Source organism: Pelodiscus sinensis, chromosome 8, assembly GCF_049634645.1.
Source record: "Pelodiscus sinensis isolate JC-2024 chromosome 8, ASM4963464v1, whole genome shotgun sequence".
Classification (NCBI taxonomy): Eukaryota; Metazoa; Chordata; order Testudines; family Trionychidae; genus Pelodiscus; species Pelodiscus sinensis.
This window is the reverse complement of record NC_134718.1, coordinates 65,698,967-65,828,758: the sequence shown is the minus strand read 5'-3', so window position 1 is coordinate 65,828,758 and position 129,792 is coordinate 65,698,967. Positions and strand designations below refer to the sequence as shown.

The window sequence follows — 129,792 nt, the reverse complement described above, 5'->3', positions numbered from 1 at the left end:
GGTCGGGGAGAATGAGATGAAGAGTGCATTGAGCCTGGCATGAATGACAGAACAACAGGATAAATGGAATTATGTCTTTTATGTTGTCCAGAGGTCTTGGTAAAATAACCTTCAGAAACTCTGGCCTAATCTTTAAACAAACATGGAATTTTGCCCTTTAGCTCACTCCACTAATGGGTTTACCTAAGCCTCAAATTCATATTATTTACCTTTCATGGCCAACCATTATGGACTTTTAAAAAACCACAATTATATTTATAGCCCAGCACTTAAAAAGCACAGCCCATGCACAACGGAACAAAGCCTGAATTACTTCCTGCGTTTTCAGGGCCCAATCCAGCTGAAGTCAATAGCAGTTCATTGACCACTGGATCCATTCCCACATGATCTCAAATCAGCTTCATACAAAGCCATTTCTTGTTTGCACTGGTGTTGCACAAACACTAATCAGTGGCTTCAAAATCATGAGGTTTAAAAAAAAATCATGTGGAGTCTTGTTTATTTGCCTTCCAGCTTTTGAACCTATAGGGTTCGTGTTTTTATGCACAAGAGCTAGAAACTCACTTTATTTAAAAACAAACTAAAAGCAGAAAATCTGTTGAAGTCACAGGATGTTGAGACCTACAGCTAAAAGGGAAAAAAAATCAAGTTTTGCAAAGCTCACCATCAGCTGGTGAGAGATTGCAACACTAGCTAGTAGAGCTTGTCAGAGCACTGCACATTAACCAGACTGGGCCTTGACTTATGCCTCCTGCCACAAGGCCCAGTTATTGAAGGACAACTTGGATTATACTTGGAATTCGGACCATTCTGTGGGAGCCTTCCGCAGCACCCAGCAACGAGTTCACGTTCTCAAACAGCAGCACATGCTAGTCAGAGGCCCCTGTAAGGACCCAGTCCAAGTGTCTTCACATTGCTTTGAAACAGGCACCTCCCATCTGATGGGTAGAGATGCCACCTCTCCAGGATTGTCTCCAGGAATTAATGATTAATCTTGAATGAAAGATTCTGTCCTGTGATTAAACCTCCAGGAATATGTCCATAAGAACGGCCGTCCAGGGTCAGACCAGAGGTCCATCTGTCCCAGAGTCCTGTCTGCCGAGAGTGGCCAAGCCAGGTGCTCCAGGGGGAGTGAAAGGAACAGGGAATCATCATATGATCCCTCCCTTGTCACCCATTTCCAGCCTCTGCCAAACAGAAGCTAGAGACACCCTTTCTACCCATCCTGGCTAATAGCCCCAGAAGCAGCCAGCAGCACGTTCCCAGCCAATGAGAGTGCAGAGACAGTGCTCAGGCAGGGGCAGAGCATAGAGTCCTGTGCGCTCCCCCTGCCTCACCAAGGAGTCGGGCCTGTTTCCAGCAACTTCTGGGGCGCAGCACAGTCTGTGGTGCCAGGACAGGCAGGCAGCTGCCTTAGCCCCCCCCCCCCCCCCCACGGCTCACCTGACCCCCTTGCAGTGCTCAAAATGCCACCCCCCAGTACAGGGGCATGACCCGTAGTTTGAAAACCCCTGCACTAATGGTTCATTTGATTTTTCCATTGGTATAAACAGGAAAGATCGTAGATTGGATGCTTTTGCTCTCCCCATAACCCCTGCGTCCTGCTCCCCATGACTCCCAGAGCTAATGTAGGTGGCAGAAGATGGGACGCACATTCAGTGTGTCCGTCTGGGTGTTTCCATTCTCCTCAGCTAGTCAGGATGTGGCCACTTACAGATGTTTCTTCTTCCACTGGGTTCTGAAAATTCCCCAGCCCCTATTCCTGACTCTGAGCCAGGCCGAGCTTGCATTGTTCACCCAGTCTCTGTATCAGAATGGTGGATTTGTCAGGCGGGCATGTTAGCCAATGAGGCTCTAGGGAACAGCACTATGCAAGTCTTTCAGTGTCTGTCATCTCTGCCACAGGCCCTGATCTTTTCACACTGTGGGAGAATTTTTAGTGGGAGGGGAGGAGGAAGGGAGACTGGGCTATTTGTGTCATTCGCTCTGTTAACTGATTTTCTCCGATTGGCAGCCAGCACCGTCACCGGATCTCCTGCTCCAGTAATGGTCTTTTTCTGGAGAGTGTCCCGGTAGCACTGGAATGTGGCAGCAGATATGGCAACCGGACTGTAATGCCTCTCACTCCGCAGCAGAGAAGCCAGGAAGCCTTTCAGGGGAAAGGTGTAGTGTCATTTTAGCCCATCTGGGTTCATTACGTTTCAGAGGAGGCAGGGGAGACTGGTGCCTGCCAGCAGAGGGAAGGGGGAGGAGGGGAATGCATGGAGAGCCACCCACAGGGACAGGGAGGGGGAATGTAGGGACACCCCATTTAGGAATTAAAGTTTTGGTGGCGGCATAGGAGGTCGTGCTCCACCTGAGTGAGAAGAGAATGGAATTGCAAACCCCAGCTTTTATGCTCTGCAGCCATGTTTCTCAAACTGTGCTCCTTGGAGCCCCAGGGCTCCGCGAGACTGACAAACTGGAAACATCGATAGGTACAACACGTACAATCAGTGGACCGCTGGGGCTCCACATAAATGTTTACATGTAAAGGGCTCTGGAGCCCCAAAAGTTTGAGAACCACTGCTCTGGAGCAACAGAGCAGGAGAAACAGTGAGTTGGCAGTACAGAGTGTAAAAGAAAATATGAAAAGCCACCTCTAACTTTGTGGTGGGGTAAACAAATAGGTATTTGGATTATTGCTTTTGGAGATGAATAGTCTTTGATTTTTCATCCAAGATCTCAAAGCAACATACAAGTATGAAAATAAGCCTTCCCTGGGCTAACTACTCTCTGAAATAAGGTCTACTAGCGTGCATAAAAATCACATGATCAGGCTGTCAGGTTCAGTACCTGCAAGATACAGATTCCTAATTCCTGTTGAAATCAATGGAAGTTAGAAGCTTAAATACCTTTGAGGATCTGGGCCCCCAGTTTTTAAATGGTCTTCTATCTGTTAGGCAAAACACCACTGAAACTAGTATGTACTTCAGCATGTGGCCCAATTTGTCTACAGTGTGCTTTGAAAGATGTTGTTTTGAGCACCATCACTATGAAGTGGTATCTGGTTATAGGCCAGATCTAATTCCCACTGAAATCAGCTAGTCCGGTTCTATTGACTCCAGTTAGAATTAGATTAGACCCCAAAAGATCATTGCTTGTAGATATGAGCATTCATCAGCTTTATTGTCTTTTCTAGTATGTATAATAAAATTCAGATGTCCCAGTATTCATTCCAGTTTTCAACAGCATAGACCTCCATCATGTAACAACCAGACAGTAAGTGTTTGCATAGCTCTCAGTCAAAGGAAAGGACCAAAGCAAAAGAGACAAGCTGCCCTTTTAGGTTAGGTTCACAATAAAGCTTTCATTTATTCCTCGTTGAGATTTTTACTGATACGTAGATTGTTCAAATGTTGCGATGGGCTTAAGTGAAAGAGATGGGTTGGGCAATGGGTCTCAGTGGTATACTTTGCTATTTAATGAGCTTTTATTTTATAAATCATTCGGAGAAATACAAACCTCCCCCAGGTCTTAACCTTTTATCAGTGCAGGTATCAAATACCGGTTGTTCTAAGTACATTTTGTGCAGAACTTTTTTCTTATGCAAATGCAAACATCTATAGACCAGTTTTCACAGTAGTCGAATTTATTTTGTGGACTTCATTCTGTTTCACCTAAAAGGGGTATCAGGTAGCTGAAGGCTTTTTTCCCCCCATGAGGAGATTGCAGGAGATTAATTTTCTTCTTAAAATTATTGAGAGAAATCCATCTGGGTGCAATTCCACTGAAGTTAGCCAGATTATTTGAGGGGTGAATTTCTTTTTTCATCACCCTGCTTCAAATCAAAAAGCAAAGCACCATTATATAGGTAATCTTCACGTGTTTTAAGTATTTCTGTTAATGCTATAGGATGATTGACCAAAAATTTGAGGTACGGCTAGACTGTGAGGATCTATCAGAAAAAGATATGCAAAATGCGCATTGCATTTTGCGTATCTTTTTCCAATACTTTTGTCAGAAGAGGCTTTTCTGAAATTTGGTCCATCTAGACTGGGCCAAATTTCAGAAAAAAACCCTCTTTCGAAAGCCCACTTCTTTCTCATGGAATGAGGATTACAGGGGCTTCTGAAAGAGCGCATTTACTCTTCCGCAAAAAAAAAAAAAAAGCAGAAGAGCAAATGCATTCTCTGGAAGTGGCGGAGTATCCCTAAGTGGCAGGTATCCCAAAACCCCCCTGCAATCTAGCCATACCCATAGATGCTTCTGTCTTTTTCAGTCAGGGCATTTGATCAAAACTCAGTTAAATCTCTTGAGTCAAAATCAGCCCAAATCCAGCTCCACTGAAGTGAATGGATTTGCACTTGGTCAACCATAGCAAGGCTGAATTTGGTTCCCCAAGTCTGAAGAATTAGGAAGAGCGAACTTGCAAGGACTGGCTTTTTCACGAGATCCTTCCTGTTGTGTTTGGGCTGTATGTACTCTGTTTCGTGATGTTTTGACACTTATGTTTCCAGTCCGGGGGGGGGGGGGGGGGGCGCAGAAGAATGACAACAAAAAACTAACCACACTCTCTCTCAGTCACATACACACACACACACACACACATACTCCATTTGATTTTGGTTCAAGAAAATCAGTAGATTTTGGATTTGAGCCTTATAAACTGAGAAAGAGAGACAACAAATCTGGAGTTTCAATATTACTAATTCTAGGATTTCTAGTCAGGGCAAGGCCCATCCATAACTGGCTCAAATCAGCTGACTCATGCTCTTTAGCTCTTGTATACTAGACTACTCTTCAACTCAGTTGCAGTGACAGTGGACGAGGATCAAGAGGCCTGAGCTTGCATGTTACATGTGTAAATTATTTCATTTAAATCAGTGGATAATGATTTACAGAACTGGGACTATGAGGGCAAAGAAACCGCATATTTAACATACTCTGCTCTAGGCTTGCAGTTTTTATGCACTAAATGTTACAGAGTCAGGCTCATGGCTTATTGTTTGAAATATGGAATATTGTTAGGGCCAGTATTCCACTATTTTTATTTTAAATATCATGGGCCAAGTTGTACCCTCAGTTGGAAATGAAATCGGTGGAGAGTTGGGCTTAAAAAATTCATATAATAAAATGGCCCCCACATTTTTTATGAAGAAAACAGTCTTTATAGATCTATAATTCCACATCAGAGAGACAAGGTGGATGAGGTAGTATCTTTTATTGTACCTATTTCTGTTGGCAAGGGAGACAATGTTTTGAGGTCATACAAAGCTAAAAATAAGATTCAAATTCTTGTCTCTCACCAGCAATGCTGATCCAATAAAAATATTACCTCATTCACCTTGTTCCTCTCATATTGTGGGATCAACAAAGCTACAACACTGCATAGTAGAATTCCACATAACTTTTTCTATCTTTTTAAACCAAATTCCCCTCCATTGCACCCGGGACAAACTGTGGTATTTGTGACTAAGTCACCTCCTTATGAATAAGAAGGAGAAAAAATGCCAGGAGTAAAAATTACTTATCAATAAGAGAAAAGGGAGCTAAACATCTCATTACAAATACTAATGCACATTCAAAACTTCTGTAATACCGAGTCACCATTAAGGAATGACTTTAGCTGTATACATTTTATTGGGCAAATCTAGGATGGGAGCTTTTTTTTTTTTTAGTAAATATTATGAAAAGTTCAAAATGTCTAAGTTTTTTATATTTTGCAGAATTCAAAACAGCAATTTTCCCCATTTTTGCAAAATTCTTAATTGACATTTTTTTATACCATTATCAAAACATTTTGCTTTCTGAAAATTAGGTTTTCAGACAGCTTAAATATTTCAATCAACGTTTTGATAGTTTCTAGAGGTTTCTGATACAAATCTTTGACAAAAACTTTAATTAAAAAAGTCCTAGAAAGTTTTGCAAACAAAAAAGTGGTGTTTCATTTGCAAACCAATAAAAGGAGTGTCTATTCCATCATTCAAACAATAAACCACAAGCCACAGTCTGCAACCTTTAGTCACATACAAATTGCAAGACTAGACCAATTGTCCTGTTGGGCCTAATTCAGTAAATTATTACCCATTGATTCAAATGAAATTATTTGCATGTAATAGATATGCAAGATAAAGCCATTGACTCTCATCCTTTTTTTCAGGGGCATAATTTTCATTTTGAATGACAGAATGTTTTTTTTAATTTAGCTATTCTGCTTTTGAAAACTTTCAAACAGTTCTAAGCTACCTCACGAGACACCTGCACCCTCTGAAGTCCCCAAACACAGTGAAAATGCCAACTTCCTACTATGTAGGAGGGCTATGTGGAAGATTCAGCACCTCCTAGTATATGACCTGGGAAAGGAGAGAGGGTGGGTGAGCTACAGTCATGATCATTGAGTATCTGTATGGTCTACTTTCTCTAAACATCCTGCCACAGGCAAGCAATGAATTACATGTGCCGCTATACACATAGGCTGCGTCTGCACTGGCATGATTTTCCGAAAATGCTTTTAACGGAAAACTTGCAGATAACGTATAGAATATTGTCTTCTGTGTCTATCTGAATGCCATTAGAAGGTGGGCTTTACAAAATGCCCAAAGGAGATAGGTCCTAAATCTCAAAGATTTTGGTAAGAGTTGGGCATGTCGGGTCCATGACCAGGATTTGGCGGTCAGACTTAGTGGTCAGAACAGAAAGGTGCCCAAGCCAGGGATCACAGACAGACTCAAAATTCAGGGTCAGAACTGAAGTCAACAATCTATGTCAGAGCTCAAGATAGGCCCAAAGTCAGAGGTCAGAAATCAGAGCCAAGCATTGGACCTGGTGACCTGGTAAGGCAAGAGCAAGGCTGGGCCAAGCAAGCACAGGGAATGCTTGGAGCCGTCAGTGAACTGCTGCTGCCGCTGATCTTAAGAGCCCATCTGCAGACCCTTCCAACCAGTTAGGAGATGTATCCAATCAGGCAGCCTGCTAAAGGCCAGCTGCTCTTACTAAATTGCCTTGAGAGTGGGTCTGCTGCAGGCCCTGCTTCCTGGCACATAGTTCTGTTGTGCTTATTTGAAATTCCCACCCAATGGGCATCCAGAATCTTTTAAGCCAGCAGGTATCAACCAGCAAGCAACTGATTTTCTTCCAATAAAAAAAAAAATTCCATATGCCATCTTCCACGTTAAGGTTAAAACAAATTTGTTGCAACTTTCTTACTATTACCAGAATTTGCTTTGAGGACCACAATAAAGAGGTTTTAAACTCAGTCAGGTAGCATTAGTAATGTCTAATCTAGAGCAGGGGATCTGAGCATTCAGTGCTGGCATTTTGTGCAATTCTTTTTGGCCACCGTACCCTATTGGAGAATACTGGTGGATCAAGATTTAACCAAAGATGGGTCCCTTTCACAAGATGGCCTATATAAAGTGACGATAATGCCAGCTGGATTCATTTGAAAGAAGGGCGTCTTGAGAAGAGCAGATACACAGCTAACAGAATAAAACAGGGAGCATGAATACCTGAATCTTTTGCCTGTTCTTGTCTTGTAGGTATTACACTCTGTAAACTTCTTATAGGTACATAGGATATTTTTAAAGGGATTATCACTTAGATATATAATAGAAATGTTCTGTATATTAGTAGAAAACAGGCTGATTGAAAATGGTTTTGTGTTGAAAATACTAATTCTATGGAAAAAATGGTTTCTCTATCTAGACACATTATTGGTAAATGATACTTGTTATTTCTGTCTGCTGAGCAATGGTTGTAAACTAGAAGAATTACTTACAATTGCCTAGTATGGTAAAATACAAGTATTACGGCTATGATCCTGCAAGCTGTTCTGTGCTGGGACATACAGAGCAACTTGCAGGTCTGAGGTCTGTGACTGAACTCTCAAAACTATTCATTCATATTGCTATTTTGCAAACTCAAAGGCTGACATGAAAGAAGAAATCCTGTTCACTCAAACAGCTTTGCATGAGAGAGTGAGGGATATATTGCAGGATAACAACCAGCTTGACTGAACATGGGAATAGTTTATCTATTTGTCTAAAAAGTCTGTATTTTTACTCATCTCTGAATTTCTTCTTCCTTCTAAATTGGCTCTTCTCTCTTTTCTTCTGATTTGCTTGATTTTGTTTTTCCTACTGCCCTTCCCCTTCATATTCATAGTCTAATTTTGATTCACCAATGTTTGTAGCTTTTTTTGTTGTTGTTGCTTCTGTAACTTTTACAGGAACAAAAATAATTCTAGTTACTAAACTAAGATGTTAAAATTGGCAATAATGACCCAAAGAGGTAGAAATGTTCAATAAATATTCCTGAGCTGCATTTGCAATCCGGCAAAGTGATGGATCAAAAGCCCCAAATGATTTTTCCAGCAGTGACTAAAGAGTATGTTAAATGGCATCTACAATTTTATGTGTGCACTTAATGGAATTTCATAGACTTTTTTTTAAATCAACATTTAAAAAAATTGTTACGATCCAGCAGCATTTTAAAAAGCAAACTCTGCTTTTGTTACCAGCATATTCGGACCCTTGGAAGAAATGGTGATTGTTGCTATTTATCTGCTGGACATCTTGGTTCAAGTCTTTGCAGCCCCTTGCAATCCAAACAAAGCAGGTAAAATAACTTCAGTTTCCTTTTCTAAATAAGAGTTTCTCTCAGAGTTTAAGGCAGCCAAATGGTTTCTGATTAGGTAGCAATGAAATCTCTATTTTGATGGATTTAAAGTTTGGTGAATCTAAAGGCTCTGAAGTGTTTAATTCTGGCACCACTTTGATTGGTCTTTCTTTAGTCTCAACTATAACAGAAAACAAACTAAGGCGCAGTTATAATACAGACAGTGAAGCATGTGTGTGTCTCTGCAGGATCAGGCACTAAAACAGCACTGAAAATAGAAATGAACATAAAACATTTGCACCTCTCAAGGGCAACATCCTGCAGATCCTTTCCTTGTAATCAGGTGTTACTCACGCGAGCACTTCTATTGACTCAAGAGAGACTACTTGTATGCATAAGAGTATGTAAGGCACAACTGGAGGAGTATATTGGGAGGTGAGGAGTAACTTTCTAAACCTTCACTGAATTCAGCATGGGAGCCCAATTGATTTTGTGCTTGATCAGAGCCTTGGCTTGCAACTTACTTGTTCTCTAATTTTTTTGAATTAAAAATGTATCCAGTAGCCCTTAGAACCTGAAGTTTCCCTTTATCTGAATGTCCACCATGTTTGTGTCAACAAAATGGAACAGCAGGAATCATTTCTATGAGCTATTGAGGAATTTTAGCTTTACTCGTGTGAGTAGGCTGACTGAATTCGGTAGTACGTGCAAAGTTACTTGTCGAGTGTGTGCACATGCAGGATCAGAGCAAAGTCACTGGGAGGATCAGACCGGGAGTATTGAAAGCTCATGGATAAAAAGGTGGAAGTTATGAGTATCTCCACTACTACTTTTTCAATCCTGCCTTTCCTGTGCTAAGCAGAGCCTACGGATATACCATGAATTAAGGATCAAGCCCTACATATCCCATAGGAAGCAGTGTTCTTTGGTTTGGGGGGTTTTCAAAGATATTTCATTTCTGTAACTGGCCGTCTAATCTCAATCCTTAGTCCACTCATAGTTAGGCTAGTTTTACCTTTCATATAATCAAATTCATGCAACCTTATTCTATGTAAATAAGATGCATTATGTCTGCAAGACCAAGTACACGGCCCATTCGCTCTGATGTGTCATATCTGTACTTTGTTTATCTTTTGCTCGCTGCATTTTGGCTTGAAATGTGACAACTATGTTTACATTGGCACTGTATCTATGGTGATGGGTATTAAAGTAAGAACTTTTAGCAATAATACAGCCTGGATCTAAAGTTACTATGAATAGATGTAGGTTTGCTAAAGACAACAGACTCACTTATTCATTTTCAATGAATCTCAGAGTCAGTCTGTAACTTTAAAAACTATGAGCAGTCCTGAGGCACCTTAAGGTACGTCTAGACTACAGGTTTTTGTCGACAGAGGCTTTGTCGACATATACTGTCGACAAAACCTCTGTCGACAAAGAGCGTCTAGACTACAGCCAGTTCTGTTGATAACGCAAGCTACTTTTTCGACAGAGAATCTAGACCCTCTCTTTTGAAAAAGCACAGTGTGGATGCAATAATGCCTTTTATCGACAGAACTCTTTCGACAAAAGGCATTATTCCTCGTAGAATGAGGTTTACTGCCGTTGACAAAACTGCTGCGTTATGTCGACTTACTGTATAGTTTTGTCGAGAAAAGTCCACTTTTGTCGACAAAACCCTGTAGTCTAGACACACCCTTAGAGACTAAAAACAATATAGGGTACGTCTAGACTTCACGCCTCTTTCGAAAGAGAGTGTCTAGACTGCAACCACTTCTTTCAAAAAAGCGAGCCACTTTTTCTAAAGAGAGCACCCAGGCAGTCTGGAAGCTTTCTTCCAAAAAAGCCCTGTTTGCATTGAAGAATGCCTTTTTTTGAAAGTGCGCTTTCAAAAAAAGGCTTTCTTCCTCGTAAAATGAGGTTTATCTTGCTTGAAAAAAATCACCGTGTTCTTTCTATTTAATTTTAAAAGAACGCAGTGGCAGTCTGGACACAGGGGAAGTTTTTTTTGAAAAAAGGCCACTTTTTTTTTGGAAAAAACCTGTAGTCTAGACACACCCTAAGGTGCCACAGGACTGCTTGTTATTTTCAACGAAGTCAATGGTGATATGCTAATTGACACCAGTTAAAGATCTGAGCCCATAACATTAACATAATCTAATACAATATTATCAGAGTATGATTTCACTTCATTTTTCTTTGTTCTTTGATCCTTTAATAAAATTTACACAAAGGGTGAAATTCTGGTCCCTCTAAAGTCAAAAGCAAAATTCACACCAATTTCAGTGGGAACAGAATTCCACCCAGAGAGTTTAGATATTATTGTTCGTTCTAAGGATTTGGGACCTAAAAGGGTTTATCCAGGCAAGTCCCAGTAGATATAAATCCAATAGGATTCAAATTCCTATAGGCCCCAAACCTGCTTCCTTTAAACTTAGTAGATAAACTTTCATTGACATCAGTGGATTAGATTCTTAATCCAGTTTGAGGTAAAGAAATGTCCAAATATAAACTCCAGATTCAAACACTACCCACAATGTGCATACTTAGATCAGTCTCAGCATGAAAGTGCAACTTAGAATATCTATATTTTTTTTTCCTTTTAGATGTCATTTTGGTGTATTGCTATCCTAAAACCATCATTACAAAAATTCCCGAATGCCCGTATGGATGGGAGGTTAATCAATTGGCTCTTGGAGGCGTTTGCTACAATGGGGTTCATGATTCAGGATACTATCAATTCACGATCCCAGATTTATCACCCAAAAACAAATCCTACTGTGGAACTCAATCAGAGGTTAGTACGTCCAGGGTAAAAATTCACCTCCCAGGAGCTGGCAGCTACATAGTACATTATGGGTCCATTTCAACGCTCACAGAAGTTGGTAGAAAGATTCCACTGAACAGTCATGGGCTTTGGGTCAGGCTCTATGTGCTGTAATTGAGAAGGTGTAAACTCTGAAGATGTGTTCAAGGCTCGTTGGCATTTATGCAGGAAATTGGATAGTCCTGCATCCCTGACACAGCCAAAATGCACATGGGATTAGGTTCACATTCATTTAATCTCTGTAGGCGCACTAACTTTACACTCTTTCCATGATGTGTGTGCAGCTCTCAGCAAGTGGAGCCTCAGTGCATTAACAGACTACAATACAAACGCATAAAGGACCAGAATATAGTATTTTGCTGATCATTTATGTCGTGAGAATTGTGTTTTCCTGTTTCAAATATTAGTCAGAGCTTTCTTGTTATATCACACATTCACTGCAGCCATTTCTCTCCTTGTCACCCTGCAGTTCAAAAACCCCATCTATCACTTCTACAACTCCATCGTCTCCAACGACAGCTCTGTCATTGTGAAGAGCCAGCCTGTGAATTACTCGTTCACCTGCACTTACCATGCAAACTACTTGGTCAACCAGGCAGCCTTCGACCAAAGGTAACTCCACCAGGAGGTTTGGAATACCCCATTTTCTGCTCACGGCTGGCTCCATTATCAATAACATATGTTTCAGTCATACGAAATTTTCTCAATTTTCTAGAGTGGCGACAGTCCATGTGAAGAATGGGAGCGCCGGTTCATTTGAAAGTCAGTTATCTCTCAACTTCTACTCTGTAAGTTCTCTTTATCATGGAGTAGTTAGTCTAAGCCTACGCACTGAGCAGATTCCACTGACTTCATGGGAGTGCTTCTTTATTTCCATCAGCCTCCGTGAGAAAGGAATCCAGCCATAAGAGCCAGGGGACAAGGAGCACAGCTCCCCTGATTTGTATGGTAATGAACATGCTGTAAGAGGGTCCTTATTTCTGATAAAATAGTAAGGATCAGCCTGCATAGAATGGAGTAGCTCAGGCACTATTTTTAAAACATGTGACGTCCCTTAATGGCACAGATTTTGCTGGCTGGAGGCATGTTTCTCTCTCACATGGCTACAGATTTCACTGGTGTCAGAAGAAACAGCCAAACTTTGCTTCTAGCCTAAACAAAGTACCGTGTGAATCCAAACACTGCCAGTCTCACTAAATATAGAAGCTCCTTTCATGCCCCCTGAAATGTGCTTAGCTGTTCTCTGATGAGATGGCTGTTTAGTGTTCCCTTCAGATCTTTAGTTCACACTGGATTTGATTTCCTAAATTTATCCCATGCCAGCAAGTTTTTTTTAAGGTTCTACCACCTTTTTGTTTGGAGGTGGGAGGGGGTTGGGGTGTCTGTATTGGTAGAGCAGCAAGTGAGACCCTGCATCTATTCCCATCAAATCATAGGGGAAGTGGAGGATAGTTAGTTTACATGAATAAAATGCAACACTAATTACTAGTCATGATATTGAGCCAAATCCTGAGGCCCAGCTGTGGAAGGCTTTGTCTATGGATCCTCTGCAGGGCTTGAATGGATGGAATCTTCCCCTAGAGGAAAATCTCAGTTTTGGTGGAATTTTCCATCAGCAAAAATAGGAACAAGGTATTTTATTTTGGATTGGCTTTGCTTTCGGCCTCCACCTGAGCTGCCATTGTGCCTCGGTGGAGTTGTCATTCCGGGTCACTCATTCCTCCATTTCTCCAAGTGGGCCCAGTTTCCACACCAGACTCCCTCGCTCATGAGACACCACAGTTTCTTTCCTCCACATTGCTGGGCTACTGTCACACAGCCAGGACGCGGGTGGTCCGATTTAGCAGTCAGAACAGGAGTCAGTCCGAGTCAGGTCTAAGAAGGCCAGAGGGCAGACGGAGAGCCAGATATCAGGAGAGAGGCAAAGTCAGAAGCCGGAATCTGGGGTTTACATGCAGGGGCTGAAGCAGGGACAGGCAGGCAGGCGGTGTTGTGTCTCAGAAAGCTCCCTCACATGGCTTTCTGGCTTAAGTACCGGTGCCAGCCAATCAGTGTGCTGTGAGAAGCTGTCACTCAGGTTGTGTTGGGAGGTACTTCCTACTGAGTCCAGCATCAAGGGGCCTCTCACAGGAGCTTAGCCTAAGCCTCTTGTGGTGATCTGATGGCATGAGTGGTTTAGGACCCCCATGATCCCAAGTTTTAGCCTGGCAGGTTCTTACAGCTATTGTGGTGCATCATGTAACAGGGTTAGACCCAAGTGTAATACGGAGGGACATATGCTGTACAGAGAGCGGAGCTCATAAGGAAAAACAATGGAATGAGGAACCCAGAACCACAATTCCCACAGGGCTCATAGATAAACATTAAGAAGAAAGGACATGAAACATCATGTTTTGATTGAAACAGAACATTTCCAAAAATAATTATTTTTGGAACTTTTCATTCAGTGAAAAACTTTGATATTTTATTGTCGTCCCATTTCAAAGATGAAAAGAAAGGTCAAACTATCAAAACTTCCTGTGGAAGGGAAACTGTTTTGTGATCAGTTCCATTCTCTACATTATTCAAGCAGCTCTCGTTTGGAGCACAATATCGCTTTATGTATCCTTCCACCTCAGCTCATCACTCTCTTGGGGATGCCAAATGGCTCCGAATGAAACCAAAAAGAATAAGGGGCATCAATTTCATAACCATTTGCCTGAAAGTGCTGTGATTGGCCCATGGGCCCTTTGTGTGCACACACACTCGGTAACCCCATGCCCACACAAACATTTTCTTTGGCACAGTTTGGTGTGGGCAGCTACGAAAGTCATCATGAAATAATCCAGGGGATGGAGCTAAAAGAAAAATCAATGCAGAGCGGTACCGCTGAGGAAAACCAGCCTCACAAGTGCAGCCCATTGCAGTGTTAGGACTAAATGCTCAAAGCAAGTGTGGCTTCAGTGTTACTTAGAGCCTCCCTCGATTTCTTGGCAGAGCATGTCACAGCATTTACACTGGCATTGTAAAAAAAAAAGCAGGTTGAATTAGGCTCGTGCCTGTCTTCTGCCTTTAAGTATGTTCGTCACCTCAGGCCAACGATAACAAATATCTCCTCAAGCATCCTCAGGACAGTTAGTGTTACTCTGTGCTGTTAAAAAAAAATGCTCTAGAAAATTCTGCTTTCTCCCAGAAGAGGGCAGCATGTGGCCCTAGATTTTCCCTTCCAAGTGTTAATCCCTGATGACTGTGCTAAGGCTCTCAAAATAGAAAGCACCTGCTCTTTTACAAAGCACATGTCAATAGGTTGCTCCTGGGGCAATGCCAAAGCAGCAGATGTGATGGAGCGAGTACCTTTGACGCTAGGGCCAGGAGTGCACGCTTCAGTAGTCCATGGCAGGAGGGATTTGGGTTGACTGAATTCTTCTGGGTCCTCCTGGGCAGCCCACAGTGGAGTAGGAATCCCCCCCATCCCTGCCGTCATTTATACAGATGCAGCATACTCTTCTGCTTCCACTCAGACCCTACCAGCATTTCACGAGGCTGGGTAGCAGAAGGAACTGCACTGTGATGTGTTTCCTCAGCCACCAAGTCAGGCAGGCTCAATTAATTCCATCCTGCCCTCGGTATGGGTCCCTTGTTATAATATAATGGAGATTGCCTATCTCCTAGAACTGGAAGGGACCTTGAAAGGTCATCAAGGCCAGTCCCCTGCCTACACAGCAGGACCAAGTACCATCCCTGATGAATTTTTGCCCCAAATTCCTAAATGGCCTCCACAAGGATTAAACTCACAACCCTGGGTTTAGCAGGCCAATGCTCAAACCACTGAGCTATCCCTCCTCCCCCCCTTGTTCCTCACCTTCTCTTGGCCGTCTCTGCAGGCAGCAGGTCTCACAGAGCCGGTGAGGACTGGCACATCCAGTTTCCGCACTCCCCATCTACCCATTCTTTGGTCTGCCACAAGGCTAAGTGGTTCTTTATGTCATGGACCATCCCACGGTCGTTAGCCTGGGTGAAGTTTTTAGGTTTAAATTCAAGGCAGGCAGACTATTGTGTCTCTCAAAGCGTACGGCTACAAGAGGCTGCTGTAATGACTCCAGGCTTTTTTTGTCCGGAGGAGTGTGAGAAAATCACTGCCTGAGAATGAGCAAGTCAGGAAACAAAGGCAGGGGAGGAATTGATGAATGATGGCTCTGTGAAGCTTGGGGATTGTGTCTCTCTCTAGCTAACCAGCGAGATAGCACTCTGGACTGTGCACCACACTTCTGTTCACACTGTTTCAGTCTCTTACGAGCTTTCTTTTGCTACAGTGCAATGAGAAACCGGGCCGCTCAGAACCTATGAAGAGACGCTTTGTCTGGATGCCAGCCCCCAAGCCTTGTCAGCTCAGTAAAAACGGATTTTGCAACTCAGACTGTCTTTTGCAGAAGCTGCTTCTTTCTTGCTGGACGTAAACAGAAGGCAGGGCCTGTGGTCAGGAAGGGCAAAGGGAGCAACTGCCCCAGGGCCTGGAGATTCAAAGAGGCCCCAACAGGGTGGCGAGTATCATAGGCAAGAGAAGGAGTTGCCTTCCCAGACTGTCAGCATGGCCCCAATCACACTCCACCCCCAGAATGCCTGCTGTAGGCATACTGGGGGTGGAGCACTGCTGCCCCCAAGCACCCCCCTCCTTATCTGTGCTCCAGGGCTGGGAGACAGGGGCCATGAGCCACCTTCCCTCCCTGGTGCTCCGGGGCCAGGGAGATTGGGGCTGCGCATTCTCCTCCCTCTCTGTGGTGCTGGGGGGCTAGGGCTTGAGCAGAAGGGCCGGGGTTGTGAGTGGGGTTGGGGGGCTTGTCTAACCACCCATGGGCCCCAAGGCCTTTGAATCACTGCTGGAGCACCATGCAGCACACTACGGAGCCCCGGGGGTGGGGTCCAGATGGCGCTGGAGTGGGTGCATGGGCTGGACAGCACTGAGGGCTGGCTGGCCTGGCCCTGCTCTTCTGCATGAGGCCCCACCCCTTCTGGGGGCACAGAGCCACCTCCCTCCCACCAACTGTGCCCAGAGACTCAGCCAGTCTTTGAGCTTGCCCGACAGAAGATAGAGGGCTGGCCCCGCTCTGGCAAAAGGGAGATTTGAGCCACCCTGCAGCTCGCCTTGGCAATTTAAGCCTTAATCATGTCAGTGACTAACAGTGTTCCCTCTAATTTTTTCATCCATGTAGGGAATAAATTTTGTTATGCGCACTGAGGCATGTGCAAATGTGCACCACCAATGCAAACACATATTGCTGGCTATGGGCGTTCAGTTAATCCACTGGGCAGCATTGCAATTTCTCCTGGGTAGCCGTCCAAGTGCTCAGCTTACAGGGATCACTGGTGACTAAATAGTGTTAGTGTCAGATCAGAGAAATGCTGCTAGCAAGTATGGATGGATACAGCGATATGTAAAGCTAATTGTCTTTCACCCCACCTGAGAATCTCCTGAGCAAGATAATCCAGACTTTTGCTCTCCATTTCTCTGTGGCAGGCTATCTTACACGGTCACACGCCTTGGCATGGGAAGGGTCATTAATGCACACTCTCTCTTTCTCTCAAAGAATGCCAAGTTTTCCAGTAAAAAAGAAGCCCCCTTTGTCGTTGAAACCTCAGAAATTGGCTCTGATGTATTTGCTGGAGTGGAAGCCAAGGGGTTAAGTAACAGGTAGGAAAAGTATTGATTGATAACTGGGAATTGTCTCCCACGCACAGCTGATTGCTGATGGCTGTGTATTGGTTGGTGTTGTCACAGGTTTAAAGTGATTCTGAACAACTGCTGGGTAACACCTTCATCGGAATATTTCTACCAAATCCAGTGGCCACTGATCACAAAAGGGTAGGTAACTGCAGGAGGGAGGCCTAATGGGGTGCAATTTGGATGGGTCACATGAACATCAGGCTGGGGGTTTTCAGGTCCTGTTTGTTCTGGTTGGCACAGCAGGAAATGGTGTGTGTAGAGTAATATGGAGGGTGGGTCTGAGGAATCAGATTTGTGGTTTGAGTAGCAACTTAGGAGTTATGATGCACATCGTCCAGGACACATTAGTAGGTGAGAACTTGTTACCCAAAGGACTATCTTGTCAAATCATCCAAAGATGCCAAAAAGCAAGAGGTTCAAAGGGGTAACCGATTTAGTCTGTAACTGGAAAAACTTCAAAAAAAACCCATAGTCTAGTAGCACCTTAGAGACTAACAAAACATGTATACGGCTACGGCTACACTAGCAGCTTCTTGCACAAGAACTCTTTTGCGGAAGAGTTCTTGTGCAAAAACTCTTCCAGTAGAGAGCGTCTACACTGGCATGTGCTTTTGCGCAAAAGCATCCATGCCAGTGTAGACGCTCTTGCGCAAGAAAGCTCTGATGGCCATTTTAACCATAGGGCTTTCTTGCGCAAGAAATTCATGTTGCCTGTCTACACTGGCCTCTTGCGCAAGAACAGTTGCGCAAAAGGGCTTATTCCTGAACGGGAGCGTCAGAGTTCTGGTGCAAGAAGCCCTGATTTCATACATTAGAATGTCAGTTTACTTGCTCAAGAACACGTGGCCAGTGTAGACAGGCAGCAGGTTTTGGCGCAAGAGCGGCCACTTTTGCGCAAGATCGCGCCAGTGTAGACACAGCTACAGATAGTATCATGAGCTTTCATGGGCACAACCCACTTCTTCAGACGATTGGAGCATTAAAAGTCCAGATCCAAGAATAATACTCCAGTCATCTGAAGAAGCGCCCATGAAAGCTCACGATACCAAAAGCAAGAGGGTTGCTTGAAGAAGCTGTATGAACGGGACAACGGTCTGCTTTCACTTTTTTTGGAAAAAAGAAGATTAAGGGGGGACATGATAGCGGTTTTCAAATATCTAAAAGGGTGTCACAAGGAGGAAGGAGAAAATTTGTTCCTCTTGGTTACTGAGGACAGGACAAGGAGTAATGGGCTTAAAGTGCAGCAGGGGAGGTTTAGATTGGACATTAGGAAAAAAATTCCTAACTGTCAGGGTGGTCAAATATTGGAATAAATTGCCAAGGGAGGTGGTGGAATCTCCCTCTCTGGAGATATTTAAGAACAGGTTAGATAGACATCTGTCAGGGATGGTGTAGGCGGAGCTTGGTCCTGCCTTGAGGGCAGGGGGCTGGACTCGATGACCTCTCGAGGTCCCTTCCAGTCCTATGATTCTATGACACCCAAACACCCCACTTATTCCCCCTGCATGTTACAATGATACAGCTGAGAGCAGAATGACCATCAAGGTGAGCTTAAGCACAGCATTAGGAATGCCAGTCTCAGGTAAAGGGAGTACCCTGATGGGGTTCCTGAGGTTAAAGAAAGTGGAAGATCAGAAATCTAAGGTCGTTAGGCCTTGCAACTGTGTCTGTTCTCATGACGTTCTCTAATGTGCCCTTAAGGTGTGCCACGGACAACTCTATCTTAGTGCATGAAAATGGGAAAAACCACCGGGCCACCTTCCAGTTCAATGCCTTCCGGTTCCAAAACATCCCCAAACTATCCAAAGTCTGGCTGCACTGTGAGACACACGTCTGTGACAGTGAAAAGTTTGCCTGCCCTGTGGTAAGTCCCTCTTCTGAGAATTAGAGATGGGCCCAAGCTACAAAATTCAAATCCAGGGTCGTCAGCTCCCAGTAAAGTGTTTGGGATCTGGGGGTCTGTTCCATTTTTGTTTTATTTTTGTTTTTTTCCCCTCTCAAGTAAAGTTTCTTCCTTGTATGTCCACTAGAGGGAGCCAAAACAATGCACTTTTAAGAGTTGTCACTGGAGTCTAGCAGTACATGTTGTCCTTATATTGAATGGGCTGATGTCTGGATTTCATGCTTGATTAAATGTGTTGGTTCAAATTCGGGGTTTTTGATGGAAAAAGTTCAGGGAAAGATTTTATAGAACTTTTTTCGGGATCTACAACCAGCCAGAGAGCTGAGTGACACAAGTCACCACCATTTTGAAAGAAACAGTAAAACACCACACACAAAAATCACATGAAACAAAAAACTGGACTATGTAGCACTTTAAAGACTAACAAGATGGTTTATTAGGTGATGAGCTTTCGTGGGCCAGACCCACTTCCTCAGATCAAATTGTGGAAGAAAATTGGCACAACTATATATACCACAGGATACAATCAAAAAAAATTTCTTCCACTATTTGATCTGAAGAAGCAGGTCTGGCCCACGAAAGCTCATCATCTAATAAACCATCTTGTTAGTCTTTAAAGTGCTACATAGTCCTGTCTTTTGTTTCATATACACCAGACTAACACGGCTACATTTCTATCACCAAAAAAACCACATGCATTTTTCAAAAGACATTCACTGGGCTTTCCAGCCAGCTCTGTGAAACTTTGGTAGCCTTACCCATGATCTGCAACTAAAGCCAGGGAACAATCTCCTACCAGTTCTCTGAGTGTTCCACCTATGAAACCAGAAGTGAACAAAATCATGTATGAAAAGAAAGCAAACGAAGCCCCCCCGGCAATGAGCTGGCCTGGAATGGAACCTGATCAAGCACTAGGCTGGGGGTTCCTGCACTTCCAAGTATTCCTGCTATCAGTCTCCAGCTGCCACAGATCTGCAGCTGGTCTTAGGATGTGTGCACCAATTGGGAAACCTCCACGGGGCTCTAGGAGTCTAACAGCTGCAGAGCCCAATCTGAGCAGGAAACCTGCACCCCGTCTGCTGCAGATAAGCTTCCACCAAGGTGGTGGCTCTGTGGTTACCAACAGTGCATTTTGCTGGAAGCCAAAGTCACCCTGTGCAGCTTGTGTGAAAACAAACAACTTCGGTGATCTTCAAGAGTCAGGGAACTGGCAGTGCACGCTGTTGGCAGTGCACTGGTTAGACCAAATCAGGAGTGACGGAAGGTACTGTGCTCCATATTTGGTGGTCTACAGGAAATCAATTTGGTGGTCTCAGGCCTCTCCCCAACAGACAGGAATCATAACTGGCAATAACTGTAGTAGCAGCAGCCTCAGAGACTTCCTTAGGGAGTAGCCACGGAAGGCTTGAACAAATGGAGATCAGCTCCGCTTTGCCCTCTTGAGGGGGTTTCTCTAAGCTACTGTGGAAAGAGCAGGTTGGCCCAGGACATCCAAGATTAGACAAGGACATCCAACAGAGGCTGCTGTCATTTCAGCTCCTTAAAGTGGCAGCAAATTAAACAGTCATTTTTCAACGACCGCTGCCTATGGCCCACTCGAGTCCACTCCAGGATTCTCAGAGAATACATAACGAGGATTCTCTTTGAAAAATGAGCATTGTTCCTGCTCTGCCCCTTGCAGGAGTGACACAAGGCGCTGGCTATTGCAGTCTGTTGGGTTTCGATTTAAAATCCAACGTACAGAGGCTAACTGAGATTAAAACAAAGTAAAACTACAGGTCTTTCTTCCCCTCCCCCCAATAAATGCCTCTCTGTTCTTTGGAGACATGTGAAAAACGAAAACGACGCACCGAGCAAACCGGAGGAGTGCTAATGGCGGAACTTGCAGTGCGTAGTAAGTGTGGATGCTTTCTATTTGGAAAAGTTTCTCTCTCTTGCGAAGAGAACAGCCAGTCATTCTCCATGCAGGGATGACAGTAAGAGAGGGGGGTAATGCTTCCATAGAAAGACAGAGAATGGAGATTAGCAGCAGTTAAAAAACTCTTTAGACTTTGGTGATTACTTGGAAGGGTTAAATTTTGCTACAGCTGCTGTAGAAGGGCCAGTTTCTAACAGAGAAAGCGCCCATGGAGTTCAGCGACTATAACGCTGGAATACACGTGCCGCTCGGGTTAAGGGGCTTCATGCAGGGATATTCCACTGGGGTGGAGAGGCAGGGAATTCTCTCTAGGTCTGCAGTGTGCCAATGGAACTGTGCTCCAGGTGTTTCTAAAGCCCAGCCTCTTGGCTGGTGGATCAGCACAGCTGTGGTTCCAATGGCTGCTCCTTTTGGCAGTATCCCACCTCCCCAAACACACACACCCTCATCTGTCCACCTGTAAAACTTCATTGGCACCACAGCCTACTTCTCCCTAGAGGACAGTGCAGAAGTTAGCACTTTTAGGACTGTGGGATCCAGCCCTTACATGCAAATCTTTTGGAGGGTGGATTCTTCAAACACGATGGGCCTAATTTTCGTTTACACTAAAGGTCCTTTACGCTATGGTGGCAGTTATATCAGCACCATCTTTATAGCCCCTTTCTGCTACCTGGGCAGTATAAAGAGGCCGTAGTGTAAATAACAATTCTACTCCCACTTACACTGGTATAACTTCACTGACTTCAGGGCTCTTGTTCCTAGATGCACACTTACATCAACATAAGCAAGAGGAAAAACAAGCCCTGGAGATGAGAGTAGAGGATTAGGCTTGTCCAGGGTCACATTCACAGAGCAGATGTTAAAGCCATGAGAGAAAATACTGATCAAAATGTGATCTATATACCTGCATGTTGTCTGTTCTGTTCTGCTGAATCACACAGCTGTATTTTGCCTTACCTTGCGCATGCCACTCAATTGTTCTTTTCTCATATTATACAGGCGGAGGTCTGGCAACACACTACAACTTCTCAGGTAAAGAACAAAATACAACACCAAAAATACCCATCCTAGAAAGCAGCCATGCATATCAATCCATATACTTTTTAACAAAATCATAAATCTACTAAATAGCAAATGGAGTTACTATAGAAGAAAGAATTTAACATCCATTTTTATTTCACAACATTTATGGGGCTTCCTTTTTATAATAATAGAGGTACCTTGCACAGTGAAACGAGATCTGTCAGTTTCACTTTCTGTCTAGTGCCAATTTCACTCTTATTTCCATGCACTTGCCCTGTGGTGCTATGTTTTGGATTGCCATCACTGCAGAAGAATGTTTAAATGCAGAACCCAAACCGTGTTTTCACCAACTTACAAAAAATGCCATCAACACACATTTCTATTCCTGGTAGGATTCATAAAACACATTTTAAAAGTCTAAATATTAAGCCTAACATGCTGACCGAGACACTATAGGGAGCTCAGATGCCAGGGTGAGGAGCACAGGATAAGAACCCAAAGAGAATTTAAGATATTTGAAGGGTTCATTTGAGTACTTACCTTACTCCTTGTGATTTCCTTCCAGCTGTTCTCAGTCATCTAATCTTCACGCTTGGAATCAGTGCTGTTTTGCTGTGAGTCACAGCCGAGCTGCAGTTCTTAACACATTCTACTGATCCCCTCTCCCCACTTTGTAACTGTACTTTACTATGAAAACAATTTATTTTACTCACGGGGGAGGGGGAAAACTGTATTGTTTTACAGGAAAAATAAACCATGGCTTGATTTTTGTTTCTGTAATAATGGGGAACAATTACACTGATCTTCCTTTCCCCCAACCGCTGCAGTAATTTTATAAAAGTGAAAGGCAACAGCTTACAGGTGCTGTTCACTTCTCTCCTTTGACCTGTGTGGCGTGAAACAGGTCTGGTTTCCCTTCTACAAGAGACACAGGGACATGCTAACTCATCACTTCCCAAAGCTCCCTCCTCTTCAGAAGCAAGCAAAGAAGAAGCCCATTCGTTACAACCTCCTTCCACCTGGTCTTATTAAAGGTCCAGCTCAGCTTAGGATTTGATCCTGCAAGGTGCTGAGTATTCAGGCATGCTCCAATGAAGCACTTTAAGCGCATGTTCAATCCCATTGAAGTCAATAGGAATATTTGTGAGCTTAAATCTTCACTGAGCCAGGCCCAAATGCTCTGTGCCAGAAAGGATGGAGCCCTGACACATCTCATGCACCTCACCTTTATCTAGCCCTTTGTGTCCATCAGGAGCCCCACACAAAGGGAAATGTTGGATTAACTTGTACCTAGAAGTACTTTAGACAGAAAACCTGGCTCTGTGGAAAAGCATAGCAATATCATCCACCATGGCTGCATACATACCGATGCCACTGTTGTTAGCAAGGTTCATGGGCATGATCACAGCACCAAAAGCACAAATCCTCACTCCTGGAACTAGAGAAGTATTTACAATGCAGGCTCCTTGGGGCAGGAACTCTCCCTGTGGATAGCCACGCAGCAATCAGAAGGTGTGATGGAAGCACATGTAGGCATACCCAAGTTAGATGTGAGCAAGCTATCGCAGGAGAGTGGCAGCATGGGGGTAGCTGCTTCAGTACGTATGGAGTCTTCCAGGAAGCCTTGAAACTAGGGGGCTTTTTTCAAAGTGAGCTAGAGTGAGCAAATCTAGCTTCAGATCATCTACACCTGCTGCAAAAGCACCTCCTGACCATAGTGTTCAGCACCTGGTACAGAGAGGCCCTGATTGCAGTTACGACCCCAAGATACTATCAATACAAATTATAATAGTAACAATTTTTAACCATCCGTATGGTGCAAGGACTTATCACCTCTGGGGCCACCCACCAGAGTAGGGGTGGCCAACCCATTTAACAAAGAAAGCTGAAACAGTGGCGGAAAAAATACAAAGAGCCGCACCAGCATTGTCAAGCAAAAAAAGGAAAGCCCCCCCCCCCCGAATTGTCAAGCAAAAAACAAACAAACAAACAAAAAACCCAGGAGGCTGCCCCTTTAAGGAGCAAGCAAGTGTAGGCTTTTTGGCTACACCAGGCTCCCGTCAACAGCCGCCATCTTGGGTGCCATTTTGAATCGCCGACCCGGTGGCCGTTGGGGGAGGGGACACAGCAGCGGCTTCATGAGCCACACTTTTGGGGGAAAGAGCCGCATGTAACTCGCGAACCATGGGTTGGCCACAGCTGCCCTAGACGGGCACATGGCCAGTTTCTGCTGGGGGCAGGGGAAGAGTGTCTCTATGGGAAGTGATGGAAGACCCATTTCTTGACACATTTAAATCTAGATTGACGCTTGCAAGTATCCAGAAAGGAGCATTCTTTTAACAGGTCTTTCCATCTTCTATTTATATATACAATGATCAGCCACTCATCTACTGGCCCACTGGAAGAATATATATAATGATGAAATAGACTAAAATGAATACACTCGGTAGAATGTGTTTTTATTTGCCTGCATTAATCCCAGTACCTGGAGTACACATATTTATATAGACAGTACAGAAAGTACATCACAGAAACAAGAACATAGACATTAATAGACTGGATCAGACCTGAGATCCACCTAGACCAGTATCCTGTCTCCAACAGTGACCAGATGCTCCAGCCAAAAGGACAAAAAATCTCATGGTAGAGAGAAGTGGGGCAATCTGCCTGACATGCCAGTCAGCCCCAAATCCCTAATAGTCAGAGTTTGGTTTAAAGCCTGAAGCATCAGATTCTGTCTCCTTTCCAATATACTTTGTTTGCACTAACTATCCTACCTCTGTTCTTTCTTAGCTATGTAACCAACCTGTCCCTCTTTGAACCTTGCTAAATTCCCAGAAAAGCTGCCTCCTTTTCAAGCTGCCATTTTAATGTGCTTGCCTTTTCTCCATTTCATTTATTGAGATCATTGCTACTGATGCTGTAATATTCTGTTATGATTCCTCCATTCTTCTGCCCCACTCCCTCCCAGCTGCAACTGTTTGCAGGGGCGGCCCGTGGCTATAGGCGGACTCGGCCACTGCTTAGGGCGCCGCCTTCAACGGGGTGCCCAGGGTGCCCAATGATGACGTCAATCCATTGACGGCCCTACAGGCGGGGGTGCCGATCGCGCGTTCCGCCTGGGGCGCCAGCTGCCACAGCCCTCCTCAAACTACTCCTGACTGTTTGATATGTCTTGTCTGACTCTAGAGCTACATCTACACTGAAGAGTTTTTGTGCAAAACCAGCCGTTTTCATACAAAAAACTCGCGGAGCATCCACACTATACGCGCGTTTTGTGCAAGAAAAAATACAGTCAGTAGACAGGGCTTTTTGCACAAGAGTTATTCTTCTTTCTATGAAGAATAAGCCTTTTTGCACAAGAGCTCTTGCGCAAAAAGGAGTGTGTGGACGGACAAGAGGGGTTTCTTCCACAAGAAACCCCTATTGGAAAAAGCACAGGTTCTTTGATGGCCATTCTGTGACCATCAGAGCTTTCTTGTGCAAGAGCATCCATGGCAGTATGGATGCTCTCTTGTGCAAAAGCATGTCAGTGTGAATGCGCTCCTGCATGAGAACTTTTTGCGGAAGATCTCTTCCGCAAAAAGTTCTTGAGCAAGAAGTCAGCAGTGTAAACATAGCCTAGGTTCTTTGGGGGCAGGAGCAGTCACAAACTATGTAATCATACAAAGCCTACCACAATGAGGCCCATGTGCTGGTTGAGGCCTCTAGCTGTGAACAAAATTAGATTGCAACAATAGTTGTTAATAATTCATTTGCACTTATATTTAGTCACTAAAAATAACATGCAATTTCAGTGTTAACCTGTTACATAGACTACGGCAGCACATGAAAGTCAACACTGCTAAAACTAATGCGGGGGGACTCTGAAATAATTCCAATAAAATATGTTTCAAATTTATTGCCTTATTCTTTGCTAACCTGAATTGAGTCTCACTCCCACATGTTCCCGGCAGCTCAGTGTGTCACAGAATTCCCACAGTCCCTGTCGGCTATGGAACCAAGTGTCTGAGTGCCAATAACTCCCACTGGATTTAGCCGATGCCACCAGCTGCATATGGCCATAACACAAGCTACAAAGTTTGGATCCTGATCTGAACTTGGATCTGTCATTCCCCAAAGTTCAGAAGTGATTTGGGTTTGGGCTTGTGAATGCATGTACGGATCCATGTACAGATCCTTAGGGAGTGTCAGCTAAGGCAATCCCTATCCCAAAGGGGGCAACTCAGCCTGCCTGGAGCAGCAGGCAGGAAGGTTCAGGAAGTTCGGGCTGCAATAGGGACCCAGCTGCTATTCTCAGGGAACCCAGGAGTGTTCTGAACGACCAAGGAAAGATCTGTACATTATTTAGTGAGGCCTGTAATGCAGAGAAATGAAACTGCACTTCATCTTCATTTTGCTCATCCACAATGTACATGGTTGTTACTTTCCCCATGAAATGCCCAACTAATTGCTATTTGCATTATTAGCATCTGAGGGTTCAATCTGGAACATGGCTGGAGGCAAGAGATTTTAGCCCGTGTTGTTCACAACAAACTATTTACGAGAGATCACCTTTCAACAGGATAGAAGACTGAGGCCCACTGTGGTTGGTGGGGCAGGAAGACGTTTGTCTTGAATGCTGGTCTCCACATCAGTCAGTGCACGGTTGAACTACCACGTAAGTCTTCCATTCAGACCATGTTGCAGTGAAATGGCCTCAGTTTGCACTGTGATCAAAAGCCCCAGCAATGAGTTCCTCCTACTGCAATGAGAAGGTGATGGTCATCCGGAGTGTCAAGAACCACAGGAGGAAGTGGCACAGTACGATTCAATTTTCAGAGCAGAGGAAATGTGGATTTCTCTTATATGGGTGACTGACAAAGTCAGGCCTGATCCATCAAGCAACCCGCCTGCTGACTCAGTTTCCCCTTTTGGGGGGTTCTCAAAAACTGCACCCAGTTCTGGTCTACACTAGGGCTTTATTTAGACATAATTCCTCTCCCCTTAGATCGAATTTATAAGTGCACCATCCACACTACCAGACCTGTTATTTCGAAGTAACGGGCTGCTTATTTCAACATCTGTATTCCTGATTTCCTCAAGGAATAATGTTAATTTCAAAAGAGTTATTTTGAAATAGTGGTAGTGTGGACGCGCCGGTGCTGCTATTTGAAATACCTACTCCCCAGAGTCATTTGAACTAATTTCTCCCCAGTGCTTCCTGGGGCTCTAAGTCGAAGCATTAACAGAGCCTTCCTTGGACTAATTTTGAGGCTTCTCCATAGCAAGGACACACTATTTCGATTTTGTTATTTCAGGAGTTATTAAATCAATTTTAGTTATTTTGAAATAGTTTCCTAGTGTGGGCATACCCCCAGTGCGTCTAATAATACCCCTTCTTGGGGCCTGCATTTATTAAGACATCAACACTATCATAAAAAAGCAACGAGTAGGTTTGCTTTAGCTGCTATTATTTCTCCTGTCTCCCAACTCCAGTTTGTTAAGCCCCTCACTGGGTTTCTTTCCCAAACCCCAGCTCCTCCTGCCTGAGGTGTTCTCAAGTCTCTTCACTGGATGGTTGTTACTTCTCTTAAGATGTCTGCTCCTGCTGCTACTGCAGGTTGCTTCCAGCCAAGTCTCCACTCTGGCTGATGAGTGGAACCTTTTTCCTGCTCGTTATCCTCAGATTCTCTGATCTCAGAGGTTTGGACCTCAGTTCTCTCTCTTAGCTCCCCACGTCGCTTTGAACTGGACACCTCTTTCAGGTTCTCTGTGGATTTGCCTGGAGAGCCCTCTCCCAGACCTGACCTAGCTCCTGGCCACCTTCTCTCAGAGGGAGCAGGCTCTTCCCTAGGAAGCTGTGCCAACCGACCACTATCATGTGATGCCTGGTTACTTGACCCAAGCATTGGCTGACGCTCAAACTCATCACCAGACACCTGGTGACAAAGGAAAGGCAGGGCTGAGTCCATATCCTTAAAGGGCCAGCCCATCTTTCCTCCAGAAAGATCCCAAACTGTTTGACAGATGGACGAAAAAACGGTACCAATTCTACTGTCCAGGTGTGGGAGTTTCGCTCACCAAAGCCAAGAAAGGTTTGGGCCACATCAGCACTTTAGGACTGGGCTCTTCACATGTTATAAGAATTAATTTACCTCAGTCCACGCCTGGATAGAATGTGACATAGAAGAGCACAGCCACCTCACCTAGGAATTTAGGATAGTTCTAATTCTTCATTACAGCTTAGCTGTACTCAGCCGTTGTGGAGATTAACAGTCACAGTGGCTCCCTCATTTAAGAACTGCCTGTTCTTGGTAAAATGGACCTTACATCAGAGGAGGATTAGGTATAGCAGAGCTCTGCTTTGCTATGCTTCTTCCTCTCCCCAATTCACCCACTTCCCTTCATTCCCCTTGCTCTGCATGGGAAAGGGAAACCGGTGTACCCAAGTGGAGAGCTCTCTCGAACAGGGAGGATTCTTCACTGGCAATTTGTGATCACTAGGAGTCACCAGTACAATACAAAAAGGCCCTTTGCGGATCAGAAGATCTGGCCTTTGGGGGTTTATATCTCAACCAAAACACAAAAGTATTTTGAGAAGAAAAATGCCAGTCTCCACATCCTTAATGTGCCACAGCACAGCAAATGTTTCCTACAAAACTGTCTGAGTGTTTTGCTTCCTAACTAATGGTATAAAGCTTTGGAAAAGCACACGTGTTGTCTCTCCACCATGTTTTTGGGAGCTTTGCATTTGAATGCATTATGAACTTACAAGTGGTGAAAATGTTTTTCTCCCCACAAACACTACACTGCACAGGATTGCAACATATTCTCTGTCTTGCCTTCTAGTTCACTACTGAGGGATCCTAAATAGGAAGATATAGAACTGCATCCCCTTTGGAAGGGCATTTCCTGTGCGTATTTATAGGATTTGCCAAGGTTTTAATGCATCAAATTAAATAACCCTTACATGGGAAAGGCAGTCAGCCAAATGAATCGCTCATATAAATCTTACTTATATCATCTGTTTATGACAGAATTGAATTTTGCCCAGTGAATATGCAAAGAACAGTTTGATTCCCTCTGCTTCTTATGTACCAAAGGTCATATCCAGCATTGATTTCAATGGAGAATTTCTCATCAGTTTTAATGGAGATGTCTTCGGGTGCATCTGCAACAACTGCCATTTTCGTCATGATCAGGGATTGAGAGTTAAAGTACAGTTTTAGAATTGGGAGCTTTAAGAGACTCAGATGCTGTGCACACGGGCCATGTGATGGTGGGTGCGTTCTGATGGAATCAAACCTGGGACCTTTGGAGCTTAGTGCATGCACCTCAACTGCATGAGCTAAAAGCCAAGTGACTCTTAGCTTAGACTGTTGAACAAACTCATTATTGTCTCTGGGGCTACATCTATACTCTGAGTTTTCTTCAACAGACCCACATGTTAGATCACTTCTCCAATCCTTCAACTGTATAACTACATTATCAGCATGGATTTAACACTGTTCCCTACAGAAATCTTACCAGTGTCTTACCTGCAAAGTGTCCTTCGACAAGCTTATAAATTGTCACTGAGCTCCGGGAGAGACAAGTGAAGGCCATCTTTTCCTTTTAACCAAAACGTTCTGTGCTCTCCTTTCCCCTGACAACAGAAAGAAATGAAAGTGGAGTTGCACAAAGAAATCTGGGGGCAAGGGGGAAGAAAACCCACAGTGATGGTAAGTACAGCTGGCCCAAACTAGGAATTTCTGGGTGCTGAGAAAATTTGAAATTTCAGAATTAGGTTTGGTTCCAAATTTTTCAAAGTGTCCCCCAACCTGGGGCTCTTGGGCTATGTCTAGACTGCAGGCTTCTTTCGAAAGAGGCTCTTTCAAAAGCATCTTTCGAAAGAGCCTCTTTCGAAAGATCGCGTCTAGACTGCAGGCGGATCTTTCGAAAGAGCAATCCGCTTTTTCGAAAGAGAGCACCCAGCGAGTCTGGATGCTCTCTTTCGAGGAAGCCCTATTTACATTGAAGAACGCCTTCTTTCGAAAGAGGAACTTTCGAAAGAAGGCGTTCTTCCTCGTGAAACGAGGTTTACCGCCATCGAAAGAAAAGCCGCGTTCTTTCGAAATAATTTCGAAAGAACGCGGCTTGAGTCTGGATGCAGGGGAAGTTTTTTCGGGAAAAGGCTACTTTTCCCGAAAAAACCCCTGAGTCTGGACACAGCCTTGGGGAAGGAACCATTTGGGAAATGTCCACATGTGGGGTTTTCAAAATGAAATAGATGCCCTGAAACCACAGCCACCCAGAGGCATTTTGTCACACAGGATGGCAAACCTTTTCCGTGTCCCCCATACTGAAAAAGTACCATAAAATCTCCAAAAGCTAAAACATAATTAAACCAACTGCCTCCCTGTCTCCAGGGATTTAGCACCCTCAAACGCAATGACCAAGTGCCCTTCAATGCTGGTGCCCAAGCCAGCCGTCCCGACTTCCCCCCTTTGGGTATGTCTACACAGCATCTGACATTATTCCGAAATGAGAAAGAGTGCATCTACACAGCAAGCCATTATTTCGAAATAATGACGACTCACGGTAACCCTCATTTCATGAGGAATAAGGGAAGTCGAAGGAAGAATGTTCACCCTTCACCTTCCTGCTGTGTAGACAGCGCCTACAGCCAAATGAAGCTATTGCGATCTAAGCTACGCAATTGACAATACTGAAGTTGGGTATCTTGATTCGACTTCTGCCCTGCTGTGTCGACGTGCCCTCTAAGAGCAGCTCTGCCTGAAACCTTGGCTGCTGTTGATTGAAATTCCTACTGCACTCATGAAACTGACACAAATGCCTAGACTCCCAGTGTCTGTGGCTGCAGGACAAGCCCCCCATGGGAACAGCTCTGAGGCAGGAGACCCCAGGCCTTCCAGACTCCCTGATCAGCTGGGTCCTAGGGCTGTCCACGTGGAAGCTAAGGGTTCCCTGGCCCTAGAGCAGTCTGCATAGCAGAGCTGCCCCAGAGCCATGGACCCTGGAACACCAATTAGTTTGGTCAAATATTCTTGATTGGGAAATGGGTATTTTCCAATGAAACTGATCCATTGGAAAACTTCTGGCAAGTTTTACTGTGACCTGGGAGCAGAAACTTCTCTTGGTTATAGTTTGGTACAGAGGCCAGCACGAGGAGGCCACAGACCTTTACTCAAGGCACTCTAGCAACATAAGTCATAAAGCCGTGGTGTCCAACGCACAAGCCACGTGTCACATGTGGCTATTTGGCCGGCTGAGTGTGGCTAGTTGGCTCACAACATTATTTACATTTTCAGAATAATGTTACAGCACTAGCCACTATTGTGGCTACTGCTTCAGAACGGGTTGGACACCACGGTAACAAAGCACTGTAATATCAACATAGAGCATGACGGTAAGGACAACGCCCAGAATCCACGGGTGTGAGGTGCTAAAAGGGCTGCGAGAACACGACTTCACAGCATGGAGTCCTATTTAGGCAGATGGTTATCATAATAGAGGTGTCTGATCTAAGTCCATAAAAGGCTAAAAGGAGGTTAGGTCCATAAAAGGCTATTAGCCAGGGGATAAAATGGTGTCCTTGGCCTCTGTTTGTCAGAGGCTAGAGAGGAATGGCAGGAGACAAATCGCTTGATCATTGTCTTCGGTCCACCCTCTCTGGGGCACCTGGTGCTGGCCACTGTCAGCAGACAGGATACTGGGCTAGATGGACCTTTCGTCTGACTCAGTACGGCCGTTCTTATGTGCTTATGTCACTCCATAGTACCGAACACCTCTGTATGTGTGGTGTTTATACATGCATGCATTAATATCAGTTCATATCCATGTTCTGTGAATCTGCTTCCATTGTACATCCTTGCAAATTCCCCCATTAGTATATGAAATCTACCTCCTTGGCATGATAGGCTCCCATCTGCACTCTCAACGTTCATACCTTTACTGTTATGGTCCCTCTTTCTTGCAAGTCATACCCGCCGATGGATTGCAAGGCATTAGCGGTGGTGGTGGAGACATGGATTCGGAGAGCTACAGCAAAATACATTGGTTTAGTTGTGTTAGAAAGGTGCATGGCTGGCTGGGGAGGAGTAATTAGTTAATGAGGCAGGATCAATCTGTGTAGAAGTTAATGTTTAGCGTCCATAAGGTGGCATTTCATTTCTGGCCTGAATCTTTCCTCCTGTTCAGAAGGGTTTGTAATTAAGATTTTGGTTTTTAGTCTGACTCCATTTAAAATGAAGTCACTTGACAGTGATGGTCTCCAGGGCAAAAGCAAGGTGTTTATTATATAAACCTCAAACTTGCTCTTTTAATATTTGGTCTTATAATGTCCATAGCTATCTACATCTTTGCAGTTATCACTATGCTGCACAATGTGGTCATTCACAGCCCCCTGGCATCATCAGGAGAAGAAATGAGCAAGCAAAGGTTTCTCTGTGTAGAAGGTCTATGACACACGGTCATGTGTGTCTGAGGGCAGTAACAAACATAAAAAATACCGTGTTCATTTTAGGTTCTTCAAAGATTAGACCTTCCAACTGGTTGTGAACAATGTGGACAGAGCAATGATCTGGAACTCAGGAGAATCTGGGGTATATTCCTAACTCTGGCCCACGTCAGTTGGGTGCCCTGGGTCAAGTCACTTCACCTCTCCATCCTTTATTTTGCCCCACAGTAAAATGAGGATAATGATTCTGATCTCCTTTGTAAAGTGCTCTGAGATCTGGTGATAACAAAGCCTTATATAAGAATTAGTTGTTGTTATCTGAAATGATCTTAGATGTAAGAACCCTAGAGTTCATCAGAGTGGTCCATCACAGCATTGCATGGCAAAGTTTTGACACAAACAAGTTAAAAAAAGTGTCATGCAGGATGACTACAAACTCATCATAAATGATACCTACGCAAACTGGTGCTTTCCATCCTTGAAGCCATGTTAACAGTGTCTCCAAACAGACAGTACCGTGGCATTGTGATTCCCACCACGCCTGCCACAACAGGTCCTAAAGTACAAAACAAAGTACAAACCATGAAGCTATCAAATCAGAAAGTGTCGTGCAAAGCAATTTTGCCTCGCACTCAGACTCCTAGCCAGCCATTGGAGAAGCAGTTTAAATGAGAGAGTGTCCGTCTCCTACGTGGATCCCAAGCCTGGGTACGTGTAACCCCTCAGTTCTAATCCCCTCTCTGATACCAACTAACATTTTTGATGTTCGCAACTCATGACTTTTAGTCTCAGTTTTCACAACAGCGAACACAGCAATGTTCCCTAGCTAATCTGACTGCTGCTATAAAAACGATTTTGTGTACAAATATGTTCTAACTGGGATGAGTCGCTTAATCTCACGAGGCATCTGTACAATGGGGATAGTAACAGTGACCTCTTTGAAAGGCTCTTTGTGATCAATGGAGGGAAAAAGAGCTAGGATTTATTTAAAGATCATAGAAATGCTTAGTTGTGTTATTAGAGATGAAACTCATCCGAATGCTTTCATTTTAATACAATTATTTCCCTCTTTTATTTTAACATTTACAATTCTCACTGAAACACCATGAGAAAAGAACATAGAAATTGCCATGCAGGAGCAAACCAGTGGTCCATGTATGCAACAACATCTGGACTCTACCAATACCAGATGTTTCAGACTATGAGTTCTATAGCAGCAGGGAGTTGTGTAATAAGCTGCCCATAGGAGAGATTTCTTCCTGACCTCTGTTTGAGAACCTAGGCCTCCCTCACCCCAGGTGACTGCCCTGCCCAGTAAGCTAAAATGGTAAAGGGGATGTGGCCTCCTCTTCCATTTTTGCAGATGAAACGAATCTGCAAATTTGTGTCCAGTTTGTGAGTATGTTTCATGTTGTTCAAAACCGTTTTTTTCAGCAAATAAAGCATTCATCTGAGACACGTTGCTCTGCTCTAGGAATTAGATCCTATTCACTCTAATAGGAGGCCGCATGATAGTTTTAGGCCAATATTTGTGGGATGACCAGTCCTACCACTGAAATGCACTTCGAAATGATTTTGCTGGAATGTGCTGCATTGAGTTTCGCCACAAACGCATCTGTTAGCATAGACTCCAAGCTATGGTTGAACAGGAAACAGAAAGCACCAACGGGGAACGCAGGTGTCATTCTTTAGATGAGTACTGCAGAAGCCCAACACTAATAGAATCATTATAAAGTGATTTACATAGCACTGCACACGTACGCAGTGATTTACAAACACAGATAAGAGTGTTGTAAGTAGTTCTAAGAGTTGTAAATTCATGTTTTACAGTTCTATAGCACCTTTCAGCCAAGGATCTCAAAGCATTTAAAATAAAAACTAATTAATCTCCCCAGCATTCTGTCAGGTCACTGAATGTTAATATTGCCACCTTGCTGATTGGGAAACTGAGGATGGAATTGTTACAGAAGTTGCCAAGGCCAGACAGCAAGTCATGGCTGAGGTGTGAAGAGAATCCGGAATACCCAGCTCCCTGACTCATGGGCTACGTCTAAACTGGCATGACTTTCCAGAAATGCTTTTAACGGAAAAGTTTTCCGTTAAAAGCATTTTCGGAAAAGAGCATCTAGATTGGCAGGATGCTTTTCCGCATAAGCACTTTTTGCAGAAAAGTGTCCATGGCCAATCTAGACGCGGTTTTCCGCAAAAAAGCCCCGATCGCCATTTTCGCAATCGGGGCTTTTTTGCGGAAAACAGTACTATGCTGTCTACACTGGCCCTTTTGCGCAAAAGTCTTTTGGAAAAAGACTTTTGCCCAAACAGGAGCAGCATAGTTTTTCCGGAAAAGCACTGATGATTTTACAGTAGATCGTCATTACTTTTCCGGAAAATCAAGCGGCCAGTGTAGACAGCTGGCAAGTTTTTCCACAAAATCAGACGATTTTGCGGAAAAACTTGCCAGTCTAGACACAGCCATGCTGTAACAGCTCAGTATGTGCTACAGCGAGTTAAGGATGAATCCCATGCCCAAGATTAAAACAAACATTTAGCTACTAGTTCTCCAGGCAAAAATCCAAATTACGGTTAAGGAGAATCTTGGCTGAATTAGGAGTGGAGGACAAATCTCTAATCACTCTCCAATCTCCTCTTAATCTGATGCTTGACTCATCCAGAGGTGAATTATGCATTGATGCAAACATGTGAATTATGCATTTGTGGCTCAGTTTCTAGGGACCGAGAACAAACCTCGGTATTGGAAGCAGACGAGACTCATGCTATTTACCGGTGTTAATGCCAATCCGCAGTTTCAGCTTATCTTTGGGCATGTGCCCTATCTTGAAAGGGACCACTGCATTGAGGAAGTGCAAAGACATGGTGGCGATTTCCTCCACGTGCTTCATTCCATTGCGGATGGGGAGGCCACTGGCAACCATGTAGGCATCGCCAATTGTTTCAACCTGTAGCAAAGAAAACAAAAAGCACTTAGGCATCTGAGTCACAGGGCAAACAATAGCCAGCCTTAGAGACCACGCAAACGAGTGGACTTAGCTTAAAAGAGGGAGTTAAAATTGTCTACATTTTAGTCATGGTTCTGCCATTGTGTTGCAGAATGATCCTGGGCAAGTGACTTGGAGTCTGATTTAAAGTAATTTGACATGGAAGGAAAGAAACCCACTGACTTTGATAAGCCTTGGCTTAGTTTCTTCACATCTGTGCCTGTTCACACTTGGGTTAAACTTAGTAAACAGCTTGCCTCATTGGAGGATCCGTAGATAGGTAGCTGTCATTTTGAAGATAAACCTTTGAAGATACCTACTGTAGAATTTAAGTGCTAAATAGGATTTGGAGAAAGATAGTCAGCATGGGGAGAAATGGATTCAATGACTTCGAGGTCCTATCCAGCCCTTTGTATATGTTGGCAACTGTTCATGGAGTCCAGAACTGCTGAGCTCCATTTCCCTTGCAACAGGATGGTCGTAGCAACCTAAAGACCAGATGTGTCTTTTTTTTAATTGAAAATGGATGAGTTACGTTTGGAGAATGCTTTAAGAATCATTGCTTTAAGGTGCTCTGCAGCTGGCTTTGTGGTTAATGCTATGATTGTTGGGTACAATCAACTCTCCTACCTTCCTATACATGTACCACACCTGAGCGCCTTTTTTGCAAGCTCGCTCCAAAACACTAAGTCTGTCCCTCTTTTCCAATGATCGGACCAATTGCTGGGGCATCCTTTGTGACACAGAGTCGCTAGTCTAAAGGGCCTATGTTCAACCAATTTAATCATCTTCCCCGGCCACCATTCATCCATCAGATGCTTAGACCTCTCTTTTGCTATCAAACAGGGCGGCATTCAGATAGACAGCTTAGAGGGAGGGAAGTTCTGTGAGTCACTTCCCATTCCCACTCACACACATGTACAGAATTTTATTCATGACTGCTCTCAAACATCAACAATTGGAACAATTTACCCAGGACCATGGTGGATTCTCCATCAAGGCTGGTTGTTTTTCTAAATGCTCCATTCTATGAGTTATTTGGTGGAAATTCTTTGACCTACACTATACAGGAGGTCAGACTAGATGTTTCCTTCTGGACTTGGAATCCATTAATCAAGACACTGAGCTAACATCAGTGATGTTAATGGGGCTTTGGATGCATGTAGCTACAGACTGACTCAGTGAGGGCTCTCTCTCCAGGAAACTCCCCTCGACTTCGATAGACGTTCTGCCAACACACTGCTTGCCGGACGGGGCCCAGCAATGGCGCTGCCCGATGAGCAGGCAGCAGCGTGTCTCACCTTGTATACATCGTAGGTTTTAATGATGTTATCAAACAGGCTGTACAGGTCATTCAGGAGACTGACCACTTGCAGGGGGTTGCTGAGGGAACACAAAGTGGTGAACCCAACGATATCAGAGAAGAAGATGGTCACAGACTCAAAACTCTCAGGCTCCACGGACTTCCCCGCAATGAGCTGCTCTCTGATGAAGCTGGGACAAGAGGAGAAAATGATCTTTTTCCTCAGGTTTGTTTGATCTCTCTCTCTCTGTTCCCTAGCCCCCCACCTCAGAATAAATCCATTTGGCCTTGACATCCTGCGCCTTTGGGAAATACAAATGGTCCATTTAAAGCACTTTCAAGACTGCCTTAAAAATTCCCAAACCAGGATTCACCCTGGGTTTATATCAGCTTCCACTTTGGCAAAAGGTCTCCAGATTAGACCCTCTACTGGAGGAAAGAAGATGCCACAGAGAAAAATGGCCACAACCTCCCATTTGCCAGAGGGGCATGGGAGGGTGAAGGTCAGTGGAGCACTAGATGGTGTGAGCACTACATGATGTTGGCTAGCATGGATTCAGGCCATCCCCACAAAATATCTGTCAAGGAGGAAGGGAGCTGGCATGCTGAGACCACAACCTATGTTGAACAATTCAGGCTCATTGTTTCACTTCTGCTCCTCATGTCTGGTGTACCCAGAGACAGTCCTTTGTCTTACACCAGCAATTCTCAAAACCGTGGGTCAGGACCTGAAAGAGGGTCACAACCCCTTTGTAATGAGATCATTGGGACTGGCTTAGAACTGCTGGAGCTGGAGGCCAAAGCATGAGCCCCATTGCCAAAAGCCAACGACATCAGCCCTGAGCAGCAGGGCTCAGGTTATAGGCCTGGGGTGGAAGCCCTTAGGTTTCTGCTTTGCTAGGCAGTGTGGCTTGGGCTTTGGCTCTGGCTCCCCCACCCAAGGTAGCAGGGCTTGGCTGATTCATTCTCCCTCCTGGAGCTGTGTAATAATGTTTGTTGTCAGAAGGGGGTGACAGTGCAATGAAATTTGAAAATTCTTGTCTCAGACTGTCAGCTCCTGGGGTGGGGTGGGGGGAGAACCGCCTTTTGGTTCTGTGCTTGTATAACATCTACCACAGTGGGTCCTGGTCCCTGACTGTAGCTTCTAGGCACTATCATAATATAATTAATAATCATTAATAAATAATTAACATTAAATAGTTAAAGCCCGAGGCAACAATCCATTTGTTTTCTACTAGAATGAGACCTTTTCTCCAAAGCTGTGCGCATGTGAGCTACTGTTGAGCTTGCGATTACTTCAGAAGAGACTGTGCGGCCAGCGCTTAAGTTACTGAAGTGCTTTGCAAAGCATCCTGGGAAACACCATGCATTCAAGGCTCCGTCTTGCACCAATTTCTATGGTCAACAAACTTGTGAACATACAAAGGTTGTTTGATTACCTGGGCAGCATAGCTGACAAAAGTTTATCTGTCTTTTTCTTCTCTGCTACCAACTGGGCTGTCCTTTCTTCCACCACTTCCTCCAAGTGATTGGCATACGTTTCCAGCTTATTTACCATGTTATCCAAGATGCCTATGTGGCTAATGGAATTGTTCAAACAAATACAGTATCTATTTTTTAAATTTGCATAATGGCATGAAATAATACAAAGTATTGATGGGAACTGTATTCCACTTCCATTTCCACTCAAAGATCCACTCCAGCATCTAGAGTTCATTGAGGAGAAATGACTTATGATACTTGGCTACTCCTCACTAGGGCCTCTCATGACATGGAGACTAGACATGCTACAGATAGTGTTAGTACTGAACTAATGCTTTCACAGAGTGTATCTAGACTACATGGCTCCATCGACGGAACCATGTAAAGTAGTTTACTAGACATAGTCAATGAAGCGAGGATTTAAATAATCAGCTGATTGTCGGCACAGTGCGGCGGCCATTTTTATTTTAATGAAGAGGGGATTATTTAAATCCCTGCTTCATTGACTATGTCGAGTAAACTACTTTACATGGCTCCGTTGACGGAGCCATGAAGTCTAGACAAATCCACATAGTATTTGGGAGCTCTGGCTGACAGAAGGCACAATTTTGAGATGGATCATCAAATCCAAGTCCCTTGCAAGACTCAAAGTGATATCTGTCATTATGGCCAAATTCTTCTGTAGGTAATTGTATGCTAAGTATTTAAAGATACCATCAACTAAAATATATTTTTCTCTGATGGGTTTTTTACATATCTATTACCTGTATCACTTAAGATACTATAAGTGAAAGATTAGAGCATAAAAATTCCTCTTTTTTCAAATTCCTACTTTGATAAAACTCTGCATAACATTAGTTTAATGATTCCTCCTGTATAGCCCACAATTTCCACCATAAGGGACTTTTTCTCAAGAAAGCAAAGAAAAACATGTAACCAATAGAAAAAATGGGATTTCAAAAAGGTAAATATTGATAGAGTGGAGCTGCAGTCCTTGGAATCAACTTCAAAAGCTTTTCTAAAACTGGCTAGCTGTTAGGTTCACTGCATCCATGTAAACCATGCCCCACTGCCCAAGAGACCCCTGAATTGTGCTTTTAGCTGGACATTATTCATACAATCACAGAAATATTTGGCTGGCCAGGCCCTGAGAGGGCGTCTAGTCCAGCTGTTTGTGATGAGGCATGACTAGTCTAGATCCTCCCGGACAGGTGTTTGTCCGACTTCCAGTGACGGTACTCCACAACCTTGCTTGGAAGCCTAGCCCAGAACTTTGCTATCCTTATAGGTCCAAAAGGTGAGCTATTGGGGAAAACCTACATCTTCATCTCCCTGGTCTAACCTGTCCTGCAGTGGTGCTGTGGGCTGTTAAAAAGGTGCCACGTCCCATCTCTGATGCAGACACATTTCAGCGCTATGTGAGCAATCCCCACATATTGGAGACCATTCCTATAACACTTGGGGAGCCCACTGGATGAAAACCACAATGTAGATCTGGAATAATTCTCAGACAGACAAATAAGACTCACCCTTCGGGGCTTGCATCTCTTAACCCTCTCTTCACAGAGGAGAATGTTGGCCTTCTCCCTGGATCTTCATCCCAACAAGTCCTAAGCATGGCAATGATCCTTTCGCTGCATTTCTCTGTCGACAGGGATGGTCGCAGTGGGACCAGCACAGTGGGGTCCCGGAGTCGGTTTATTATCTCTGCAAATGTGATCAATCAGGATTTGAGTTGATTAATTATTTTAGGGGAGGGGGATTATGTCAATGGTTTTCCAACTACGGGTCACGACTCAGCGCTGGGCGGTGGAATGTCGGGGGTTGGGTCCCATTGTCGGGGGATCAGGGGGTGCTAAGGCAGCTCCTTGCCTGTCCTGCATTGCAGACTGTGCTGTGCCCCTCCTGCCACAGCCTTGACCCACCCCCAAGCTGAAGCCCCCTTCTACACCCCAAAGCTCTCCTCCTTAGCCCCACCCTGGAGCCCAGACTTTAGTCAAATTATGTTGGGTCGTGAGCATCAATAATTTTCTTCAGCTGGGTCATGAGGAAAAAAGTTTAAAAACGGCTGGATTAGGTGTCCCTAACTTTGGAGCAAATTATCCAGGTCCTTAATACAGGAGGTTGAAGGGAGAAAAAAACACCAACAAAGAATGAATGGAGCTTCCCTTTCTCTTATGCACCTCACAGAAGGGTCAGAGCAAATCACAGTCTTTCATCTGGACAAGCTTAGGGTCTGCTTCTTCTATCCAAAGCGTGCAGCTGCCCAGTTTCCAAGAAGGAGTGGCCTGTCTCGTCCCACAGTTGTGTTCACACACAGGGTGTGTCTAGACTACAGGGCTTTATTGACAAAAGTGGACTTTTGTTGACAAAACTATACCTGCGTCTACACTGCCGCTGAGTTCTCTTGACATAACGTCGACAGAACTCGGCAGTTTTGTTGACAGCTGTAAACCTCATTCCACGAGGAATAACGCCTTCTGTCAACAGAGTTCTGTCAACAAAAGGCATTATTGCATCTACAATGTCCTTTGTGTCCACACTATCATGTCGACAAAGTGGCTTGCTTTGTCGACAGAACTGGATGTGGTCTAGACGCTCTTTGTCGACAGAAGCTTTGTCGACAGTATCTGTGGGTCTAAACGTACTCACATTGAAGTGCTAGGGGAAACTATCTCTAGAGCTACAAGCTAAATCTTGGCTCTATAAGAGAGATGTATCTCCTCCTAGACACAAGGATTTCAGAGCTGTAGCTGTTGTAACTTGGCACATGCCATATGTAGCTCCAACATGTCAATGGTGTGGTATTTAAATTGGGCCAAACTTCAGCTGAGTAATTACTACACTTCACTGTGACGCACTTACACACAGAGTCAGAGAAAAAGGTGCAGTAGAGCCTTATTATCGGAGCAGTCTACAGGACGTGGAATTTATTCAGATCAATAGAAGGTCAAACAAGATAGAGGATTTCCTATGAGTAATGTCCCTCAAGGAAATACTATATGCGGACTATAGGAGTTTGCGAGAGAAGTCATCTGCTGCTGTATTTGAAACAAAGCCAAACATAAAGCAATTGCTTTTTTCAGTTGTAAAGAAGGCAGCAATGAAAAATAGTGACAGGAAATCAATAACGAGTTAGCAAAGCACTATGAAGCACTTGCTCAGATTAAATTCTAAATTCTGAGGATTTATTAGGCAAAATTGCAAAATCATTTAAACATACATACAGTTAAGCCTGTGCGCCTTCCCAAAAGACCAAAGTTGTCTATGCTCAAAAAGCAGATAGTTCAGTGATACAAGTGACTATCCTCATTCACAGTGTACAAAAAGTCCCTTGCCTACAAACCATGTGGGTACTCTGTGATTCTCAACTCAGAATAGCTAACCTGCTCTCGCTACTCTGGCTAAAATAACATTAAAGATATGTCTCAGAGGGGGAGCCCTGTTAGTCTGTAGCTGCAAAAACAAGGAGTCATGTGGCACCTTAAAGATTTATTTGGGCATAAGCTTTTGCAGGTAAAAACCACTTCCTCAGATGCATTGGAGTTAAAATTACAGAGGCAGGGATACCCAAAGAAAAGAGCTACTTATCCAGTGTAGGAATAGTGTTACCAAGGCCAATTCGGTCAGGGTGGATGTAGCTGAGCCCACACACGGAGTCCCTTCATTCACAGTGGTCCTACACTGGATAACTCCATGTTTTGATACACTAGTACCGATATCTATATCCCTGCCTCTGTAAATTACCACTCCAATGCTTCTGATGGCCTGGTTTTTACCCACAAAAGCTTATGCCCAAATAAATCTCAGAGAGGTTGCCATGTTAGTCTGTAACTTTAAAAACAACGAGTAATCTTGTAGCACCTAAGGGTATGTGTACACTACGCGCTTATTTTGAAATAAACTATTTCAGAATAACAGCTCCCAAAATGGCTGTTTCTAAATAGCTCAGCCACACTACAACTGGCCATCGAAATAGCGCAGAGATATGTTGAAATAGCGCGTCCACTCTGATTGGCGGCTGAATTGCATTTAAGCCCCTCCGCACTGAAGCACTTAAAGCAGACAGGGCATCCGGACAGAGCTCACTTCCTGGAGCTGCTGCCTGAGGCTCGTGCTTAAAGGGGCTCCCCTCGATAGCCTTGTCTCAGCCTCCTCTCCATTGCCTATTTCCTTGCGGGACAGCAAACTCTTCTCACTGGTTTCCCTTGTGGAGGCCACAGCACTGCAGCCATGGAGCCAGACCTGCTGGAAAGCAGTTGCCAGCTCTTAGACCTCCTGCCCCACCTCCTGGCACAGTTCCTGCAGGCTGCCCACGTGGCTCTGCAGGAATAGAACCCCCAGATCTCTCTGGGGCACCTCCTCACCTCTCTCCATGGGCTGCACAGGCAGCACAGGCCCTCCTGCCCTCTCCTGCACACTGGGCACTGCCGCTTCTGGCAACGGGACACCAGTAGGCCAGGGCCTTTGAACAGCTGCGCATGGCTGCCATCTGGCAAGCCCATCAGGGGGCTGTGTGCATCCTGGGGGCCCTGAGGGAGAGTTTCAGACAAGACCGACTATGACACTCTGCCCAGGGCCTCCCCACAAGGGTCATCTGCATTGCCTCTCTGTGCCTTTCCTCCCACACCCTTCCCTTCCCCTGCCCCCTCGTCCCACCTTCCCCTGTAAACCAAAGAAACCAGACTTTTTGCTTTGGAATAAGAAACTCTCTGTGATATTTATTTGGGGGAAATATAACTGAGGTGGGACTGGGAAAATAATATGGGAAGCGGGGGGAGGAGGGAAGAGAGGCTCAGGGATGGAGCTGGGACTGGTGCCTACCTCGGGTGGAAGGCCCTTGGTGGCCGCAGTGGGGATAGGAGGAGAAGCTGGAGAGGCAGAGGCAGGGACAGGAGCGGGAGTGGGAGGGAACTTGGGAAGGAGAAGGTGCGGGGAGGTGGATGCTGAACCGCTCAATCACGGTGACCAGGTGGTCGACGGCAGCGGTTTATGCTGTGCAGATGCTGCAGTTCTGTTGGGACCGCTCCCACCAGCCAACCACTGCTCCTGCCTCTCAAAACATCGCTGCAGGGCGCACAGGCAGGCGATGTGTTTCCCCTCCAGGTCATCCTGGGGTCGTCTGCAGTAGTGAGATCGGGAGGCTGGCCCGGGAAGTGGGGGACCCGCCTCACGCGCAGCTGGTCCAGCTGTGATGAAAAGTGAGAAGGGCAGTCACCCCAGGAGATACTGTGCATGAAGCCCAGACCTCATCTCTGAGCCGACACTGAAAGGTCTCGGTTCAGATGATGGCGATGTGCTTTGAGCAAAGCCACCTGTGGCCTGCAGGGTCACGGACGTCCCAGGGAGCCTCATTGCTCCCACATCCTGGGACAAGCAGGCATGGGAAGGTGCCCGCCAGGCAGGAGTGGGGTAATGGGGTAGCTCACCTTCCCTCTATGCTGTGCACATGCCAGGGCTGGCAATGGCAGCTTCCCACAGGGAGAGGACTTCTGCCTGCTGGAGGAGGCGGGGAGGGTGCTGGGGGACGTGTGTGTGTGAATGGCAGACACTGTTTGCTGGGGAGGGTACTCCTGGGGTCCCCTTCTCTTCCTTCCTCCCAGCAGGTTCCCAAGCAGGGGCTTTGTCCTCCGCCTTGCTGCATTTGCCCGGGAGCAGATGCTGTCCCGAGAGTGCAGGTGTGTGCCCATGCGCGGTACTTCTGTCTGTTTCCCTGACCCCCTTCTCCTTAGTGGTGGCTTGTGGTGGGAAGGTGTCCCACCACAGAGTCGCAAGAAAAGCAGGTCTGTGCTGGAACCCTGTGAGAAAGAGTGACTGGTTCCTTTGTGGCAGCCTCATGCGGCTATCTATCTGGACTGGTGCTCCACGTGCACCCACGTGCACAGGCTGCTGTGCAATTCCCCAGGCTGAGATGGCCATGCGAGGAGTGTGCAGCCCTTCATCGCCCACCCATGTATTTAGGGAAAGTAATGGAACTCACCTCATAGGCCTTCCCCGGCTTTGTCCGAACCCTGGGAGACATCCCGGAAGGGGGGTACCGGCTCCAGAGACAGGATAAGTTCCTGGCTGGCAGTCATGATGTCAGTGCTGGCCTCCTTCTTCTCCATCTCCTCCTCGTCCACAGCCCCGCCCTCTGGGACGCTCACAATGGATATCTCCAGACCAGAGTCCATGACAAGTGGGGGGAGAGGGACCGATCCCCCTCTCAGGATGCGGTGCAGCTGCTCATAAAAGAAGCATAACTGGTTGCTGCCCCAGAGTGGGGATTCAGCTCCCTGGCCATCGTGTGGGCTTGCTTAAGGTTTTTTCATTTTCATGCACACCTGCTCCTGGGTGCACGTGGCCCTTCTGGCCCAGGCTAGTGGCCATCCAGCCTTAAGCATCTGAATTCCTGCATGTGGTGTGGCGATACTTGGAGGTTAGCCTCCTCTCCCCAGACCTCAATGAGCAGGGCTTGACGAGCGCTGCTCGCCAGCCACGCGGTTTGGCACACTGTGTATGCGCCGATCGCGCTGCAGCACCATGCCGGGCTAAAATCTACTCGCCACGGGCGAGCAGATTGCCCTAATTGTCGAGCCCTGTCGATGAGATCCAGGATCTCCGCACTAGACCAGGAAGGGGCTCTCCTCTTCCGTCCCCGGGCAGAAGCTTCAGAGCTAGCTGCCGGCTCGCTTGCAGCTGTGGAGGGCTCAGTGGGAGTTCAGGGGTCACAGATGGCATCAGGGAAAGCAGTGACAGGATGCTGGTGTGTGGCGCAGGGCTGTCAGGACCTTCCTTGTGCCACAAACCCTTTCTCCTGTGACTGCACCTTTAAAGCATGCACAAGAAGGGAAACTATAGAGTTCTGAGGGGTGTGGACAGAGTGGCTACCAAGGCAACTGTGAGAATCCTTGGAGGCCATTTGTTTCGAAATAATCACAGCTGCACTGTACACACACACACACCCTATTTTGAAATAGGCATTATTCCTCATTCAATGAGGGTTTAATATTCCAGAATGGAATATTGCTGTATAGACTCTCACCTCATTATTTCAAAATAACGCTGCCGTGTAGATGTGCCCTTAGGGACTAACAAAAATATATAGAATCATGAGCTTTCTTGGGTAAAACCCACTTCATCAGTCTTTAAGGTGCCACAGAACTCCTCGTTATTAAAGATATGGCAGCTCTTGTTAAAGCTGGGATTGAACTCTAGCTGCTAACTGAATTAGCTATTTCCAGTCATCTGAAGAAGTGGGTTATGCCCATGAAAGCTCATGATACCATCGACATGTTTTGTTAGTCTATAAAGTGCTACCAGAATATTTGTTGTTTTTTAACTTTTTCCTGTTCCAGACTAACTTGGCAACCCCTCTGAAGATTTTAATTGCAAGTTCGCTAACACTGGTCACAGGTCATTTGAATTTAAAAACGTCACCTTGTATTTGCAGGAAAGACGCGTCCGAAATGAAGTTACTCCAAAAATGTGCTCACAGAGAGAAGCCCACCTGGAAATATAGTACAAAGTGAAGAACAAAGCTCTACCTTCTGCTTCCTTGTTCAGGTCTTGGAACGGCCCATCCTCATTGTTATAAATCAGCTCCCTCATAATTATAGCAAAACTGTAGACGTCCCCCTTTTGAGTCCCATGGAATGGGAATTCCCCCATCCTGAGCAGTTCTGGGGCTGTCCAATAGAGATCTACAAGGCAAAATAGGAAACAGCAGGGAAGTCTGTGCTCTAGCTGGGTCAAACTCATCACAGGCAAGGAACAGGCTTGGCCACCTTTTAAAATGCTGAACGTGATACAGGGGTAAAAAAAAGACAGGACTATGTGAGTAAAGCAAAGGGGGAAATCCCCAGCGAGCTGTAGCCCAGAGTGGGCTGAGTAATTGTTATGGGGTTTGTTTGTCTACATGTGGGAAATAAAACTCAGCCTAGAAAGAGACTCAAAGTGAGTTAGTGAGGCTTTGGTGGGCTGGAGAGAAGCCAGCACCTTACAGATGGTATTGGCATGACTCCTCACCGCTGTGGCTCTTGTAGTTAGCATCCTGTTCAGATGCATGAGGCTGCTAACATCTCAAAGTTATTTATCTCACAGTTATTATTTTAGCCATTTGCAGACACAGGCAAATTTCACAGCATCACTGCACTTGAGTCACATTTTCAAGCTGCTTTTTTTTGTGTGCAAAAATAAAGGTTAGAATTGTGGTTTTTCTCTTTTTTAGAAATAAATAAAGGCAGCAATTCTTCTGTAATCAAATGATTCCAGAAACTGGGGCTCTGGACACAGGTCTATAAGCACATAAGAACAGCCACACTGGGTCAGACCAAAGACCCATTTAGCCCAGTATCCTGTCTTCCAACAGTAGCCAATGCTAGGTGCTTCTGGTAATAAAGTGACCCATCCTCTGTCCATTCCCAGCTTCTGGAAGAGGGTAAGCTTCTGGTAGAGCCATTGATGGACCTATCATCCATGAATTTATCTAGCTCATTTTTTAAACCTATTATAATCTTGGCCTTCACCACATCCTCTAGCAAGGAGTTCCACAGGTTGCTTAGGTACTGAGGGAAAAAATATTTCATTTGTTTTAAGCATTCTATTATTTTGTTTGGTGATCCCTAGTTCTTGTGTTATGAGAAGTAAATAATACATCCTTATTTATTTTCTCCACACCAGTCATTATTTTATAGTCCTCCATCATATTCTCCTTTGGTCAACTCTTTTTTAATCTGAAAAGTGCCAGTTTTATTAATCTCTCCTCTCAGAAGCTGTTCCACATCTCTAGTAATTTTTGTTGCCCCTTTCTGAACCTTTTCCAGTTCCAATATATCTTTTTTGAAAAGAGGTGATCACATCTGCACACAGTATTCAAGATGTGAGTATACCAGGGATTTATGTAGAGGCAAATATGATATTTTCTGTCTTATTTTCTATCCCTTTCTTAGTGATTCCAACATTCTGTTTGCTTTTTTGACTGCTGCTGCACATTGAGTGGATGTTTTCACAGAATTATCCGCAATGACTCTAAGAGCTCTTTCTTGAGTACTAATAGCTAATTTAGACCCCATCATTTTATAGATGTAGTTGGGATTATGTTTTCCAATGTACATTACTAAGCATTTATCAACACTGCTACATATTTCTAGAGTTTACGCCTTAATCCAACCCCAGCTACAAACCAAGAATTATCACCAAAATTATCTTGCAAACATTTTCAACAAATAAATTAAAGAAAATCATAAACTATGCAGAGACAAATATTGAACAAAAGAAAGACAAAAACTGATCAGTTAAAAGTATCTGCTGTGATCTATTCACTCACTGATATGCAATATCCCTGGAATTAAAAAAGAGAAACTCTCTATAATTTCCAAAACTGGGTGGAAATCACCAATATTCAAAGAGGTAGTTGTAGATAAAATGTGTGTGAAGACAATTATTAGTAAAAGCATCCTCTACTGGAATCCATGCATCCTTGTGTTTTGGTGCATCCTTTGTGCTTGTAATCCTTGCACAATCCTCTTACCTGCATAGTTGGTGTTTTTCTCAGTAATTACTCGATATTTTTTTCCATACTTAAATTCCCATAATCCAAACCCACACAGCTTCACTTGCATGCGACTATCCACCAAACAGTTTGTAGGTTTCAGATTTCCATGGGAGTTCAAAGGGCTTCTGTGAAGAAACAACATTCCCTGCAAAAATAGGAACAGAATGACTATAAAATGGCAGCTATCTCCGCACCAGCAGGATGACAGGATCCTGTTTGGGCTGTCAGTGCAACAAATGGCAAATGCAACCAGCTCTTGGCTCAGCTAATTCTGGTTAGAAACATCAGGGCTTTCATCCCAAAATCTCACTGGGTCTATACGAGTATTTTCCCCCCCATTATATTGTCTAAGCTATTTGCAGCAATAGTCTGCTTTGGTCAAACCCAACCAGAAACCTGCTTAGTTATACCCACACTTTGCTGGGTAGCTGCATTTTTCTCTCACTGTCCTCATTCCCTTCCCTAGCCCCTTGTTTTGTTGTTGCATTCGCCCATGGCATCTGGTCTTACATTAGGCCCTGATCCCGGACATTGTTTCTACACGGACAATTCCTTTTTCCCACCTGGAATCTCTGACCTCTCTACCGAGATCCCTTGGGTACTTACATAGTCCTTGTGAGAAACTGACCGTATCAAGCTGTGACGTAGTGGGGGAACCTGGCTGGTTTCTATGCTGCTGGCTCTGGGGTAACCCCCACTGGCTGCCGTGGGTACCACGACCCAGCAAAACAGGATGAGTCACTATGCAAACCAGTATGGCCAGACACCCCCCATGGAGAGGAACAAAGGAAGGTGGAATGCTGCCCTGGCTGGGGGGCAGGGCTGGAAGAGTGTTGGTGAGTTGCTGTCTGTGAGCATGGAGGAGACAGCCTAGGGAGAGGGGCTGGAGTTTAGGGGCCCAGTCTCCCCCCAACTCAAGGGGGCCTGAGGCATCCTAGCCCAGCTCTGTGACCAGATTACATCTGTGCTGTGCTGTATCCTGGAGAGGCAATAAACTTCCTCTATTCCACCGGCTGGTGCAGTCTGTTTGTGCCATTTTGGGGTGCAGGAGACGGGGGACCCCCAACGCGCCGTCACACTGTATCAAGCAAATCCAGAAGAGCCGACAACCTTGTCAGGCCCCTGAGAAAGGCAGGGGGAGAAAGGGGTGGCTCCACGCTCCCAGAGGGGGCGGAGCCTTGGGTGGAAGGGGCGGGGTTGGGGGCAGCCAGCCTTCAGCGCCACCTGGAGTACACCATGCTGCCTCCCCAGGCCGCACCAAGCATCAATGCTCCAGCAGCAACTGAAAAGGCCCAGGGCTCTGGCTGCCATCGCTGCTGTAGTAGCAGCGGCTGGGAGCCGCTGGCCCTTTTGAATGACCCTGAGGCAGTTGCCCTCTTTGCAACCCCATTGACAGGCCCGTGCAACGCTCTTGAGCAATCTGATGGAATTAAAATACATTTTCCTTAAATCTTCAGGGGGGTTGTTTGATACCTTTGAGGTGCAGCGTATGAAAAATGCAAGTGTGCTATTGTGGAATTTTATGCAAGCCCTCTAAGGGTATGTCTACTCTGCAGAGCTTTTTTCGGAAACACGGCCGTTTTTCAAAAAAACCCTTCACTTACGTCCACACTGCAGTTGTGTTCTTTTTGGGGAAAAAAATCAAAAGAACAGAGGGGTTTTTCCAACATTGATAAACCTCTTTCTCCAAGGAAGAAGCCTTTTTCCGAAAGAGCTCTTTCAGAAAAAGGCATGTGTGGATGGGGAAGAGGGAGTTCTTTCAAAAGAAGAGGAAAGAGGAAAAAGCACAGGTGCCTCGGTGGCCACTCCGTCCATAGTCATCACAGCTGAAATGTGAGATAGCGTCCATTCAGTGTGGACACTATCTTTCAAAAAAGCAGATCACTTGTTCAATGCACTTTTGCTGTGTGGCACTTTATAGACTAACAGATTTATTGGAGCATAAGCTTCCGTAGGCAAAGACCCATTTTTTCAGATGCAACAAACTTGGCTACCATGCTGATACTTTTGCTGTGTGGAAGCTCTCTTTCGGAAGTTGTTTTTCCAGAAGATCTCTTCCAGAAAAGCTTCTTCTGAAAAAAACCTGCCGTCTAGACATAGCGGCTGTGTCTACACGGGCATGAATTTCCGGAACTGCTTAAAACGGAATAACTATTCCGTTTTCAGTTTTTCCGGAAAAGGAGCATCTACATTGGCAGGCTGCTTTTCCGGAAAAGCCCTTTTTCCGGAAAAGCATCTGTGGCCAATGTAGACACGCTTTTCTGGAAAAGAGCCCCGATCGCCATTTTTGCAATCAGGGCTTTTTTCTGGAAAAGACTACTGGGCTGTCTACACTGGCCCTTTTCCGGAACAGTGTTCCGGAATAAGGACTTATGCCCGAGCGGGAGCAGAATAGTTTTTCCGGAATAGTGGCTGATTTTGTACAGTAGAGCATCATTGCTTTTCCGGAAATTCAAGGGCCAGTGTAGACAGCTCGCAGCTTATTCCGGAAAAGCGGCTGATTTTCCGGAATAAGTGGCCCAGTGTAGACACAGCCAGCCTGAGTAACCATCTCTGAAGACAAAACAAGCAGGCCTGCTCAGGCAGTCTGTCTCTGCTGGGAATGACGGAGGGCAGTCATGGGACCTCAGCCTGGAAATACCCTAATCAGGAGAGAGAAAGACACCTCTTCGCCCAAAAAAGGTGATGGTCAGGGGACCTGGAAGCCTGAGAGTGCTGGATTATAGCAGAGAAATACACTCAGAGCGGTTGCTCTGAACTGTGACATTCCCCATCATAAAAGTATGTGAGCACCTCACCTTCATTATCATGCGTATCCTGACAACATCCTTGTGAGGTAAGGGAGTACAATCCTCCTATAGGGATTGGGCACTGAGAACCAGACTTAGGCCAAGATTTTTACAGATATTTAGGCATTGTGGCACTCAATATCACAATGCCTAACTGATTTAGGAGCCTGTCTTGTATTCTGAAGGGATGTAGGCAAATCCCATTGGAAGTCCTTGAGTGCCTAAATCACTTTTGAAAGCATCTTATGCCTTTGGCTGTGGCAGCATGGCCATACGCCTTCCTGCTCTCCTTGGGATGATGAGCAGCTGCGCAAGGAAACGGGCCCTTCACTTCCACAAACTGGACAAAGTAAAGTAGCTAAATCTATGAAAAGCTGGGTGAATAAAGCCAGAATACAAAAGTGGTTAAGGCCATGTCCTCACTAAATGGAAGATCGACACAGCCGTGATCAATCTTCCGGAGTTTGATTGAGCAAGTCTAGTTAAAACTCACTACATTGAATTCACAGGGTACCACTGTAGTCACCGGTACTCCTGCTTCTGCAAGTGGGAACAGTGGGAAAAATCATAATGAATGCAGCTGGAGTTGTGTATCTTGATTCGACCTTCCCTCCTAGTGTAGACCTGCCCTAATTGAGTCACAGGTCATACACTAGGGCTCTTCAAATAACTGACCAACAAATACCAGGATCGGAAACAACCTTTTGTTTCATCTGGTAATCTTTCCCCCTTTCTCCTTTGGAGGATAGGGTCATAATTCAAAATGGTCTGGACAAACTAGAGAAATGGACTGAGGTAAATAGGATGACATTTAATAAGGGCAAATGCAAAGGACCTGACTTAGGAAGGAACATTCAATTGCACATATACAGAATGGGAAGCGACGGTCTAGTATGGAGAACTGCAGAAAGGGACCTAGGGGTCATAGTGGGCCACAAGCTAACCATGAGTCATCAGTGTGACACTGTTGCAAAAAAGGCAAACGTGATTCTGGGATGCATTCACAGCAGTGTTTTGAACAAGACACGAGAAGTCGTTCTTCCACTCTACACAACACACACAAACCAGAATCGGGCTTTAACAAAATCAGAATGGTAAGTGCTGCCACTCATCATTATCTCTTGCCCCTCCCTCCCTTTAGCAGCTTCTACTAGTTTTCAAGCAAGGATTTTTGCTTTTGGAAAATATAGAACAACTCTAGAAATGAAAAGAGAAACACGTTATTGTTATTCCTCTTGTTCGTATTGCAGTACTGTCTAGAACGGGGGGTAGGGGGTGGACAAACTACAGCCAGCAGGTCAAATCCAGCCTGTCGGACCCCTCAGCTTGGTCCCTGAGCTCCCAATGGGGAGTGGGGTCGGAACAGCCTTGCTGAGAGGAACCAGACCAATTCCTGAGCAGCTTGGTGAGCATGGGCAGCTAGCCCCCCCACCCCCTTCTACCCACCTCCTCTCCAGCTTAAGCTCCCCCAGTGCCTAGGCAGTGCGGTCACTGCCCCACCAGCCCTGATGCTCCAGATGGCATGATTGCAGCTCTGGCTGGACGGTGCTGCTGCAGCCTTGATGCTCCAGGTGGCGTGGTTGGGAGGCAAGGAACAGGGGGATTGGTTAGGGACAGGGATCCCAGGGGATCAAGGGGAGGGAGGTTGGATAAGGGGCGACAATGGAGCCACACCTGGCTGTTTGGAGAGGCACAGCCTCCCCCAGCCTTCCCTACCCAGCCCTGCATACAATTTCCATACCCAACGAGGCCATCAGGCCAAAAAGTTTACCCACCTCTGGTCTAGAGATGGGTAACATTGACCCATCTCTCCACCTAGGTTAGGCTTCCTTTGTGCCTAGTGTAGTATGCAGTGAATGGCAAGGCCAGCCCTGAAGAACGTACCATGTCGAGCCATTTTCTCAAAACTTTAGAACTTTTTACGCTTTAAACTCCTGCCCCCCCCCCTTTTTGTATCTGTAACAAACGCTTAATTGGCGGCGGGGGGGCGGGGGGTTGTTTGATGATGTAAGCAGAGGTCACTGCAACAGAACTCCAGCTTAATGAAATATATACACAATAAAATTAGAGTAAGTTATAATGATCTCATCCTCATCCTCCTCTTAAAGGCACTCCCAGCCCTCCCATCCAGCTCTGGCTGGCTAGTATATTGTTCTGATGGACATCTCGGAAATGGTCAAAGCCTAGTGCAATAAGCATTTCTGGAATCCACCACTTTTTAAATAAGGGAAAAAAAGCAGTCATGTATCCAAGTGCAAAAAGCTGGACATCATACCCAAAGGACTGAAAGTGAATATTAGTCTTTAAAGTGCTACATGACTGCTTGCTTGCTTGCTTGCTTGCTTGTTTGTTTGTTTGTTTGTTTGTTTGTTTGTTTGTTTGTTTGTTTGACCAAGATCAGACTAACACGGCTGCCTCTCTGTTACTTTTAAAATAAGGGTATCCATCAGAAACCAGTTCAATGTCATACTCACATTGACTATATCATAGGCAAAAGAAAGTTTGAATATCCAGTCCAATTCAATATCAGAGTTCCTCAAAATGTCCTGAAAAACAAAAACAGTCAAAATGACACAGGACTGACTCTCATCAGATTGAGAATCAGTGAGCGCTTAGAACTGAACTCTATTTGCTCTGTGGACATTTACTGGAAACAGAAAGTTGATTTCCCAATACAGGTATATCGGTCTCCAAATCAGCAGTTCCTGAAAAAATTCTGTACATATCACTAGGGGGCAAGTGGCAATAACAAACCTGATTCAATATTTGCATGTGAATCCTGTAGCACATGTTGAACAATACTCTGTGTGAATAAAATGTTTCTTAGTAAATAGGATGTCCTACTACTCATTGCCTTTGTGGTGCAGTGTCTCTGTTTTGGGCTAGTCTGCTTCCCATATTTAGTATTCACAAAATGGCTGCACATAAGAACCGAACACTAAACCAATGAAGACTCATAGCAATAGGAAGTGACATGTGCACTGAAATCCTAGCAATTGGATTCCAGGAAGCTCCTGATATCAACAGAGCAAGAGTAGGAAACAAAAGCAGCTGACAAACAAAACGGGAGTGGGGAGAAATCAGTCCCTGCTGGTCTGAGTGGAGCTCAGCACATCTCCTTGGCAAGCTCTGTTATAAGTTGACTTTAAGGGCTGTTGACATAAATGCTGCTGGTGTTCTCACCTTTAGGCTTCCTTTCTTGCAGTACTCTGTAATAATACAGATATTTGGAACATCCGTGCACACGCCAAAGAAGTTCACCAGATTCTCATGCCTCAACTCGCGCATCTGAAAGGAAATGAGGCCTTGTTAAATGAGTTTGTTTACATGACAAAACCACCCCTGAGGTATTCAATTAGTCATTATTAATTACAACAACCCTACAAGTTCGAAATTAAAAAGCCATTAGCTCATCCTTGCCCAAACCTGTCTCATTCAGGAATGTCTCTACAATGTATTTTCTATTCCCCAGGCCAGTTTGGCCTCAGATGATCCTTTTGGAGTGCAATTACCCCGCCACACGAGAAAGGGTTTCACGATCTGGCCCAGAATCTCTCCTAAAAAGGTCAGTCCCTTCTGCCGCTCAGTTGAGTCCTATTTGTTGTTGCTCTTCTTCTGCAGCTTGTCAATTCCTTTCTGATATAGTGGTGCCCCAATCCAAAATGCAAGACAGCAATGAAGTCTAAGTAGACTTCAGTCGTCTTCCAAATTCAACACCACCCAAATATTGTAGGCTCTGAATGTGAATTTCAACTTGCGAAGGACAGGGGGATCCACTGCCTGATGCAGCAGCATTTACAGTATGTTTGCACTTCATTTCAGTCTGGCCTGTGAGGATCGGGTTGAGGTTGAACCTTACCATCTGAATTTCACGAAGGACTGACTGTTTCCATATCCAGGCATCTGTTTGGTTCTCAATGTATCTGAGTGCCACCAGAGCTCCCTAAAACAAAGATTCAGAAAGGTGGAATGCAACATACCATATTTTAACACAGAACGGTCACGCCTACACTAGGAAACGATTTCAAAACAACTAAAATCGATTTAGTAATTCCCGAAATAACAACAATTGAAATAGCATGTCCTCACTACAGGGAAGCCTCCAAATTATTCCAAGGCAGGCTCTATTAATGTGGACACGCTACCTCAACTTTGAGCCCCAGGAAGCACTGGGGAGTGGTTAGTTTGAATGACTCTGGGGAGTCGTTATTTCGAAATAGCAGCAGTGTAGCATCCATACTACCGCTATTTCAAAATAACTATTTCTAAATTAGCGTTATTCCCTGAGAAAAGCAGGAGTACAGATTTCAAAATAAGCAGCCTGTTATTTCAAAATAATGGGCTTGGCAGTGTGGACTCTCCACTTATTAAATCAACCTCAGGGAGGTTATTTTGAAATAAAGCCCTAGTGTAGATCAGCAAAGGTTCAGAATATGTTTGGAAAGGTCACAAAGGCAGCCATGGGAAACCATAGCATGTGCTTGGAAGTTTAAAACTGCAATGTGTTATATGACAGGATCCTTCCCAGTACAGACATGCAGCCATAAAAGATGACTAATAGGAGCCCCACTATGCAAGGTATTGGATTCCTGACTTGTCCAATGACAGACAAGTTTGAAATTGCATTTTAAATTAATGTTTAGGGGCTCTGAAGGGAAAAATGCCAAATTTAAATTGGGAAACCAGCTGGCTGTAACAAAGCATGATAGCAAGCTAACGATCTTGGGCTAACAATCGAACTACCAATGGCTGTCACAGATGATACAGTCCAGAAGTAGTTTTAGTTGAGGCTCTCTTGCATAACATGCTGCCCACTGGAGTTAAATCAGTATGGCATATGTTTTCAGAATGACTTTATGCCAAGGAAGCAGTGTATTCATGCTGGAAATGCCATGAACTGTAATGCTTCATAGCACAGAGACTATCTTACATAGACAACAGATTAAGACTCAGAAGATGTTTCATGCTTTTGGAAGACCAGTTATACTATCCAAAAATGGACTCCCTCTGTGTCAGAATTTCATATGGGACTTTTCTCCAATCTGCCATTTTTGGCAAAGCAAAGCTGAACATTTATCAGCAACTTTAGTCAATTAGCTCCATTGGTTTCACAGTCCTACCTGTGAATGCTGAGAACTACTGTAGCTTTTATTCTTTTGGCCCGGTTGTGCCCTAGTCACCTGTACAGAGAAGTCAAGCCACATAAAGGAAACCAAAGGGACACAGTTAACAAAACAGAGCAGAACGTACTCTGCCATGAAGCTCATCTAATCTGTCTTTGTAGTCATACCTGGTAAAGGCCTATTGTGGCATAAAATAAATCTTTCCCCAGCTTGTCCTTGAACCCAGATCGCCAACTGCTTGAAAATATCAAACTGGATCCCACACTTTCTTGTCCTTTGGACACTGGTGTGCCTGTGTGTGATAGCTCAATATTATCCTTTAGGAGAAAGCACAAGATATGTGATATTGTAAAAAATTCATAAACAACCTAGGTAAAATTTGACGAGCCTAAGACTTGTCCATATTGACAAACTGAGAAAGAAACCCAGGAATAAGTTTTCCTGCAGTGCCTATCATAAATGATAAGAATAGAACAAAGAAAATTAAAAGTAAGATGCCATCAAAACCTGGTGTGAAAAGAAATCTCGTAAGCTCGCGCTTCACTGCTATACAGAGGATAGGACCCATATAAGTTGAAATGGCAACCCTTTTTCCCCCATAAAAAAAATGCAGATTTGTGTTGACCAACACAATTCACAAATTCAGATCAATTTTGGCTACCTGTTCCAGTCAAAAGAAATTCAAAAATATCCAGACAATTTATTATGGAATTTCTGAAACAAAGCATTTTGACTTTTAGTTTTGGAAAAATGTCTCATTTTGGCATTTCTCTCAATGTTACTTTTAATAAAACCATTAACATTTTTTTAAATGCAAGTGTTTTGACTTTTTCCGTTCTCTGAAAAAGATCAACAATAATTTCCAATCAACCTGAAATGAATATTTTACATTGTTCTGTTCAGTTAGCAAACTGAAAAAAAATATCAGTACAGGTTGGACCTCCCTTGTCTGGCACCCTGGGGACCTAACCGTTATTGGCCACTGTCGGCAGACAGGATACTGGGCTAGATGGTCCTTTGGTTTGACCCAGTGTGGCTGTTCTTATGTTCTTATCTTGATTTGCTGGACCAGCGAGCTCCCTCTCCTCATGGCTCATGCTGCCCTGCTGACACCAGACTAGGGCACCCTGGCTCTGCTGCTGCTCCTGCCTCGGGGCTTTCTAGCTGCTGCCAGCCCCGCTGTTGTCAGGGCTGAAGCAGCACAGCTGGAGTTCTGCAGCAGGGGCCAGAGCTCCACAGTCGCTCGCCTCCATGGCCAGGGTTCCACGGCCCCAGCAGGGGCTGGAGAGAAAGCTGGGGCTAGAACTTCCCACTATGCCGCCTCCCACCAACACTGGGCTCCCAGCTGAGTCACCGGTCCCCCCTACGATGCTGCCCCTCCGCCAGACCTCCCTGTTCCTGGCCTTTGTGGTCGTGCAGGACCATGGATGTTGCCGGACCAGAGAGTCCTGGGTAAAGGAGGTACAACCTGCACACAACGCTCTATATTTATGCCCTTAGGCAGGGGTCAGCAACGTACGGCCCACGTGCCATAAGTGGCATGCAAGATGACATTGAGGCTGCAGCACCAGCTCTGGGGGGCAGACGCGGAGGTGAAGAAAGCAAACTCAGCACCCCCTGACATGGGCCGCAGAGCTACACATGGAGGAGCACCGCCCCGCCCCCCTCCATAGAAAAATCCTGCCCGTTGCTAGGCGTCCACCTCGGTTGCTCCTGTGGGGCAGGCTGCAAATTGGGCTGCGCGGGGCCTGGTTGGGCGGGGCGGGCTCTCATGGTGCGTGAGCAGCAGCCCCCTTCCCTGGCAGCAGGTTAGGCTGCGCCGCACCCAGCAGTAGTAGGAGGCGTCGGCACTGGGGCTGAGGACCCTGCACACGTAGGACGTAGATGGGGACTCAGGGTCCTTCAGGGCATGGCACTCACATGGACTCAGTCTGGGGCCATGCAGATCCGTAAACAAGTCAGTAATTTAACACTGGGCACACCACTTCTGAAAGGTTGCCGACCTCTGCCCTAAGGGGTTACGGCCACACCGAGGGGTGACACAGGATAATATGAGCCCTCACCAAACAGTTTTCAACTAAGGTGTAAGTAGAATTGCTGTGCTGAATGGGCTGCTCCTCTGGATAGCGGTGAATTACAGCCATTAGTGCTGAAAAACATTTTAAAAATATTTGGGGAAAAGTGAAACTGAAATAACACTGCCAGTAAAGGATCAACAACCGTTCAGATCCACATAGTAAAAGGATCCAGTCCTGTATTGAGCATCTACTACTGCAAAGCAATCACTCCAGATTCCATGGTTTGACACACTAACTTTTTTTTTTAACTGCAAAGTGCTCAAGCGCATGCCTAACTTCAAGCATGAGAGCAGGCCTATGGATTTAAATGAGGCTACTTACTCATTTAAAGTTAAGGACATGTGTATGTACTTGTTCTAAGTAGATGCCTACAACTTCGGGACACAAGCACGGTTTATTACTAAAATGATGACCAATTTTTGGATTCCTGCTCGCAGAGTATAATTTATCACAGGGGTGATTCTTCGTAGTTCAAGATCTTGTTCTACCTTATGATCGTTAAGCATAATAATATCATCGTGGTTGATTTTCCACCAGCTGTCATCTCTTTGTTTTTGGAGCTTCTTTCCCTGGATCTTTAAAAACACCACTAAGCTGGCAGCTCCCGAGGCTGTTACCAACAGAACGACCATCAGGACAGTCACTGGCGTACCTGTTAAACACATGATTCCCATCATCACCAGCTACAGAGAGGTGGAGAAAAATCTTGATGGCACAACCAAACTAGAGATTATGGTATTTCAGGTGTGACTTGTCTTCTTGCTTTATACTGACATTATATGTCTGGTCCTTGGCTCCAAACAGGACTTTGCACCACTCTGGCAGCATAAAACTTCTGGGACACCAGGTTAGTTGACTCCTTGTGGAGCATTATGAGAATTAATGCTCTCCTAGCCTTTCCTACATGACCACCCTCCTACTGACTTTCAGAGATGCTGATTATTCCTGCTCATACTAGCTTCAACGGGAGATGTCAGTGCTCACTGCTTCTGAAAATCAGCTCCAAGTGTCAGTATTTGGGAATCCCAAAAATGGAAAAGAACAAAAATTTGCAAATATCTTTCAAAACGATTACCCTTCATTTCCCAAAATTACCTAAATAAGGATGTAGTAATGCCACCTACATAACAGTCTGGCTGTGTCTAGACTGCATCCCTTTTCCGTAAAAGGGATGCAAATTATACACATCGCAATTGCAAATGAAGCGGGATTAAATCCCCCCCGCATCATTTGCATAAAAATGGCTGCCGCTCTTTTCCGGCTCGAAGCTTTGCTGGAAAAAAGCGCCAGTCTAGACACGGATCTTTCCAAAAATAAAGCCTTTTGGGAATAAGGGATCTTTCGGAAAAGGCTTTATTTTCCGAAAGATCCGCGTCTAGACTGGCTTCAAGCCGGAAAAGAGCGGCAGCCATTTTTATGCAAATGATGCGGGGAGGATTTAAATCCCCGCTTCATTTGCAATTGCGATGTGTCTAATTTGCATCCCTTTTACAGAAAAGGGATGCAGTCTAGACACAACCTCTGATTTTCAAAAGTGCTGTGCACCCAGTAGCTCCGCTTATTTAAGTCCATATGGATTTAGGTGCGTAAATTAAAGTATCCGGTTTTGAAAATCTTATCCCCAAGTCTCTGCCTCATTCTGCCTCCATTTCCCTATAAAATGAAGATGGCATACTGCAGGCACACTCTCAAATTTCTCCTTTTCTGCAGTACTGTGAGATTTCATTAATTAATGTTTGTAAATATAAAACCATGGTACACCCACATCTTGAATACTGCATACGTATGTGGTTGCCTCATCTCAAAAGATATATTGGCATTGGAAAAGGTTCAGAAAAGGACAACAACAACGATTAGGGGTTTGGAATGGGTACCATATGAAGAAAGATTAAAAAGTCTTGGACTTTTCAGCTTAGAAAAGAGGAGACCTCTATGCTAGAGGTCAATAAAATCATGACTGGTGTGGGAAAAGTGAATAAGAAAAAGTTATTTATTTATTCCCACAATAAAAGTACTAGGGGTCACTAAATGAAATGAATATGCTGCAGGTTTAAAACAAACAAAAGGAAGTTTTTCTTCACTCGGCACACAGTCAACCTGTGGAACTCCTTGCGAGAGGATGTGGTGAAGACTTTAACAGGGTTAAAAAGAGCTAGAGAGATTCATGGAAGTTAGCTCCATCAATGACTATTAGCCAGGAATTAGTATGAATGGTGTCACTAGTCTCTGTCTGGAAATGAGTGACAGGGGAGGGATCACGTGAGGATTACCTGTTGTGTTCCTTCCCTCTGGGGCATCTGGTATTGGCCACTCTTGGCAGACAGAATACTGGGCTAGATGGACATTTGGTCTGACCCAGTATGGCTGTTCTTATGTAAAAAGCTTCTCTGTCCTTTGAATGAAAAATGCTAAAGAATAGCAACGAATTTGTCTCTTTCCCCTTCCCACATGCCAAGAATGCTGATCTCATTAAGTCTGACCGTACTCACTTAAAGCTGAAGTTTCACACTGTTCATTATGAAACCCACAGTATGGTCCGTCTTTAGGAGGAAAGCCAGCCTGCCAGTCGATGTAGGCGATTTCCCTGGTTGGGCTATAGATGGAGACAGATAAATGTAAGTGTCCATTTTGATGACCTTACGAAAAAGCCTTATATTTTGATCAAAAATGTGAGATTCCCTGCAGGGATTTTGGAAATAAAATGAACACATTGTTCAATATAGAATTATACAAACATAGAGCTGGAAGGATCTTCTGCTCTGACTCCCTGGAATGAGTTCAATGTACTCGAGAGCACCCTGACAGATGTTTGTCTAACCTTCCTGTAAACAATTCTCTTTTTAAAAAAATCCCTGCTAATTATCAACATGTTGCAATCCTGGGCCTGCCAATGGACAGACTGACAACTGATTATTTCTCAGAAAACTGACTGCTCTCCGGTGATACTGTCTGCTTGTGTTAGACATTTTCATATTGACAAAGTTTGCCCTAATAGAAAAAGCAAATGGAAACATAGATGCATGCTTCCCATACTGAGATAACATGCTATATGTGTATGCATGTAACGTCAGTGCACGGCCAGTTCTGAAGAAAAGAGGCCACTTTCGTATGAGTTCAATATCAAGGCGTACACAATAAGACGAGGTCATACACAATAAGACGAAAATATAAAACATATGCTACTTACATAAGGCTCTCTCATTTGTTATAACTAAGCTCTACAAAGTTACATCTGCAGCAGTTCCAGGAAGAATTAACGCTGTAAGGCAGTGCCCTCAGAAAATATGTGGGATCAGCCACTGAGCAGACATGTTCACGACCACTGAATTCACCCCTTGTGCAGAGAGGTTCTAACGAGGCCTATGTAGCACAAGCCCAATGTTGAGGGCTAAAATACAACTTCAAGGCCTTCTGCAAGCTCTCTGAACAGGGTGACTTATCACACATACACTACTTTCAATATTGCATTTTCATTTTAAAATTTTACCAACAGTACCTGATTGTTCTTCTCACAACATCATAATTGAGAATAGGAACAAACTGTGATGAGTTGCCAGCTTTCTGCAGATCATATATAGAGTAATCCATCCACCTCTGACCTGCTTCATCAATATACATCGGACCAGTAACCCCTACACAAATATAAAAACATTCATTGCATAGCAGGTAGGAACAAAAATGTCTCCCTCATCTCAACACAGCTGGGCTTTTTTTAGTTCAGAGGTAATTCCATGTTACTTCTTTAGCACTTTACTCTTCACTCCCTAGAAACAAATCAGAACTGAGTCCTTTTCCTTTCTTGAGATGCTTAGGTATCATGATGGCAGCTGAAATGTTTCTAGCCATGAGAGCAAGAGCTGACTGTAACATAGTGGATGAAATCCTTAACGCTCTGGAGTCTATGGGATTTTTGTCATTGAATTCAAGGGGTCATAATTTTATGCAGCTTGTTTAGTATAGAGGGATTCTTTCTGGATTATATGATTCTGTTCACAGTTGTTCTGCAACCCCTTTATGCTGGTACTGCTTACACCAGTGTTTCCCTATTTTATTTAGCCACGGAACCCTTTTAAACGCAAAAGAATTTTGCGGAACCCCTAATAACAGTCTAATATATGGAGGTTCCACAGAACACCATTTGGGAAACACTGGCTTATACAAAGGGGCCACAAAGCAGCTGTAATGACCAGCAGGCAAATACCCTCCATCCAGTATATGGGACAGCCCTGCCAGATGCAGAATGGGCTGTGTACACCTCCTCTCCAAGGAGACACTGTGAGATAATTCAAGGAGGAGATGGTGTGATTCAAGGACCTCTTAATACCCACTAGTAAGGGGGCGTAGAGGCATCTCATGGGACTAGTTATGTGCATTCTAGTCCACCAAAGAGCATCAGGTGAGGTTTCAAATGAAAGCCAGCCTTACACTGGTCAGCAATGTCATTGGGAAATACAGGTGTGTGTGAGAAATTATGCACACAGATGCTGCAAATATATGTTATGTCTGTATTACAGAATTACTCACCATCAAGGGTGAAAATTATGTTAACCTTCAGACAAGAGATTTAAAAAAAAAGTGTATTTCTATCAGGATATAAATGAAGCAGGCACTCTAAGCTAACATGATGGATGCTCATTGATCACATCCATAGTCCAACATTAACAAAGAGCTGTGAAGGAAAAGAGCACAAAGAGAAAGAAAAAAACCAAGCCACAGTTATCCCATCCAAGAGAAAAAGACAATGAACTTTGGGGGGTATTTCTAGAAGTCAAAGAAGAGGTCTTGGTATCCTGGTAGGGAAGTTGAAGGACAGTGCCTTCGCTTCATTTAAAAAAGGGGATTTCTGACAGGTTTGGCTGAAAAGCACTGGAGAGAACTTTGGGAGAGAGAGGCTTTAGACAAGAGAGTAACTTGTGAGTTAAGTTTAGTCTCTAGAAAGTGTTATTATTTTGCTGGATCTTTCCATAACTTTCACTCACCTTGATGTGAACCTTTGATAATAAACATATTCTTGGCTTCGCTGCAAATATCTCTGTGCTTAGTTGTTAAGCAAGGTGCTGATCCTGAGTTACACCTTTAAACCTGGTGTACGCACAATTCCCTTGGAACAGCAGAACTGGTAGTCCAGTGGGTAAGCACTGTCAGGAGCTGGCTCTCACAGGGGAATGCTTGAAAGGGGTTTGGGGACTGGGCTGCTCCCATTATTAAACAAAAAGGCCAAGTGTATATAGGCTGGCCCATCCCAGTGGAGAGCACATGGCTAGCTAAAAACACATAAGGAGCCTTCTGGGTGAGCCTGTCTGAGCTATAGTGCAGCCCAAAGAAAGAGGGCTGTGGGGCTCTGGAACCAAAGGGGGAAAGTGTATGAAGACAAGAGCCTGGGAACTGCTGGGCCAGGGAAGCCTGCTTGAATTGCAGCACTGCCCCACGCAGGAGAGCTGTGCAACTTCTTAACCAAGAGGGAAGGAGCTGTACCTTCAGGAGGAGGCCTGAGAGAGACTCTGAAGAGAAGCCGGGGGCTGTGGTGGGACTGGCAGAGCTGCCCACCTCAGAGGAACAGGAGGGGAACCAAGAACCTGATTCACAACAAGAGTGAACTGGAGCTGAAGAGGCATAAGATGAACCTCCAAATAATCCAACATTTTCCCAGCCAACATTTTTCTAGTTATGCAGCATTTCAAAGAGGACCTCCAATAACAGTCTATCAAGTGTTCGACTCCTGTCCTCTGGCACCCATGCCTTGTTGTGGCAGGACACCTTGGGTGCTCCAGGGACGCCCAGAAGTAAGTAAGCTTCAGGGATCCGTTTTCCATAGAAGATGACACCCTGCTAACTATAATGCTGGTCAATATTTTTCAAAGCTAAAAATTTCAAAGCAATTTTGGAAACAGGCAGGCTACATCTAGACTAGCATGATTTTCCGCAAATGCCTTTAACGGAAAAGTTTTCCGTTAAAAGCATTTGCGAAACAGAGCATCTAAATTGGCATGGACACTTTTCCGCAAAAGCAATTTTGCGGAAAAGCGTCCGTGGTCAATCTAGACGCGCTTTTGCGCAAAAAAGCCCCAATCGCCATTTTTGCGATCGGACCTTTTTTGCGCAAAACAAATCTGAGCTGTCTACACTGGCCCTTTTGCGCAAAAGTTTTGCGCAAAAGGGACTTTTGCCCGAACGAGAGCAGCATAGTATTTCCGCAAAAAGCACTGATTTCTTACAGTAGGAAGTCAGTGCTTTTGCGGAAATTCAAGCGGCCAGTGTAGACAGCTGGCAAGTTTTCCTGGAAAAACGGCTGATTTTCCGGAAAAACTGGCCAGTCTAGACACATGCAGTTTATAGAGACAAAAACCATTAATGCAGCTCTGGGTTTTTAGTGCCCACCTAAACTGCTGCTTTACTGTCTAGGTAGGAAGTGTTTCTAACCCCCAGCACAATAATTCTTTCTTACCACTTGGGCAAAAGGGGAACATTGGAAGTACACTTTAGCCCATACTAAAACTCTATTTTGTTTGTTTTGAATGACACACCTGGAATCACTACAAGCTGGTTTTTTGCTAAGGCATAAAAAGAAAAGGAAAAAAAAAAGAATGGCTACAAGCAAGCTACCATTTTAGCAAACAAAAAGTAGGATGATATTTCTAGCTCTCTTGAGTTCCATAACAGAGTACAATCCAGTGCGTCAAAGACTTGCAACACTTCTACAATTCATCAGCATTTTAAAATGGTTTTTAAAAAAGGATTAAGTTGAGCTAAGAGCTTACCTTGCACACCTCCCAGATCAAGTGAAGAAAATCTTCTCTCACAGACAACAAGAAATGTGCTAATTCACAAGAAGCTTAAAGTCACATGACTGACCAAATTTCTCCTTCAACAGCTTACCATATAAATCGGTTTTATTGTAGCCTCTCAAGGTGTTGACAAGGGCCCGTCCATCACTGATTTCCTTCCCTTCTTTTATCATTTCTCTTATGGACCGGGCATAGAGCAGGACTGCATCATGTAGGTAGGCAGAGTAGGCACTCACCTGAAAAGGGCAACATAGAAAAGCAATGTTTCAGCTTCACAGATAAAGAACTTGGACAGATGGGCCTTCTCCCTGGGGAAATGGACGTAGAGTTTGTTTGGAAAAATTGCTGGATCATTTTCATATAAACCTTATCAGACTGATTCTATATTTTGGGACAAAGTCAAGAGTGAATTTCTAAGCCAAATTGAACCTTGGAGAAGGCAAGTGCAATTTCCCATTGGTGCTGTGTCTACATTCACACTACAGATCTGAACTTGATCCCCTGTATCAAAAAGCAACCTGAATCACTGTCTGGACAGAGCAGCATGAGAGTGAAGGAAAACCTCCACAGAAATGTTCCAAGTCACTGCTTGGCAATATCCTCACCACCCACTGAGGAAAAATAAATAAATTGGGAGAGGCATGTATGTTTCCGATCTCAGGCCACATTACTCAAGTAAGTACCCTGGTGGAACCCACAGAACTACACCTGTGAGCTGCACAAGAGGGAGATGACCCTTGGAATGAATTGAATACTTGGTTTTAGTGGCCGTTGGTATGAGTTTCAGCATGTCTGGCAAGTAGAGAGGACCATATCAAACCTCCTGTTCTGAAGAAAGTGAGCTGTAAAAGGGCCGTCCCTTTAGTTTTTCATGGACCTGCTTCACAAAGTCTGAATACATAGAGTATCCGCCATAAGGGCTGAGGCCGATCAGAAACACTGACTTGTAGGCTTCTAGCACACTGCTGTTCTTCTCGTTACTGAGAGTCCCTTTCAAAAAATTGTCCTGAAAGAGAAAGAGAAGTCGAGAGTATAGTAGCTTAAAATACAGTGTTCTTAGTTCAAAGCGCAGTTTGGGCCTATACTGCAATCTCCTAACCCACATGGTGGTGCAGAGTCAGGGCCAACTTTAGTATGTTAGTTGACATAGCTTTCTTAATACAACACTTTTAGTGTCAAGTCTCTGTTGGTGACCATTTCAAGACTAAAAAAAAAAAGAGTGCTAATATTAAACCAATTTTGGCAATACTCACTCAGTTGCCTCTCACCTCAAACTGCTGCAAAACGAAGAACACAAATTTCCCATTCACCAGCCCTAGATTTCTGGCCTCCAGCATAATAGACGTGACATCCGAAAAGCTGCAGATTAAAACAATAACTGCAAAAGGAAAAGGTGTACTTAGACATTTGCTCCTCAACCATTCACCAATTTTTTTTAAATGAACACATTAAGAGCTGTCAGTCAACACTAGGAAGACTTTTAAAAGATGAGTTAAATTACATGGTTCATGATTACACGTTGAGCATATTTATTGCTAGACTTTAACGCGTATGGACCAATGTCAGTGGATAGCTCTTGTGTAAATGAAACATGCCTGACTTGTTGGGTCTTTCAGTGATAGCTAGAAACTAAACTAACACAGTCTTTACTCACTGCTTACTCATGTGAGTAGTCCCACTGAAGTCAATAGAATTTATCCTATGAAAAAGGGTTGCTTTTAGGAATAAGGGTTGCCAAAGTCACAGGTTTCTCTCTGCTACACAGTGGAGAGGTAGAAAAATCTGCTGTAATTCACTCCAGAAAAAAACTAAATAAATCCACTGTGTATCTCAGAACATCCTGAGTGCTGCATTCCTGTCAACAGACATATGAAGGCAACCAAAGGAAGCCACATCTGCATAAAACATCTGTACACATAGGTCATGGGCAAGTGGCAACTTGAGATGGTCCGTACATTTCCTCACAAAGACTGTTTTTTGTTGATAAGGATTTCAGTGAAACATTTTTAAAATTGAAAAAAATGTTTTGATTTTGAATTTAAAAAAATCTTGAGAAGAAAAAAGAAAGTGAATTTTATATTTTGAAATTCTGGATTCCTCCCCTCTCTCATTCTCTACTCCTAGTATTCTGACCTTTAATTAATTTGTATCTGTTGGAAAACAGTAACAAAATGTTATCTCTGACAGTAAGAGAAAGTCACAATTTCACTTCTAAGTGTTAACGGTAGTAGTGTCACTTTTAAACATCTACTCCCATCCCACAACTTCCCCACAATTCTTGCTGTTTCCCAGATGGGGGGAGGAAATTGAGAAACATCAAGAAAGTGTGTATTAAGGAAACCCTTACCCACAGGTTTTGAGTTTCCTGTGGCAAACACAGGATTTCCCAAGAGGGAAATTTCATAAAAGTATTGTGCGTGGTGTGTGTGTCAGTTGTCCAGCCAGCTCTAGTGAGGACATCTGAAGAAGTCCAGCACATGGAAATCTGGGGGCGAATGCTAAAAATGCAATACAGTAAGGAAATATTGTTTCCAAATGGAGTTATTTGTGTCTGTGTGGTGCCTAAGGGAAACAAACAGGTTGAGTGTCCCATTATACTAAACGTTGTAGGTCTGTTGCACGATGCAAGTGTCACTAATACTGATAAAATACTGAGTCTTACTATATACACAAATCACATCCCACAGTTGTCTGTTGGACTAGGTGTTCTGAAGCAACTAGTGGGCCTGGCAATTCGAATTTTGCATTAAGAATACTTTTCTCCTGAATAGGTGAAAGTCAGCATGTTGAAGCATGCATCCTCCACAGGTTTCCTATTGCCCTTCACACTGCTGATCCTCATATCAATGAGTTTTCTGACCACGACTCCGGTTCCCTCCAGCTCTTTAAGACACACGAGTGATCTCTTCCTGCTTGGTACTGATTTGCACTGGCATGGCCCTAACAAGTCAGATGAATCTCTGTACGGGAACAGAGATATTCTGGACCTCTTCTGATCCTTTGCTGAATTCCTCTGACTTATGCAACTCAAAAAAAGGGGCAGCAGTTTCTATGCCGCCTTGTATTCTTTTCTTCTGAAGTGCTAACTTTACAGTCTTAGGCATTTGTAGGAGGGATTTAGGTCACAGCCTATTGTACTGTCAGTTTCACACATGGATATTTTCTATGTAATAAGAAAGTAGTACTAATCTTCAGTAAGTAGAGGAAAAATCCATATGCTGCATTTTGTCAGTGTCGCCTAGTTACAAAGGGGAAATCAGAACACACTTTCCAGATGCTGTCAGCAGGAACTCTGTCGAAGATCAGCTTCTCATGAGCCTAACAGTGAACAGAGATGACCCAGCTGGGATCTGTAACCAGCATTACAATTGTGCACAGCAATTATATTCAGCTTCCTTGGTTCTCTGATATAACCTGCTCATTTGAGTTATCTTTCTTCATTTCTCATTAAAGGCTATGTGCTAATAAGGGAAGAGTGTGGAGGCCATAGATGAGGAAAGCTTTCTGTAATCAGGCTTTTCAAAACACAAGCAGAAAAAAAATCTTACTGTAGCTACAAGCAATGAGCAAATCATGTAGCAAATATGTAGTGGTGAAATCATTCTGATTTACTGAAGTGTTTGAATATTGACGTTCCAATGAGCACATGAGCATTTTATATCAGAATTCTGCACTGCCACAGCAAGCCACCTTTCAAACCAGACCAGGTTTCTGTATAAAAAGGAACAGAAGAACCTTGATCACAGTTAATGTAATAAAAGTCATCCATTGCTTTAGAGGACATTTTTAAACATTCTCGTTTTTTAAGTTTCATGATGTTTTTCAAGCTCCCCTCCTCCCCCAAAAGTTGTGATTCAAAACATTCTTTTAGTAAAATATCATTTTTAAAACACAAATTTTCTCAAAGCCCCTTATTTTTAATGAAAACCCAATTTTGTTTTGCTTTTTAACAGAAAATATTTGGGGTTTGTCTTGCTGTTTTGTAAAAAAAATGGTTGATGGAATATTGTGGATCAGGTCTCATTGACAAGTCAATGAGTTTGTTCTGGACAGGTTGTCGTCTTCTCTCCTCTGTGTCTAGATCTGAAAAATCCGTATGTCCATTATCAGTGGTTTTCGTGACTCCAGAAAGCTGATGTGTGTAACTGTGCCTCCCGGGAGCAGCGACTAGTAGTACAGCATTTAGGATGGGTGTGATGGGGAGGACACATTGTCAATTGAATAGCAGAGATGGGGCTTCCCCCATTTCTATGAGCAACCGCAGCAACTGGTGTAATTCAAATGCTTTATGTAATTCGGGCCTACATTAATCTCTATGTTCACCTGAGTGTTGCAGTTCTAGATCCCTAATGACCACAGTGATTCCCCATCCTTGATGCACCATGTGGGTATGGCCCTAGGGAGAGACCACAGTGTGTTACGGCAAATGTGAATCCAGCCAGGCAGCTGGGCCGATAAGTGAGAACAGAGCCTGCAAGGGACCTCGGACTACAGCTCCCCATGAGGCACTGGAGTGGATTAGGACATAGATCAGTGCTGACCTGGATCGAAATGTTTCTTTCATTCACGTAGACAGAAAAATGTCATTTCAATAAAACCCCGCTTTCTTGCAGGAAAATGTTTTGCTTCAAACTTTTTAACTGGCCATTGTCATTCCCTGTTCAAAACCACATTTAACCCTTGGACTGCTGGAGAGAGCTGGAGCTAAACCCTTAAGATGTCTATTTTAATGGGGGCATATCAGCTGCCAAAGGGCTAGTTTAGCAGAAGTCTTTCAAACCATTTAACAAACTACAGTGATAGCTTTGTTATCCACCACTCTGTTAACCGGAAAACTTTGCACCCGTCTCACTGGCTGTTGCAGGGCTTCTGAATGCCGGCATTGCCGGCTGGTAGCATCTGCAGGCGCTTCCTCTCGCTCACCCTGCGTCGAACTTCCAGGAGCCGGATCTGCTAGTAGGGGGCAAGGGCAAAGCAATAAGCTTTGTTTTCTGGCTTGTTTAATTAACTGACAACACTCCCCATGAGTGCCAGATAACAAAGCTATCACTGTAACTAGTTTAACTAGGTAACCAAACCTGCAAATTATTGTTGGTCCATTTGTGTGTTATACACTAGTTTTAGACCCCCCTTTTCTGCAGCAGTGGATAGTTACCACAGTGCAATTCATTTCAAACTGAAATGAGATTAATATTGCATACTGTCAGGGGAATTCTTTTGTTTGCTGCCCTTATGGAGTGATGACTGCAGTAATTGAATTAACAAGGATGCTGAAGGGGGAAAAAATCTCCAGTTCCATTAAAAACAACTCAACATCTGAATCACACTTTAGGGCAGGGAGTGTTTCCTCTTTGTATAGCAAATCACAATTAAGTCAGCATTGCTGGCTTCCAGTCTCCACTCACACTAACCCAATCTTGCTGCTACACTTTCACCCACAAGATAATGTTTCCTAGTTATAGTGTGTAAGTGTTTTACTCCATAGCTAGTGAGAACCTATCAATCATCCTCTATGTCACTCATAGCTGAGCTTTTGAGTGTGTGTGTGTGTGTGTGTGTGTGTCAGAAATCATTCTAAAGTAATAATACAGAATAGACAGCAAGAAGTAGTCCATTCAAGCATAAAACCAAGTAAGCCCCATGCACCAATATGCATCTCATAACCTCTGACCTCCATCATGAGACAAGGGCAAAATTCTGATTAAGCCGGGTTGATTTGACTATTGCCTTCCTATTGACATGCTATTGCACTGAGTTGATATATACTCGGAAGGGGGAGGAGGGGTTATGAGTATATCTTTTCTCTAAGTGCACCAGTAATATAATTGCTTTAATATGGAATGCCATAGTTTGCTTTCCAGTTTAAGTCCCCATGTAACTAAGGGTTTCTGCACTGCCCGCTAAGCCTGGGTCTATGGGACCCAGGCTAGTGGATTTGACATTTCCAAACTTGTGCTTGAGCATCCATACTGGATTGTAAAACTGGGTTTAAAATTGCTGGAATCTGGTCTCACCGCCATGCTAGAGCATCTGTACTGCACTACAAAGACTTTCTGACCTGGGTCTGCTGCTTGACACGCGTTCACACTGCAAAATTACTGGAGCTGAGTCTCAGAGGGTTTTGGGCTTTGACTTCCCCCACCCCGCAGAGTCTTAGCACTTAGGCATTGAATGCTTACTGACCCAAGTCAGACTGGTTTGTTTGTGGTGGAAAGAGAGGCTTGGTTGGATCCAAGATCGAGTAAGAGCCTGATCTTAGTACATATCATTTAGTATCCTAATTACAATATGTTTAATAAAAATATACCAGATATGCTTCCAGAATGATAAGTAATTTGTTGCATTCATCTGTATTTGGCAAAGTTCTACAGTTAGACTCTTTAAAGCCAGCCAATATAAAACACTTTTAAACTGGAACTTACTTCTGGCAACAGATGATATGTATTTGAGGTTTTCTCGGTGGAGACTTGGGTCTTGTGTGTTGTATCTGACTTTAGCAGTGATCGTGATATTGACTTTGAGTTGGTTTTCGACAGACCTCCAGAGTCCATCAATTTTCTCCCAGGTGGAAGTATCAGATGATCCTCCAAATAATCCAACATATTTCCAGCCAAAATACTGCAGGCTTTCACGTAAAACTTCCCCTATCCTTTGCAGAGGGGACACAACTTTGACATAGGTGTCGTACAGAACTTCATTATCCAAATTTGCACTCTGGCCAGCAAATCCAAACCAGGGGATATTCCAATGAGAAGCCAACAAACCAGTAACCTAGAAGGCAACAAAAAGGGCTTTTTCAAGCATCATGTTATTTAATGCAAGTATTTAAAATGACAAGGCTAGACAGATAAGTAGCAGTGAATTGTGTTGATTAACAAGATACATTGGCATCTACTTCTCTCACACACCAGTTTTATGTAGTCACTTCATGAATTTCAACTGAGTTACTGAACTTCTGTTGTATTGTTATAGAACAATGTCGCTATATAGCTGAAGTACTAGTGTATCCTGTGTAAAGTCCAATATTTGAGGTTTAATGGACCAAATTAATCTCTGCTTAATTCCATTGATTTCAACATTCCAAATTCTTCCCTGACCCATCAAAGACTCCCATCAAACGATACCCATCCTAGAGCTCAATTCATGATTCAAATCAAGATTGAGGACATTCCCATTGCTGGTTGTTTCAACAAGGAGACTTATTTTGGTCCATTAAAAAAACATAGAAATCATTTTCAAAATTCAGGACAACAAAAGGTCAGTAATGATTATGCAAGTGACACAAAGTCACGCTGGGCTGGTTACTTACATAAATCACGTTGTATTGCTTTTGTTCCACACAGGCTATTTGAAATCAGTGCATAGTCAGGATTTATATTCACTTTGCTTGAGAATTTACAGTACTAAACCTAGAGTGCTTGGAAGTTCTTAGAATGCAAACATGAGAATACCAAAACAATGGTCAAACCAAAGTTCACTTTCAAATTCAAATGAGTACACGGACATCTATCTTTCCGCAAGGTCTATTCTGTGGTAAGAATAATGTGAGAAGAAACATTCAGTGGCGCCAAGTTGACATTTTGTTAATATTAAAGGAGTCCCAGTGATATAGGGATCAGTGTAAAAGTCCAGGTGGGTTTCTCAACTGCTAAGGTCACCCATACCATTGATAACAAGACATAATGGGGCATAATATGTTCTCTGGTGAACATCTCATGTGATTCTGGCTGCTAGCAGCAGTCAGCCAGGAAGTTCTTCTGCTCTTCTCTCTACCCACTAAGTCAAAGACAACATCCCAAGTGACACAAATACAAATCCACAAGTGTAGCCTCCGTGTAGGCTTTATAAGTCACTTCTCAAAGAGCGCTCCAGCATGTCCCCATTGCTGAACTGTTCACATGGACCCGTGATTTAAATGATTGGGCAGCTGAAACTGCACAAACCTTCCGGCAGGGTGGGGGATTCACAGCTATTATATCTGAATTGGATACATGGGATGAAATTCACCCCTGAACAGAGGAAAAGAAAAAAGACTATTTTGCCTTATATGTCCCATGACACAAGCTCTCCTTTGGCCCACTGCAAAAATGCACAGCCTTATTAAATAGTTTACACTGAGTCTCCATATGCTGTATCTTTACTGAGCAGTGCTCATTTCCCAAATCTTATCCCATGCCTTCGTGGCCGTGTATCTCTTTGCATATTTTCCCCAGTAACAACAGGAATTTAAATATTTGAACAAGCTAGGTACCACTTAAAACAGAGGGGTGTTCCCTGTAAGCTGTGTGCTTGTGCAGCCACTTGAGTGTGATTTAAATGCCACCCAGATGATTAGCAGAGTGTCCACAGCTAGGTTTGTTTGTTTCCACTGGTGGTGCATACTCACACATGCATTGGGGGGTGCACATAAAAATTGTTTTCTGCACATGGATGGAAAGGATTAGAGAGAACACTGCAGCAAAGCACCTTAAAAGGGAAACCTTATCCCTCCAAATACTCCTGAGAGTTTTCACCCTGCATCTATTAACATTCTATGGGTATGTTTACTCAGCAGGGCTAAAGTCGAATTAAAGTGTGCAACTTCAGCTATGTTAATTGCGCAGCTGAAGTTGAAATAGCTTCATTCCACCTTTGGTGCTGTCTACACAGCAGGAAGTCGAAGGCAAAACGTTCTTCATTTGATTTCCCTTACTTTCTCGTGAAACAAAGCTTACAGGAGTCAGAGTAAGAAGTCTTCCAGCTTGCCATTATTTTGAAATAAAGGTTTGTATTTTAGATGGGCTCTTTGTTATTTCAGAATAATGTCAGTTATTCCGAAATAATGCTGCTGTGTAGACATAGCCTATGTAAGTATCACTATAGTAGCTTTGGTAAAAGCTGCAGCGTTCCCACCAGAATTTCAATGTAACCCACTTTCACATGCTCCCTGTTGGTTGTGAAATCCACTTTTTCTACTGAAACATGTCTTTATTATTTGTATTAGTATTGAACACTAATGGCCCCAGCAAAACTCAGGGCCTCATTATGCCAGGCGTGGTACCTACCCACAGTAAGATAATGCTACCTTGAAGAATTCACCCTGTATTTGTTACAAGGTACAACAAATGAGTGTGAAAAACAAGAGGGGGAACATAGGCGAGAAGGAAAGACAAAAGTAATGCAGTTGGAGCAGATGGTGTCCGCCTCTGAGTGGCACCAGGTGGCCCAAAATTTCATACTTTGCCTTAGCAAGGAGATGTATGTTCCAATAACTCAGAAATGGCAGAACAGAAATACTCCAAGCTTAGAAAGCAGCTAGTCTTCTGTGAGTTACTTGTCTTAGTCTTGGGATTGGTTAGTCATGGAGAAATTAAAAATAAAACAATTGTACAGTGCTTATAAGCAATTACAAAATCACCTCTAAGCATGCTTTATGGGCATCTATGAGGCCGATTACACTGATACCCTGCCCTCTGTGATATGATGCAAGGGGGGAGAGAACGGCACATCCTCTTTGGCTAGGGGTCCAGCAAGCTAAGCACAGACGTGAACTGCTGCTGCAGCTGCTCCAGAGAATAGCAAGAGTCTTCAAAATACAGGCCTATAGCACAGCATGACATGTGACTGTTAAGGTAACACAGCAGACTTTCACATGAATTGCTACTCAGGATTTCTGGGGCACATTTACAAGCCCCCAGCCCTGCCACTCCAAAACTCAGCCTGGGATCTGAAAGTCCAGCTGAGTCTTTATGTCTCCAGTAACAGCCTCAAAGAGACCCCTTGGCCATCTCAGTGTGCACAAGGCTGCCTTCTGTGACACTGGTCTGAACTGATACGGACTCTGATCTGCAACTCAGAGCAGCATTTAGCCCTGCGAGGAAGAGCTTAGCTGACAATGCTGTTGCAAGTAAGCGAGCCAGAATGTAACTAGGCTTGCCAGATGGTTTTAACAAAAATACCGGGCACACTGGACATGACATCACAATCTATATTACATCTTATTTCAAAAATACCAGACATTTATATTTTCTCATTTATATTTTCTCAATTTGTTTCCTGAACAGAAAGCTCAAATAGTTCAAAGTTCAAAACCAGACACCTGGCAACCCTAAATGCAGCTTACTTTCCAAAAGCTGAGGCAGCTACAATGTTTACAGAAATAACACACTCAACTCATGTGTATCACCAAACCAGGCAGAGGCTCCCAGCTGTGACAAATTCCTTCCTTGTGCTTCCTGCTATTCCTCATTCCCAGGACATGGATACTCAGGCAGTAAACTCCAACCCTGATCTTCTTGCTGCCCTAGGCCTGGCAAAACCTCTAATCTACCTCCTACTACCTTACCAGGTGATTCTTGAGTGAGTCTCTCCCTTCTCCCACAAACTTTAAAAGGCTTTTCAGGCCCAAATGGACCATGACAGGCCCAGCCATGCCCCAATGACCCATCATCAACTCAAACCAGGTTCCCTGGGGACTAGCACATTATCTAGGGTTTATTGGGGATGGGTGGGAGTCCAGAGAACCTTCTCATACGCCTCGTAAGTCTCAGAGAGGATGATGGGCCACTCCAAGTGTCAGGCTCATGGGTGGACAAGGAGTGTCCATGATGGATGTCCTAAATCTCACCAAGGCAGGTACATGGGCCTAAGGCTTGTCCAGGGCCTGAACAGGTCGGTCCTCCAGAGAAAAAGTTACACTCATTTATCTTGCTCTCTCCAGCTAGTCTTCCATGCCTCCACCTACCCCCAAACTGTGCAGGAGAAAGACTTCCTTTCACAGTCTTCAGGAGATTTGCAGAGAGAGGCAATCGAATGAGAACAAAGAGCTGGGTGGAAAGGAGTCGACAAAGTCCCCCCGTCGCCCCGCACACACACACATATGTATCTTTTCCTTGGAGCTTGCAGTGAGCAAGTTGTGTTTTTCATGGGCTACCATTTTCCTATCCCACTGACAATCCTCCCCAGGAATAAGATTATATTTTGGCTATGTCTAGACAAGGAAAACAACCTATTTAAAAATACTTGTTGGCTAATACAAGTACACTCCTCTAGGGTTTACCGCATCCAACACAGACAACATTTAATACAACCTGCTCTGCCTCCCTTAGGTGCAAACTCTTCTTTAAAATTATGTTAATTAACATGTTCTAAAATACAAACTATTTTCCTAATCAAGTCATGGCTCTTGAAGTCTCCCTGCAAAGAAAGGGGATAGAGCTAGAAGGAAGGAGCTTTTTAAACAGAGGCCTATCATCTGATGTGCTATACGAAGATCACTGTGGCCGACAGTCCCCAGTAAGGTTGCCTATTAAAGGTTACTAACTTTTTACATGGGCACTGAACACCATTTTAGTCTTGGTGTGTGCTTCTAATTTCACAGTGCTGTCATAAAAAAAAAATCCCTTAACTACATTGTTTTGAGTTTCATAGCATGCTTCCATCTTGGACCCAACATCTAATCTACCAGTTTCAATGCCAATGCAGCTTTGCTGTGCTGTTTACAAGGAGGGATGAAAATTTAAAGGAAAGTAGGTTGCAAACATAACTAGTCAGAGTAGGAAGAGTACAGGCAGTCCCCGGGTTACGTACAAGATAGGGACTGTAGGTTTGTTCTTAAGTTGAATTTGTATGTAAGTCGGAACTGGTACATATTGTACGGGAAACTCTAGCCAAACATTTCTCCAGAGCTCAGTTTTATTCTCCCACACCTCACTTCCCTCGGTCCTTTATTCTCAAGCTGAGGTGTCTGCTGAGAAAAGCCGCTCCGCGTCTCCCTGATCTGCTGGGGGAGGGGGGAGGCGCTAGCTTCATGTCTCCCTAGTCTGCTGGGGGGAAGCTAGTGCGGGGTTGCCTCACCCCGTTTGTAAGTAGGGATCCGATGTAAGTCGGATCCATGTAACCTGGGGACTGCCTGTAGTTAGTAACTGAAGCTAGAGAACTGGATTTCAGGCTGTCCCCTATGAGCGCTCCGTGTCTAGGCTGCATAAACAGATCAGGAGAAGGCAGTATAGACAAGCAAACTATTATTATTAAGAAAGAGTGTAGCTATCACACGTATAAGAGGCGTGTGAGTAAGCACACTGTGTAGTGAAGAGAAAGAGTGACTCTAACAATAGTGTTTCCGGGAGATTACATGAGCAACTACGGATACGCGACTGAAAGTGATTGAAGATAAGAACTTTTGTGGTGAGCTCTGTCTCACGGCAGCTGTGTTTCACAGACTGAAATGCACATGCTGAAGGCTGCAGGGGTGAATATGAGGCAAAGGAGCTTCCAGAAAGGGAGAAGAGATACGAATCAGCTAGCCTAGGTGAGTCCGCGTTGAGAGTGTTAACGGGAAACCATGAATGAAGTTGCATTGGCATTTAATTTTGGAGCACTAATGAGGTACTAAAAGATTAGGGGAAAGCAAAGTAACATAGCAATATTGAGCAAAAGTAAGAGGGGCAATCCCTCCTAATGACAGTGTCGTTAAATCTAATTTCTAAGCTTAATAAAATACTGAAGCAAATATGAAGAGAGAATAATCACTAAAAGCAAATGATGCCAGGAAGTATATGTATCCCACATTCCTAAGAAATGAATCTTTCCAGACAAGATTCATTACTTTTCCAAAACACAGAATTGCAACTAGTAGCTAAAAGAGGCACAGTAGGGATGCAATATATCTGGCTGTTAGTAAAATATTTGCTAAAGTGTCTTGCAAAAGAGTACGCTTAAAAAATCATTTAAATCGTTTTGGGTATCAGCACTATTTTGGGATCACAGCTCGATGAATGGGGGAAAAAGACACATGGTAAAGTAGTTAAGTCATAGGATTTAGGAGATCTATTCCCAGCTCTATTGTGGGACAACGGAAAAATCATTTCTTATTTCTGTGACTCTGTTTCCCCTTCCATTCCTTGGCTGTTTAGGCATGTTGGGTTAGGGATGGCGTCACACTGCAGCGGTACAGCAACGAGCACAATGGAGTCCTAATCTCACTTATTAACGTAAGTAAGTAAGTCAAGTTAATTACAAACAGCCATGTAAGGGAATTCTATGGCTGGGTGCCATGGCCAAGTTCTTTGCATCCCTGGTGCTGGAGCCTCCATTGTCTAATCCCGGTGGTTGCAAGAGATGCTGCCTTGAGCCGACTCCGCTATGCCTGCCACAATCCAATCCCCAGATCCTGGAGCAAGGAGTGATAGGAAGCAGTGAGAAGATGCAGTGTGCATTTGTGCCCAGGAGTGAACACCACAGTACAATGAGCCGGAACCGATCCTCTTACTAGATCCACTCCAAACACGAGCCGAGCACAACTTTCATGATTTTTTTCTATTACTAGACGTTATCTGCTGGATATTTTTTTCACCCCCATGTTTCAGCCTGCAGGCTTCCCCCTGGCGGGGCTGCTTTGGCCATCAAGCTGTTTGGATTGGACATGCAGATCATATTCTGGTCTCTGAGAGGATGGATACAATTCCCGTGAATTCCAGTGGGGAGTCCAGCAATTTCAAAACACATTCCTGTCAGGAAACTCATCCCTAGACCAGCGGTTTTCAAACTTTTTTTCTCATGACCCAGTTGAAGAAAATTGTTGATGCCAGAGACCCAACATAATCTGACTAGAGTGGGGGCTCCAGGGTGGGGCTGAGGATGAGAGCTTGGGGTGCAGGAGGGGGCTCCGGCTTTGAGGGGTGAGGGCTGGGACAGGAGGGGCTTACCTTGAGCGGCTCCTGGTCAGCAGTGCAGCGGGGGTGCTAAGGCAGGTTTCCTGCCTCTCCTGGCACTGCAGACCAGGCTGCGCCCCAAAAGCAGCCAGCAGCAGGTTCCCAGCCAATGGGAATGTGGAGTTAGTGCTCAGGACAGGCAGTGTGTGCACTGTCATAGCCCCACCTAGGTTTCTGGGGGCACAGCACCATCTGCGGTGCCAGGACAGGCAGGTAGCTGCATTAGCCCCCCCACTGCTCATCTGATCCCCCTGCAGCCATGAGACCCAGGGCCTGACATTCCACCGCCCCGTGCTGTGTTGCAAGTCATAGTTTAAAAACCACTGCACTGGACCACACGTGGCAAGTCATTGCGAAACTGCTGAGAGCGCAGCCACCGCAAACCCACGTGCAAATTCAAAGGCACGTTCGTAAATCACCGTGTGAACCATCGGCAGGGCTACCTGAGGAGTGTGTCACAGACAGAGGGGAAGGCAGGGAGGCAGAAGAATGGTGGTGGTGATGGGGGAGGGAGCAAAGAGAGAAGAGAATCCTGTTTCTGGCAGTAGTAGACTCACTGCTGACAGCGGCTATTAGTGACAGGAAGCCCTACAGCAGGCATAGGGAATCTTTTTGGGGGGCGGGGGCGGCTGACCCACAGAAAAAATCAGTCAGGAGCTGCACACAGGTGACAAGCAAAAAAGCCACCCCTCACTGGGGTAGCCCCAGCTGAGGAGAAAGACACTCCCCAAATTCCTCTCACACACCAGAGCTTACAGGACTCAGGATAGTCGATTTTGTGGGCTGGTGGGGGCACAGGAGTGCTAATGTGGGCTCCCCAATGTTGCGGGGGAGGAGGGCCCTGAGCCTCGCAGGCTGGATCCAAGCAAGCTAGGGGCATCATCTAGCCCCCAGGCCTTAGGTTCCTCCTCACCCGCCCCGCCCTCCAGCCCTAAAGCAATGATGAGCAGTGCTTGTCTGTAAGCATAGGCCAGGATGAGCCAGGCTCGGCACTGTGAGCTATGGTCAATACATGCTTAGGACAGGGCTATGGTGTGTTGGGGGAGCTCTCGAAGATTCCTCTCAGTGGGGATGCTCCAGTATAATTTCTGTCTAGTACCTCAACCCCACTAAGGCCTGCCTGGAGAGAGGGGATGCACAGCACGGATCCAGAATGGGAGGATGCAATTAAAATCTAGCTCCCCTTTAATTAAAGTGAATTTTAATTAAAATTAAAACCTTGTCTCCTTACCCACCATGGGAGTCAAAGTGCTACGCACAGAAGCCAAGGGTTACAGGGTTCCTTGGACTCTCAAGCCTTCGCTGTCACAGGAGGCGGCTTCCCCTCTTTGGGCACTGTGCTCCTCCCGCTCCCAGATTTCCAGCTTCAGCGCCCTCCCGGCTGTATGAATATTCGTTATGACAGTGCGTCGAAGGGCACCCGTTCAGGATCAGATCCTGTTGTACAAAAGCAGCAAGGAGTCCTGTGGCCCCTCATAGACTAACAGAAGTGTTGGAGCAAAGACCCACTTCATCAGATGCATGGAGAGACTGTCCCTCCCAGAACAGGTGAAGGCAGGATGCAGAGGATAGATGAGACAAACAGAGGCTACGCCTACAGAGCTTCCCTCTTCCGCAAAAGCCTATGCAAATGAAGCACAGATTAGCATATTGTTGCACTTCATTTGCATAATTAATCAGGAGCCGTTTTTGCGCCAAAAGGCACCATCTACACAGCGCCTTTTTGTGTAAAAAGCCCCTCCTGCACAAGAGCCATTCTTTCTGAAAAAATGAGAACGTGCAAGAGGAGGCTTTTGCGCAAAAACCTCATGCACAAAAATGGCGCCTAATAAATTATGCAAATGAAGCGCAGCAATATGCTAATCCGTGCTTCATTTGCATAGGCTTTTGCAGAAGAGGGGAAGCTGTGTAGATGTAGCCAGAGAACGGGGGCCAAAGTGGGAGGAGGAGCTGAGTTTTTGTATATTAAGCACAGCTCACCACCTGCCTAGCCAGCTCCTCTGTGGCTCCCTATTTCCCTCTCTACTTGCCTCTTTCCTATGGATCTTGGTAGGGGCCATCTGCTTGCCCAGTCCTCCTAACTGTGGGTCCTGTACCCAACCCTTTTCCCCACATGAACCCATGCCCTCTAACAGCCTTCCCAGCTCTCCATGAGAGATCCACCTCTCCCTTACTTCACCCAGCTCCTTCCCCATTGTGATGCCCCCCACATCCTCCCTTGCACACGCTTCCCTCCTACTGCACAGGAGCAAACCCCACCCCACTGCAGGGTTCCCTGTAAGCTCAGCACTTGGGCAGCCACCCAGGAGAGATGAAAATGATGCCTGATTAGCAGAGCATCCACAACCAGCAGCACGTGTTTCTACTGGTGGTGCACATTCTCATGCCTCGGTGTACATAACAAAATTTATTCTGCACATGGATGGAAAAAATTAGCAGGAACACTGCTCCACTGGAGTTTCCCTCTTCAACCTCTCTGCTTCCACCTTTACTCCTGCTTATTTGAAATGTTTTGCAATGAGGGGATTGATATGGTCTGAAAGTCATTCTCTCATGTAAACAAGCCCTAGATTTGTTGCAGGGACAGGACTGAAATCATGTATTTTGAAAAGGAAGGGTCAGGAAGCATCAGCAAATCAGAATCAGAAGGGAAGGGTTGAGATTAGGGATTGATAGGGTGTCTGAATGGGGACTAGCAAGGTCAGGGAAAGCTAGATGACCCTGGCTCCCTCTTCAATACAAACATGCTTCCAAGCTGCCGGTGGCCCCTTTGAAACTGGCTGCTCTCGCTGTGGCCAGCCGAGGCAACTGACCCTAGAAGCATCTTTCTGAGACACTTGGCTGCTGTCTTTGGCCATGGCAAGACCCCTGAGCCTTGGGAGCACATGTTGTGCCCTCAGAGACCACAACGAATCTCCAGGCCAAGAGACATGAAGCTAACTGGTATAAATGGGGACAGAAAGCTTAAAAAAAAAAGGGGGGGGGGGAGGGAGACAGGACACAGAGAAATGACAGAATAAAGTAGATCTGGTAGCATCTGCATGAGGGGCAGAGGGCAAAGGGCCTCAATTTACCATTAGTCACCAGCACAAGGAAATTACTTGTTACATTGATGAACAGTCATAAGGTGAGCAGAATGGTGTATTGAAGCTAGCTGGGACAACCCACTAAATGTACATGAGGGAAAAATCCTGCAGCAATGGCATGGAAATCTGACCAGGAGAGACCTTTCGAAGCTCCAATTCTATAATTAGAAGCAGAAATATTGGCGGGGGGCGGGGTTATTCCCACCATATAATGGATCCTGCTTATTGAACTTTGATATGGAAAAGTTCTATGGGTAGTCCAAGACCCAAATTGTTTCATTGCCCTGCAGTGTGCGAACTGTAGCTCTAATTACAGTACAAACAAACCTTCACTCCCCCCAAGAGATAACAAATATCTCAAAACAAAACTAGTTCTGATGGGACTGGCAGGAAAAAGATTCAGATGCACACTTGACCATTTGGATTCTAATCCAAACAGAACCAAAACTTCGGGCCTTTTAGAGGTTTTCATCCATCATCATCCATCAACAAGCCAGTCACCTTCTTCACATTCTTACTAAAAGTCCTTAGGTTGTCTCCAGCAGATTTTAAAGAACAATTTTATCCACACAAAAAAATCCTCCCTATTTAACATCACTGAGATTTGGCTTTCTTCACATGAAACTCACTGGCTGTAAAAGAAGTTTTGACTTACACAAAGAAGTCTGTTAACTAGCCAATTACAGTTAAGTGGCTTCATAAGCAAAACAGCTAAGATTTTCAGGGTTGCCAGTAGAAATTCTCATACAACCCCTTTAGGCAACTTTTAACAAAGCTCGTGGGAACAATTTAATATAGGCACTTTAACAATGGACAGTCGCATATCATTTTTCTTTCCTGAGATAAGTTGCTGAGGGGAAAAAGATGTTAGAAAACCAGGATTTATCTGATAGACACAAGGTCCTACACTTCGAAGAGGTGCTATTTATTATGAAGTACTATATCACTTTTTTTCCTTTCCAAGATTTTCATCGACATTCAGTTTTCCACTCAGCACTTCCTCCAAGGGATCAAATACTTTCATTTTATTTATTCTCTTGATTTATATACAATGCCCTAAGTTCTAAACATACATGTGAATCAAAATACATGAGACATATAGACCAGACAACTAAAATGCCCCTTGCCCATCAGAACAACATTCTCCATTGCGTGTGGTATGATTTTAATTGAAAATGCTAATTAACCTAACCCTTATTCGCCAGAGCATTTAGCAATCTAGTCTTTCAGGAGCAGTCTTACTTTGGACTTGGTGCTACAAGTCAACACATCCCTCCACAAAAACCTATGAAAGGAGACCAGTCCATGCTGAAAGCCAGCAATCTGAGGCTATATCAAGGATGAGGAAAGCAAGATCTATAGTTGAGGAGATTTCAGGGGAAACACCTTCTCAGCTTCCATTTTCTATAGGCAGCTGCTAACTCAAGGACCAGCACTGAATTCACACGAGGCTCAAGAAGATCTTTAAGATAGCCTTTTTAGAGATGTATAGGTCAAATACAACTTCCTGAATTGGTCAGCTCATAATGAAAGCAGAAATACAAACAGAGCACAGAGTAGGAGGGCCGGAAGAGAAAAGTAGCAGGAAATCATCCTTTACCTCAGCTGCTTCTGAGCAAACAGGTCCAAACAGAGCTGAAACATTCTCCTTCAGAACCTGACTGATGAAAGCATTCACGGATTTCTTGGCATTACAGCCACAATCAGCATAAACAAAATCCAAGGTGTAGTTACCCAGGTAAGAGCGGTCCGAATTGACTTTATCAATGGCAATCTGGATAGCTGAGCCTAGCTTTTGGGCACTAAGTGGGTGGGAAGCATTCCAAGGAGCTTGCAATGCCACAGTAAGCTGAGACGTTTCCAATCCATGACCTAAAGCATTAGCAAAGACCACAGCAATAAGTATTGTGGTGTGGATAGGAATCACATTCAGAACAAGCCTGAGGAGGTAACAAGGACCTATTCTGAGCTCCATGCTGTCCCTTTTCTAGCAGCACATCAGCAGTTTGGAAGACTGCACTTTCCTTCTGCTCTTAGTGCTACTTATACTACTGGCTCTAATGACAGCACTAGCTCTGTTGCCGGCCGGTGATATGATTTTAATTAAAAACGCTAATTAACTGAACCTTTATTCTCCAGAGCATTTTGCAATCTAGTCTTTCAGAGGAGCCTTACTTTGGGCTTGGCGCTGCAAGTCAAGTCTGTTCAAATATTCTGCAGGTTTTCATTTAGTGCATTTTAAGAACATATCGTAACAACGAGACTAAGTCAGACCAATGGTCCATCTAGCCCAGTCCCTTGTCTTCCAGTGCCAGGTGCTGCTGAGAGAATGAACAGAACAGGCAATCAAGTGATCCAGCCGGTAGTCCACTCCCAGCTTCTGGCAAACAGAGACCAAGGATGCTCAGAGCATGAGGATTGTATCTCTGCCTGTCCTGACTAATAGCCATTGATGGATCTGCCCTCCGTGAACTTATCTAGGTCTTTTCCCAACCCTGTTATAGTTTTGGCCTTCACAACATCCCCTAGCAACAAGTTCTACAGGCTGACTGTGCATCATGTGAAGTAGCACTTCCCTATGTTTGTTTTAAAAGGGACAGCATGGATCTCAGACTCAGCCCTTGTTATATACAGGCAGTCCCCGGGTTACATGGATCCGACTTACATCTGATCCCTACTTACAAACGGGGTGAGGCAACCCCGCACTAGCTGCTTCCCCCCAGCAGACCAGGGAGACGTGAAGCTAGCGCCCCTCCCAGCAGACCAGGGAGACGCGGAGTGGCTTTTCTCAGCAGACACCTCAGCTTGAGAATAAAGGACTGAGGGAAGTGAGGTGTGGGAGAATAAAACTGAGCTTTGGAGAAATGTTTGGCTAGAGTTTCCCCTACAATATGAACCAGTTCCGACTTACATACAAATTCAACTTAAGAACAAACCTACAGTCCCTATCTTGTACGTAACCCGGGGACTGCCTGTACTTAGGCTCATGCTGAATTTGATTCCTATCCACAATGCTACAGGAATAACGCGTATGGCTTTCTCTTACATGCTGGCCTATCAAAACAAAAGTGTACGCCTTGCATTGCATAAATCTGTATGTGAGTGAGAGAGGGGGGAAGTACATAATACTACCATCAAGAGATAAACACACTCACTGAGGAATGGTGTGTCCTTACCTTGCTTTTTCATCGCCCTGTTTTATTGTGACAGCTGTTGTGCCAAGTCAAATGCAGATTGTACCATCTTTGGTCAGGAACCTCCTCTTCGGCTTGTGAAATAGTTAGGGATGTTAAAATGCATTTATTTTAGTAAACATGTAACATACATGCTGCTGCTTCTGATACAAACACAGCAGCCCGGGATAGGGGCTGCATGTAACCGTGGAGGTTAACCGATGAGACCAGGCTTTTCACTTAACTGTTTACACGATCACATTCCTAGAAGCAGGTACCACAGCTATGGGCACTCAGTCAGAAATGAAGAATTTTACAAGTGAATTGAGTTGGTTAGGGGCAAGCATGGGGAGGGAGGGGAAATCCTTGCAAATTTCCCTCGCTGCCTTCATTTTATAATGACAATGTCAATATACATAGAATTTTTTTTAAGCAGCCCTAGGAATGAATTAACATGCATCATTGGGGAAACCATTTATAACTAAAATGTAGATGTTTCCCTACAATGTCAGCAAGACAACTGAGCATTTGGAGACTCTCCCCTCCCCACACACACACACTTTTTTTTTGTGCTAACAAGAAAACACTGTGTGTGTGTTCGTGTTCGTGTTCTGTGCTAAGGGAGGACTAAAACTGATTTGATAAATATGAAGAGTAAAGGTCCGAACAGCTCAGATGGTTGGGAAGTGCAAACTTCCTCATCTGACCTAGCTGTGAACTACATGACCCATCTCCAGGCATGAAAGGATATGGAGATGAAGCGGTAGACCTCACTTTTCCCTTTTATATGCCCCAGAGGGTGTGAAGGGGCATTGTGATGCAGAAGGTGTCATTTTTATGAAGAGATACAAAATTAATGTTTGGGCTCTACAGTTTGGTCATGAAAACTTGATGTAATCAAGAGCCCACAGACAGTCAGATATTTTGACAACAGGGGTCACACAAATACCTAGACAGTGAGTTGCTTCCTTTAGTTCATTCTGCCTGCTATACTCTGGCATGTCCTGGGCTTTTAACTACATTCTGTAGAGCGGTTTGGAGTTCCATCCACTGCAGTCAAGTTATGACTTTACTTGCTTCTGTGCATAAAACATTTTTTATGAAGTAACAGATGCTCACATAACAGCTCGAGTGGTTATGTATGCTCACACAAAATAAGGATCTCTTTTATTTGGATAAGCAGCTGATATTATACAGAGACCCAAAACAGATTAGAACTGAAAAAGGAAAACTCTTGTTCCAATACTCTGTGTTTCACACAGAAAACTAATCAGACTTGATCTTGGGAAAACTTCCTCATATCCATCCAATACCCTGGAGCAATGGTCCCCAACCTTTAGAGGCTCCCGGGCGCCCGGGGGTGGGGCCACTCGTGCGCCGGGCACCCGGAGGGTGGGGCCACTCACACACCGGGTGCCCGGGGGCGTGGCCGGGCGTCCTGGGGCACGCCAGGGGCAGGGATGCTCTTGCACCCGGCGCCGGCATGTGCCCCAGGCCCGGGGCCGCCTGAGCGCCTTTTGCCGTGGGCCCGGGGGCCAGTGCTGCTGCCCGAGCCACGCGCCTAGGGCTGGCACCGGCGCCACTCGCCCGCATGTGCCCTGGGGCTGGGGCCGCCTGAGCGCCACGCACCAGGCTCCAGTGCGTGTCACGCGCCTGGGGCTGGCGCCTCCAATGCGCCGCACGCCGGGGGCAGGGCCGGCCCAGGTTGTCGGCAGATGCACACAAATGCCCCAGCAGGCGCCATGGCGCCCGCGGGCACCGCGTTGGGGACCACTTCCCAGGAGCATACAGCATTGAGACATATCAGAGTAAATCACTATTCCCACATTTGCCACCATAGCTGTGTCTAGACTGCATCCCTTTTTCATAAAAGGGATGCAAATTAGACACATCGCAATTGCAAATGAAGCGGGGATTTAAATCCTCCTCCCCCGCTTCATTAGCATAAAAATGGCTGCCACTTTTTTCTGACTCGGAGCTTTGCCGGAAAAAAGCGCCAGTCTAGACGCGGATCTTTCCAAAAATAAAGCATTTTCCGAAAGATCCTTTATCCCTTATTTTAAGAGGGATAAGGGATCTTTCGGAAAAGGCTTTATTTTCGGAAAGATCCGCGTCTAGACTGGCACTTTTTTCCGGCAAAGCTCCGAGCCGGAAAAAAGCAGCAGAGCAGCCATTTTTATGCTAATGAAGCGGGGGGGATAAATCCCCGCTTCATTTGCAATTGCGATGTGTCTAATTTGCATCCCTTTTACGAAAAAGGGATGCAGTCTAGACACAGCCCAAGTGACAATAAGCATAACAAAAATACCTACAACTTTACAATAACAAACGGTGTTCTGGATGCAGTCATAAGACTTCTGAGGAAATACACAAGTTTGGTTTTTAACCTTGCTAATCTCATTTAAAACCATTCCATTTATACACTAATCTTTCCCCACCTCACCACTCTACTGTTTTCAACACTGTCCCTAGCATTTCCCAAATTTGTCAGCCACACGGCTTAGAAACATGGGCTTTATCCAGCAGTGTTAGAAAAAGATAACCTGATGAGTTCCAAACAAACATCTAAGCTACAATGCACCAAGAATTCTTTTAACAGGTTCATCACAAAGAGCTTGTCTTCATTCCACAGTGGATCAACGCTGTAGCCATCGACCCACTGGGGATCGATTTATCGTCTCTGCTTAGCCTGAATAATTCATGAATTTTAATGAAAGCCTGAATAATTCATGACTTTTAATGAAATAATTTTAAGGCATCCAATCTGGGGTTAAGGTCCCTTAAGTACCTTGTAAATCCCTCCTTGTATAAAAATAGGCTCTGAATAGGCTCTGAAATCCACATTTAGGCACTTAAATACAAGGGATATCAATGAATTTTGCTGCCAGCATCCCTGAAAAGAGGGACAATTTTATTTTGGTGCTTCAGTGTGGATTTAGAAGCCTGATTTTAAGACTAAGGAAATAATTTCCATTGTTTCACGATAGCATGCCAGGGTAACCTCAGTCTTTTGAAAGCAGATTCCTGGGGTTACAGATTAGAGGTAGCTTTGAAAGGACATAAAGACTGTTTCCAAGTTCCCTGAAATAAATGGGCTCTAAGTGAAGTGCTGGGCACTCTCACTGGGCCAAATCTTGAACTTCTTAGATTCTATCCATTCTTTATCCAGGCAAAACCCTGATTGTCAAGAGTTTAGCCTAAGTAAGGACTGAAATGAGATTACTTCAGTGGCAGTTTTAAGCACTTTTCAAGCATTGGCAAATACTGCAAAACCCTTCTGTGTCTGTGCTGGTTACAAAAAGTTGGGCAGTTATGGCAGGTTTCTCTGTTCACATCAGTTTTGCCGTGCTATGATTTTGCTGATACGCTGGAGAATGAGGTCCTTAAGTTAGAGATGGACCCAAACCAAAGCCTCAGATCCAAACATCCCAGAACTTTGAATGCTGATCTGGATCTAAACTTCAAGACGAGGTTTACTTTAGATGGGCCAGCCCTTGATGTCGATGTGTATGACAATGGAGATTGTTGCAGGTGACTGGGACATTTGTCCTAGACAATGTACAAGTGATAAGCCACAGAAACATTCCGAATGGCCTTTAAACTTTCCTCATCAAAATATTACACACGTCAGATATTGCTGCCTTGAACACTATCTTTTTTATCAGTGAATAGTCCCAAAGTCCATAGAATCCGTTTGCTTCTACTTTAATTTTCAGTTGAGTGGTCAATAACCAAAGTCCCTTTCAAAAATAGTTATACCTGCCCATACTGGGCATGTCAAGATTCTCTCACATGCTTTCTGCTAACAGCAGGGAAAGGTTAATATGCTAAAATATCCAGCAGCACAGAAGAACTAAAATGCGAATTATAGTTGCTTAGCACATTTTAGGATTTAGTCCCTGATTAGTGAGAGCCAAAAGGATCACAGCAACATGTCCAAGCCGCAGGGGAACACCCAAGCTGCTTTTGTGGAAAAACTTGCCAGCTGTCTACACTGGCCGCTTGAATTTCCACAAGAACACTGACGTCCTACTGTCTGAAATCAGTGCTTCTTGCGGAAATGCTATGCTGCTCCCGTTCGGGCAAAAGCCCTCTTGCGCAAATGCTTTTGCGCAAGAGGGCCAGTGTAGACAATGCGGTATCGTTTTGCGCAAAAAACCCTGATTGCGAAAATGGCGATCAGGGCGTTTTTGTGCAAAACCGCATCTAGATAGGCACGGACGCTTTTCCGCAAAAAGTGCTTTTGCGGAAAAGCGTCCGTGCCAATCTAGACGCTCTTTTCCGCAAATGCTTTTCATGGAAAACTTTTCTGTTAAAAGCATTTGCGGAAAATCATGCCAGTCTAGACATAGCCCCAATGAAAAAGAGAGACCAGTTAAGTTCAGAGGAATGGCTGAGATGTCTCAGGATATGCAGTGATCCTCCTCATCTGGAAAGCAGGCATGCTGCAATTGCTGTAAATCAGGATCTGAACACATCTTTTCGGAGCAGCTTTGCCTGTCTGCTTTCGCCAGCCTCCCTCGCAGCATTAAGCTCTCCCGGCGTAGATTCCCACATGGAGATTCTTTGCTATGAACATCAGTGGATCAAACGTGTGCAGACCTGCAGTGTAAATGACTTGGGCAGATTAATTATATGTCTGTCTTTTTATGAGGCAGCTTTGATGTAGCAACAATATTACTTGTTATAAACTATTGGCACTGAATTAATATTACTACCAATCAAGAAGTTATCACTTATTTAAGCTGATTAAGGGTTAATCTTTTATTGTTTAATAGTGGACTGCATTTTAACCCATATCACAAGACTAATAAAGAAAAGGCTAAAGCAATGTGCTTTCTTGCCTATTAAGTGTATATATAAGAGTACGGGATTAAACTTTAGTCATACGCACCAACTAGAGATCTAAAGGTCATTACATCCTGCAGCTGATCAGAACATTTTTGCCAAATATGTTTTTTCATCAAAATATGCTGTTTCATTGAAGCCAAAACATTTTGCAGAGACCAACTGATCACGACACCGTTCGCACCAAGAAGTTTTCCGCAATCCAGAGGGGAATCTCTTGTCACTTCCAGACAGAGTCACAATTTGCAAACCTGGCCGTTTTCATCTGACAACAGTGATTCCACACAATTCCATCTCACAAAATATGTTGAAAGGTTTTGGTTTCATTTCAATGTGAAACTGAAAAAAAAGGGGGAGGGGGCGCAAAATCTCAAGTGTCAAAACCAGAGGTGTCGGGAAGACAGTTCTACTCAGCAAGGATGGGACTGGGTCTGGAAGTATTTCCTTTCAAAAATACACTTTTACAGTAAACACTCTACAAGATGCATACATTGCCCATCACCTGTATGACAGCTGAATGAATACTGGAGAACATTCAGTTGGATTTTTAGATGAAGTTTCCTCAGAGGTGTTCTGAACCCTTTAGGCCTGAGGTGGGCAATAATTTTTGACTGGGGGCTACTTCAGACATTTTTTAAGTGGCCCCAGACTGCCCCGGAAGGGGCAGGGCCTCAGGTGGAAGGGGTGGGGCCTCAGGTGGAAGGGGCGGGGCCAGGACACTTCCATGCTTCTCCACCTACAGACCCTGATTAAGGTGGGGGAGCAGGCAAAGTCTTTGCTCCCCCCAAGAGAACCTCTAGCTGTTCAGAACAGCTGGCAGTTCCCTCTAGGTACCCATGCTCCTGGCGGTGGGAGGAGACTTCACGTGCTCCCCCACTGCTGCCCCTAGGTCAATCAGGACCTGGGGAGGGGGAGCGTGTGAAGTCTCTTGCTCCCTACCCCCGCCCTGCAAGGGAGCACCTTGCTTAGGGTCAACTGCCATCTGAGCAGCAGCTGACAGTTAACTTTAAGTGCTGAGCCCCTTGCAGGGTGGGAGGAGACTTCACACACTCCCTCCGCCCACAAGCCCTGATTGGCCTGGGGGCGGAGGGAGCATGTAAAATCTCCTCCCACCCTGCCCCCATCTTGCCAGGAGCATACGGTGCTTAGAAGCCTCCCTCCCTGCCCCACCCTGCAAGGAATGCGTGGCTCTTAGAAGCACCGTGTGCTCCTGGCACGGCAGGAGGAGACTTCACGCACTCCCCCTGCACCCAGGCCACTCAGGGTCTTGCTTAACCCTAACCCTGCCTTAGGGTCTTGCTCCTCTGTCAATCAAACGGTGGCGTTTTCACAGAGGGCCAGTTTCCAAGTTGTTTCCACAAGTCTTCGATACATTTGAATGCTTATGCTTATTTAAATATTCAAGGTGGATTGGGTCCAACCAAGAAACATAAATAAAATCATGTGACTTATACCAACAATTGCACCTAATCAAAGGGAAAATATGGAAAGTTGAATACATGAAAAGAACTATGTGCCATCAACCCAGAGAGTTAAAACAAAATGGCAAAAATAACATAGTAATTTTGAAGAAACAACTTTTCAAAAATCATCATCTGCTCAGATATTTCACAAGTCGAAATGAAGAGCAAAGCCACTATATAAATTATAGGTTACAATTACAAGTCATCTGGTCAGCTCTAATCAGCTGAGGTCAATGCCTCATGGTTCCTGCCACTTACACTTTATTTCATGGTTCAGTGCTCTCGGGGAGAGACTCTGGTATTAAAATAATGTCAGTTCAAAATGGCACTTCTGCACCTAAACCTATGGCAGGAACAGGATACTCGTACATTGAGAGCATAGCTCCCAAAATACCATCCCAAAGGTTTTATTAGATGTATGACCTAGGGAAACGGCTTTCAAAGAGCCCAATTGGCTTAGAAGTCCAAGTCCCTCTTGGACACTTGATAAGACCCACTGATTTTCCATAAGACATGGGCTTCTTAAGGCCCCATCTTTCTCTAACGGTCCAAGTCCAATGCTCAGCTGCCATAGGCTAGGTCCCCTTGGGAGCATCTTTACCATGCAGAGAGCAGTCTAAACCCTCACCCCTACACACAGCTAAAGGCCAACCCTGAGGCCTAGCTTAGCCTAAAGCCCCAGAGGTCCTAAGAGATTCTCAGACTGGGCAGGGGAACGCCTACCCTGGGAACAGGGCCTGATCCTGTAAATATGCTCTGAGTGCACCAAAACCCTTGTATCTGTCAGACTCTTCAGCATGAGGTTTAGATGAGGCCTTAGATAGATGGGGTGGCTGCCCAACACCGGCCCAGAAGACAATTGAGGGAAACACAGAGCAAGTGTGAGCAAGGTATCAGGTGTGATTGGGAGACAGAGCGATGGCTTTAGCAGAGCGAGCTAAGTGCTGACCTGACTTAGGTGCCTAACTCCAGGAGAACGATCCAGAGCAGAGGAGGCTCCTATGTCCCTCTCCTTCGCCTGCCATTTCACTCCTGGCTACAGAGCTGAATTGAAGAATTTCGGGGTCCTGTGTACTATTGCAACTGGGGGCTTTCCCTGCCCCTGGGGTTAGGGTCAGGTCCTGCCCCAGGGGACTGGGAGACCTCAGGGAGGTTGGATCCTTAGGGGGCAGTCCAATTCTTCTCCCTGGAGGGTGGGAGTTGCCAGGGAATCAGATCTTCACCACAGTGGATTGAGCGCCTAGAGGACTGGGCCCAGTGAGGTGTTGTAGAGTGAGGCCTTGTCCTGCATGGCTGACCCAGTTCCCTGTTCTGGCCTTTTGGTGGGTCCTTGGCCCCATGACATTTCCCCCTTCCTGACCTCTGGATTGCCCCCATCCAAGTCATTCGGGGTCCTTTGGAAGCCCTGTGCAAAACCAGGCCAATCTGGTTTCCCCTTCAGCTGGATGGCTTCTGAGGTCCCTACCTCAATATTTATCTGTTCCAGTGCATTGTATGGGGAGCCTGGGTGATCAACTCAGGGCTCAGGATTCCCCTAAGCAGCAGGCCACATCAGGGCTAGGCATTGTAGCTCTGATTGGAGCAATGCCTACATTCCCTTGAGGATCTGGGTTTAAAATGGACTTAGAATCCTTAGGCACTTTTGAAAATGCTAAATTAGTGTGTCATAGGTCACCTGTTGAGTGCTTTTGAGTTCAGCTGTTGTCCGGAGGGCACAAACACTCATTCAGGAGCAATGTAGCTTACATACAATACACTAAAACAGCTCAGCATTGCAGGATTTAGACATAGAAGCTTTTTAGTGTTTGCAACAATGTCTGTTTAATCCTCCTTTCAAAAGGGAAACCAGTTGATAATTGCTAACTTTTGAGATAGTAATTCACCAACACATTTGCTCCACTCAAGGTTGAACCTGTGTGATTAAGGGATGACAAATCCACAAGTCAGAAATGCCTAGGTTTCCTGGGCCATGTTGCCAGTGAACTAATCAATGGTGTACATTGATCATAAAACAGGTGTTAGTAGGTGTAAGGTCATAATAAGGGAATATAACTTGCAGTGATTTGGCCTTCAGTGGATTTTCAAAAGCCAAAGGTGAAAGGGTGCTGTACGAAAAGTAATTATCAAGTAAGTATAAGATCAAGCGTATGTGTAGGGAGGAGGCATGGGTATCTTCTTGTTAGTACTTTTTCTGCTATATATTTTCTCCCTACATCTCACACCTCCAGCTGGTGTAAAGTAACTCTAATGAAGCTATGCCGATTTATAGTGACTGAAGATCCTACCAGTTAATTGCTATGCACAAACATGAAATACTATATATCTGTTAGTTGCAGGGGGGTATCAGAGGCAAAATAGTGATATGTTATGCAGTTATGCCCCTACTGAATTCGGCTGTAGACTGCCAAAGGTGGGTTCCAGTCCTGCCTCCTCTCCGCCCACCCTGGGAGCAGCTGGACAGCCAACACAGACTGCTCCATAAGGGATCTGCTGAACGTGAGAATTGTACCTGCTTGCATGAGGTACAAATTGGATCTATATTTGTTTCCTTCCTGCTCAAAAACTTCTATGCATCTTTTTCCTATTACAATTCCCCAGAGCTGGAGTCACTCAGCTTTTAGGAGAAACCTCTCCAAGGTCTATTGTGGGATTTTGGATTAAGAATACACCAAGCCCTGATGAAAAGGATCCATAAGGGTTCACCAATTCAGATTCAGATGACCAAGACTGCAGCCAGGACATAATTAACATAGAATCACAGAATACTAGAACTGGAGAGGTCATCAAGTCTAGTCCCCTGCCTTCATGACAAGAACAAGCACCATTCCTGATATACATTTGTCTAACCTGTTCTTAAATATCTCCAATGATGGAGATTTCACAATCTCCCTAGGCAGTTAGTTTATTCCAGTGCTTAACCACTCTGACAGTTAAGTTTTTCCTAATGTCCTGCCTAATCCTCCTTTGATGCTCGCAAGAAGTCTACTGCTTCTTGTCCTATCATCAGAGGTTAGAAGGAATAATTTTTCTCCCTCCTCCTTGTTTTTTTAGGTAGTGGAAGGCTGCTATCATGTCCCCTTTCAGGCGTCTGTTTTCAAAACCAAACAAATCCAGTTCTTTCAGTCTTCCCTAATAGGTCATATTTTCTAGACTTTTAATCATTTTTGTTGCTCTTCTCTGGACCCTCTCCAATTTCTCCACATATTTCCTGAAATGTGCCCAGAATTAGACACAATACTCAAGTTGAGGCCTAATCAGTACAGAGTAGAGTGAAAGAATTACTTCTTGGCTGTGTCTACACTGGGCCACTTATTCTGGAAAAGCAGCCGCTTTTCCGGAATAAGCTGCGAGCTGTCTACGCTGGCCGCTTGCTTTTCCAGAAAAGCAATGATGATCTAATGTAAAATCGTCATTGTTTTTCCGGAAAAACTATGCTGCTCCCGTTCAGGCAAAAGTCCTTTTCCGGAAAAACTGTTCTGGAAAAGGGCCAGTGTAGACAGCACAGTAGTCTTTTCCACAAAAAAGCCCCGATCACGAAAATGACGATCGGGGCTTTTTTGCGGAAAAGCGCGTCTACATTGGCACGGACGCTTTTCCGGAAAAAGTGCTTTTCCGGAAAAGCATCCTGCCAATGTAGACGTGCTTTTCCGGAAATACTTATAACGGAAAAACTGTTCCGTTTTAAGCATTTCCAGAAAAGGGTGCCAGTGTAGACGCAGCCCTTCTGTCTCACAACGCTCCTGTTAATGTATCCCAGAATCATGTTTGCGCTTTTTTTTTTGCAATAGTGTTACACTGTTGACTCATATTTAGTTTGTGATCTACTATGACACACTAGATAACTTTCTACAGTACTCCTTCCTAGAAAACTAGCAATACTAGTCTCACCCAGGATTTGAACTCAAGACCTCTCACACCCACAGCAAGAATCAGACCCCTAGTCCAACAAGCCAAGCCTGCCATGAAATGTGAAAACTGTACCACTGTAACAGGTATTCCCTGTGAGCTGCGCACTTGTGCAGCCACTCAAGAGAAATTTAAATGCCACCCAGCTGATTAGCAGAATGCCCACACCTGGGTTTTGTGTTTCTACTGGTGGTGCACATTCACACATGTTTCAGTGCACATCAAAAAAAATGTTCACACATGGATGGAAAAGATTACAGGGAACATTGATTGTAACCCATCAAAAAATTCTGCTCCAGTAATGGCTTCCCATGTTACATAGTGCATTGTTGTTTCAGGAGCCAGCTCCAAAATCACTGGCTGCGTGGGGCCCCTGCTCCAGCTGGGATTTGGCCGGTCGTGTTTCAGACCATTAGAGGTAAATCCTGAATTCAGGTCATGACTCAAGTAAGCAAACTAGGTTCTGACAAATGCACAGAGATGGTAGTAGGCCCATTCGCCAGGCTGAGAAGCAACTGCACAGACCATCTATCCATAAAGTACACAAGGACCATCACCCATCACCATAATGTCCAAGGACCTAACCACTGTTAATGGATGTATCCTCACAGCACACCTGGGAGGTAAGGCAGTGGCATTACCCCATATTACAGGGAAACTATGAACCCGGCTTGCACCCTAACCACTGAACCGTGCTTCCTAGCTACAATCCAGTGATCAAAGTGACCCACTTGCATAGCCCCCTGTGCAGGTGGGGAAAGATAAGAAGCTTCACCAAGCAGCAAGCCCTTGGACCCTATCATGCCCATAGGCCTCCATTTCTTTCGCACTGCTGCCTGGGGAGTCCCTAGGATAGAACACCCTGCTAAAGAAGATTAGCAAAGCTGCACATGGAATCTGCACCTCTGCTCAGAATTTGTCCCTCCCCATAATGTCTTATAAAGCCCCTTCTCTAATGAGGCTGTAAAGAGATGGGCTGCATCTAGACTGGCATGATTTTGCAGAAATACTTTTAACAGGAAAGTTTTTCCGTTAAAAGTATTTCTGCAAAAGCGCATCTAGATTGGCACAGATGCTTTTGCGCAAAAGCATCCGTGGCCAGTCTAGACATGATTTTGCTCAAGAAAGCCCCAATCGCCATTTTAACCATCGGGGCTTTTTTGCTCAAAACAGTTCTTCCCTGTCTACACTTGCAAGTATTCTTGCACAAGAGGGCTTTTTCTTGCACAAGCAGGAGCGTGAAAGTAGTTTCCCAAGAAGCAAATTCAAGTGGCCAGTGTAAATAGCTGGCAAGTTTTTGCACAAAAGCAGTTGCTTTTGTGCAAAATCTTGCCAGTCTAGATGCACCTATTGGGTATTATAATCAGGTTGTCCATCACAAGCACTTGGAGGCTCCTATTCCAAACCAAGCCACCTTTATGACATATTCCAAGTCCTCAAAACAAATGAAAGCCTGTGGAAAGCCCAAAGCACGCAGCTTTCTCTGGGCTGGTGTTAGCATTGCAAGGTGTGCTGTTCCTCCATAAAGCTGTTGCATAAGCGTCGTGATTAACCTTTTGTTCAAATTGACATTGCTTACTGGCTGAAATTACTGCCCATATTTAATCAGGGACAATTCCTGCCTTTGAACCTGTCGCAATGCAGGTTCAAAGGTTACCTAGGTGCTCTGCCCTGGGTTTATTAAAGCAGCATTGTGGATGATTTCAGGTACAGACTTGCCACAGACACAGTCTGGGGAAAAAGAACAAGCCTTATGCAGCCGCTTGGAACTGTACAGCAACCTGAGTAGGACATAAAACCTTGCACAACGGGAGACAAAAGGTAAGCCCTGTAACATTCTTTCTCCTCAGAAAAAAAAGGTGATTTTAAATTCCTTTGTGGAAGAGTTGTAAAATAGATATTGAAGTAATAACTGACCCCATTCTCCATGCAAACACACAGCTCCCTTCACAACCTACAATCCCTGAGGGATTACTGGTATGTTTAGATTTCTTAGGGCTGCTGAGGTTAGGAGAAGCATGCTATCACAGCCATGCTACATGCTGGAGGAAAAGCCATGAAATGAGCTTGCTCTTACTATTGCAGTCTTGAATGGGAATCCCAACTCTACTACGGGCTAAAGCCACATTTTCATGTTTGATGCCTTTATCGGTTCAATGGCCCAGTATGCAACTTGCCAGCATCCTGCTGTTCAGACCGAAGGTTATCATTGACCTCCATGCAGTCAAACCCCATTCCTCCCATTTCTGTGGTTTACGTGATCAGAAATGACAGATGTTGAAATTGACTGACAAATGCATGGATCAGATTATCTGAAGAGATACCCAGCATCCAGTCCAGTGAGACCCACGACCTTTGACTCAGGTTCTTACATGCTATCATAGAAATGAGTAATCCATCTTCCTTTATTTTATTTTATTTTCATTTTGAGAGAGTATGACCCATGGGTGCTTTTCCAAATTGACAGTAGCAAACAGCTTCCTACAGTACATGCTCAGCTTTTGTAGACCCCTGTGAATATGAAGATCTCCAAGAACTTGACAAAGTATCATTATACTAAGTGAGCAGTGAGGAGAACTGAGGCACAAAAGTGAAGTGTTTTGCAAAAACTCAACTAGCAAATGAGAGGCAGAGTTGGGAAGAGAACTGGGAACTCCTGAACCTCACACTGCTCTCTTTCAACAATGGAATAAGTATTTTCAATAATAAAACAAAGTCCTTATGGCACTGTCTGTATTCATATACTGAAGTAATACAACCTTATTCCTATCTGCTTGTATACATATAAAGCAGTGATAAGAGCCATATATGAAATCCTTTGTGGAAGGTGTTTTTTCTTTAAACACACAAGCATAGATTTACACAGCAGCAGCATGTTTTTACACCACATTGAGAATGCAATGAGGGCAGAGAAGTAATCTTTTTGTTTCCAAGAGATGAGATGGGTCTAAATCAAGCTCTTTCCCCAACATTCCCTCTCAGAAGATCAGCCCACTCACTCAAATTTAGGAAAGTCCTACTCCAGATCTGGATTCACATCTAAACACTGGGGTGGGCGTGGCAACAGAGCAGTGAACTGTAGACTAAGAGTATTTCCTCAGGGTTTATTTGCAGTCTCTGCTGTTTGCTTTAGGTAAGTAGGTAACTTTGCCACCTTTGGACAATTGCCCTGTTTCCTTGTGTAAAACCTCAAGCAGAGCACTCCACAACATACACACTTCCATTTGGGGAAGGCCATCAGTAACAGCTATTCTCTCAACACAGTTTGTGCCACTGATTTGAGTTACTTATCTGCGGGTGTAAGTACAGGCAGGATTTTACTTTCCTTATTAAGCCCATTAAGAAGGAGAGACTGAGATGTGTGCCACTCTTTCCCTTTGAAAAAATATCTTAACTGAAGTCAATGAGTCTTATTTCTACTTTTCTGAGAGCTGGATTTGGCTCAGACAATGCTTGTTTTTTAATCTGGAAAGTAATCAGGCCTGATTTTTCCCATTTGAGCATGTATACCTGTGTACCAACTAAACTTAGGGAACAGCGAGCACTAGGCAAAGCTAAACATGGCCAGATTTCCTTCAGAAAACTACATTTCTTTAGTATCTTCCATCCAAAGCTTTTGACAAATATTTGTGAATTTAATCCTCAACTCCTATTGAGATCTGCAGCTATTTTTAGCCTACAAGGGGAAACTGTTAGACAAGTTAAGTTACTTGCTCAGTCACACAGCAAGTCCATGAGAGAAGCAATTCCCTGCTCTGTGCTTTAACCACAAAACCTACCTCCTACCCAAGAATGGAAAGATTAACCATAGCCTACAACTGCACTGTTTTACATCTCATGCAGCCCCATTGATGTCATTGGGTTTGTAAGAGATAGAGATGGGAACAGCTATCCTTTCCCTATCCAAGTACACAAAGCTTGTCTATTAAGATGGTACTTACAATAGTGATTTATTTTAAGTACCTAGAGCTAGAGTCACAGCTGGGGTAAATCAACAGCACAGCACTGAATCCAGCATCTGATTTCTGGGCTTCAAGGAAGAAACACAAGCAGAGTGCAGCACAACCACCAAACCTACAGCAAAGAAGAAGCTGTCCTCTTCCTTTACCTTTGGGGGAGGAAAAAGAAAAGTTAAGTTACCTGCTCAGTCAAACAATAATAAGAGGCATCTACAAGCTTTTAAAAAAGGACCCCCCCCCCCAAGGATTTCTCAGTCTACAAAAGGGGGCATCCTCTAAATACAGAAAACTATTAATATAGCTGGGCTTTTATTAGCAAAAACAAAATAAAAAATTACAATTAACCTCTCAAGATTTGACCCTTAAAGACTCCCTCAGAGCCCTACAAGCACAGCTTTTCCCCTGTAATTATCTGGGAACCACTATTGTCCTGTAGCCCAGGCTCGCTCTTTTATAAGATCCTTTCCCAGCATGCTCTTCTGATTACTAGTTATTTAAACCTGGCAGAGTTAGTAACTAGCAGTCTTGAGGTGAGGATTGTGGTGTTCTATAGGTGGCTAATAAGTAGCAGTGCTGGTTTCTGGAGGTATGTTTTAACATTATCTTTTGTTTTTGAGTTTAGTTTTTTTCTATTGTTGGTATTTTCTTTGTATCTTCACTGAAGGTTTCAATTTATAGGGATGTGTTGATTTCTTTTATTATGACAAAGTTAATGTTTACTTACAGATGTGTAACTTTAAAAATGTAGGCTTCTTATAGTGAAGAGCATCTGGCTCTAATGAGACTGCTTATCCCAAAGCTATGTAGTTACTTAAAGCTGACAAACTACACTGAGCAGCTTAAGGGAGCTGATAATCTAGGGACACTTCAGCTTGGCAAATGTGTGAGAAGTAAAAAGGCTTTAGGAAACACAAATCTGAGTCTGAATAATTGATATTATTGCCTTGTTTTTTGGATCACTCTAAACAAAATGTCTAACAACTCTCCCTAACAATACTTTCTAACTTGGGACTTCTTATTTGAGGATTCCTGATAAAAAGATAATTCAGATGTGACTTTCCTGTTTACAACTAGAACACTAAAATTCTATAGAATACTCATAATACTTGAATAACTTTCTACTCTGTAAGAAGTTCTAATTTATTTGTGCTAAGTACTAATTAAGACTTGTTTAAGGTTTAACTAATATATAGGTATCAACCAAGAAAGAGCTATTCCTTTGAACTAGTATTAGGGACTATCTGCAAAAGTGATAGTCCTGTGGCACCTCATAGGTTGACCAATTTATTGGTACACTTCATCAGATGAACCTTCTAGGGAAATATTGTGTTATGGTGATCAGAAGACCTAGGTTTTGTTCCTGACTTGTTCATAAAGTCTCAAATAGAATGTCTACTTAGCACCTTACATATCTTTCTCTACATGAGTATAGCTAATAACCACCTTAATGAAGCACTTGGCACTGCTATAGCCAAGCCAAAAAGCTTTGGGATGTGAAATTAAAAGGATCCTTAGCCTACTTTTGGTGGGCAACATTACTTGGAATGGCCTTAATTACTCAAGACCCAGAAATCCTCCTTACCCTAAAAGCAATAGCACTGTTAATAAACTTCCAAATGGGGAATAATCTCCTGAGGCTTTGATCCTCGTAGGAGAAAAGACCAAAGTAATGAGTTCTCAGTAACAATCCATGTGGTGTTTGAAGCTAACTACAAGGAGGTAGTGTGATACTCAACTCTCCATTTGAGTCAAATGATAACTCATAAATTTCTGAATGCCTTCAAGATTTCTTTTCCCTTTTGGAAACCAAGTTTACTAAACCTCTGCACTGAATCCTGAGGAAAGCAATTAATGTAACATGTAGATTCCTTGCCCCACTGTCGTCTCCTCCCTCCCCCCTAATTTATGTTAGGGCAATTCCAAAAAATGTTAACTGTGTTCTTACTGACTCACTTGCAAGGCAAATTTGGACCACCTTATACTTAGCAAACATGTTGCGCTTCATATGTTTAAAAAATGCCCAACTAATTAATTTTACTCTAAAAAAATGAGTAGTCCTGTGGCACCTTAGATGAACAAATATGTAACATAGAATCAGGAGCTTTTGTGGGCAAAACACACTTCATCAGATGATGAGCTGGAGTCCTCCCAGAAAAGCTGATGGGTTTCATAGAGCTGGAAGAGACATCAGGAAGTCATCAGGTCCAGCACCCTGCACAAGGCAGGACCAATCCCAAATAAATCAACACAGCCGGGGCTTTGTCAAGCCAAAACTGAAAAACCGCTAGGGATGGAGATTCCACCGCCTCCTTAGGTAACCCATTCCAGTGCTTCACCACCCTCCTAGTGAAATAGTCTTTACTGATAGCCTATCTAGACCTCTCCCACTGTCACTTGAGACCATTGCTCCTAGTTCTGTCACTACTGTGAACAGCCTTCTTCCCACATGACAGTTGGGGAAAACAGAGCACATAGGCTAAATGGCATGCTGAGGACAGCAGATGAAACTAACAATTGTTAATCTCAAGCCTTGTATTTCTCCATCCAAGCCATTCTGCTTCTGGACTGTCCTAAGTGACAGGGTTTCATTATCCACCCGACTAGATCCAGTCACTCATCCTAATTTCCTGGAGCAGGATGGAGTCCTAACAGGGTTGAAGGAACACAAGGGTAACTTGCAAGTCAACTCTTACTTGAGCATGAAGCTTGCCTGACTCCCTGAAAGGGCCCCACTGCTGTCATTTGAGGGAGCAAGTAATTATGATGGGTACCCATTTCGGAGGTAACCAACAGTGAACGTGAGACAGGTGGCCTCCTCTAGGAAGAACCCTGTGAAGTGGCCACAGTGAATAAAACTGATCAACATCTCGCTGATACTGTGCCCAATACCGCTACATGGTGTCCAGGTTTAGTCATGGTCTCTGAACTCAATCTCTTTTATGTTGTATTCACAGTCCTCTAAATTGTATTGCTTCACCAGTCCCTGACATGTTCATCTATACCACAGGAATCAACCCATTGGTAGACCATTCCTCAGACACCTAAGCTCTGATCTTACAGACATTAACCCTTCCCTCTACATGACTAAAGATCATTCTGACCACCTGCATTGCCCTCAGTTAGCTTTCTCTTCCCACCCCACTTTGTGGCTTTTAGTCTAGGATTAAAAACCCAAGTCAAACCACAATTTGTGAGTGGAAGGTTGCAGCTTTATTCCTTCTAACTCTGTGGAAAGCCTTTAAGCAGGAGGGTGTGTGTGCCATAAAAATGGTAACCCACAGCCTTGAGCACAGCAGTGCAACTGGTACCACTGATAAAACCTTTCTGATAAAAGGGCAGCCTTTGCCCTCCGAGTCTGGTGCACGGTATCCCTGACCATTGATCAGGCCAGTCAGGCATGTACTTTAGCTGTCTAGCAGACTATTGCTCAAGACCATGAACAGGCACCAATACCCTGCACCCCTCAGTCTGGTCCACAGTAGTAAGTGGAATTTGAGCAGCTGAGGCCAGTGACCTTCAGGTGCTTCAGAATGTGGCCCATCATTCTTGACCTTCCACTGACATGAATGGTCCAGCTACTCACAGGACCTCTTCTCTTGAAGGGGAATTCTTTTGGCTTAACTCCAGGCTTACAGTATTGACAGTCTCACTGCTTGGCAGTATGTTCCTGGTGTCCCTGATCTAGATCTGACTGGTAATACCATAGCCCTGATCCTGGTAGGGGTGGGCATCTGATTTCTTCTGCTCCAGATATACAGATAAGAGTGTGTATGTAGAAATTCATTCTCCTGATACCCTAGGGCTACATCAACACTGTCCTCTCTTGTGCAAAAGCAAACGTGGCAAAGCGTGGAATATTGCTGCACCTCATTTGCATAATTGAGGCTGTTTTTGCACAAGAGGCTTTTGTGCAAAAAGGAGCAATCTACACTGCTCCTCTTTGCTCAAAACCCCCCCTCCTGCACAAGCCATTCTTCCTGAAAAGTGAAAACAGCTCTTATGCAGGGAGAGAGGATTTTGCGTAAGGAGCAGTGTAGATGGCTCCTCTTTGCACAAGCCTCTTGTACAAAAATTGAGCCCCATTAATTATGCAAATGAGGTGCACCAATATTCCATGCTTTGCCTCATTAGCATTTTTTTGCACAAGAGGGCAGTGTAGACGTAGCCTAGGAAAACAGTGAAACCATAATTCTTATGCACTTGGGACACATGCCTTGGTTTGGCATTGGGGATAACAACTGAGAATCCCTGAACACTAGCAGTGTGGTAGGCAAATGGGAGCGGGAAACTCCAAAAAGGCTATAATCCTATTTGTGGTTCCTGGGAGATGGGGAAAATGGTTTAGAGATTCTTCTACCTCAATAATCCCAGTGACCTATTTATTAGGTGTGCTGCAAGGGATTTATAGCCTTCTGTACAACTCCTCCATGGTGGTGGTCGTAGTGGTGGGAGGGGTGTTTTCTTCAGACAAAGATGTAGGTATTGGTTGATCCTGTTTGGGTCCCTCCCCATCTTACTCCTTCTCTAATAATGCTGGACAAAGATCAGAGACAATCTGGCTCTGCCTCTGACTATTAGTGAGGGGAGTAACCAATTGCTCAGTGAATCAATTCTTTATTTTTTGTTTGCATAGTAAATGACAGGTGAATCAGGTTAGTGTACTGACTAACCAGGGTGTAAGGCCAAGCAACTTAGACTCTAAAGAATGAAACTAGAATACACTTGGCAATCTGTGCTGAGTAAAAGATTTCTGTGGTGGTAAATCGGTGATAGGTCAGTTTTCAAGTGGCATCTTGCAGAGGTTGATAGTAAGCAAGTGCTCATTGGGAGGCATGTCGTGAAGACAGGGAGCAGGTGTTCTAGCTTCCCAGTCAGATAAAATCTGTAGCAGCGCACGTTAGTCAAACATGCTAGAGGGCAGAACCACAGAACACTGGCCAATTGACTTTACCTCCCCTGTCAATGGGTTTCTGGGGTCAGATTTAGGCTTGGTACCTGCTAGAGAAGCCCTTGCTGCTTTGCTCTATATTGGCCTGGAACAAGCTGGGGAGCAGCAATGTGTTAATCAGTCTCCGGTTGCCCCTGAAGTGCCCTGCTGTTTCATTACTTAGATATGCAACCCACAACTGTGGCTCCAGTTTAGTACTAGTCCAATGTGTGAAGTACTATCCTGTAGTACTGGTGGAGCTAGCAGTCCCACTTAGTTAACTTAAAAAACGCACATAATGGGATGTGTTATTTAAACCACAGCCCAAATAGCTTCAGTTTGGCTGAAATCTTGCATGCTGGATTCTGCTTCAAGGCAACATTTTTGGAAGGATCAGCTAAAACTTTTTTCCTTAAGTATGAACAGACTCTCTAGCTTGTTCCTTAACTCTTTGTGCACTTCTAATTCTCTCTCTCTCCTCCCCACGCTCTGGAGCAGGGACTGCTCATTTAGTAGCAGTGGCATTGGTGGTAGGGACCAAAAATGGTATAGCCCTTTAAAAATAGGATCAAATTTGACCAAGTTGTGATCTTTTGCAGAAATTGTAGCTGGCACATACTCAGACTCCTTAGAACTTCACAGTTTAGATGGAAACTTCAGCCTCCAGATGCCCTGGCTTACCTGGATGTGGCACCTAAAGCTCAGGGCTTCCTGGATGTGGCACCTAAAGCTCAGGGCTTCTCATCAATTGGGGAGCCCATGCTGGTGCTCCAGCTCCCCACCATGGGGCTGGAGCACTCCATCTACTAGCTGGAATCCCCTCCGCTGCACCCTTCCCCCGGCTCTGATCCACAAGGAGAGTGGGGGGAGTGTTGTCATCTTCCTTCCCAGTTAGGGGCCACATCAATGAGGCTTTTTTGGCTTCTCACTGTGTAGCCCCTAACTTTTTTTTTTCTGTGGGTCAGTGGTCCCTGATCCAAAAAAGGTTCCCTATCCCTGGTTTAGGCTCTGAACAGTCTGTACTGAGCATGCTCTTGCTTGGGGCTACACAAGATTTTCCTTGCTTTTTGCAGTTGCAGGTTGTTCCAGGTCATGTTGGATCTAGGCACAGGAACTGAGACTGTTGGCATGGTCTCTATAGTGTAGACCTAGCCTGTTGATATGGTCTTGATAGTGTAGACACAGCCTACACAACACAATTTCTTCCCCCAATTTGAGAGCACAATTATGTCACCAGAAGCGGTCTTGCACCAGCATGTGCCTACACTAGGTGGAGGGTAAGTTGTAATGGCAATGTTAGTCAGTTATGTAGCTTTCTTCATACTGACTATAGGTCTCTTGCTTGCATCCACCCCCTCCTCCTGATTTTGAGGTAGGGAAGAAAACTGCCTAAACTAAGAGGGATAAGAGCTAAACCCAGAAGCAAAAGTAGGGGAGTAAATTTAGGAGAAGCAACCTAGAAGACTCTGTCCTAAAGCTTAGGAAATAGCTTAGTTTTTGTCCTGCCATAGGCCAGTTATGGGAGAGGGGGAAGAATGAGACTTGACACCCTCTTGTGAGGGAGGGAACTAGAACAAGGAGCCAAGAAGAGAAACTAGGATGTGACTATGGGAGGATCAGGGTGGGAGTGCGAGCCTGGAGCTGCAAGGCAACTTGGTCTAGTGGGGGTAAGGGACTGATGAGAAGTTTGATTGGAGAGGGGATTCCCTAGATGGGACTAAGGCTTGGGAAAGGCAAGAAAGAAGGGCTCAAGATCAGGCAAATGAGCAGGTGTCCCCTGCTAGATGCACTTTAAGCCTGGAATGAAAATAGAATTGAGTTGCACCATTGCTCTGATTTCAGCAAATACCTAAAACCCACTGAAGTGTCCCCTCCTCTCCATGTAGTGCTAGTCCAGAGGATGCCTGTCTACTACTGCTATTTGTATTCCACTACCTCAGTATACAATAGTGATAGAGATGTAGCCGTGTTAGTCTGGGGTAGCTGAAGCAAAATGCAGGACAATGTAGCACTTTAAAGACTAACAAGATGGTTTATTAGATGATGAGCTTTCGTGGGCCAGACCCACTTCCTCAGATCAAATAGTGGAAGAAAGTAGTCACAACCATATATACCAAAGGATACAATTAAAAATGAACAAATATGAAAAGGACAAATCACATTGCAGAACAGGAGGGGGATGCAGGGGGGGGGAAGGAAGGTAAGTGTCTGTGAATTGATATTAGAGGTAGGGAGAGTGGGATGTTTGTGAGTTAATGGTATTAGAGGTGATAATTGGGGAAGCTAGCTTGGTAATGGGTGAGAGTTCAAATGTTTGTTGAGTCCTTTTTGGAAAGTGTTCAGAGGATTCCCTTTCAAGTGCAGATGTAAAAGGTCTTTGTAGCAGAATGCAGGTGGTTAAGTCATTGAGAGAGTGTCCTTTCTGGTTAAAATGGCAAGAAACTGTTTTTTCTTTGTGATCTTGTCTGATATCTGTTTTGTGGGCATTAATCCTTTGGCGAAGTGTCTGAGATGTTTGTCCAATGTACATAGCAGACGGACACTTTCGGCACATGATAGCATAAATTATATTTCTGGATGCGCAGGAATATGTGTTCTTGATCTTATAACTCACTTGGTTAGGGTTAGGTCCAATAATGGTATCAGCAGAATGAATATGTGGACAAAGCTGGCATTTTACCTCAGTATAGTGACTCTAAAGGTTCTGACTCTGCTGATGGCCCATGTGGGTGTCCATATGATGCCACAGAATGGAGTTTGACTTCTCTGGCTTGTATGTAACTTAATGGCTTACAAACACTACTTACACAAGAGTGTTATGAACTCTCATGTAAGAGGAATAAGTTAAGAGCAACATTGCTTATTAGTAAGAATGCATTTTGCCAGGGATGTTTGTTTCAGAGGAAGGTAATCATGGGCTATGAGCAAAGAAACTGGATGCCAGTTGTGGTGATCCAGCAGGCTGACTTCATAGATTTCTTAAAAGTGGTATTCCTACCAACAGCTCCCAAATACTGCTGTCTTGGCATCAATACCAGCCTGTCCTCCAACTTCCTCTTATTGGATTGGCTCCCATCAACCAGCACGTTGGCCACTTCTGGGGGTTTCTTTGATCTTGCTTCCTTGTGAAATCTTTGGGGTTTGAAACAATCTTTGTATCTAAAGCTACTATAGAAGACTTCTCATAGCAGATGTAGTCAAGATGAGTAACATCTGCTGTTAGCATGAGGCTGTCACCTCAGTGACTTGGAGTAATGGGACACGGAAAAAGAGAAGACCAGTATGGTGTAGAGAAAGTTAAAACGCAGTTAAGACACAGAGTACAGCTCCTTAGTGCTACATGTAGCTCAATGTATGTTAATAGGCATATAAGGTTAAGCATTACAAAAGTGCAACCTCCTCCATGTACTTCCGTGTGTCAAATATTGAAGGCCTTGGTTTATTTCCCCCTAAAAGCTAGGGTGGTAATTCTCATTCCTGTACAATAACTCTGATCTTTGCAATCCTTCAGTCCCCAGGAAACTGGACTAAATCCTTCTGTTAAAAGCCATGTAATCCACTGGCATCAGTAGGGTTATATAGGCATAACAAGAACAGAAGCTTGTGCTACAACAAGCAGAAGAGCCAAAGTGCCTTAACTGAAGCGAAGGTGTCAGATTGAACAGCCAAAAATTCAGAAGGTGTATGCCTTCCCTTTTTTCTCTAAATTAGAAACATAAATGGTCTCCCCTCACCCCTGCCCCAGCCAAGTTTTGCTGAGTTGCAAACAATGCAGGGCCATTGTCCATGAGGATGACTTATGACTCAAACTAAAACTTTCAAAGGTGTCAAGGATGACTTATGACTCTAACTTTCAAAGGTGACTAGTGATTCAGAGTACTACTCTGAAAATAAATCTGCATATCCTGGCTCTAAGTGGCAACCACTAACTGAAAGCAGTAGCTGCTTAGTGTGTGTGGAGAATTAAGTTAATCAAGGCATGATTAAAGGGGTCTAAAATGAACCATCTGGCTTCATGGTATCTCAACAGTCTTATTGACTGGTCCTTTGAACCATATAGCAATCCACTATTGTCCTGTGTCCAGACTTAATAGTGGAAGGTCCTTTCTGATTTAAAAACTAAGCTGGCAAAGTACACTAAACCAAGTTTGCATAAAGCTACACTTTAGCTACATGGCTACAAGACTCATTTCAAATGTACTGTGCCAAAGGAATCCTATTACCTGGAAAACTGGAGTAATGGAGATAGGCCATTTAGTGTTTGAAATATAAACATGACTAGGAATAGCAAACATTAGTCCCACACAGGTCTTGTTTACTACAGTAGCCTGTGTTCCTGTTACCAACCATGTGCTTGTTTCAAAAAATCTTAACACTCAACAGAACTGACTTAACCATTTAGTTCAGGAAAGACACTATGGGGCTTTGGCTCCTTCTAATTAGCCTTTGTTTTCACTCCTAAATAAGTCTGTACATGCATGAGAACTAACACCTCTAGTAGATGTGAACTAGCATGTGATAAGAACATGGGGTCAAACTGATGTGGTGTGACTCAGTTGACATCCTGGGGTTTAATGCCAGGCATTTTCAACAGAGCCTCAGTTACAAATGCCTTGACTAGGCTGTTCAAAACTCTGAAATGATTGTAACTGTGAGCTGAGTTATGCTGGCTTTTTAGAAAGGTAACAATTGAACATTGACTTACACAGCTTTGAAACTTTTTCTATTAATGAGGGAAGTTTCTCCTTTCGCTTAGTTTATATTTAACACACAGTACTGTACTGCATTTGTGGCTTCTCTTTGCTGCCACCTGTGTACTTCTGATTTTGAAGTGTGGTTGAGTCACTTTGCAATTCTAGTGCAAGTCTGAAGTTCTCTAGCACAAGCTTAAGATTGCAGTTGCTTGTTTCCAAATTCTTAACTCAACAGAGTAACTTTTCAGCAGAGCTAGTCTGGGGAGGCCTTTCCAGCTTGTAGGAAACTGACACTTGTCTCAAACAGGACAAGATCATAACCAATATAAACATGTAACTTGATATCTGGATCAAGCCACCTGTATCCATGGGGCAGTATTCATTCATAAGCCAAGCATCCCTTAGCGTAACTGAAGTATGAACATAATATTGGCTTCAATTTCAAAGTCCTTGTTCTAGCCTGACTTTCACTCCATTAATCTCAATAGTACATGTAGAAGTGTGTGTTTTGCAGCCTAGTCCTCCTCTTTCAGGTGCCTGTCCTTCCTCCTCCACAAGAGACCTAAGAAGCTCATAGGCTTGAAGTACAAAAGGGCACTTGATACTGACTTGGTGTACATACTGCTTTCTCTACAAAGAGTACAGACCTTATTTTTAAATGTATCTTGTTACTGTTCCATGTAGCCCAGCTTAGTCTCTAATGCCACACACTTAGGAAAGACTTGGCTAAAAGTTACTCGTTAACTTAGTGAAGAAAATACATCTGGGAAAAGGAAACAGCCCTGCCCATAATCAGAAAACATTCTTGGCTCCTGAGGTGAGGACTCAACTGGTGTTCAGTGGATGGAGTAGGGTTACTGAAGAGGATCCACAAAATTGCTTTGTTTGGTGTAAACTGCATATTGGAAAATCGTGTCCAACTTCACACTACTAGACACCCATAGAACCTGTCTGAACACATTATGTCTTAACCTTCATTAAGGCTTCAGTGTTTAATGTGAATAATTCTGATAAACCTTCTGTTTCTCTGCTCAGGTCAACCATCCTGGTGGTACTAATCCAGCACCATGATTTGGATACTTCAGGTCTTGTTCTCACCACTCCCAACACCAGCATTGATTGGCCTTTTTATTCTTGGAGCAATAGTCATCTTGTGGGTGATAACTAGACCAAAGGCCATTACTCCTCCTATTGACTTGGATAAACAGTCAGTAGGAATTCAGGTAACACTTACTTTGCTCATTAATAAAATGCTTAATTCTTATTGACTTCAATGGGCTCTAGGCACTTTTTTGCCTTGTGTGAGTGTATTTTTATTATTGCCTTTTATAGAGCTGAAATAGAAGTGAGATCAGGACTCTAAAATTCCCTGAGTTGGAGGTCTGGTCAGACTTCTGGCTGCCTAAATGTTAAGGGAGTAGGAACAGAAGCCCTTCAGAAAAATCTTAGTCCACTATCCCTTTAATATTTGTGCCCTTTAATGGGAGGCAAACAGTTGCTTGTCTTGTCACCCTTAGAACCTTCTAGATTGCTTGAGTAGGAGCAGTAGCAATTATTTGTTAACCTTTAGTCTGACCTGTTTGAGAACTGACATTCAGATTTTACCAGTTGAGTAACACTCTGGCCATCTGATTATCATGGAAGATGAAGTAAGGGCATGTCTTCACTATAGTGGGATTGATGGGCAGTCATCAATCCAGCAGAGGTCAACTTATCACATCAGGTGTAGATGCAATAAATCTAACACTGACCAGTCTCCTATTGACTTAGTTCTCCATCAAAACAAGGGTTAGGAGTCAACTGTCAATGTACCCAGTAAGAAGACATAAATATGTTTTTAGCCACATTCATGTAACTTATGTGAACATTAGCTAATATGGCCTTAAGTTCAGGAGGAAATTAAGACTCTTAACTGATCTTACGTGCTAATCTCCCCTTCAAGAGGGCTGGTGGGGGACAGGGTACTCCTACAACTGGTCTTCAGTTCACTGACTTAAGAATATGTGCCCTGACCCTAGGGAGGTGCCAGAAGAAGTACTTTCTTGCCAGAGACTCAACTGCTTGCTTATTACTATGAAGATGCCAAAACTATGTATGAGTCCTTCCAGAGAGGACTTCATGTGTCTGGTAAGTAGGATCTTACTGAAGTTGGCTTTAAGTACTTCCCATTGGTCACCATTTTTGCTACATAGACTTAAAGCCACAAGGAATGATATTGTTTAGTCCAACTAAACTCTCTTCTGGACCTAAGTAAAGCTTTGTACTATGCATTCATGAAATTCAACTGGAAGGGTTAAGTCAGACTTTAGTGCAAGCTAGACTGGGCTTTAAGAAGCAATCCCAGGCATCTTATAGTAAGCCATGAAATAAAGGAATAATCAATAGCCTTACAGATTGATGAGTACCCAAACTAGGTTTTCTACATCTTCAAATGGATCTCAAGATGCCAATAATTCTTAACTGACTAGATGAGATTCTGTCATTGTAATTTTGTTTTCAATAGAACATAGCTTTTTGTTCAGTTTCATTCCACAGTCCAAAACAATGACACTTTCATCACTTTAAGTGTGGCATTGGCCAAATAAGATGAATCAAGGAATTTTCTGATATTCAACAATCAGTATTTTTAGATGCCCTGTTTGGTGTTGTACCTTCTCAATATTTGACCACTACTTGAGGCGAGATGCAAAACCTGTCACAGCAGCCTATGGCTCATCACTAAAGCCTTAGGAGAAAATTCAAGGGAATGATTCTTACCAATACTGAACAAACTACTCCACTGCAAAAGGTACAAGTGAAGTGTGAACTATTCATATGCAACTAAACTCTGAAGAAAAGCACTTCCAGTCACAACTAAAAAATGAACCATGTGTGCTAGCTGAGCAGGAAATACATAGTGCAAAGTGTAGGTAATGCTACTCACTAGGCTCAAGGCACTAAGACTGCAGGTTGATAGTAACAGCGGATGGGAGCTAGTATATTGTAGACATACCCATTTTCATGCTCAATCAGAAAGGCATCTTTGCTGGAAGGTGACTTCCAGGCTTGCAGCTGAAGATCAGAAGTTCAAATTTAAATTTCTTTAAATCCTAGTATAAAGGAAAGAACCTGAACTCTAAAACAGAGGATGTCATTACTGAGACCAGATATCTGATTGCCAACTCTGCTGGAAGAGTGCACCAGTAGTTAAACACTTGCCTAGAATGATATAGATTCAATATGTAATTGGTGTGCCGTCACTAGCTCAAAGTTACTTGAGTTAGCCAATTTTATCTGCAAACTTCTGAAGTCCCCTAGACAAGAGGTGCAGTGGCCATAATGGTCAGATGTCTCTTCAAAAATAAACTTGCACCCCAATGGCTATTTGTGGTTTTACTAGACTAACAATCATGTAGATGGTGGTATGAGCTTTTGTGGGCAAAAATCTCTTCAGCTGCTGGGTATTAAGTCCAGATTCAAGAATAAATAAGGGAAGCGGGGGCAGGAGGAAGAAGTGAATAGGTAGTACAAATAGTTACAAAAGTCTGAGCCATTTGCGACTTCATTAAAGGTGGAAGATACTGTGATTGAACCAGGATATAGGTTCTGACTATTTACACAAACTAAATTTCTGAATGAAGTTAATTTAACAATGTTTTCCTTGATTATGATGGAGGCATGTTGCATGGTTACTGGGAAGAATTTGTTTTATTCTTTCTAGTAACCACACAACACCCCTCCATCATACTTATCCAGGAACCCACCCCTGTAGTCAGCCCTGGTGCCACTCTGCCCACAGATCTATACCAGCAATTTCATCACTAGACCCAAGAACATTGGCTACCAAATCAGAGGCTCATTTAACTGTACATCCACTGTGATCTATGCCAGCTTGGTATATTGGCCAAACTGGACAGTTTCTACCAGAAATCCAATTGTCTAATTGTGTCCATTAATCCTATCTGAAAAGGCAACAAAACTGTTGGAGAACATGTTAATCTTCCTGGACACTCATTAATGGATCTCCAAGTTGCTGTTTTGTTTTTCAGGCCAATTCCACAAGCCAAATACACAGAAGGATTAGAACTTAAACTTGAGAATGAAGTCAACTTCTATGCAAATGGTCTGAACCACCTTTAATGACTTAACACCTCCATTGTTTGGTTGGTTAATGGTTCTTAACAGCCTCTTGTAACTTTTTGTACCATCTACTCACTATCTTTTTTTTTTTTTCTGCCCCTCCCTTTTTCCCTTATTTATTTGTGGGTCTGGGTATATTAAACTCTGGTCATCTGAAGTGGGTTTTTCCCACAAGCTCATGATACCATCTACATGTTTTGTTAGCCTTTAAGGTGCTACTACTAGACTACTTGTTGTGTGTTAGTCTGTAAAAGGAAAAACTTAGCTCCACTGTCCCTCTGAGGCTTTTTTTTAAATAGTCATGTGAATGGCCAGCAGAGCTGGATGGTATCATTACCGTTTCCTGTCTAGGAAAATGAAAACTCTTAAGCCAGGAAAATGGTAAATAAGTAGTGAACACTAAATTCATAATGCATTTGTTTATGGGGAGAGTGGTGGCGTGCAGTGTAGATAAACACTTGTTTATCTATACGTTTTTGGTTCTCTCCTACCCTTGAAGATCAAATGGCAGCCAGAAGCCACTTGAAATTATCAGTAGTTGGACAGATCAAGAGTGTTCTAAAGATATATTTGCCAGAGATGTTACAAAAACTTCTAGTAAAACTGATTTCCTTCTCCTCCCCATCTCATGTACTTTGATTCCTCTATTTTTTAAGTACCTCAAGCACGGTCTCAGTTTTGGCTGGGCTTGGTTGATTCCTACCAGACTTTCCTTTTTCTTTCAAAAAAGTGTATGCCCCTAGAAAAGTTTCTAGAACATTAGTTACCCTTTGCCTGTTGCACATGCTATGCAGTCAGAAGTACTACAAGAACATTAATCCTAACAGCCTGCAGAAGAGGTCAAAGATGCATGTCTAAAATCTAGCACAGTACTTAGCCACATGAGCACCAGTAATTCCACAAGATTTGATCCAACAAGGCACTCAATCTCTTCACAAACACTCATTAAAAGTGCTTCAATAGAAAACTTGCATGTAAACCTTCATAACACGCTTTACCAACATTTTTCTTAGAAAATGGACCATGCTTGGGGTACAGGAAACCGAAACAGCCATATCAGTGGTTGACTTACAAACAGGTTAGTTCTGTTCTTTTTTTATATACTCTCCAAAAAATGGATAATGGCAGAGATGAGCATAAACTACTCCCTCTGTTCCTGCAGGTGTCAGACAGAGCTGAATATTTGGGATCAGGACTCTTGTTCAAAGGATGTAAACCATCACCAGATCAATTTATTGGCATATTTGCTCAAAATAGACCAGAGGTAAGCAAATCGAATCCTAGCTATGGGCAACTGTTCAGCACTCATGAATCTAAATTCAATTTAATATAAGGATTGGGTTGGGCCCAAGTGGCAATAGGAAAACAGTTAATCAGCTCTCCTACTGGCCTCAGGCTTTATCTGTTTTCTAATCCACTTATAGTCCCCTCATCCGGGTGGCTTTTGGCTCACCTAGCAGAGCTGCTTAGGATTAACTATGAAGATCTGGGTTCTGGATGCCCTACATACAGTTAGTATGTACAAAGTCTCACTAGATGTATGTGTGAGGGACTTCTCTACAGGCTTCTCTAACAATCCTTCGTCTCTGGGTCACAAACTTGAGGTAGCTGCTTCTCTAAATGCTATTTCTTGTTGCTTCCTATTTTATGCAGTGGATCATTTCCGAGTATGCCTGCTACACTTACTCAATGGTTGCTGTTCCGCTGTATGACACTCTGGGGCCAGATGCCATTATATTTATTATTAACAAAGGTAAAACTCTTATGTCCTCCTCACAGTTATGCTCTTTCCTTCTTTTCCTCAAGTCTAATACTAATTTTCTGCTTTAGAATGGCTAGACCTACACGCAGTAACAAACCTAGACTGCTTCATTTTGCTCTGCAAGTCCTTAAATCCTCTGCACAGGCTTCAATGCAAGCAAGACTTGGCTACAGACACTATCAAATGCCCACCCCATAAGTTTAGATCATCTGAGCAATACGCCTTCCACCACATTCCTTTAGCAAAGCCTTGTATTAAATTTTAAGGAATGAGAAAATTGGGAGGAACTGGGTCTTCTAAATCTTGACAAACTACCTACGAAACAGTCTCCAACTAGAAAAAGCAGACTACTGGTCTTGCCGCCAAACAGAGGATAGTGAAAATAATTAAAACTAAGGCCCAATCCTATCAACCCTTACGTATGCACTTTGATTTGGTTTGCCTGAAGTCCTAGGGACTAACTATGAAGACAAAAATGTCAACCTAATGAGGGTGAGTAAAATGAGAGCACACCCTCTTCTCAATTCGAAACTTCCCTTTGACTTTTTTTCCACTAGTCTGTCTTACCTTGTCAGAACTTTCTTAGATTTAGGTGAACAAATGCAGGGCTTTGACAAACAATCAATTTGTAAAATCATTACCAGTCAAGCTAACCAACAGGTTCTGTCTCCAGGGACAACAGAGCAGTAACTTAATTAGATTCATTTAAGTCTGAACATGTCACTTGCTCATTAAGTATTCCATTGCTGTCTTAACACCACATGCACTTAAACACTAGCTTTCTGAAAATGCAGAATACTTGAGGCCAATACTCCTTGATATACCAGGTTAAAATGTAACCCCCTAAGCTTTTTAAATGCCATAATCAACTCTGAAGTTCAAGGCCAAAACTTTAGAAGCTCAGGATTGACCATTTTGAATGACATGAAAAACTCACCCAAATTAGGCATGTTAAAGCTTAATTAGTAAACACCACCCTTAACGGTAGCGGGAGCAGTCCTTGTCCACACCAAACAAAGGGGTGAGGGATGCAGGCAGGGGGCCATGGTGTGATTGGGGCTGCACCAGCCACCTTAATTGGCTAAACTTCCAGTTTAGCCAGCTAACCAAATGAACAGGGTTTTACATTGCTACTGTACGTCTTAGTACCTGGAAAGAAAATAATTAGTAACCCACTTCTAGGTATACAACACCCTTTTTGGGGGTGGGGGGAGGAGGGAGTACACTTGTCCCCCCCTAAAGTCAAATCTAGCTTTTGTATGGCTCAATTAGTGTAGGTCCCTATTTGTAACAATAGTCATTGAGGGTCTGTAGACACTTGCATAGTTATTTTGGAATAATGGCTGTTGTTCCCAAATAGCGATGCAGGCATCTACACAGCAATTCCATTATTTCAAAATAACAAACTGCTTATTCCAGCTTCTGTAGACCTCATTCTACAAAGAATAGCACCTATTTCAAAACAAGGCATGTGTAGTTGCTCCACATCAATTTCAAAATAGCCCCTCACTAGGGCCATTCTAAGTTATTCCTCCTGGGGCTCTAAATCAAGAGCTTATTCCAAAACACACATCTATGCTGCAGGGAAGCCTCAATTAGCCTGAGGCAGGCTACCCTAATTTAGCTTATTTTGAAATCATTGCAGTATAGATGTAGCCTGAGTGCAGAACACTTACTAGTTAACTTTAACTGCTGGCTCTTGCAACTTTTCAAATGAGAATTTGACATGGCCAGAAACCATGATTGGAGGTTGAAAAATTAACTGATTCCAATGTGGGTGAAATTGTGGTGCCTACAAAACCAACAGGATTCACCTTCTAAGTGTGGGCTTTCTTTTCCTCTCTGCCCTGTAGCTGATATCTCCATTGTGATCTGCGACAAACCTGAAAAGGCACTAGTCTTGCTTGAGAGCTGTGAGCAAGGGAAGATACCAGGTCTGAAGACCATCATTCTGATGGATCTCTTTGATAGCGAGCTCAAAGATAGAGGCATGAAAGGAGAAGTGGAGATCCTGTCAATTCAGGAAGTTGAGGTATGTGAACCCGTCACTGAAGGCCTATTTGACTATAGGGGAGAGGGTGATACAGTAACTGGGCAGGAAAAGGACTTTGCTAACCATGCTTCTTGAAGACTTGATTTCAAGCAAGTCCAATGTCACTGTTTGAGAGCATCAAACCAAATGCTCAATGGCATGAACAAACAATGTAATAGAGCAATGCACAACATACACTGGACAAACTAACTAGAGTGTCTAGTCTTTTATCAATGACTCAATGAATCATGTACACCTATTAAGAGCTGCAATTTTTAGTTGTATTACAAGGTCTCGTGTTTAAACTGGCATGCTGACTTGGTGTAAAGTCAGATGTCTAACTTGGATAAAACAGCAACACTGGGATTAATTTGTGGTCTCAACTGACACAGACTTCAGAATAAGCAACTTAGTCCAGACCAAAATGGTAAACTCTACAAAAACTGTCAGAATGGACAGAACTTCTGCAGCTCTTGATCCTTGTTCAGCTAAGGCACATACTCCTGAGCTTCTAGGGAGCTTAAGGAAGACTAATTGGAAGTTCCTTGCCCAGAGCTTGCTCTCTGCAGAAGCTTTGGAGCTATTACTTCTAAAACAGAGCATGACTAGAGCTGGCAGACTTGCTGGTCCTCTGGATAAGAGACATCTCTGATATAATCACTCCAATATAGCCCTGTAGCTTGCCTTCCAAAAGTGGCCAGTGCCAGATGCTATGGGGAGGAGGGGGGAGACCAGAACAGGGCGAATTTTTCAAATGGTGGTTTCTGAGCACTGGCAGTGAGAGGCATAAACATTCAGAGCATGGGCTTATATCCCTGACCATCTTGATTAATGGTCATTGATGGCCTATCCTTGATGACCATATCTAACTTTTTTCTGTACCTATTTACACTCCTGGCAACAAGGCTGACTGCATTTTGAAGTATCTGTTTGTTGGAGGCTTTTAAATCTACTTCACACAAACCAGAGGCCATCCAATTGAGGGGTGCATAACACTTCCAGCTATTGATGGCTTCTGTGCTGTCCTTCAGTCTCTCTTGCAAGTTAAACAGACTGTTTAACTTATCCTCCTATGGAAGCCTTTGCATATCCTTAACTTTTTTTGTTTCTGTTCTTGGTACTTAAATTCTAATGTGGTGTGACTTCTTGATGCAGAAACCAGAATCTGACCCTGTACTCAGGTCTGGGTGTACATGGATATCTTTCTCACGGATATTTTCTAATGTATCCTTTCCTTGGGTAGGGGCCATTAGACACTGTTAGTGTGGGTGGCCTTTAGTGCAATTGTACTTTGTTTTCTGAAGACAACTGCTCAATCCACAATGACTTGCAGATCTGAGTGGTGACAACTCATGCAGACCCATTCTGTGTGTATATACATAGTTGGAATTTTTCTGCTGTGCACTTAACATGTGCTCACTTGGTTCAGGGAGATACTTTGGAGCCAGCTTTGTACTGAACTCCTGATTGGAGGGCTCTGCAGTAAGTGCTATAGAACTGCAAGAGGGCTTTGCATGTTGAGGAGGTGTGTGCACCTGGACACGCAAAATGCACACCATCTAAACACGGCTGATGGGCATGTGACTTTTAAACTTGCTGACATTGCATTGACTTTCTGACTCTAACAATAGCTTTTTTTATCTATCGTGATCACAGGAGCTGGGCAAGAACAACTTAAAAGAGCCTGTTGTAAGTCTCAAACTAATACTCTATCTTTGAAAGCACTGCTAAACCTGCCTCTTTGAAGAGGCCTTTTTGTAAGAATGAATCAGCAATGACTCCTTCCTTTCTACCTCAAACCTTACTAAAATAGAGCTGAGCCCAAACAGCTTTCTTGCTGAAGAAATGTCAGGCTTGGTTACTGGCTCCTCCTTATTTGGAAAGTGGTTAGTTGCTCCAGTAATGGAGCAAGATTTTAAAAAAGCTTTCTGGATTAAGGAATTAACACTGCTTCTCTTGTCATCTTAGCCTCCTAAACCTGAGGACCTTAGCATTGTCTGTTTCACCAGTGGAACAACAGGTGAGTAGTATCAGTCACGCAATGAGACTTTTGGGCTATGTCTACACTGGCATGACCTTGTGCCAGAAATATGCAAATGAGGCTGTGGAATATTGCTGAGCCTCATTTGCATATCTAATGAGCTGCCATTTTTGCAGAAGAGGCTCTTGGACCTGAAGGAGCATCTACACTGCCCCTTCTTGCACAAACTCTTGCACAATGCTGCTATGCTGATTATTTTCTGGAATAAGGGCATTGTGCAAGAAAAACCCTCTTGAGCAGAAGGAGCAGTGTAGATGCTCCGGGCACAAGAGCCTCTTTTGCAAAAGTGGTGGCTTATTAGAGATACAAATGAGGCTCAGCAATATTCCACGCTTAGCCTCATTTGCATATTTCTGGCACAAGATCATGCCAGTGTAGACCTAGCCTTGGTGTATTAATTTTCTTGTCCTGGATCAGGGGAGATTGAGGGAGGGAAGGGACTCTGGAAACAAGTCATCCAAAGCAAAAGACTGACTTCTATGATAACCAACCAGTGTGGTGGTACTGGTTATCAGATGAGCCTGTCTTGTGTTCAACTGTAACAAATAAATCCAGGCAGCTTCATACAACTGCACTAAAACTAAGGGGGGGGGGGGGGGGGAAGCTGCTAAAGAGAGCAGACATAATCCAGGAATCTCTTTTTTTGTTAAATCCATGCAACCCTACTCCAACAGTGTAAGAATTTGGCTCCCCATCTCTGGCATGTTATCCCTTAAATGCACAAATCCATGCCTCCACTTGAAACATGCCTAGCTGGAGGGAAAACTACACCTCGGGCTTAGGTGCCAGTAGGCACATTTGTAATAGGTGTAATATTCTTTGTGTAAATCTTAAATCCTATTTTGAGACCAAGTTACATGTGCAAACATGACTTGAATCCAATACTGCAAACAATTGCTGAGGGCTTGGAAATGTACAAGTGACTTTGCCAAGCAAACTGTAAAACTTGCCAAATGCCTAGTGGTTCTGGCTGCCATCAGTTTGTTCTTCCTCATGATCTTTGGTAGGTGATCCAAAAGGAGCCATGCTCACACATGAAAACGTTGTTGCAAATGCGTCTGCTTTCCTTAAAAGTACTGAGGTAAGATGTTGCTTGCATGTTTGTTTGAATTTGTTTCCTCCTTTGGCAGATCAGGCTTGAAGTGACTAATGTGGAGCTGGGTGACTGACAGAGTAGCCTACAACTATTCAGGACCTGTTGAGTTAATCATGATAACTTGGGAGGATTCTGAAATGAACACCTCCATTTGTAGACCAGGCCAAGATCATGAACCTCACTCCTGTCCAAAGCCAGGATGAATGTTTCTAAAGAAACTAGGAGCTAGACTTGAGAATAAATCAAGTCCCAACAAAAATTGTGAAATGTCTGAAGTTTGGCTGTTCAGAACTTCCCATCCTGGGCCCTTTCCTGTGGTTTGCCTCTAGGAGATAGACAAGCCCCTAGAAGAAGCCAAGAGAATCTTGTTTTCCCCAAAACTCATTGTCAAGATTGCTCAACTTGGCTCCAGACCAGGCTGGGAAAATGTACTTTCAGACAGGGAATACCAAGTGGTGGCCAACTTCCATAATCTCTAAAGCTATGGTGTCCAGGTTCTGAGCTAGCACACTCAACCAGCCAAATAAATACATGGTGCTAATGTGTTGCATACCATGGCTCTAAAGGATCACTCTGGACCTGGGGGGTATGGCAGTGTGTGAAATACCCAAGTTTTGACAACTCCTGTTCCAACCTACTCTGGGATTTTGGAGATATTAAATTACCTGTTTCAATAGAGCAGATTCGTAGCTGTGGTTGTTCTTGAATTATACTGTAGCATGACTGTCCTGTCTCAATGTTTCCCTGTAGAGTACATTTGACTGCAAGACTACAGATATCTCAGTATCGTATCTTCCTCTGGCTCACATGTTTGAGAGAGTAGTACAGGTAAGAGTAAGCCAAGCCCCCAAGCAAACCAGTAGAACAATTTAAGTATAAACTGGAGGGAGGGCCATGATGTAGCAATTAGGTTCATGCAGCCAATGATATCTTACAAATGTTAGGGATATTGAATCTTGCTTCTAAAGACTATTGCATACAGGAAACATTTGGCACTAAGAAAATGCCAGAAGTTGAAGACTAAGTGGTTTCATCCTGGGCAACAACATTGTACAAAGGAAGCTGTATACTACAAATGAGACACTTGCCTAGCCTTAAAACGCATGCTGTTTTGACACCCAGCTATGTGGTGTTGACAATTACCTTGGACAGGAACTTGTAAGACCAGGGCCATGCTCCATGTGTGTGTTTTGTTTGTTTCTTCTAGACCATCATGTACTCCAGTGGAGCAAGAGTGGGCTTCTTTCAAGGAGACATTAGAATGCTAACAGATGACATGAAAACCTTGAAGCCAACTATGTTTCCAGCAGTACCAAGACTGCTCAACAGGCTCTATGACAAGGTACTCAAAGCTGCTGCTCCCTAGATGCATCGGGGGGGGGGGGGTTAAAGTTAACTGCCAATTGTTTGCTGTACATCTAACACAACTTGGCACCAACTTGCTCAAAGGCCTGCTTTAAACTAAATGTACTGAATACCCATCAGGTTTTGGGGGTGGGCGCAATTTCCTGATGCTACAGTAATGTAAATACCTCTGACCTTTCCCATGAAAACTTAATTCCAACATGGTTCTTCAGATGTTCTGCCAGAGTGTTCATAGTTGCTCTTGGCAAACACTAACACTTAGCAGTTGCTGTAAAGAGCTCCATGACAATCTGCATGGCCCAAACTTTGCTTTGGAGGCAGGTCCTTAAGTTTTATGACAGAGAACCAGTAGGCAAAGTGAGGAATATATTGGTGCCACTGTCTCTAAAGGGATGAAGATGGCACTGGAGGATAAATCTAGCACCCCTTTTTTTTCTCAAGAGATGTAGTTCTCCCCCATCATGCAGACCTACTGTCAAACTCACTGAACAGAACTTCCTCTCCCACAGATACAAAGTAGTGCACAGAACCCATTGAAAAAGACTCTGCTAAACTTTGCTGTGGATAGAAAACTGGCAGATGTGAAGCAGGGCGTTCTCCGAAATGACAGCATCTGGGACAAAATGATTTTTAAGAAGGTCCAGGTATGTCTCAAGGATACATAGAATCTGAGCAACAGAAAATATTCATTGAGCTCCCAAGCCCAAAGAAGGGAATTAGACTCTGTTTATCTCTGCCAGCTCAAGCAGCATGGTAAGCCAAATAAGACTCCTCATAGTCTCCATTTGACGAATGCTGTGTGCTCTTGAAATCCAAAGCAAGAGCATTCAAGTCTGACATGAGCTCAAGCCAGGCTCCATAGAACATCTGCAGATTGGGTCCAGAATGGGAACCATGTATATTGTGTACAATTCATCTCAAGGGCCTTCTTAAACACTTTTCCAGCAATAGCTCAACTGAATGTACCATAACTAATTTCATTGTACAAATGCATCTTAGAGGGGCTATGTTCCAGTTGGATAGAAGTATCTGGAAAAATACTTTGCAACTGAACCTAGTCAAAAGGCAGAGTTGTACTAAAACTGAACCTTCTAGAAGGTAAAAGCGCTGCTCCTCACTCTGAATTCTTATTAAAATTTACCTTTTATCTAGAAGCTTCCAATCCTTGGTGACTGCTCCTTACAGTAGTGTAAGAGTAAGATATGATACAATATATAGGCTGTTTACACTGGTGCAATCTCGTGCAAAAGCCACTGCTCCTGCACAAAAACTTGCTGCTTGTCTACACTGGCTGCACGTTCTTGCACAAGTAACTGACATTCTAATGTGCAAGAAGCCCTGACTTTACACCAGAACTGGAGCTCCTGCTCAGGAATAAGCCCTTTTGTGCAGCTGTTCTTGCACAAGAGGCCCGTGTAGACAGGCAACATGAATTTCTTGCACAAGAAAGCCCTATGGTTAAAATGGCCATCTGAGCTTTCTTGTGCAAGAGCGTCTACACTGGCATAGATGCTCTTGTACAAAAGCACATGCCAGTGTAGATGCTCTTACACAACTACTTTAATACAAGAACTCTTGTGCTTAAGTTTTTGCGCAAGATCACACCAGTGTAGATGTAGTCTGAGTATCGTGTGTGTATGGCCTGGTTCTTACAGGGAACAACTACGGGTTCAACAAAATTGGAGCAGTGGTGACCATGATGGGGAGGGAATGATCTAGAAGCTGAAGTACGAGATGGAGTGCTAACGAGATGGAGTGCTAAGCCTTATCATTGGCTGTCTATGTAAATGGACAACTGCCAAGTATTCTACCTCCACTGGGCTAGCTCAGATGTTGCATGTATCCATCTCAATACTAATTGACTTTTCAGACTGACCTGAGATGCTTGCCAAGTTAGCAGGGGATGTGAAGCGTTGCTGATCTCTAAGCTACACATGGTGGCCTCGCAATAATTCCTCTACAGCCAAGTGGGATGCTAACTAGTCCTTTTGAGATGCTTGATGCTTTCACCCACGGACAGTTCTATCAAGCCTTCCAATCTGTCTGTGACCTCTCACTTCAGTGACTGGCACACAGGCCTTAGTCCTCCAATAGCAGTACTCCGTTTTGTTCAAGTGCTATGCTTCCTTGAAGGCTTGTGTGACATGACTTGCTATGTGCTCGTGGCAATCCTCTCTGAAGGAGAAGGGAGGAAGAAATCAAGGGGCATGCCTTGATTCAAGTCACAGGTTCTCATACATGGCTCCAGTCAGCATGTTTAACAGTATCTCGATTTAGTCACAAATCTTAACTCTACATCTAAGAGCCTGATCTATCTCTTTTCACTTCTTCTTGCAGGAGTCCATGGGTGGGAAGGTGCGTATAATGGTAACAGCAGCTGCACCTATATCTCCCCCTGTCCTGACACTTCTCAGAGGAGCACTGGGATGCCAGGTGAGCCATACCTGAACCATGGAATAAGGGGGACACTCTGCTGATGCTACTAAACTTGATTATTTCCCTGACCTGACACTGGTCCAGACTGAGTGTACTGGGGGACTATTTTTGTATTGTCTCTGCACGTGTGGGCATGCAGCTAAGACCAATGCAATAGCATTTTACATGGCTGAAAAGTCTTACACCAAAACACCTCATTCTAGAACAGACTTTCTTAGTGACTCATCACACAACTCTTCTCCCGTCTTACGTATCCACAATTTTTCTAGTTGGATCCAACCTTCTACAATCTTCAGAGTTGAGTACTACATAGTAAGGGTTTCTTCCTGAAGTGTGGGGGGGGAGGGGGAAGCGGGGGGCAGGAGGAGGTGGAGTTGCTTGGTAGGCTGACTCTGCCAGATGCTTCAAGTAACCAAATCTGAAGATGAACTCCCTGATGTGCAGGCAAGTCCAAATAGATAGGCAAGGGTAGAGAAGAACAGCCCGTTAAATGACTGAGTTTAAATCTTATAGCTGTACAATCCTACTAAGATCTGCAGGCCTTTGTATCTGTTTACCAAGAGGAAGCTTGCAACCTCCAGGCTATGCATTAGTATAGTAGGGAGAGAACATGGCTCTTACGCTAAACTGCTTGGAGTCATCTCCAACAGATATTCTCTGCAATCTGTTCAATGAACAGAGCACACCACCGTACCAGGAGCCTTCTAGCAACTTTCCCTGTTAGTTGATGATCAAGCACTGTTATGCAGGGCTCTCTGGACAAGACCTCTGCACTGGAGGGAACTGGAAAGACATCTGGACAACTCCACTTGATTGGTTTTCTCCCTAATCTGTTTCCTTTTCAATAAGTTTTGGCTGCCACTTGGGCCATTAAGAGGGAGGCCTGTGGTAGGAATTCTGCCTTTATGTGAAGGGCTCAACCTTATCCATAGTAAAAACCAATTATATCAGAACAGCAGGGAATTGGATCTAAATTCTACCATAGTCCTACACTAACTTTTAATAGTGTTATGAATGCTGGAGGTGGCAAATGACTTCATAGTGTCATGTAAAAGTGCATCTCAACATGCTACAGGTGCACATTGCTTACAACCATACAGCAGTGACCTTACAAGGACTCCAATAATAAGGGCGAGTGTTCCCATCCTTTTCAGATTTTTGAAGCCTATGGTCAGACAGAATGCTCAGCAGGTTGCACCTTCACAGTGCCTGGAGACTGGACAACAGGTATGTCAGATAGAAAGTAGCCCCTGAAGTTGCCACAAGTATATGGCATCTTGATACCAGAAGGCCAATACGGGTTGGGCACCTAAATGTCCTAGTAGTCTTTAGCACAGATCTCCTCCTTTTCTCCCCCATCCCTCCCTGTAGTGTGCTAATGGTTTTCTTTTCTGAGTAAGGGTTTGCTAGCCTGAATAGCATCTGTGCATGTGATGAATGAACTTACTGATCAGGTAGCTTAGTACAGTCCTGGGGGGGGGGGGGGAAACCAATGTGGTGTTGGGGCACATTAGGTTCTAATGGACAAAGCACACATGCATGTTTCCCTTGCTCACACTTAACCCAGAAGTTAATCAATGCACTGTGGGGAGGCGATGTTACAGTTTTTAGGTGGTGGATGTTTTATATGCTGTGCCTAACCCATTTTGTATCTATGTGGAGAAAACAGCGCTTTATTGCAACTGCTCATATTAACTAAATATTTGTAAACTTAAAATACTGAGACTAAGTGACAGTCTCAGGAGAGGGCTAGACCCATTTTGGATCACTTAATTGCAATGAATTGATACTATTAGGCTGAAGTCATCTACCAGAACACAGTAAAATTTCAAATGCAACTGAAGGGGGAAAGTGGGGGAAGAAGCAGGGTAGAAATTCTCATGCACTGGCTACTTGTTGTGGTAGAGGGAACAAACTAACTTTGGCACTTGGTAGTGTCACAGGATTTTAAACCACTTGCAAGGACTTATCTCCCCATCTATGAAATTTCACTTATAGATTTCAGATTCCTATGGCTCCAACATAAAACACAACCTGAAGGCTAAAATGCTCTTCACCTGTAATCAAGATTTGACTTGCTTTCCACTGCTGAAACAGCAATCTGATCAGGAATGCTTAACGTGCACTATAGACAGTACGAAAAGAGTGGTGCAATATTGCCCCTCTTCCCTGCTCCAATTCCAGTTTCCCACTAAAGTAGAAAGGGACTCTAAATGGACACTCAAATATCTTTGATGAAAAGTCACCTGTGGATTGAGAGGCTTGGGATCCCACTAACGTCTACTGAAACATCTCTTCCTGCAGGGCATGTTGGAGCCCCTCTACCTTGCAATATCATAAAACTAGAAGATGTGGCTGATATGAACTACTTCTCTTCCAATAACGAAGGAGAGGTAGGTAAACCCGTCTCAGGAGTGGTGCTGTGTGGATTGGCACAATGCTACAGATGGAGCATGTAACGACGCATTCTTGTTTGCCTGCTGTAGGTCTGTATTAAAGGAACAAATGTCTTCAAGGGTTACTTGAAAGATCCTGCGAGAACAGCAGAAGCTCTTGATGATGATGGCTGGCTTCACACTGGAGACATTGGAAAATGGATGCCAGTAAGTTTCCCTGGTTTAATAGATGCTACAGGAGGAACTCTTCCCTAGCTGGCTGGCAAGCCTTTGGGAAGCAATGAACAAAACTAAACTGCCCAGCCATCCTGAGAATTGGAATAACTGAGGTGTGCATGGGCAAGGTGGGGGTGGCTGGCTTCTGAAATCAACTCCACTGAAGTTGAGGTACCAATTGGGGAAGTTAAAGATGCAGTTGTCAGACAAGCAGCATGATTCAGGGCAACATATTAAACCATTGAAGCTGACTTAGGCTGTCTCTAGAAGTAAGCCTTCACTTGGGGGAGGAGGGGTGACTAAGTACTAGGCAACTAAGACCAAATCATCACTGTAGAATGGAACCCTGAAGATCATTGACAGAAAGAAGAACATCTTTAAGCTAGCACAAGGGGAGTACATTGCGCCAGAGAAGATTGAAAACATCTACATCAGAAGTGCTTCTGTAGCCCAAGTGTTTGTACATGGGGACAGTTTACAGGTAAGCAGACTTTTTTCCCTGTCTGTCCTACTCACTAAATAGGAAATGAGTGCATTCCCTTGAACTAGGCCTTTGGAGCATGACCTGGAGTACCCCAGACTCCCCTGTTCTAAGGCTGGTTCTTTGTACAAATTGCGGTCTCCCCTCATGCCTCTGGGCTTAGTGAGTGCGTATAGGTGGCCTGTGATGTCAGTAAATCTGGTGGACCATTGTAGCTCTAAAGTCTGTGTACCTGCTGCCCAGGCTGTCTCTTGCTAGGCTTCCCCACTGTAGGGCAGGGAATCTTCACTTTTGCAGTGTTTGGTAGGATGGTGTCTAGCTCTTTTTATTGTCTCGAAGTAGGTTGGGAAGAGTAAGAACCAACTTCTGGGTATTTGGTTCTGTGTGGGGGTTTGAGTGGTGAGAACTTGCCTGAGTGATGATGCTACAGCTGAGAATTCACTGATTTCAATGAGAGCCTCTAGACTAATACTGAAAGCTATTAACCAGTTTGATTTTAATGTTTAGGAGAAATAGGTGCCTATAAACTGGATGGCTATAAACTCTTATTGAAATTGTTCAATGAGAGCAGACACTCCTGGCTTGCTTTAAGCAAAACAAATTAAAATGGTAAGCAGTCTGGTGTATTTAATCCTCTTTCCAGAGGACGTGCACAATTGTACCATAGATCTTTACACTTTACAAGCAACAAGCTAGAGGACCTTTGGCTTCAATGTACAGGAGACCAATCTCATGCTCTTAACTAGGCACTTTCCCTTTCTGAAAGGCATACATCTGATCAGAGAATCTGCCCGTCACCAATATGGACAATAGGAAAAATCTGTACTTTTCTGTAAAGTCTCTTTTGGGTTGAACGTCACAGTATGACTGCTGTCAGGGCTGGATTACCCAATAGGCAGACTAAGCCCATGCTTAGGGCATTAGCAAATCAGGGGAACCAGAAAAGAGTATGGTACAGTATTTTTATCTTGAATTACATGGGGGGGGGGGCCGAAGGGGAGAACCACCATAATCTTTTCAGTGCTTAGGACCTCTAAAGTTCTTAATCCGGCCCTGACTGCTGTACTCAGTCAGTGGCATGTTGAACAGGATTACATGAAACTCTTGGTGCACCTCCTACATCTTGACTCTTTCCACAGCCCTCTCTGGTGGGTGTAGTGGTTCCTGACCCCGAGGTACTGCCAAACTTTGCAGCAAAACTTGGAATAAAAGGTTCATATGAAGAAATGTGCACCAATTCAGTAAGTGGCTTTTATCTTACCTATCAGATCCTCTGGATAGGTTGACTTGAGCTGCAGAAACTGCCTTAATGTGGCACCAGGATATTTCTCATGAGCTCTGTTTTAAGCTTCAGTTTAAAATACTAGTTAGTCCTTGAGTCTCAGTTTTTTAAGCATGTTGAACTTCCTGAAGGCTCTTCCAAAGAGGATGGGGAGAGGCTAGTCTCAGTAGTGACAGATGGCAGAACAAGGAGCAATGGTCTCAAGTTAGTGGGGGAGGTCTAAGTTGGATATTAGGGGGAAAACTATTTCACTGAGAGGGTGGTGAAGCACTGGAATGGGTTACCTAGGGAGCTGGTGGAATCTCCATCCCTAGAGACTTTTAAGTCTTGGCTTGACCCAGCCCTGGCTGGGTTGATTTAGTTCTGCTTTGGGCAGGGGGCTGGACTTGACCTCCTCAAGTCTCTTCCAGCTCTGATTCTGTCCTGGAATAAACACTTGATCAAGAGGTTGCAAGCCCTGCATTCTAATCAGCCTGCCATTGCTACAGAGGCTTCACGCTGCCAATCTAGAGAAGCATGGAGAATGCTCTGCTTTCCCTAGAGATGGCTAATGTTCAGAGGACTTCGAACAAAAAGCCCTTAGACTCAAACCCTAAGCATAACCTCAACAATCAATATCCCAGCCAAGGATTTAGAAAGGGAGGTAGTTCTAATGCTCCTGCTTTTGTGTTGCAACATGGCTGTCATCAACTTGGTCTCTTCTAGGTATTGAAAAAAGCAATTTTAGAAGAGCTGGTCAAAGTAGGAAAAGAAGCAGGCCTTAAGTCCTTTGAACAAGTGAGTATAGAGGATTATGAACAATTCCATAACTTTTCTGTAATGGTGTTAGAACAAACAGGCCTCTGGCAGCCACTGAAGTATGCATTGCTACAGCTTATGCTATTCTAGGAACTTCCATCAACTAGTCAAGCAAGGGAGCCACAGCTAACCTTGGGAGCTAACCTTGCTGCAGCTCTGCTTTTAGAAAGCAGAGGCATAGTCTCTGGGACTGGGTGTGAGCTGGGAATCAGCCAATTGCCAGCTCATGCCTGGTCCCTGCTACCTCCTGCAGAGACCCTACTCCGGGGGACTAACTTTTGAGCTACAGTTTCTCCCACCCCCTTGCTGCCTCAGAGGCAGCGCAAAAAGGGGCAGAAGCAACTAGTTGAGGGACTAGTTAAGCATACGCTTTTTGTATAATTGAGTAGTCGCTTACGTTCCTGTGCTATTCCTGAACCTGTGCTATTCCTGAACCTAACAGTCAACTCCATGATAAATTGAAGAGCCATTTTGAATTGCTATATTATAGTTTCTTATCACCTCCAATGTGGACAATGAATTAGCTAACAGTGTAACTGTCTGGCTCTTTCTACACGCAGGTTAAAGACATCCACATTCATCCAGAGATGTTCTCAATTGAAAATGGACTTCTGACCCCAACACTGAAAGCAAAGAGAGCAGACCTCTGTAAATACTTTAAGACCCAACTTGAAGCCCTCTATGCAAATATGCAATAACATATTGGGATTTCTGTGGAATACCAAAGCACTCCCCAGGACACTAGTTCAACTGAGAACAAGACTGAACATAGGCGCAAGAGGAACTTTAACAGAAAAGTGACGTGTGTCAATTTACACCATAGACTTTGTCAAAACAATGACCGTAAGCTATGGTGTTCCAGTCACCTCAACTCTGGCATAGGCACAAGATTCCAAGAAACTTGGCAGCTCTTGCTTTGAGACTGAAGCGCACAACTCTCTAAAATGGTGGCTATGAAGCAAATGGGCAGATCTGATTAAATTCCATCCTTGGTCAAAGTAGTTGTTTGCTGTCCATAACATCGAGTTAGTAATGGTGAAATTGTCATTGGCTGGAAGACTGTTCACCATGCCTCCAGCATGGGCTGAAGCCTGAAGCTTTTGTACTATGTTTTCAGCTGTCTTCTAGTAACTGTCAAGCAATAAATTTTAATTGCACATTGAAAAACTATCCTATAGGAGTGATCATTTCTGTACATGGAGTAGCCTAGCAAATTGAGTCACTACTATCCTAGTAGTAGAATAACTTTGCAGACTGCTTTGAGGAAGAAATCTTTGCCCTAAGGCTTCCTGCACACAAGTCCACATGTCTCCCAATGGTGAGACACTTTCCATCAGATAAGTTGAGTAAACCTGTTCTCTTGTCTATTGTCTGCCATAGAATAGTCAGTATTACTACTGGAGGTTCCAGCAACAAGCCCTGTCTTTCAGCTAAGTCCACCAGACATGTTCTTTCAAGCTCTCTAATACTTTAATGAAGTTTTGGTAGTACTAACACAACTGTACATCTAAATCTCCAT

The 129,792-nt window shown here is 44.0% G+C and overlaps 3 protein-coding genes across 4 annotated transcripts; 2 read left to right on the top strand and 1 right to left on the bottom strand.

Annotated features, from left to right (window-relative positions):
- Nucleotides 1–8,506: 8,506 nt before the first annotated feature.
- On the top strand, nt 8,507–22,812 carry TECTB (tectorin beta). The gene is made up of 10 exons (XM_014579458.3): nt 8,507–8,598; nt 11,205–11,395; nt 11,895–12,037; nt 12,141–12,213; nt 16,990–17,093; nt 17,181–17,264; nt 18,828–18,990; nt 20,854–20,923; nt 21,947–21,979; nt 22,536–22,812. Exons 1-10 carry the CDS (start codon nt 8,523–8,525, stop codon nt 22,586–22,588), a joined length of 990 nt encoding a protein of 329 aa, XP_014434944.1. The 5' UTR covers nt 8,507–8,522; the 3' UTR covers nt 22,589–22,812.
- A 1,606-nt stretch (nt 22,813–24,418) lies between these two features.
- LOC102448215 (guanylate cyclase 2G-like) lies at nt 24,419–66,217 on the bottom strand. Its single transcript, XM_006135026.3, has 20 exons — nt 65,771–66,217; nt 65,323–65,508; nt 64,594–64,738; nt 61,214–61,349; nt 60,207–60,310; nt 58,206–58,369; nt 55,807–55,956; nt 54,376–54,459; nt 53,700–53,804; nt 52,991–53,062; nt 47,704–47,872; nt 45,719–45,874; nt 39,722–39,899; nt 38,150–38,290; nt 36,709–36,901; nt 35,194–35,368; nt 32,869–32,967; nt 31,902–31,993; nt 29,491–29,597; nt 24,419–26,714 (listed from the first exon to the last, which is right to left on the bottom strand). The coding sequence occupies exons 1-19, from the start codon at nt 65,837–65,839 to the stop codon at nt 29,514–29,516; spliced, it is 2,502 nt and encodes an 833-aa protein (XP_006135088.2). The 5' UTR covers nt 65,840–66,217; the 3' UTR covers nt 24,419–26,714; nt 29,491–29,513.
- Nucleotides 66,218–96,370: 30,153 nt separating this feature from the next.
- On the top strand, nt 96,371–129,443 carry ACSL5 (acyl-CoA synthetase long chain family member 5). Of its 2 annotated transcripts, none has more exons than XM_006134999.4 (21): nt 96,371–96,490; nt 109,285–109,472; nt 110,268–110,376; nt 113,382–113,446; nt 113,531–113,632; nt 114,022–114,121; nt 115,984–116,162; nt 117,819–117,851; nt 118,131–118,182; nt 119,211–119,284; nt 120,050–120,127; nt 120,507–120,641; nt 121,174–121,308; nt 123,002–123,097; nt 124,255–124,327; nt 125,405–125,493; nt 125,587–125,703; nt 126,050–126,193; nt 127,333–127,434; nt 128,181–128,252; nt 128,834–129,443. In XM_006134999.4, exons 2-21 carry the CDS (start codon nt 109,317–109,319, stop codon nt 128,969–128,971), a joined length of 2,049 nt encoding a protein of 682 aa, XP_006135061.2. In that variant the 5' UTR covers nt 96,371–96,490; nt 109,285–109,316; the 3' UTR covers nt 128,972–129,443. The 2 variants fall into 2 exon arrangements, with proteins under 2 accessions (XP_006135061.2, XP_075791566.1); XM_075935451.1 differs by lacking the exon at nt 96,371–96,490 and adding an exon at nt 99,125–99,214.
- The last annotated feature ends 349 nt before the right edge of the window (nt 129,444–129,792 follow it).

Coding starts and splice junctions, on each gene's coding strand:
- TECTB (XM_014579458.3), top strand. CDS start 8,523: ATGGTGATTGTTGCTATTTATCTGCTGGACATCTTGGTTCAAGTCTTT. Junction 11,396..11,894: donor ACTGTGGAACTCAATCAGAG/GTTAGTACGTCC, acceptor GTCACCCTGCAG/TTCAAAAACCCCATCTATCA. Junction 20,924..21,946: donor GGCGGAACTTGCAGTGCGTA/GTAAGTGTGGAT, acceptor CATATTATACAG/GCGGAGGTCTGGCAACACAC.
- LOC102448215 (XM_006135026.3), bottom strand. CDS start 65,839: ATGCTGGAGGCCAGAAATCTAGGGCTGGTGAATGGGAAATTTGTGTTC. Junction 39,900..45,718: donor CCTGAACAAGGAAGCAGAAG/GTAGAGCTTTGT, acceptor TCACATTTGCAG/AGATAATAAACCGACTCCGG. Junction 38,291..39,721: donor AGAGATGCAAGCCCCGAAGG/GTGAGTCTTATT, acceptor CAATTCCATTAG/CCACATAGGCATCTTGGATA.
- ACSL5 (XM_006134999.4), top strand. CDS start 109,317: ATGATTTGGATACTTCAGGTCTTGTTCTCACCACTCCCAACACCAGCA. Junction 113,447..113,530: donor AGTGGTTGACTTACAAACAG/GTTAGTTCTGTT, acceptor CTGTTCCTGCAG/GTGTCAGACAGAGCTGAATA. Junction 124,328..125,404: donor GCCTGGAGACTGGACAACAG/GTATGTCAGATA, acceptor CTCTTCCTGCAG/GGCATGTTGGAGCCCCTCTA.